Source organism: Chiloscyllium punctatum, chromosome 13 (assembly GCF_047496795.1).
Source record: "Chiloscyllium punctatum isolate Juve2018m chromosome 13, sChiPun1.3, whole genome shotgun sequence".
In the NCBI taxonomy this organism is placed as follows: Eukaryota; Metazoa; Chordata; class Chondrichthyes; order Orectolobiformes; family Hemiscylliidae; genus Chiloscyllium; species Chiloscyllium punctatum.
In genome coordinates, this window is record NC_092751.1 from 7,452,056 (window position 1) to 7,596,234 (window position 144,179).

Sequence of the window (144,179 nt, forward strand, 5' to 3'; positions counted from 1 at the left end):
CCACATACCAATCCTGTCCAATACCACCATTATGATATCCCAGTCTTCTCCTCAGCCTCAGTGCAACTGCTGAATGAACCATGTTTTTGCCTTTGTTAAATCCGATACAGCTGTTTCAAGTCTCTTCAAACCACGTGTCCGTTACAAAATAATTGCACTTGAGATGTTTAACTTGTTCTCTGCACAGAATCTGTCAGATGTGAAACAGTGTATCGTGCTCGTCATTGACTCATAATCTACTGCCGTCGAATAATACTCCATTGATATCTAATGAAGGAAATCGATGTAATTATACTGAAACCATTATCATTTGTGAGAAAAAGCCCATCTGCTTGTCTCATGTCCTTAAGAGAAGGCAATGGGTCATCCTTGCCTGGTTCAGTCTCTGTGTGACTGAAAACTCACAGCAAAGTAGTTTACTGTTAACTGTCCTGTTGAACAGCTGAAAGAGCCACTCAGTTTTAGATCGGTATAACATGCTGGTCTGACCAGGGCTGCACACATCCCGTGAGGGAACAACAAAGGAAATATAGCTCCTTCCTCTGCCTGTTTACCATATTCCGACAGCTCATTCCCATTCCTTGTTTTAGGTGTATTCTATCTCTTTGAAATTCTCCACAAGAGTGATGTTCATCTCCATCTCTGGTGTTGGCTTTATTGATGTTGATGTACAGACGTAAGGAACTTGTAAATTTCACGTCGGTCTCAGGGCATAGAGAAGGAATGACTTTTTCACACCACCGGAAAGAAACAGAGACGGCAAAGTGAGGGAAGGGAATTATTGTGATCATCCCTGAGAGTGTTGTTGAGGCAGTATTGTGGGCAGATTTTCACTCCTTTATAAGGAATGATCTCCTCGTCACAGAGAAAGTGTGAAAGAGTATCAACAGACTAATCACAGGGACCATGGGACCATGAGGAGTGAGTGAAGATTAATCTCTAGCGCTTTGAGAGAATAAGAGATGATTGCATTGAAACTTGAGGGGAATGGACAATCACTCATTATGTTCTAAACAGACACTATGAACGTGGTAAATTCCATAGTTTGTTTATTTTTACTCAGATTATAATTCTCGATAGTTTAAGTGCCTCTGAGAACGTTTCCCCTACTTCAGCCCCATTCTCCATGTTGATTGACAGGGACAGGTTCAGGCTTTGCATACAGTCTCCGCAAATTAATACTGTGCATTCGGTGTGTGTGATTCTGCATTAAACGTCATGTTATCCACAATCTCGACCACAGTCACAATACTTTCAATTTAAAACAGTTAACTATTACCAACAGCCTCTGTCCTCAATGGAGAACATGGGTCTGTCTTCTCGGAGGTGCAAATGCCTCCTTGAGACTTTGAACAAAATATTTAACTTCTCTCCTCACTACCAGGAAACCATGTTAACATAGCACGCGTTCCACATGCAATGGGGCCACGAGGAACATCATGGAGCCGTCTCTGTGTGTAGTCTCTGCTCCATTGGTTTGGAGCATCAATTACATCCTCCTATTCCTGCATAAACCCTTGAGGGGCTGAATGTTCTCGTCCTGGTCGCATGTAACACGTACAAACGTCTGATTGGACTTACCACCTTCCTGTTTAGCAGTTAGATGCACTGACCAGACTGCTTCTTTTCCTGTAGAACAGGCAGAAGGGTTGAATAGTTTGTCCCTCTTCTTGTTAATTCGTTTCGATGGCCTGAATTACTTCCTCATATCCAGGTGCAACCAGCTTGAGATGCTGAATGAGCTCCTCTTTTAACTGTGGAAATGTGTGCAGTGTCTGGCTGTGCTGTAATTGAATGTTACCGGCACTTTAATAGCACAAGCATGAATGTTTTCCGGGTTTTGCTGCTCATGGATACAGACTGTTTCAGGAGCTGACAGGAGACAAAATGTTCTGAAAATTGTCTGATTTTCAGTAACCATCACTACTTATAATCTGATGGTGGAGGAAAGACATTGATGCAGCAGCTGGAGACGTTTGTGTTAAGGGATCTACCCTGGAGACCTCCTGAAGGGATGTCCTGGGAGTGAAATGATTGATGTCCACAAACCATGAACATCTTCCTTTGTGCTATGGATGGCCCAAACCAGAGGAGATATTGTGGTTGATTCCCATTAAATTTAATTGAGTCAGCCTTCCTTGACACCATCCTGAGTCAACTCCTGCCTTGATATCAGGGTCTGTCACTCTTAGCTTTGCTCCTGTGTTCAACTCTATTGAACATATCAATAGGTTATTGCGTCTGTGTCGGGAGTGTTTTCTTCTCACAAAGGCTAGTGAATGTCAGGAACTATCTGGACTAGAGAGTTCAGGAAGCTAGATCACTGAAAGTATTTACAGAGGAGGTAGATTGATTTTTGCCTTCAATCATTGAGTTGAAGGTGTGAGGAATTGAGAATTGAATGGGGTTAACGCCAACAGTGGATCCGCCATGATGGTATACAATGGCACAGCAGGATTTACTGTCTGAATTACTTGACCCTGTTCCTTATGTTCTCGTATTCTGTAACTGCTAAGTTAATGTTTGTAATTTTCCTGAATGTTCTGTCATTGAATGTTGCAGTCAGAGAGAGCAAAGTATTTTGTGTATCATCTCTGAGTAATGTCTGTGGGCTGTATTGACAGTGAATCTGGGTCCACAACATGACCAAGAAACGAACCACAAGTTGCAGAGAGGAAACACTGTGTAAGGAGATCAGAGGCGTCTTTCGAACCCAGCTTGCATTTCCCAATAACATTTTCCAACCCACTGCGTATATCAGTCTGGAGGGACTGAATTATATCCCTATGTTACTGTGGACAATGTATTTGGAGCAAGTGGCCTCCACCTGCATTTGTGAGGGGGCTAAATAGAACATTGGAACATTTGAGTGAGGAGCAGGAGTGGGTCATTCGCCACTCTGTCACTGCTGTACCAGGCACTAAGTTCATGATTGATCTGATTGTGGTTTTAGCAGCACTTTTCTCAAGGGGCACAATTTTCCTTCATTCACTTGTCTGTCAAATATTTAACAGATACAACTTTGAATAAATGCAAACACCCAAACATCACAAACTTTGGAGAAAGGGAATTCTCATTTGTACATCTCTTTCAGAATTTCTCATTCGTGTTCCAACCAATGTTACAGAGTCACTGATACCTTTTGCAGTCACATTCCTCCACTGGTTCCAACGAATTTCAAAGTTTACTGATAAAACCAATGATATAATTGTAAGCCTGGCTCATCTTCAAGAAAAATGTGAGAAACACACAAACATGCACCTGCATGCACACATGAACACACATATTTTAAGACAAGACAGAAAAATGAAAGCTTTCCAGAGTTTCATAATAGCTGAACCCTTAACAAATGGAAAGATGACAGAGTGTCCCAAATGTTATTCTGTCCTCTGAAGTTCTTCCGCTCACACAAGCTGCTGGGAATAAGGTATATCCTTGGAACAATTGGATTTGGTTCAATTTGCTTTGCGTCAGAGAGTGGAAAAATGCCAAAAAATCTTTCATCACGAAACCTCCACGATTGGTAAAGATGATGCAAGTTTTTTTTTCTCTTGTCAGGCCGAACAAAATGAGAGAGAGACGAAGCAGTAGGTAACGTTTTTCTCCCTCCCTGTTTTAATATATGCAATAATGTTAAATGAACACCAAAAGAGACCATGTGTGATTTGCTTGAAATTTCTCTTGAATGGATGAAAATGGGCTATGTGCAAGTGCATCATTACTGCTGTTGTACACAGTGCCTTTCATTAGCAAAAAAAAAATCCCAACTTTACAATTTGCTGGAATGTTTGTATGTGTCTGCATAATTTTAAGAAATCGGTGGATATTGTCATTATATCTGCGTTAAAATCAATGTTAGGGCACAGTGTGAAGGCCTGCGAATTTAAACCAGACACACAGAAAAACATCACCGCGCCTCATAGTCTATAAAAGTGTGAGTGACAAAGATCGAACAAATCCAACTATTTATTGTTCCTTCTTTAACTCCACGAAAAATCAGAACATTAAGCAACAACCTTCTGTACTGTAATCATCCTTGTCTGATCAATTTATCTACTTCCCACTCTACAGCAATATACTGATCTGATAAAACCACTCGATTGAGATTTTTTTAAAAAAGTTGAATTTCAAAACCCCAAGCGAGTTATGTCGATCTTCCTGTGAATCTTCCTCAGCAGGGTTTCCTGGGACTTTTCTTCGGTCTTCTTCTGCACAGATTTCATAGATACAGGTAGCTTTCAGAGAACAATTCTGAAGGCAGTCTGCGTCTGTTAGCGCTCTTTGTCGCTGTGGCTAACTTTTCAAAATGCCCGATTTTATACCCCTAAACATCGGATTGCCTCATTGGTTTCATATTGTTAAAATTCTAATTCGTTTGGATTTTGATTTCTTGGGGCGTAAGTTAAACTGATTGGCCAAAGTCGAATTTATTGTCTACCATAGCACTCACCTCAGCAATTTGTTTCAGCCAAATGTTACTTTTTAAAAACTTTTCAGCACACTCTGTGCTTGTTAAGTCCTTGCCAGCTTTCACTCTCTTTAAAAGGTTCAGTACACGCCTATGCATTTATAACAATCAACACAATTATTCTTAAAGTTTATCCCGTAGTTTTAAACACCCTGACAAGAGAAAATATGTACACAGCTGATTGTTCTCAAAATCGTAGGTGGTTCAAAAAGATTTCTCATCCAATACTGAAACTGATCATGCTTCGTATCAAAAGACCTTCCAGGAACGTGTGTATAGAGAGCAGGAGAGTCATGTTTCGGGCATATTCTTGATGAAGGGGTTATGCTTGAAACATTGACTTTCCTGCTCCTCGGATGCTGCCTGACTTGCTGTGCTTTTCCAGAGGCATACATTTGACTCTGACCTCCAGCATCTGCAGTATCCCTGTGCAAATGCAGTTAAACATTCCTATTATTAAACCCGATACTATTTCCCAGAAACAACAACTTTCCAAACTACTTGCTGCATCTGCAGACTAACTCCATGGGTTAGGGGCAGCAGCTGGCCATTCGGTTGCACCATTCAGAATGCTCATGGCTGATCCGAGTGTGTACGACAATCCGTCTCCTGTCTGTTCCCAATAAGCATTGACTCTCCTGTCCAGCAAAGATCAGTCGAGCTCAGCCTTGAATATCTTCAATAACCGAGTCTTCTCTGCTCCCTGAGGATGAGGACACCACAGATAACACAACACTAAAGTGAAAGGGACATCGTTATTTCATTGCAGGACCCGTTATTAGAAAACTGTATTAACCAAACAACAAATCGCCACCTTTCTTGAAAAATAAGAACAGAATAGTTAGGGACAGACATAATCCATTCAGCCCACTAAACCTGTCCAAAAGTATCACCGACGCTTTCCAATCAAATATGTATTAAACTCATTCTCCGCTTCTGTCCCAGGAAAAGAATACCTGATTACATAACACCACACGAGCACTAGAAAAGGAGCAGAATTAGGTCATTCAGCACATCGAGTCTGAATGCCATTTCATAATGGATTAGAGGTTTCTCAACGTCATTCTACTGACTTCTCTCTGTAAGACGTGATACCCTTATTCATCAAAAACCTATCTATCTCTTTCTTATAGACACACATATCTGTGTCCCTGTGTGTCTGCAAGCGGGTATGTGTGTTTGTTCATGCGTTTGTGTGTCTGTATAATTGTGTGTATACATTTATCCTTCCGTGTCTTGGCCTCTGTGTTTTATCTGTGTTTATGCCAGTTTGTGCGTAACTGTATATGTCTCTTTATGCCTCTACACGTGTGCGGGTCCATTTCTGTGTATGTGCTGTAAGTGTTTGGATATTGGGGTGTTTACATATTTCTCTGAACATTTCTTTGTATCGTTCTGCAATTTGTTGTTTTCGGAGGGAGGGAAATAGTGGAACAGACAGAGCGGTATTTCCCTCCATTGAATATTGTTTCTTACTCAGTTGTTGGATTGTGGATATTACGGAATCTCCACACTATTCACTCCGGTCTTCTCCTGTTTGTGCGAGGGTCCTCCCAACATGGCGGGGCGGGGGGAGGGGGTTGGGAACAGATATAGGACACTCGACCACCCGGTTTGGCCCTTTCTGTCCTATTCCAGACTGTTCATCCTAGAATGGGAGAAAGTGTAGGGGGCAATAAGCTGTTAGTAATGTTGTAGGTGGTGATGGGGGTGGTGGTGAATGGTGAGGTGTCCAGAGGGAGTCACTCCACATTGCAGAATCCATAAGGTGTTGTTAGTGTGGGGGTAATGAGTATGCGACAGGCAAAATGATGGAAGGAAGGTGCTGAATTCAATAGTGAGAGTCATAGTGCATGAAACCTATTTGGAGATAGAGCATGAGTTTTGTTCGGGGGTAGGTGCTATAGCAGATATACAGTAAGTGTGAGACAGCAGGCAGAATATGGTGACACTTATCCTGACAGAACGGGGATGCAGAATACCCTGTGTTGCTGGACATTTCTTCAGATTATTTCAGCGTCGAAGTGAGCCTCCCTGAATTTCTTGTCCAAGTCTATCACTAATAACGCCACAGACCCTGTCCCTCAGATTCCACAGAATCAATTTGGAAGGATCTTAGCAACGAGAAACAAATATTGGCGTGTTATGTCGTGCAAAACCCTCGTGCAAATTTTGTGCATCTTATGCTCTGGAAATTAGATGTTGTGAGTGCTGCAGTCATACTGAAATATCTCAAGTTGCATCGAAACTGCTTTATCTTCAAGACTGCTCATGCTGTACAAAATAAATTCCAGAAGTGTGTATTAGACAGTTTGAAGAGTATGTTCTGATCCAAACTAGAGACAAGGTTAGTTTGGATTTGGTGTTGTGTGGTCAGAAGGACTAATTAATAACCTTGTTCTGAGGAATAGTGACATTACTATGTTGCATTTCAAATGGTTGTCGGCATACAATATCGAATGTTTAAACATTATGGTCAAGCATCATGGAAGCCTGGAGGCTAGAGAGTCAAGTTCGCTCCAGTGAATTGGGAAAATACGATATAACATTATGGGAGACAAGCAATGGTTGTTAGAGTCATAAAGTCCTAAAGCATGGAGACAGACCCTTTCGTCCATTCCTATCAAAATGCCCATCCACACTAACCCCATTTCCCTGCTATTGCCTAGTATCATTCGAATCCTTTCCTATCCATGTATTTGTCCAAATGCCTTTGAAATGTTGTTAATATACTCGCCTCAACCACTTCCGCTGCCAACTCATTCCATATGTGTACCAGCTATGTATTAAAAAAGTTTTCCCGCAGGTTCCCTTTTGTTATTTCCCGTCTAACTCTCTAACCTTAAGCTGATGCCCTCTAGTCCTTGATTGCCCTACCCTGGGAAAAAGACTGAGTGCATTTACACTGTCCATGCCTCCCATGATCTTATACACTTTCTATAAGATTTCCCCTCAGAGTCTTACAGTCTAAAGAAAAATGACTTGGCCTGTCCAAACTCTTCCTACAACTCAGACCACTGAGTACTGGCAACATCCTTTTGAATTTCTTCTGCACGCTTTCCAGTTTAATCACATCCCTCCTGGAGCAAATTGACAAAAGCCGAACACAATACTCCCAAGTGCAGTCTCACCAGCGGCCTGTATAACTGCAAAATAACTCCCCAACTTCGATGTTCAACTCCCTGACTGATCAAGGCCAAAAGACTTATTATTTCCCGTCTCACTGTAACTCTACTTTGAGAGAATCGTCACCTGAATTTCAAGGACCCTCTGTTCCATTACACTCATTAAGGCCCTCTCATTCACCATGAAACCACTACCTTGACTTGATTTTCCAAAATGCAAGACCTCGCACTTATGTATTTTAAATTCCATTTGCCATTTCTCGGCACTCTTCCTCAGCTCACCAAGTTCCTGCTGCAATTTCTTATAACCTTCCTCAATGTCCACGATACTGCCTGCTTTAGTGTCATCAGCAAAATTACGAATCATGCCTTGTACATTCTAAGCAAAATCATTGATATAGGTAACAGCAGTCGTCCCAGCACCGATCGCTGAGTCACTCCACTTGTCACAGGCCTCCAGTCCGACATGCATCCTTCCACTATTACACTCTGCTTCCTACTATCGAGCCAATTGGGTGTTCAGTTTGCCAGATTCTTCGGGATTCCACGCGATCAAAACTTTCAGAGTAGCCTATTATGTGGAATCTTATCAAAGGCATTTCTGATATCGATATAGACTATGTCTACCACCCTACCTTCGCCAACATTCCAGGTCACTTAATCAAAGGACTCTAAAACATTTTCAAGTCATGAAATCCCACACACACAGCTGTGCAGACTGTTCCTAATCTAAGTCTGTCTTTCCAAATGCATGCCTCCCTTATCTCTCAGAGTCTTCTCAAGCAACAGACCTATCACAGTTGTTAATCTAACTGGTTTATAGTTTGCAGGTTCTTTGTTGCAGCCCTTCTTAAATCCAGGCACAACATTCGTTCCCCACCAGTCTTCTGGGACTTCATCCATGGCTAACAATTATGCAAAAGTATCAGACAAGTTCCCAGCAGTTTTTTTTTTCTGTTGCCGATTGCAGTGTTATTGGATATATCTCGTCTGGACCAGGAGATCTATAGAAATGCTGCAAATTCTGAAAAATACATCTATTTCTTTAAGGCACAATCACAAAGGAAAGGAGAAAGTGACTTAATGATGGTGAACAGAACAAATTAAATTTTATATTAATCATAGAATGTGACTTCAGAAGAATTCCAGACATGGTTGAAACTTGAGAATTCTCAGAAATTTGTCTGTGTGGAGTTTGCACATTCTCCCCATATCTCTGTGGGCTTACTCCGGGTGCTCCAGGTTCCTCCCACAAACCAAAGATCTGCAGGTTAAGTAAATTAACCATGCTAAATTGTGCCATAATCTAAAGGATGTGTAAATAAGGTGCATTAGTCTGGGCTAAATGTAGAGTCGAAGTGGAATGGGTTTACGTGGACCACTTTTTGGAGGGGCAGTGTGGACCTGTTGGGCCCAAGGACCTTTTCCACACTGTAGGCAATCTAAAAGCACAAACAATTACATAAATCTACAATCAGTATTTCAAAGAAAACAAAATAAAGTAAGTTCAAATGTGGAAATTTGTAATCGGGAGAGGAGAATGTATTGTTGGGAACATTGAAATGGCCGAGAAATTAACCAGTTACTTTGAATCCATCTTCATGGAGGAAGATCGAGACAATCATCCAGAAATGCCAAATGATTCTGCAGAACTTATGCAGAAACTGAAGACATAAAGTCAATTTATATCAGTGACAGAGTGTACTTGAACATGCGGCTGGACTGAGGGATGCTAAGTCTTGTGAACCTGATGTACTTCACATCAAAATATTACAAATAAATTAGCAACAGAAATATTAATTATGCTATCGATGACAGTGTTTTATTTCCCTGTATATTTTGCAGAGACCGGAAGCTATTGTAGATGCATGGAAGGTAGTAAACGGGATCCAAGCATGTCCAAATGGAAGAAGATATAGAGTTGAGAACTGTAGAACAATTAACTTGGCATCTGTAGGGAAACTGTTGGAATCTCTTACATAGGATGTGATATTGGATATTAAGAAATTAACAACAACATTGGAGAGAAGCAGCATGCATTTCTGAGAGGGAAATCATACTTGACAAACTTTGGAATTATTTGAACTTGTTTCTTTCACCATAGATAATCAGGAACCAGGAGAAATGGCATATTTGGATTTTCAGAAGGTTTTCTTTCAGAACTCATGCAATGAGTTCATAAGTAAGTTAATGTGTAGGGTACGTGGAGGATTAAATGTAAGTGGAAAGTTAAAGTCAGGCTCACCTTCATTTTAGTGAATAATAATATAGATGGAATGACATGTTGAAGCAGTTTTACAGTGTGTTGGTGAGCTTGTATTGAGGTATTGTGTACAGTTTTGGTGACCCAATCTGAGAAAGAATATACTGACCACAGAGGAAGTGCAATGTACATTCTCCAGATTAATCCCTCAAATGGCGAGATTGACTGATGAGGAAACGTGGCCTGTGATCTCTACACTTTGAAAGAATAAGAGGTGGGCCACAGAGAAATTTATAAAATTCACTAAACATATAACAAAGTGGAAATAAACAGAATGTTTCTCTGGCTGTCTACTCTACGTTTAAGGCAAATAATGGCAGGATAAGGGACAGGCCATTTAAGACAGCAATAAGGTGGAAATTCTTCACTCAGTGGTGACTGACTAACACAAAGACATGGAAACCTGCTGGCAGGGTAAGATTAGAGAGAATCCCCAGATAATATACAAGTGTGGCAAGTGGAACAGAATAACTAGGGAGCAGTTAGCTTTTATTAGTGACTTGCCAAGTTGCAGACAAATCAACTGAGTGATAGGTGACAGAAGGTGGTGGTAGACAGCTGTTTTTGTGACTGGAGACCAGTGTCCAATGGTGCACCACGGGGATCAATGCTGTGTCCATTATTATTTGTGATTCGAATGTGCCAGTGTTGGACTGGGGTGGAAAAAGTTAAATGTCAGAAAACACCAGGTTACAGTCCAACAGGTTTTTCGGAGGCATTCGATTTCTGAGCGCATAGTCACGTGATGAAGAAGAAGCGCTTCGAAAGCGAGTGCCTCCGAATACATCTATTGGACTATAACCTGGTGGTGTGTCAATTTTAACCTTAAAAATGATTGACCGAGTCATTGGCAGTGAAGGGGTCCGCCTTAAGTTTCAGGAAGATGCAGATGTAATGGTCAAATGGGTGGATCCATGGCTGATGGAATATAATCCTGCTAACTCTGAGGTGATGAACTTTGGCAAAACGAACCAGACAGGGGAGACTCAATGAACGGAGAGCGCAGCAGTTCAGGAAGCATCCGAGGAGCAGTAAAATGGACGTTTCAGGCAAAATCCCTTCATCAGGAATACAGGCAGGGAGCCTGAATGATGGAGAGATAAGTGAGAGGAGGGTGATGGTGGGGATAATGTAGCATAGAGTACAATACCCCCACTCCCACCCTCCTCTCAATTATCCCTCCACCATTCAGGCTCTCTGCCTGTATTCCTGATGAAGGGCTTTTGCCCGAAACGTCGAATTTAATGCTCCTCAGATGCTGCTGACCGGATGCGCTCATCCAGCACCACTCATCCAAAATCTGGTTTCCAGCATCTGCAGTTATTGTTTTTACCGAGGACTCAATGAATGGCAGTACACTAGGAAGCTCAGAGGATGCTTCTCCACACATCCCTGAATGTGGCTAAACAGGTGAATGCACAAGTTGAGAAAGCACAGCGGACTATAAACATAGCATTTCTTAATCGAGGTATAGATTATAAGAGCTATGCGGAATATTGGAGTACTGTGTGTAGTTCTGGGAAACATTACAGGAAGTATGCGATAATACTGGAGTGGGTGTAGAGAAGATTCACGAGGACGTTCGCTGGGATGGAGCAGATCAGCTATGGAGAGAGGCTGGATAAATTCGGGTTGTTTAGTTTGGAGCAGAGAAGGCTGAGGGGGGCCTGATTCAGAAGGATAAGATTACGAGGACCATGGATAGGGTAGATAGACAGCAGCTGTTCCTTTTTATCAAAGGGTCAACAACAAAGAGCACACTCTTAAAGTGAAGGGTTGGTGGTTTAGTGAGAATTTGAGAGGTTTCTTTTTTAATCTACAGGGTGTTCAGGTCTGGAATGCATTTCCTGAGAGAGCAGTTGGCTGACCTAACCTCACAACCGTAATAATTACACGGTCGTGCACTTGAAGGGACATAACATACATGACTATTGTCCTTGTGAGGAAACTGAGACGAATGAACACCGTGCTTTATTTGTGACGGTAGAGAGTCTATCCTCCTGTGATTGTATCGCTGTGGAATGTCAATCATTGAGCAGCTTAAGACAGGAATTGATTGGGTTTTGAACAGTTTATTTACGAGGGTTATAGAAGTGAACTGATAATAGGTTCTAAATGTATGTCGATCGTAAAATTAAGGGGAAAATGTGCAGCTTCCAAACAGTCTGAAACCGGAGAATGGAGAACAGGAAAATGGCAGAACTATGAAGCAAATACTTCAGTTATGTCTTCACAGAAGAAAAGAAAACAAAACAGAAATCTCCCCAGCAATACTAAGGAATGTGAGTCTCGTGACAAAAAGGGACTAGAATGAAATAAGCAACTAAATCGTTTTAGAGCAAGTATTGGAATTGAAGGTAATAGATATAGACAAAGTCAACAGAAATTTATCAAATGGGAATCAATTTTGGAAAAAAACGGACTTTTAGAAAAAAAATATGGAGACACAATCAATGCAATAGAATTGGATTTTTGGAAAGATTTTTGATAAAGCCCCAAGTCTATTGTGCAAACTCGAATCGTTTGGGACAGGGGCCAATATTAAACATGGTATTAGAGTGAGACAGCTAACAGAGTAAGAATAAAACAATGTTTTTTTTAGCGTGCAAGGCTTGGGGATTATAGCAGGGATTGGGGCTTGGGACCCAACTATCCCTAATACACACCAAACCTTTGGTTGAGGGGCTCAAATGAAATTTTCCAAATCTGCTGATGGCACGAAACCATGTTGCATTGTGAGTGGCTGAGCAGAATGTAAAAAAAGCTTCAAGGTGATTGAGACAAGTGCAGTGAATCGGAAAATACGTTGCAGATGGAGAGCAATCGGGAGGGGATGTGACGTTGTGCACTTTGGTGGGAACTTTAGAATGGCAGCCTTAGAATTGAAAAGGGATTGGTTGAAAAATGTTGATCTTTCAAGGAACTTAAGCTGCGTTTTTGTTTCCTTCGACGCAGACCTGTGAAGGCCATGCAGGGCCGTGAGTTCTGAAAGCAAAAGTCAATGTTGGGAATAGCACTGACACACTGACCAGTGTACACAGACCCACCAAGTGGGTAGCTGTAACATTGAAAAGGATAGGATTTCCCTGTACACCAATCACTGAAAGAAATATTGCACGAGCAGAAAGCAGTTCGGAACATAAATGCTTATTCACCTTCATTTCACAAGAATTTGAGTGCAGGGGTAAGGGTGTCTTACTGCAGCTGTACAAGGCCTTGGCGAGACATCATCCCAAACATTGTGCAGCATTTTGTGCAGGTTTGTTCTCCTTATCTAATAATGGACAAACCTGACATTGAGGGAGATCAGCGAAAGATGACCAGATGATCTCTGGAATGACAGGCTTGTTGTGAGAGCAGAGTTTGGGGCGACTGGACCTGTATTCCATGGGCTTTAGGAAAATGAGTGGTGATCTCAGTGAAATATATAAAACTCTGACAGGCTGAGACAGATTGGAAGCAGGGATGATAATTCCTCTGGCTGAGACGTCTAAAACAAGGGGCCACATTATTAGATACAGGCATGTCACACTGCATTGAGATGAGAAAAATTGTCTGCACTCAGAGACTGGTGAACCTGGGGAATTCTCTCCCAGATCAGCCAGTGGAAGCCAAGACACTGAATATAAATAAGGACTTCGATACACTAAAGGGATAGGGAGAGAGCAGGAGTGTCGTGTGAAGATAGAGGATCAGATACCATTACAGATTATGCTCCAATAACGCGGTAGCTGTATTCATGTGTTGCAGGAAATCGTGCAATATTAATGACAGGGCCTGTGGGAAAAAGAAGGTAAGGGGCGAACCGCTCCAAATATCAGTAAAAAGCAAAAACTAAATTTAGTCTAACACACACACTAGCACAGTCTAAGTAAATCTTTCATTGATATATTATAATAAAACAGTTCAGTGAATGTAACACTTTAACAATACAGTCACTGACTCCAGCACTCTGCAATCACTTCACCAGAAAGCGCGTGAGACAACTGACCACATGATGCCGACGTGGAATTTCAGTTGTCCCCAAGGTTCTCTAAGCCGGGTTGAAACAAAGTTCCTTCTAAATGTAGACTACAATTTCCAATTTAAATCTCAGTTTCAATGCTTGCAGAGCGAATTGCGTTCCTGTTTTAGCTGAACACACAGAAGGTGCATTTTAAAGAGAGAGGATCCTGAGGCTGCGTTTTGCTGTTCAGCTGGTGCCGGGCAAGGAATTGTGTCACAGTGAATGGGAGTTCACTTTATAGAAAAAGGGGCACAATTCACGAAATGCAATGTAGCCAAATCACATTTAAGAAACATTCACTATCTGAGAACTGACAGTATATTGAATGGAGAAGCAAAATTGATCGGCCGAAGGGACTACAGCAGTTATTACTTTATATTTCACAATTTTTAAAGGTATTAAGGAAAATGAACACTGTGTGGCTAAAAGTGCGTTGAGGAGATTTTCTATATGAACTAGAATGGGGAAGGCTCAATGTCTTGAATGACCATCTCCTTTCTCGAATGTTTCTGTGCAATATGTGGGAAAGCACTGTAAATGTCATCACAAGCTCTCAGATGTTAGGAAGGAGGGCTCTGCAGGGTCAACATGACTGTGCTTCCCATTCTATTTTCCAATACCGAGGCTGGGGCCGGCTGTTCTGTCCAGATTTATCCTTTAAGACCTCGGAACAGCTTCATACAACCGAATGTCTTGCTTGGCCGTTTCAGAGACCACTGAAGAGTTTATCACATGTCTGTGTGTCTGGAGTCACTTTTAGTCCATACCAGAGAAGCACAGGAGATTCACTTCCTGAAAGTACACTAGGGAGGGAAATTGTTGCTTACAATCAACATTGGCTTCAAGGTCACTATTACAGACAACAGGTTTTACATCTCGATAGTTTATTAATTATTATTAGCTTACACCAGCAGTCAGAGAATTAGCCTGGTATGGATTAGTATTACAGTGATATTTCCATAGCAGCACCATCTCCAATTGAGAATCTATCGGAATGCACACTAAACAGGTTATTTCTGTGCTGCTTGACATCTCTACCAAAAAGAATTCCCACTAATTTGACTGTCGTAATGGGACTGAGGGGCAGGTAATTGGTCAGATTGTAATTATTCTCCTCTTAAGGGACTGGACATAGTTGAGTATTTTTCCACGTTTCCAGGGAGATCTCAAGTTTGGAGCTGGAGCGGCACAGCTTCCCCAGGGACTCGGCTTGTTGTGCAGCACAAATCATCAGTCCTATTGCAGGAATGGTGTCAGGACCCATTACCATTGTCGTATCAACGGGGCTCAGCTGTTTCTTCATGTCACGTATAGCGAATCGATTTGGTTGAAGACTGGCATCCGAGATTCTGTGGGCATTACCCAAGCATCACTTCTGGCTGAGAATATTGCAGACACTGCATCCTTGTCTTTTACACCGATGTGCGGCATGGTTACCCTCTTTGGGGGATGGAAACACCGAGTGGTGTTGGTACTGGGCTATTAGTCTCGCAACTCAAGATCTATTCTGTCAAAGGATGGTAGAGCAATAGCCTCAGCAATAGCTAATAGTCTGACAACCCCAGTAATGTTCTGGTGACCTGAGTTCGACTCCTGTCACAGCAGATGGTGGAATTTAAATCAACAAAGGTTTGGAATTGAAAGTCTAATGATGATCATGAATCAATTGCTTATTGTGGGAAAGGGCCCATCTGTTTCACTAATGTCCTGAGGGAAGGAAACTGCCACCAATACCTGCTTTTGCCCACATGTAAATCCAGGCCCACAGCAATGTGGTTGACTCTTAACTGCCTTCTGGGCAATAAATGATGACCTAGCCTGCGACGCCTTAACCCATTGAACATTTTTTAAACAAAAAATAATATTCGTGGAGACCTCTTCTCTCGTCAGTTGTTTCATATTTCAACTTCATTTCTGACTGGATGTGGCAGGATTGCAGAACTTGGATCTGATCTGTTTGCTTTATGATCATTTTTCCCTCTCTATCAGATATTAGTCCTATTGTTTGGCATGTAAGTGCAGGGTCAAGTGCGGTAGCTTTAAATGGGTTATCATCAGTTTTAGAGACACATGGTTCTGACCATGTATATACAGCCATATTCGTTACTGAAACATTGAACATCTTAATGGGGATGATAAACTGAAGGATTTAACTGGGCAAACAGTTACAGATTGTGATTCAATGCAATGCTCCTTCTGTTCAGCTGTCGTCGAGAGTACCACAAGAATTTCCAGTTTTCAGCTGCAATTTCTGCAATGCAATTCTTCTGTCTGTCCCCCAATTCACACCGAGACCTATTCACCCATCACTCCTTGACCTACTCTGGTTTCTGATGTAGCAACACTTCCATTTCAATACTGTCATTCCTCTGAGCGTCTGTCCATGACGTCACACCTCTTACTTGTCATTTTTTTTTCAAAACTCATAAACATATTCCGTAAGGCAGCACCATGGCTCAGTGGATAGTGTTGCTGCCTCACAGCACTAGGGACCCAGGTTCGATTCCATCCTCTGGCGACTGTCTGTGTGGAGCTTGCACATTCTCCCGTGGGTTTCTTCTGGGTGCTTTGGTTCTCTACCACAAACAAAAAAGGGGAAGGTTAGGTGAATAGTAATGGTCAGGGATGTGTAGGCTAGGTGCATTAGGCAGGGGTAAATATAAATAGGAGAATGGGTCTGGTTGGTTTACTCTTCAGAGGATTGGTGTGGACATGTTAAGCTGAAGGGCCTGTTTCCACACAGCAACGATTCTAATTCTGACATTCATCTGAATATTTTCCCTTCCAGTCTTACCACTTTCGGTGTTTAACTTGAATGTGTTTCCCTCTGTTTCTTTCCATGACTTTCATTAAGAACTCTGAAGTGTCAATGATTCCAGTCTTATGTAGTTTCAGAACCAAGGTATTTGTGTACCTTGTGTTATTTTTCGCTTCCAAGTGTTCGGCACTCCATGTGGGTCTGGACATTTGAGCAGCTTTGATACACATGTTTGAACATGTTCAAAACCAGAAATTTCTGGAGAATCTCAGCAGGTCTGGCAGCATCTGTGGAGACGGAGAAACAGAGATAGCGTTTCAAGTCCAGCGTGGCCCTTGTTCAGAACTGAAAAGGGCTCCTTATTGCTTTGGCAAAGGTGGATGAGGGATGATGGGAAATAGTGCATGTGGAAGTGCAATGGCACAGAGGAATGGGCTTTTAATTGTGGTGAAATAGAAACAGATGTAAAATGGGTGTAAATTAAAGTGTGGATGGGAGAAATGGGTTGCCTCTATTGAGTGCAGGATAAACAGATTAGATCATTGGGAGGCCAGGAAGCAGAATGCATGAAAAATGGAGAACAGCCATAATCGGGTCAGTCTGTGAATTGAAATTGTATATTATTACCTACAGGCTGTAACACATCATAGTGTAAAGTGAGATGTTACTCGAGCTTGGGTTGTGCTTCATTATAACATTGCAGCAGCTCAGGCCCGAAATGCGAGGAAGGGGGCAAGGTAGCTTATTGAAATGGGAAACAATGAGAGGGTCAGGGTTATTCCTACAGACAGAGTGTTTCTCAATGCAGTCTCTGTTTGGTCTCCCCAATGTAAAGGAGACTGCATTGTGACAGGAGACCGGATTGAAAGAGTAAGAGTAAAATGCTACTTCATCTGGGAGGTGTGATTGGGACCTTGGACAGTGAGGAGGGAAGAGGTGAATGGTCTAGTGATGTAGCTTCTGTAATTGCATGGGAAAGTGTCATAGGGAGTGCGGAAGTTTTTGGGGTGATGGTAGGTGTCACAGAGGGAATGGTCCCTGTGGAATGCTGGCAGTGGACGAGAGTGGAAGATGTGTTTATTGTTGCTGTCCTGCTGGAGGTGGTGGAAGTGGCGGAAGATGAGTCAGTGAATGTGGATTCTAATGCAGTAGGAAGTGACGACAAGGGAGGTCTATCATTGTTCTGGTAAGGAGGGAATGGAGTGAGGGCAGAAGGTTGAGAGAAAGGGCAGTCACAGCTGAAGGCCCCGTCCACCATAGTTAGGGGATTTCTGGTTTGAAGGAAAAGGAGGTCACGTCAGTGGAAGCTCACTGGAATGTGGCATCATCAAACAGACATAAGATGGATGGAGAAACTTGGAGAATGCAGTCAGGCTCCGCTGATCATGTGTTTAGCTACATGAAGAAGTTCCCCCTGAATTATTTAAAAGAACCAGGTACTTAAATTGAGGATTTATGTCTCACATCTTGTCTGAAGTGAGATGTAGATATAGACCGAGAAGAAGTTCCTGCGTATACGTGGGCAGACATTCAAGCAGATATCCCATAATTCTAAGCAATTATTGTCTCTGTTCAAAAAGAAAGACTCGATAAGAGGATGAAGCACCCATGGTTGACAAAGGATGGGAACGATACTATTGATTAGCATTCGTGGAGTGCCAGAATTAGAATGTTTCTTCTCGGGACCATAAGCAGATGCTGGGCATGACTTTAAGTTGAGCTTTCTGAATTATCCCCAGAAATCCCTGCCATTGCTTCTCCATCCTCTTCCCTGCTCCTCTCCCCTTCCTGATTCCAGGTTCTCCCTCACAAATTACTGAGTACATTCTCTTACATTATGGTCTGTCCCCACTTCACTTGAAGCTCTTTGATCGAGTCTACTTTCCCTGCACTAGCATCAAGCTGTGTTTTGTGCTGCAACTTTGCCTCTGGTCTCAATGTGGCACGGCCTCTCCATTCACATCTGATTTCAGAAAGTTTCCTTCTTGGAGTAAACCTTATTGAAAACACCTCTCCATTTTTGCACTGAATTCACACTGTAATCCAAATTTCAAACTCAGACTTCATCTCACTCTGCTAAAGGCAAACGCACTCTCACCGTGTGGTCTTAGAATTCCTTTCTTACATAGATCTGGCCATAGATACGTTTTCACTGGAGAGATCGCCACCCCCTTTAGACAAAGAAACTCAGGTGTTTGACTTCCTATTGGTACAAGCAAGAGTCTCATTCTGCCTTAGTATTGTAACATGGAGAAAAACAAATCACAGTATGAAGTTTTGGTCTGAGTGTTGTTTACCTGTCATTTTGAACATTGTTTCAAATTTACTGTGCTTATCTTTAAATGTTTGTTCTTGAAGTTAGTATCAGATGGAGTGTAGGAGGTTGAGGGGTGGCATTATAGAAGTTTATAAAATCATGAGAGGCATGGATAGCGTGAATAGCCAAGGTCTTTTCCACAGGATAGAGGAGTTCAAACAGAGAGGATATAGCTTTAAGGTGAAAGGCAGAAGATTAAAAAAGGACGTTTTCACATAGAAGATGTTATGTGTATGGAAAGAGCTGTCAGAGGAAGAATGGTAAATGCAATTCCAGCTACAACATTTATAAGGCGTTAGTACAAGCATAGGAATAGGAAACGTTCAGAGACACATGGACAAAATGCAATCAGATGGGACTAATTTACATTGGAAAACCTGGTCAGCATGGACAAATTGGACCAAAGGGTGCGCGATATGACTGTATGAGTCGAGAAAGCGAGGTAAAGGGAAGAAAAGCTATGGTGTAAGCAAACTAGCAAGAAATATAAAAACAAGGATCACAAACTTTTTCAAGTATATAAATAATGTTCAAGATGACTCAATGACCTTAGGTAGGAATGATGTCAGGAACGCATATTGATTCCGTTTGGAGAGTGTGACGGAGGAACTGGCGAAAGGACACAGGCAGATAATTTACCCCAGTATTTTACATCATTCCTCACAGGGAAAGGCACTGTAAGTATTTCAGTGATACAACAAAACTGTAATAGGAGGGAAGTTCTTGAACCGTCTCGAACAGAAGGAACGAGGTTTCTAACAATCAGATAAGAACAAAGGTAGACCAATCAGCAGCAATTCATAGTTGGTTTGAAAATAAGTGGTCATAGTCTTGGGATCATTGCACCGTCTCTATCAGATATTATTTCTATTGTTCGTTAATGTAAGCAGTAAGTGCAGTAGCTTTAATGCATTGTCATCAGATTCAGGTACATAGGTTTCTGGCCCTGGCATGTTCTCCCACACGCATCACTGTCCCATAGATCAGCTTCATGGTCATGTTAGACTGAGGGATTATCCTGGGGAAAAAGTTACAGATTGTGGTGGAATATAATTCTGGTTCTGCTGCTGGTACTGCTACAACTGCTGCTACTATGATTTGCAGCATCACATGAATTCCCAACCTTAACTGCAATTTCTGCAATACAATTCTGCTGCCAGTCCTCAATTCACACCGGGACCCATTCACCCATCACCACTGTACTCCATGACCTATCCTGATTCCTGATGTGGGAACGCTTTTTATTAATTCTTGTCCTGTTAGGGTCCCTTCATGATGTCATGCCTCCAATTTTACATTCTTCAAACGCATTTAACATTTTCATCTGAATCTGAATCTTTTCCCTTCCAATGGTGCATTCATCTATTGAAAGTGAATGTGTCTCTCTCCCTCACCATGATTCAGAACTCAGCCTTATGTCATTTCAAAACAAATGAATTTGTGCACTTTGCACTATTGTTCACTTCCTGGTGTATGGAACTTCATGTTGGACAAGGTGTTTGAGCACTTTTGACACACGCGTTTGAATCTTGCTCAAGAACACTAAACAGGTGTGGGAGCATCTGTGGAGTGAAAGCAGAGATAATCTTTCGGGTCCTGTGACTGTTCTTCAACGGTCTTGGTGTCTGAAACAATTTTTGTTTTTGTTTCGTATTTCCAGTATCCACTAGTCTTTGCTATATTGAAAATAAGTTCTGTGACCTTTCATTTTTGAACGAACTCAGTGAGTCTGGCAACGTCTGCCGAGACAACGAAACAATGTTAAACTTTCAAGTCCAGTTGAAAACTGCTTCAGAAAGGGTTGGAAATTGAGCGTTTTAGCACCTTGGTAAAGGTGGGAAAGAGTGTTTGGAGGCCCAGTGCAAAAGACAAATGGGCTTTAAATTGTGGTGAAAGAGACACAGATGGACAATGGGTGCAAATTAATGTGCAAGTATTAGAAATGGATTTTTTCTGTTGAGTGCAAGATAAACAAGACACAATCGTACAGAGCCCAGGAGGGAGAGTTTATGAAAAATGAAGAACAGCCATAATGGGGTCATGCTGTGAATTTATGGAACTGAATGTTAACCCCTTCAGGCTGGAACGTACCCAAGTGTAAAGTGAGGTATTACTCGAGCTTGGGTTAAGCTTCATTGGAAAATTGCAGCAGTCTGCACTTTCTTAGCATCCCTACAGTGTGGAAACAAGACCTTCGGCCCAACGTGTCTATGCTGACTATCTAAATGGTATCCTAACTAAAGCCATTCTCTACCCTATTACTATGCATTGGCCCTTGACTATTGCACCTAACCTCCACATTCGTGAACAGTATGGGCAATTTCGCATGGCCAGTTCGCCTAACCTGCACATCCTTGAACTGTGTGAGAAAACCGAAGCACCCAGAGGAAATCCACACAGACAATGTGTAGTCTCCATGCAGGCAGTCACCCAAGGCTGTAATGGAACACATGTGGAGCACCTCTGCAAACTACTGAGCCAGCGCTCCTTCCAGGACTGAAATTGTATAAGCCCACAAGACGAAAGGAGCAGAAAAGTACACATTCGGTCCATGAAGTCGGCTCCACCATTCAATTATGACTGTCATATTTCCAACCCCATTTCCCTGCTATCGCTCCGTAACCTTTGATCCCGTTGGCAATCAAGAACTTATCTTCTCTGTTTTAAATATATTCAACGATCTGTTTTCCACAGCCTTCGGTGGTAAGGAATTCCAGTTTCACCACTCTCTGCTTAAAGAAGTTTCATCTTGTCTCCTTTTGAAAGAGTCTTGCCTTTGCTCTAAGCTTGAGCCCTCATGTCCTTGTCTCTCATGTCAGTGCAAGCGTCCTCCCAATGTCCTCTCTGTCCATACCATTCAGTATTCTGTGAGTTTCAATCAGATCCCCCCATCCTTCTTATCTCCATCGAATATAAACTAGAGTCCGCAAACATTCCTCATGTGTTAAGCTTTTCATTTCTGCTGAACCTTCTCTCGAAACGCACCAAGTTTAATACATCCTTCCTAAGGTATGAGGTACAAAATGCTGGCGATGTTGTCTGACCAGAGACGTAGAAAGCATCCAAATCCTCACCTTTATGTTATAGTACTCTCGAGTTGGATGAGAACTTCATAATAGCCTTCTTCACTACTGACTCAATCTGCAAGTTTCTCTTAAGTGAATCCTGGACTTGGAATCTTAAGTCCCTTTACACTTCAGATTTCTGAATTTTCTTCCCATTTAGGAAATAGTCCATGCCTGCATTCTTCATAACAAAATTCATGACCTCACAGTCTCCCACATTGTATTTCATCTGCCACTCCTTTTCACACTCTCCTGAACTGTCGAAATATTTCTGCAGTCTTCCTGCCTCCTGAATAATACACGCTCCTCCACTATCTTTGCATCATCTGCAAACGTAGCCAGAATGCCCTCAGTTCTGCCATCCAGATCATTAACCTCTAAAGTGAAATGTTGTGGACCTAACACTGAACCTTGTGGAACACTACTAGTCACCGGCTGCTACGTTGAGAAGGACCATTTTATCTCCATTGTGCCTCCTGCCAGACAGCCAACCTTTTATCCATGTTAATACCTGGCTAATTACACCACTGGCCCTTGTCTAACTTTGCAGCCTCCTGTGTGGGACTTTATCAGATGCCTTCTGATAGTGCACATAGTTAACTCACATTGACTCTCCTTTATCTAACTGCTTGTTACCTCTTCAAAGCATTCTCATTCGCTTCAGAGCAAGGTAGATTATTGAAATGGAGAGCAATCAGAGGTTTGGGGTCATTCCTACAGACAGAGTAGAGATGTTCCTCAAAGCAGCTGATAGGCCTACTAATGTGAAGGAGACTGCATTGTGAGCAGCAAAGACAGGAGACTGGATTGAAAGAGTGCAAGTGAAATGCTGCTTCACTTGAAAGTTGTGACTGGGGCCTTGGAGTGTGAGGAAGGATGAGGTCAATGGGCAAGTGTTGCAGCTTCTGTAATTGCATGGGAAAGGGCCATGGGGGGTCAGTGTGGAAGTGTTCGGGGTGGTGGAGGGTGTCACAGAGGGAATGGTCCCTGTGAAATACTGACAGTGGATGGGAAGTGAAGATGTGTTTGATGGTGCTGTCCTGCTGGAGGTGGAAGGATTGGCGGAGGATGATTCTGTGAATGTGGATTCTAGTGCAGTAGAAAGTTAGGACAAGGGGAGATATATCATTTTTCTGGGAAGGAGGGGACAAAATGAGGGCAGAAGTGAGGGAGATGGGACAGACACAGCAGAAGGATCAGTCCATCAGAGTTAGAGGATTTCTTGTTTGAGAGAAAAGTTGCTCACGTAGGAAGCTTCCCACTGGAATGTGGCATCATCGAACAGAAATCACAGAGAAACTGGGAGAATGGAGTCACTCTCAGCTGATCATGTGCTCATCCACATACGGAGGTTCCCCCAAATGGTGGAAAAGAGGCAGGTATTTCAATTAGGTAAAAACAATGACTGCAGATGCTGGAAAGCAAATACTGGATTAGTGGTGCTGGAAGTGCACAGCAGTTCGGGCAGCATCCAACGAGCAGCGAAATCGACGTTTCGGGCAAAAGCCCTTCTTTGCCCGAAACGTCGATTTCGCTGCTCGTTGGATGCTGCCTGAACTGCTGTGCTCTTCCAGCACCACTAATCCAGTACAGGTATTTCAATTGCCGATTTATGTCTTATATTTGGTCTAAAACAGAATGTGAAAATAGACTCAGGTTAAGGTCAGTAGATGTATGGGGGAGACATTTAGCATATCCTGCTTAATAACGCTCAGAAATGTTGGTCTCTGGTCATCAAGAAGATTATATGAAGATGTGAAGGCGAACCACCCATGATGCACAAAGGATGTGAAGGATACTAATCACTCACAAACTGAAGAATTCAGATTGGCAAGCACTAGTGATAGCCAGCTTTGGGAAGATTATTTTTGGAACCAGAAGCAGATTGTATAAAACAAAATACAAAGAAAAATATCCCAAAACTGGCAAGAAATATAAAAAAAACTAACCGCAAGAGATTTCCCCTATCGAATAAATCACGTTTATGATGTGTGTGGGACCCTTGGAAGAAAGGCAGGAGTGGATATGTGGGACACCTGGAGGATGTGACTGGGGATTTGGTTTCAGGGAACAAGCAAAGAATTTAAAACAGTATTTTGCATCGTTCCTCACAGGGGAAGGCGCAAAATCGTTCAATAATATAAACAAAATTGTAGTCGGATGAAAGTTCTTGCACTGTCTGTATCGAAACGAACAAGGATTTCCTCAAACAGAAAAGACCAAGGGTAAACAGGTCATCAGTCATTCATAGCTGGTCTTAATAGAAGTGGTTACAGAGGGTATGGTGGCATTGTGTGAAATGTTCTATAACTCTCTGGTTTACAGGAGTGTTCTCGCGAAACTGGAGACCCACCAATGTGGCACCTGTCTTCAAGAACAGAATGAGTCGGTGCTCCCTTTGTCTGAACAGTGGAGCATATTTGAGAGGATTAATGGCCTCATAATGCACTTTCATCCTGAGTGATTTAAAAAATGTAAAACTCTGCTCCTTCCTCTGATGCCATACATACTGGGGGATGAACACTTTGCTAAAGTTGGGAATTATTTTGAAATTATCTGGAACAGTGTACAAATGACATCATTCGGAGAATTCTAGAAACAGCATTCATGATAACATTTCATCACCATATGGAGGTATTGCGCAGGTGACAGTGAGAGGAGGTGCTGCATCCAGCAGTGAAAACGATGGAGCCTTATTTGGTGGGTAGGTGCTATTACAGATATACAGTGAGCGTGATGGAGCAGAGAGAATACAGTGACCCTTATCCTGACAGATAACATGGAAGGTTATTGATGCTTGTCCTATATTGCTGGAAATTTCTTCAGACCGCAGATACTGCACTAAGCTGGATGGTGAGCTCAGACCATGCTCGGTGGGTCTGGTGGTGCGACCCCTTTGGGAAGAGAATGGTTCCCCTCTGCACTAGCTCATTCACCAGGACTTCCATGCCCCTGTCGACAAGCTGTGGTGTAATTTCCCCTCTTCTGCCATGCTCGGGTAAACTGCGCAGGATACCCCGAAACTGAGAAAGCTCAACCGTATATCCATTGGCCTTTTCAAGACGGCACCAATGCCAGGGATCACGGAATATCCATGGTCATACGGATGATGGCGAGTACCTCCAGCCATGATGGGTAGGAGAATAGGGCTGGCATTGAATGAGAGCGACACCATGGAGTGTGGTAGGTAGTTAATGAGGTGAGTTCGATAAGATAGCACCAGAAAACTAGCTCGTCCTCGTGCCGACGTTCCCTCTGTCACACTCAATGGAAATGGCACTAAGACAAATTATTGTTAGGTTCATCCTAATGAGGCGAAGACTCTGCTAACCCTACTCCCAGTCACAAATATGCAGGCCAAATGCTTATTCAAACCTCTCCATCATCTTAACTTACACCAATAGCATGTTCATTCATCATACCTGGACACAGTGCACTGTTGGACAAATAAGTAGTGGACTGGTGAGCTTTAAACAGTGTTCAATCCTGGTTGGATTGCTGAGCAGTACATGAGCCTGGTCTACGCAGTGCTTCATGCTGAGCAGGTATCACATCTGGGCTTATACATGCCTGGGCTAGATCTGTGAGGTGGATTGAGTATCCGATATAATTTCTGACAGAATTATCACTCCTCCAGCTCAGCCCATTCCGCTGGAAAATATGAGGAGTCGTGTTTCAGATAGAATTTACTTGGTCAAAATATTCGACATTAAGCAAAACACAATTTATTCAAACACAAAAGAACACAAAAGGAAGAGGAGCTTGTCATAACTTAATTCTGTTGGAAAACTTAGCAGAATAATAGGTTATTTAACTACTATACAGTACATGCTCCAATGTGGTAGCATCCAATAAATACACACATGTCAAAAACAAATTCATGAAACAGATTGTCTGACATGCAATTCTCCAATCTAGGCGGAAAGAACATCAAAAGGCAGTTCCGAGAGAAATCACAGAGAGAGTGTGTAGCACCGGCGATAGCTTTCCTGCCTTCCAACCCTTCTGAAACCCAAGCAATAACTGGCAAAAGGTAAAACTAAGAATCCTGGTTCTGTGAGAGTTTGACCATCACTCCACAGGAACAGGCCGCAGCTTCAAGGACCACAAGGAAATGACTGCATCTACACCATCTATGGCACTGTAAGTGTTTCTGAAAAATGCCTAAACCCAACTCAGCCGTTTATTGCTGAACAGATAAAAGTCAATGTTAAACATAAATATATAAAACAAAAAGCTGCAGCGGGCCTGGTGATCAGGTACAAATGGCCTCGGGAGCTCAGCAATTCCTACCCTGCCAAAACACAGTAGAATATTTGAACTTCTGAAGAAAAGCATTATCTCTCTCCTTCACCTCTATGTTTACAGATGGAGATATGCCATTAGCCCAAAAATCAGTGATATCAAAATCCCACCCAGGCCAAGTATTATTGTGATATGTCAGAGTTCCCGTGAAAGGGGTTAACTGGAGTTGTTTGTTCAGTGACTGTGATTAATACCAGTCTCCCTGGACCTAACTTGGTCACTGGAGAGTTTCCCTCTTCCATTATTAGGGGATTCTTTCAACCTGTTACGCCATGTATCAGGCGCAGCGTCATCCTCAACAAAACTGAGATCAGCAGTTAGAGAGAAAGAAAGAGAGACCTGAATGTGAGAACATTAGAATGTTCCAACAATGGATCAGAATCTGAGAACATTAGACTGGAATGTTACAACACTGGACAGGAGTTTATCTTGGGGTCTTTACTGGATTTCTCGGAATAGGGTAGGCTTAGAGTGGCGGATACAAGCTGGACTGATGATTATTCAAGCGGGTTACTATCCCATTCTCGCTATTGTTGGTGTTCCTGGTAAGCTTATCTCTGTCAATTCAATAAATGATGCTGAATGTTATTGTTATTCTGGTTAATAATATTTCACAAATACATAAAATTTCAGTCACAAACGTCACTTCCTTTTCATGTATTTCCAATCTACTTACTCGTAAACATCTGAGCAGGAATAAGACTGTTCAGAATCTTGAGTCTCCTTTTTACCGTGAACTGTTTTATGTCTCCATATTATCTTTGTCATCAAACCTGCCGACACCCACCTACATAATATCCCGTTTCCAACTCTGCCTGAGTTCTGTTGCTGATTTCGCCATCATCTACCCCTTCATTAATGACAGTTTATGTGGCTCCAGTACTCTTCTGACTTCTCTTCCAGATACAAATAGTTTGCCCACAAACTTGCTCTATAGTTACTTAACGACAGGGACTCTGTATCAGAGTAATAATGTCACTGACCGTGTAACGCAGAGGCACAGGTTATGACTCTAAAAGCATTGTTTGAAATCTCACCAATGCCGATGATAAAATTTAAATTCCAGTGACTAAAAATTGGAATGAAACCTAATTTCACTCATGGCAACCATAAGCCATCAGGATTTCTTTTCTTATTTTATGGAAAACCTTTGCGAAAGAAACCTAATATTTTTGCCCGATTTGGACTAAGTGTCACGTCAGACCCACAACAATGTGGTTGGTTCCATATTGCAATGACAAATGGCTGCGTGGTCAAGGGCAGTTAGGACGGACAACAAATACTTGCTAGTGAGGCTGGCATCCTGGGAAACAACAACATGAAAGGTGAAAGAAAAAAGGAAATGTGGAATTTGGAGATTTGAAATGAAATTCTCCACCGTCTGAAAGAATGTTGGAGAATCTCAGCAGGTATGGCAGTCTGTCGGGAGAAACACAGATAACATTTCGAGTTCAGTGACCCTATCAAAACTGAATGCAACTGGGAAATAATATTATTATATCAAGAATGATCGGAAGGGTGAGCGGGAGGTTTGTGTTGAGTGGATCATGTGCAGCAAGGGAGAGAGAAAGCGAGAGAGGGAGAGAAATGCAAAGCAATCAAAAGGATTGCTGATGATAGACTAGAAAGAAAATAGAATGTGAAGTTATTTGAACATTTCCCCTTTTCACATATTCCTGAATATCATAGCTATTACGGAATGTTCCTGCTTAACGTGAGTTACGTTCCCTCTATCTGTCGTGTCTTCGTGTGATGATCAACTCCATCAGCAATACTTATAGTTGCTGAGATGTAAAGAAACATAATGTTACATTGTCAACTGCTTCTTTGGAAAGAGCAACTGTTACTGTGCGACTGTGGGGAGATGGAACAGCTATCTCAGCCAGGAAGAGAAACTGAGGAGACCGAGGCATTTTCAACTCGGAATGGATGCACTTTGGGTGTGGGGAATTGACTTGCTGCTGTCATCTAGAAAGTCAGTGGAGGCTCTGTGGATGGTGTTCTCAGAATAGTGATGTCAGCTACTGGGTTCATTCAGGGAGCCCCGAGGGTCTGGGGACCCCACTCTGAATACTGCATTTACAGTGTGTTTGGGTCCATGGTAAACAAATGGAACTGAGACAACAAAGAATGGAAGCTGTGTGAACAGGGAGGAGCACAGCACTCTACGATACTCTCTGGGATATTCAGGAACATTTGTCTAAGCTGTACCCATTCAGGTGTAAAGTGTAAAACCAGCTTGTCTCAAAATCGAGGTGGTCATTGAGCTGTATCCCCTCCTTCAGTATAACCTGTCGTCTCATATCAGGGACAGGACTGTGCTGTCACTCACAATGAATGAAACTGGATTGGTTCTGGAACTTTACAGGCAGCAGTGAGTAATATCTCCACTATCTCTTAAGTGCAAACAACCAATGTATTCACCAGCTGACTGAAAGTATCTGAGAGGAATGCATTGGTTCCATCTCCACAGAGGAAGGTATAGAAACTAATTTCCAGAAATATTAGGGAACAGAGTGACTGGTAGAAATGGGAAACTGCTGAAAATCAGAATTAATGAAGAGTATGTTAATGAAAATCTAATTGAATTGAAGTTTCATAAGTTGCTGCATCTGATGAGCTCCATCCCAGAGTGATTGAGATGAGAGCAGAGCTAATGAAAGAATTACAGTTTGTTCTTCAAAGCTAGCTAGATTCTGGAAAGGATGCTGCAGAGTGGACATCAGCTATTGTAAACACAAATATTTAAAACAGGATGGAGAGGGAAAACAGAAAACTAACTAGCTTGATATCAGCCGTGAGAAAAAAAAATAGTGGAACCTTTTATAAGGAACGTGACAACTAGATACTTGGACAATAATGGTATGATTTGGTACATTCGGCCTAGATTCAGGAAAGGGAAATGTTCATTGATAAACCTGTTTGTGGAGATTGTCCGTTGTGACATCGACAGATGAGAACCATTGGGAGTGGTGTATTTGTATTTTTAGAAGACGCTTGACAAGTTTGAATACAGGTGAATGGTGAATGTTAGAGTCCATAGGTAGGTAGGGCTGGAATATATAGCACATGGATTAAAAATTGGGTAATGGAGATACGAGAAGAATGCTGTTTTTCTCTGGACTGAAGGATTGTTGGGTGGCAACAGGATCAGTGTTTGGGCAACAGCTGTTCACAAGGTATAAAAATGATTCAGATGTGAACAACAAATATCATCATGTACATTTATATTTATTAAATGGTAGAGAGGTTGGCGAGTGCTTTTGTTGAAAAGGACCTGGATGTCCTTGGTCATAAGTCACTGACAGAATTCATACAGGGGCAGGAAGGAAATCATATGTGGCTCTTCAGGCAAAATGATTGAAGTACAAAAGTTAGAATATCTTTCCAACTGATCGTGTTTTGTTGGGAGAGTATTTGGTGCATTGTGTAAAGGTTTGGTCTGCTTTATAAACAACAATCCTTTTGTCATTGAGAGAGAACAAAGTAGTTTTACCAAACTAGACACTGGCATGATGTTACCATGAGGAGAGAGTGCAGTAACTATGTTTAATCTGTAGCGCTGTGAGAGATTAAGAAGTTGAAGTTTGATGGGTATGGACAGAAAATTCTTATGTCCCGAACAGCTAATAGGGTGAAAATTTCATACTTTTCATTGGATGTTTGATTTAAGACAGTTCACATGCGTCTGCAGAGCCCCCGATGTCGATCGACAGCGAGGTACAGGCTCTGAATGAACTCTGAACACTTAATTGGACAGTTACTGTGTGACACTGCATTGAATGTCACTTTGTACACAATCCTATCAGCATCCAAAATATTTCATTCTGAAACAGTTAGTTATTCCCCAACGGCTTCTGAACTCCACGGAGACCATAGGTCTGCCTTCTTGGAGATGGAAGATAACTTGAAAAATGGCTAAAAACGTTGGCTTCATTCCGACTGCCAGAAACCCATGTTAAAGTAACACATATGTATCATGAGTAATTAAGCCATGTGGATCAATTTGGAGCAATCTGTCTGTCTAGCCCCGGCTCCATTTGTTTGTGATGTTGGAGCATCTCTGACACCTTCCTGTTCCTGCGTTAGTGGCTTCACAAACTGAATAACCTCTTCCTGTTCCTTTGTAAGTGACTCCGGGTGTGAAATGGTTCGTTCTGATCCCATGTAAGTCAAATGTGGGATTCAGCAGACTCCCTGTCTTCATGTGCAACACGCAGGAGGGACTGATCGAGCTATCCCTCTTCTTGCCTTGTAGTTTTGATGGGATGAATGGCTTCCCCATATTCTTGTGAAACCAGATTGAGGTGCTGAATGAACTCCTCCTTTTACTGTGGAAATGTACAGTGCTGTTACATAAATGTTACCCAGACTTTAACAGCACGATCTTGAATGTTGTCCAGGTCTTGCAGCACATGGTCACAAACTGTTTCAAGAGCGGAAGAGGGACAACTTGTTCTGAAAATTTTGTAAACTTCAGTGAATGCCCCCTCTTCTGCTGGCGCGGTGACTCAGTAGCTTACACAGCTGCCTCACAGCACCAGGGTCCCAGGTTCGATTCCAGCCTTGGGCAACTGTCTGCGTGGAGTTTCCACATTCCCCACTTGTCTGCATGAGTTTCGTCTGAGTGCTCCGGTTTCGTCCCACATCCAAAGATGTGCAGATCAGGTGAATTGGCCATGCTAAATTGTCCATTATGTTACGTGCATTAGTCAGAGGGAAATGTGTCTGGGTGGGTTACACTTCGGAGGGTTGGTGTGGACTGGTTGGGACGAAAGGCCTGTTTCCACACTGAGTGGAATCTAATCTGCTCAGTTTGAACTCAATGGGGCGAATAGCCTCCTTCCCCACACTGTAGGGATTCTATGAAGACAAATTGGAGATGCCAGAGCTGAGGAAGCTATGCTGAGGATCTCCTACAGATGTGTCCCACAGCTGAGATGATTGATGCCCCCCTATGTTAATCACCTTCCCTTGTGTCGGGAATGACTCCAAAAAGTGTAGACTTCATAATTAATTCTCATTAAGTGCGATTTTGTTCAGGCTGCTTGATGTCATCCTCAGTCAAATATTGCCTTGAGTTCAGGGCCAGTCTCTATTACCTGAGCACCTGTGTTACCGCTTTTCTTCATATCAATAGGTCATGGTGTAGAAGCAGAGAACGTTTTCTTCAAACAGAGGGTAGTGAATGTCAGGAATTCTCTTACACAGAGAGTTAGGGGAGCTAGATCACTGAAAGGGACCAGTGGTGTCCAGCAGGGATCAGTCCTGGGACCTCTGCTGTTTGTTACTTTGAAGAGTGGGTTAGTAAGTCTGCCGATGACACAAAGGTGGTTGGAGTGGTACAATATGTGGAGGGCTATTGTAAGTTGCAACAGGACATTGACAGGATGCAGAGCTGGGCTAAGAAGTGGCAGATGGAGTTCAAACTGAAGTGATTCACTTTGCAAGCTCGAATATGAACGTAGAATACATGGTTAATTCTTGGCAGTGTGGAGGAACAGAGGGATATTGGGGTCCGTGACAACAGATCCCTCAAAGTTGCTACCCAAGTTGGTCGGGTTGTTAAGAAGACATATGGTGTGTTGGCTATCAGTTGCAGGGGGATTGAGCTGCGAGGTTATGCTGCAGCTCGATAGAGCCCTGCTCAGACCGCACAGGGAATATTGTTTTCAGTTCTGCTCTCCTCATTCTAGGAAGGGTGAGGAAACTTTAAAGAGGGTAAAGAGCAGATTTACGAGGATGCTGCCTAGACTGGAGGGCAGGTCTTATGAAGAAACCGTGAGCGATCGAGGGCTTTTCTCACTGGAGGAAAAATAGATGAGAGGTGACTTGATAGAAGTGTACAAGGTGATGAGAGGCATAGAGAGAGTGAATAGCCAGAAACATTTTCCCTGAAATGTCTATCACAAGGTAGCATAATTTTAAAGTAATTGGAGGAAGTTTTGGGGAGATATCAGCGGTAGATTATTTACGCAGAGAGTGGTGGGTGTGTCGAATGCATTGTCAGCGGTGGTAGTAGAGTCAAATACGTGAGGGACACATAAGAGACTCTTGGATAGGCACATGGAACAAAGTGAACGGAAGCATGTAGGTTAGTCTGATCTTTGAATAGGATAAACGGCACAACAGCGAGGGGTGAAGATCTGAACTGCATGCATTCATGTAGAGCTCTGAACTCAAAAACTGCATGAATTCATGTAAAACTCCGTTACCTCACTTTTTAGATTAGAATCAATCTAATCATCACGGCCTAGACAGAGAACACAGGGGGGCAAAATCCTCAACATATTGTCCAGCTATCACTATTGTTAACAGCTAACCTGAGAATGCAACTTTAAGGAAAAAGTTTTGTAATTTACATATGAAAGAAGTGAAACTATCATGGCATTCTAACAGATGAAAGTCTTAACAGACAATTAATTTTTCAATGTATAATTTCGGTTAAATCACACTGTAAATTTCTGCGATAAATTCTGTGTTAGGATTGAGCCCTCCACTATCACCTGATGAAGGAGCGTCGGTCACTCCAAATGCTCGTGTGCTTATAATTAAACTTGTCGGACGATAACCTGGTGTTGTGTGATTTTTAACTTTGTACAGCGCAGTCCAACACCGGCATCACCAAATCAGTACTGTTCTTTGTTCTGTGTTCTATGGAAGTGCTCAAGAAGACTTGGACATTAAGAAGATTTGAGAATTGGAGCAGGTCAGCCTTGATCTTAGTGAAGGGCAAGTCAGACTTCAGATGTGAATGACCTGCCCCTGTTTTGATGTTCTCCCATTCTGTTATTGGAAAGTTAGTTGGTGTTATTTTCCTCGAAGGTCTTTTATGGAATGTTGCAATTATGGAGACCAGTGGATTTTATGAGCCACTGTTGGGTGAGATTTGGGGGCTGTATTCACAGTGAATCTGGGTCTCAAACATGATCAACAAATGAAGCACAAGTTACAGAGAGAGGAAGCTCTGTCAGAAGAGATGAGGGGCCTCTTTATATCCAGCCTGGGTCTTCTATTTACATTTTCCAAATCTCCCAAACCTTGTGGGACAGTCTTGAGGGACGAAATGGTCTCCTCTGTTTCTGTGCACCATGCTATAACAGTAAGGAGACTCCAACTGCTCCTGTCTATCAGGCTAGAGGGGTTGAATGGAACACAGAAACATGGGATTGAGGAGCAGGAGTGGGTCATAAGAGAATTTGAGCCTTCTCCAGCAGGCATTAAGATTGTGGCTGATCAGATTCTGGTCTCAGCCTCATCTTCCTGTCTGTGTCCCATTATCCGTGATTCACTTCTCTGTCAAATCTTTAATCAACTCAGCTGTGAATACTTGTAATCAGAGAACCATCACAAACTTCCGGGGAAGAGAATTCCCAATTCGAATGGCACTTTTAGAATTTTTCCTCTTTTCGCTGTGAGAATAAGAGTGTCGTACAGAGTGGAAACGGATCCTTTTGTCCAAATTGTCCACGCCAATCAGGCATCTTAATCAGATGTCGTACCACTAACCAGCATTTGGCCCACATCCCTATGAACCATTCCTATTTACGTACCTATCCAGATACATTTTAAACGTGTAATTGTACCCACTTTCACCATATCCTCTGACAGTACACCCATCAGCCTCTGTATGAAATGTTTTCACCTCAGGTCCCTTCTAAGCCTTTGCCTTGACACCTTCACCCTATGCCAGCTAGTTCTGGACGGCCCCTGCACTGGGAAAACGATCTTGCCCATTCAGACTATCCATGCCCCTCAGGACTTTTTAAAACATCTGTCATATCTCCATTCAGCCTCTGACAGTCCAGGGGGAAAAAGCCTCATCCTGTTCATCATCTCCCTGTAGCTCAAACCCTCAGATTCCAGAAAATTCTTGCAAATCTTTTCTGCACCCGTTCAAGCTTAACAACATCCATCCTTTAGCAGAGTCAACTGACATGTACACAGTATTCTTAAAGTGGCCTCACCTACGTCCTGTACAAGCGCAACACCCTACCCCTACTCCTATACTCAATGTTCTGACCGATTAAGGCAAGCATGCCAACTACATTCCTCACCACTCAATCGACCTAAACTCCACTTTCAAGGAACTATGAATCGTCACCCGTAGTTCTCTTTGTTCACCAACATTAAACTCCATCGGCCAGTTCTTGGCTCATTGATGGTAAAGGATCCCGTTATATTCTGAGATAATCTTCTTTACTGTTGACTGCACCCCTTTGGTGATGTTATCTGTAAACGTACTAACGATGCCTCCGATAATCACATCAAAGTTGTTTATAGCCGTGATTAAAAAGCAGTGAGCTCAGCACTGATCCTTTCAGAACACCGCTGGCCACAGATCGTCAGTCTGGAAAACAATCCATTACCTTCAATCCAATTTTGTATCCAAATTGGTAAGTTTTTCCTCGATTACATATAACCTAATTTTAGTAATCTGTCTACGATGGGGAACCTTATTATATGCCTTGCTGAAGTCTGTGTAAAAATTGTATACCACAGTGTCTTCTTCAATCTTCTTTGTCACCTCTTCATAATACTCAATCACATTAATTAGACATGATTTGCATCACACAAATCCATATTCATTATCTCTAATCAGTCCTTGTTTTTCTAAATAGATGTAAATCCTATCCCTCAGAATCCTCTCCAACGAACTCCTCGGCACTAACGTTGGCTGATTGAGTTGATAATTCCCTGTGTTGTTTTGGCTCATTGCTCCCTTTTCTAGTCCCACTCCTCCACTGGCCACAAAAAATAATTATAACGAGGTTGATGATATGGCCAATGATGTAGTTCTCAGAGTGTGTCAGGGTCAGTGTTAGGAACAAGTGAGGCAGATTTCTTTAATCTCCAAAAACAACACGTTTATGACCAATAATGAAGTGACTCAAACTATGATGGAAAGAGGAATGACGAGAGTATATTGCAAATATGTACATTGATATTATACTTTGAAAAATGCTGAGAAACACACACAGTCTCTCACACACACACACACAAACACACTCACACGCACACACACACGCACACTCCATGGCCCATTGGCCCATTGGCCCAAACCAGTCCATGCTGATCCAAATATTCAACCATACTAACCTCATTTCCCGTCACTTGGCCCATAGCATTCTCGTCCTTTCCTGTCCATGTACTTGCACAAATGCTGTTTAAATATCGTTAATATAAATGCTTCAACCACTTCCGTTGGCAGCTCATTCTTTTTGTGTACCACTCTCTGTGTAAGACAGTTTCCATCAGTTTCCCTTTTATTCATTCCCCTCTCACCTTAAACTGATGCCCTCTCCTCCTCGGTTCCCCAACTCTAGGAAAAAAAGGCTGGATCTATCCTATCCATGTAAACTTCTATAAGATCCCTTTCAGTCCTCTATTCTCTAAAGAAAAACGTCCTCGCTTGTCCAACCTCTCCCTGTAATTCATACTGTTGAGACCTGGCAATATTTTTATAAATTCCGTCTGCACACTTTCCAAATTAAAAAACATCCTTCCGATCACAAATTGACTAAAACTGAACACAGCACGACAAGTGCAGCCTCACCAACATCCTGTATAACTGCAACATAACTTCCCAACTGCTCACCTCCATGTCCTGACCGATGCTTGCTAGTGTGGCAAAAGCCTTCTTCACTACCATGTCTAACTATGACCCCACTTTCAGAGAACGGTGGACCTAAACTCCATGGTCCCTCTGCTCAACTACACTCCTTAAGGTCCTACCAATCACCATGAAACTCCTACTTTGATCTAACGTTGCCAAATTATTCCTCAGCCCATTTCTCCAGTTTGATCAAGGTCCTGCTGCAATTTCTGATATACATCTTCACTGTCCACGATACCACCTATTTTCGTGTCATCTTCAAGTTTCCTAATCATGCCTTGTGCATTCGCAGGAATATTATTGATACAGATAACAAACAGCAATGGGCCTAGCAGCGACCCCTGAGGCACGTCATGTATCACAGGCCGCCAGTCCGAGAGCATCCTTCCACTATTACCCTCTGCTTACTACCAACAGCCAATTATGTGTACAATTTGCCAGCTCGCTCTGGATTCCCTGCGATTCTAACCTTACAGAACAGCCTATCAATGGTAACCTTGTCAAAGGCTTTAGTGAAAACCATACAGATGACGTATACCGCCCCACCCTCTTCAACATTTCCGGTCACTTCATCAATGAACTCAAACAAATTTGAGAGGCATGATCTCCCACTCACAAAGCCATTCAATATTTCCTGTTAAAAACATCTATTATTAAAGTTAATAATAACATACAAATTAGTAAATAATAATAATATGACATTTTCAGTGGAGAATAAATTATCCATGGTATGTGATATTGGAACGTGCATCATGGATGAAGGGCAGAATAGATTTTGTCCCTGTGTCATTGAACTGTGTTGCAAAAGGCAAGGGTGGCATGGTGGTTCAGTGGCTCGTACTGCTGCCTCATCGTGTTATGGATCTGGGTTTCGTTCCAGCTTCGGGTGACTCTCTGTGTGGAGTTTGCACATTCTCACTGTATTTGTGTGGGTTTCCTCTGGGTGCCCCATTTTCCTTCTACAATGCAAAGATGCATAGGTCAGGTGAATTCGCCATGCTAAATTACCCAGAGTGTTATGAGCATTCGTCAGGGGTAAATATGGGGTAGGGGAATGGCACCGGGTGGGTTACTGTTTGCAGGGTCGGTGTGATCTTTTTGGGCCAAATGGCCTGTTTCCATAGGTAGGGAATCTGTCAAAAAACTATTTCTAAACAAACCTTATCTTCCTAAATGCATGCATATCTCATTCCTCAGAGTCTTCTCAAATAACCTACCTACCACAGTTGTTAGGTTTACTGGTCTGAGGATCCCAGATTTTTCTTTGCTTCCCTTCTTGAATAATGGCACAACATTTGATAATCTCTGGAACCTAAACTGTAGCTAACGATGATGCAAAAACATCAACCAGGGTCCCCTTAGTTTCTTCTGTAGTGTCTTGTAGTGTTCTTGGATGCATCTGTTTAGGACCAGGAGATTTATCCAACTTCATACATTCTAATGCATCCAACACATCTTCTCCTGTGATATTGACTCACCCCAAGATAACACTACTACCTTTGTTAACCTCCCTAGCCTTCATGTTTTTCTCCGCGGTAAAGGCAGAGGAGAAATATTCATTGAGAATCTCGCAAATCTCCTACGGTTCTAGACCTGCATGTCCACTTTGGAACTCGAGGCGTCATATTCTCATTTAGTTATTCCTTTTTCTTTAATATACTTAAAGAACCTCTTTGGATTCACCCTAAACTTCTCAGCCAAAGCTATCTTGTGCCCCCTTTTCGTCCTCCTGATTTCCTTCTTCAGTAAACTACTGTATCCCCTGTATACCTCCAGGTATTCCCTCGATCCCAGCTGCCTGGACCTGAGCCACGCCTCCTTTTTTGCTGGTCAAAGCCTCAATATCTCCTGACGTCCGAGGTTCCCTCTTCCTACCAACCTTGCCTGTTACACTCACAGGAATATATAGACCTTGAATTGTAGACATTTCACTTTTAAAGGCCTCCCACTTGCAGGAGGTCCCTTCGCCTGCAGACCAACTCCTCCAAACAACCCCTACAAGCTCCTGTCTAATTCCATCAAAATTCGCCTTGCCCCAAGTTTGAACTTGAACATGTGGAGCAGTTTTGTCCTTCTCCGTAACTATTTAAAAATTAACAGAACTATGGTCACGGGTCCCAGAATGCTCCCCCACTGTCACCTCAGTCAACTGTCCTGCCCTAGATCTTAGAGTAGGTCATGTTTTGTCCCTTCCCGAGTTGCATCCTCTACTTACTGCTTGAGGAAACTATTCTGAACACACTTAATAAATTCACCCCATCTCAGTCCTTAATTCTATGTCATTCCCAGTCTATGTTAGGAAAATTAAAATCTCCTACTAATGCAATCCTATTGTCCATGCAAGTCTCCCCAGTCTGTCTGCATATTTTTATTCCCCTAATTCCTCGTTTACTATTTGGGGGCCTATAGTACAATCCAAATCCTATCACCATTCCCTTCTTATTTATTAGCTCCCCAGACAAATCCTCGCAGGATGATTCATCAGTTATTTTATCTCTGTTTACTGCTGTGATACTCGCCTTAATCAACAATGAAACTCCTTGTCCCCTCCTTCCACAATCTCTGTCCCGCATAAAACACCTATACCTTGGTACATTCAGCTGCCAGTGCTGTCCCTCCCTTAGACATGTTTCAGTAATGGCTATAATATCCCAGTCCCACGCACCTATCCATTCCCTGAGTTCATCGGCCTTACCTATCAGCCATCCTGCATTGAAACAGTTGCAATTTAATCCAACAGGCATTCCTTGCTCCCTGTCGTTTTCGAGCCAGACCTGTCTTTTCATTTTGCTGTTTCTGATTACTGTATCTCCTTCCAACCTCGCAATTGCCTCCATGCTGTTGAGGATCCCACACGCACCCGACCCCAACCCCAGCAAATCTAGTTGAAATCCTCCCTTGCAGCAGTTGCAAACCTGCCTGCCAGGATAATGGTCCCCTTCCAGCTCAGGTACAACCCGTCCTTCCTGAACACGTCTCCTTGCCCCACAAAAGATACCAGTAATCCAAAAATCTCTGCCCCCTGCACCAATTCTTTAGCCACTTCTTCATCTGCCATATCCTCCTGTTCTTACCTTCACTAGCACGGAGCACTGGAAATAAACTGGATATTACCACTGTCATGGTCCTGTCTTTTCTCCTTTTCCCTAGCTCTCTACAATCACTCTACAGGATGTCATCACTATTTCTACCTGTGTCACTCTGTCCTTTGTACCAATGTGCACAATGACTTCTGGCTGCTTCCCGCTACCACCACCCCCCCCCCCCACCCCACCCCAGGTGAGAACGTTCTGCAGCCGCTCTGAGACATCCTGGACCCTGGCATGTGGGAGGTTGCACACCATTCCGAATTCCCATTTGCAGCTAAAGAATCTCCAGTCTATTCCCCTCACTATTGAGTCGGATAATTACTCTGCAGTTATTCTGCTTGCACAGCCTTCTGACAATGGGATTTCTTCATGAAACAATTGAATTCGGCTGAACTGTTTTGCTTCAGGCAATGGGGAGATTCCAATGAATCCTCATCAGGAATCCTCCATCGGTGGGAAAGACGACTGGGTTTTTTTTCACTCCACACATTGCTGTGATGAGTGATAGGGAAACGGAAAGGGAGCAATAGAATGTCTCTCCACAGTAAGGCTACATTTTCCATCTGTCAGTTAAATCAGTAACGTTATCAATCCCACACTGGACTCCATGATCTCTTCTTGAACATTGTCTGAACTGTATGACTCCATCACATTCTTGACTCCAGGTTAGTGCGTCATTGCAGAATCAATTCATTAACAATAAATGGTCATGATTGTTTTGAAGATGTGTTAATATGTGCTTGCATAATGTAAAAATAAGCGTTTCATGTCTTCACAATATCTGTGTTAAAATGAATATGCTTAAACATATACAATAATTGCTGGAATAGCTAAGCTTGTCTGTCAGCATGTAGGAAGAGAATTCACAGTTCAATTTTTCTGTCCAGAGACCTTTCCTTTGAAACTGACTTATTCTTAAAGAATTTCCCCAGTTTTATTCTCCCACTCAAGAAGAAATATCCATCCGGTATTTACCAACTGCTCTCTTCTCAAGATCTTATATGGTCAAGAAAACATCCCTCATTCTCAGGTCTAGCTGTTAATTCTTCATAACGTAATGTCTTCATCCCAAGAATGTGTAAAGAGAAATATCTTTGAGACATTTCGAAAACATTTTTTTTTCAGTTTAAACAGTTATAACTACACAAAGTATAACAGATGTAATCTCAGCAATGCCCTGTACTGATGCAGAAAACATCACTAAGATCATACCCAACACCCCTTGCATGAAACAGAATCACGACATTTACCTTACAAATCACTTGCTACATCTTCAGGTTAATTTGATGGGATTCATGTACTAAGACACACAAATCCCTCTGTAAGACTGAGTTCTGCATTCTCCTTGCATTTAAATAAATTTCTGCTGTTTCGTCCTTTCCCCAAATCAGAAAATTTCCATCATATATATTGAACTGCTTTTTTTCTGCTGAAACTTTGCTCACAGCCATCCTCTGTCTGTATGCCATTGCTTGTTGCTGTGCCCTCCCCCAATCTGTGTCCCATTGCAGACGTTCTGCACTCCCACTGTCTGTATCCGATAGCAGACAATCTGCCCTCCTCCGTCAGTATCCCATTGCCGATGCTCTGTCTCCCCATCTGTATCCCATTGCAGATGCACTGCCCTCACCCATCAGTATCCCATTGCAGACACTTTGCCTTTCCCCTGTCTGTATCCCATTGTAGATGCATTGCCTTCCGTCTGTCCTCCGCTGTCTGTAACCCATTGTAGATGCTTTGCCTTCCCCTGTTTGGATCCCAATGCAGACACTCTGCCCTCACCCATCAGTATCCCATTGCAGATGTTTTGCCTTCCCCTGTCTGTATCCCATTGTAGACGCTGTGCCCTCCCCTGTCTGTATCCCATTGCAGACGCTTTGCCCTCCCCCTGTCTGGATCCCATTCTAGACACTCTGCCCTCACCCATCAGTATCCCATTGCAGACACTCTTCCCTCCCCCTGCCTGTATCCCATTGCAGGCGTGCATCCCTTCCCCAGTCTGTCTCCATTTCAGATGCTCTGGCCTTCCCCTGTCTGTATCCCAGTGTAGACGCATTGCCTTCGCTCTGCCCTCCGCTGTCTGTATCCCATTGCAGACGCATTGCCCTCCCCCCGTCTGTATGCCACTGTAGACAGTGTTCCCTCCACTGTCTATATCCCACTGCAGATGCTCTGCCCTTCCCCATCCATATCGCATTGCAGACACTCTGCCCTCCTTCATCTTTATCCCATTGCAGATGATCTGTCCTCTCTCTGACTGCGTCCCATTCCAGACCCTCTGCCCGCCCCCAGTCTGTCTCCTATCGCAGATGCTCTGCCCTCCCCCCGTCTGTATCCCATTGCAGACGCTATGCCCTCCCCCCGTCTGTATCCCATTGCAGACGCTATGTCCTCCCCCTGTCTGTATCCCACCGCAGATGCTCTTCCCTGCCCCAGTCTGTGTCCCATTGCAAACGTTCTGCCCTCCTCCTGTCAGTATCCCATTGCAGAAGCACTGCTCTACCCCGTCAGTATCACATTGCAGATGCTCTGCCTCCCCATCTGTATCCAATAGCAGACCCTCTGCCCTCACCCATCAGTATCCCGTTGCAGACGCTCTTCCCTTCCCCTATCTGCAGCCCATTGCAGAGGTGCATCCCTCCCCTATCTGTCTCCCATTGCAAACGCTCTGCCCTCACCCTGTCTGTATCCCATTGTAGACGCACTGCCGTTGCTCTGCCCTCCGCTGTCTGTATCTCATTGCAGACGCTCTGCCGTCCCCCCTGAAAGTATCTCATTGCAGACGCTCTGATCTCCCCCGTCTGTATCCCATTACAGACGCTCTGCCCTCCCCCCTGTCTGTATCCCATTGCAGACGTTCTGCCCTCCCCCCCTCTGTATCCCATTGCAGACGCTCTGCCCTCCCCCTGTCTGTATCCCATTGCAGACGCTCTGTCTCCATTTGACATCTTATTGAATGACTATCCTGGTGCATGATCAAACTGAGCTCCATCTCCTTCATCCAGTTCATTAGAATAGATTGTAATTTGTTGATGACTTCATGCAGATCCCTGAAGAATTCCACTCATTACAGCTTTCTAAACACAAAATGAGTAATGATCTCTACTCTGCATTTCCTGACAGCCACCCAGGGCGCCCCTGCTTCTGCATAACAGACTGGGATGATTATAGGGCGTCCCCCTGTGCTGTGTAATTTACTGAATACTTCATTCTGTTTGGTGGGGTCTGTTTGGTGCAGCCCATTTTGCCGCACGCACTTATAGACGCAGAACTATTTCATCGCAGCTCATATTTATTCCTTTTCAGGTTTCGAAAAAAGCATTAATCTAAGCAAGAAAAATAAAAATAATCTTTATTCCATTTAGTAAAAATGTTAAAAATACACTTGAGTAAGTGTAACATTGACTCAGAGTTTTATTTCAGAGCTAAAATGATAGTTGGTCTTGCATTTATTCAGATTGAAAACATTCATGAAGCTATTGAACATTTGTCTGATGCGCTTCCAGATGAACTACAACCGCTGCTGGACTGGTTCGAGGATAACTATGGAGGTAGAAGATTACGCAGAGGAAATGGTCGGTGTCCACCACTTTTTACAGTTGGAATGTGGAATTTATATGAAAGGACTTTAAACCATGAGGACAAAACAAACAATAATGCAGAAGCTGACCACAGGAGATGACAATGCGAATTTGATGTGAAACATCCAGTTATTTGGAAATATATTGACAGTTTACGAAAAGGTCAGAGAGGAAGGGACATTTACTATGAGCATCTGATAGCAGGGCACGATATTCCATTGAAATTACACAAGAATACAAACACTCGTAAGAAGTTTTCGTGAGAGAAATGATGTCGAGTATTTATGAGGGAATGCCCATAATTTTGAATGAACGTCATATTTTTGATTTTTCCTAATGAACTTATTCCATTTACTTTTTTTCTTTTTAACATTTTTACTGAAGACAATAAACATTATTTTTTATTTTTAGTATTTCATTAATGCTTTTAACTAAGCCTGAAAAGTGAGAGAGATGAGATTGGAACTGCCAGCAAGTTTAAATTGAGAATTGCTCTTTCCTGAACATTGCTGCTTACTTGGCTGGTGGGATGTCGATGTTTCACAATCTCCACACAAGGTGTCCTGGTCCTCTGTGGTTCTTTCCAGGATCCTCCCCACATGTAGAGGTGGTGGGCGAGGGAACAGATATCGGTCATTCTAACACCCGGCTTGGCCCTTTATGTCCTATTCCAGGCTGTTTCTCCTGGAATTGGTGAAGAGGAGGGATGGAATGAGGGTGGGAGTGGCTACCCCTACTATTAGTGCTGGGGTAGTGGAAGGGGGAAGGGTGAGATGTCCGCAGGAAGTCTGACCACAGTGTTGTATCCATTCAGTGGTATTCGTGTGCGCGGCTATTGTGTCAGTGACAGAAAATGTCGGGGAGGGAAGGTGCGAATTCAACAATGAGTGTGGTCGTGCTTGAGCCTTATTTGGAAATAGAGTGTGAGCCTTGGTCGGGGGTAGGTGTTATAACAGATATACGGTGAGTGTGAGGGAGCAGAAGAATATGGTGACACTTATCCTGGCAAAGTGGGGGGAAAGAATATTGATGCTTGTCCTGTATTGCTGACCAATTCTTCAGATCATCTCAGCGTTGAGGTGAGTCTCCCTGAACGTCTTGTCCAAGTCTATCGCTAATAACGCCACAGACCTTTTCCATTACATCGAAAAGAATCAGTTTGGGTGGATCTTCCAAAGAGCAAGGTGAAGCAAATATTAGTGTGTTATATATCTAACCCAATCTATCACGCAAATACTTTACATCATACGTTCTGGAAATTAGGTATGTAAGTTAATGCAAGGGAAAGCAATGACATAGTGACATTATCGATGGGTTCTTAACCCAGAGACCCAGGTAATATTCTGGGGATATGATTTCAAATCCTGCCATGGCAGATGGTGGAATTTGAATTCAATATGTATCTGGAATCAAGGGTTTATGATGACGAGGAATCCATTGTCGATTGTTGGAAAATCTCATCTGGTTCACTGATGTTCTTGAGGGAAGGATACTACTGTCCTTACTTGGTGTGGCCTGCATGTGACTCCAGACTCAAGACAACGCAGCTGACTCTTAACTGCCCTCTGGCATGGGCAATAAATGCTGGTTATCCAGTGACGCCCTTATCCTGTGAATGAGTAGCAAATAATCATGGGTGCTGCAGTAATACTGGATTGTCTCAAGTTGCACCGAAACTACATTAACTAAGTGACTACCAATACTGTGAAGAATAACTTCCGTAAGTGTGTATCAGGTCGATTGAACAGTATGTTGTGAACCAAACTGGAGAGCAAGTTATTTCAAATTTGGTGTTGTGTGGTCAGGAGGACTAATTAATAACCTTGCTCTGAAGCAGCTTTGGAGGAATAGTGACATCAATATGTTGCATTTTTACACGGCGTCTGAATACAACATCGAATGTTCGAACGTTCTGGTCAATCATCATGGAAGCCCGGAGGCTGGAGGGTCAAGTACGCTCCAATGAATTGGGGAAGTATGATATAACATTCAATGGGACAAGCAATGATTGTGAGAGTCATAGAGTCCGACAGCTCAGAGAAAGGCCCTTCAGCCCAAACTGGTCCATTCCGAACGAAATGTCCATTCACATTAACCCCATTTCCCTGCACTTGCCCCATATCCTTCTTCTTCTTTCCTATCCGTGTATTTGTCCAAATGCATTTTAAATTTTGTGAATGTACCCGCCTCAAACACTTCTACTGGCAGCTCGTTCCATGTGCATACCACCCTGTGTGTAAAAGAAATTGCCCCTCAGGTTCCCTTTTACTCTTTCCCCTCGGAACTTAAATTAATGCCCTCTGGTCCATGGTTGCTCAACCCTGGGGAAAAAAGACAGAGTGCATTCACTCTATCCATGCTTCCCATGATCTTATACACTTCTATCAGATCCGCCCTCAGTCTCGCACTCTAAAGTAAAAACTCCTAGCTTGCCCAACCTCTCACAATAACTCAGACCATTGAGTCCGGGCAACATCCTTGTAAGTTTCATCTGCAATATTTCCAGTTTAATAACATCCTTCCTATAGCAAAGTGAACAACACTGAACATAACACGACCAGTATTGCATCACCACCATCCTGTATAACTGCAACATAACTCCCTAATTTCGATACTCATTGCTCTGACTGATGAAGGCCAGTCTGCCAAATGCCTTTTTCACTGCCCTATCTACCTGTGACTCCACTTTCAGAGGACTTTGAACCTGAATTCCAAGGTCCCTTTGTTTCAATACACTCCTAAAGACCCTGCTATTCACCATGAAACTCCTACCTTGATTTGACTTTCTAAAATGCAAGAACTTACACTTATCTGTATTAAACTCCATTTGACATTTCTCGGCCCACTTCCTCACCTGATCAAAGCACTGCTGTAATTTCTGAAATTCCTGATAGTCTTCCTCACTGTCCACGACACCGTCTATTTTCGTGTCACCTTGAAACTTATAATTCATGCCTGTACATTCTCATCTAAATCATAGATGTGTGTAATATGTAAATATATATATATATATATATATATATAATATACATGCATAAAACAAACAGTAATAGTCCCAGAACTGAACCCTGAGGCATTCCACTCATCACAGGCCTCGAGTCCGACAAGCATACTTCCACTACTACCCAATGTTTTCTACCATCAAGCAAATTTTGGATTTGATTTGCCAGCTCCCCCTCAATTCCATGTGATCTAAACTTCCAGAGCAGCATACCATGTGGAACCTTACCAAAGGCCTTACTGAAATCCATATACACAAGATATACCACCAAGTTACTTGTCATTTCACCAAAGCACTCTAAGAAATTTTTGAGCCATGATTCCCCATGCACAAAGCCATGCTGACTGCTCATAATCACACCCTGCCTTTCCACATCCATGTATATCTTCTCTCTCAGAACCTTATCAAGAAACCTACCTACTAGAGATGTCAGGTTTACTGGTTTATAGGTACCAGGTTTTTCTTTGTAGCTCTTCTTGAATAAGGGCACAACATTCGCTACCGTTGGACCTCACCCGTTGGCTACCTATGATACAAAAGTACCAACCAAGGCCCCCGCTATTACTTCTCTGTCCTCCTGCAGTGTTCCTGAATATATCGGGTCAGGACCAGGAGGTTTATAGAAATACTGATGTGTCTACTTATTTCAGGTGGAATTACCAAAGAGTGAGAAAGTGACTTAATGATGATTAAATTAACAATTTAAAGAAGATATTAATCACAGGAAGTGACTTCAGAAGAATTCCAGACTTCGTAGAATCCTGATAATTCTCAGAATATTGCAATACAGAAAAGGAGGGTCATGAAACTGATCACGAAATCAATAAGCGAACATGCATGCAAACAAACAGGAACACAAAGACTGCAAAAATCTACGATCTATATTTCAAAGGAATGAAAAACATAGTTAAATGTGGAAATTTGCAATCGGGAGAGATGAGTTTATGGTTGATAACAGGGAAATGGCAAAGCAAATGACCAGTTATTTTACATCTGTCTTAATGGAGTAAGATCCAAAAAAATCACCCGGAAATGGGCGGCACGGTGGCACAGTGGTTAGCACTGCTGCATCACAGCGCCAGAGACCCGGGTTCAATTCCCGCCTCAGGCGACTGACTGTGTGGAGTTTGCACATTCTCGTGTCTGCGTGGGTTTCCTCCGGGTGCTCCGGTTTCCTCCCACATCACAAAGATGTGCAGGTCAGGTGAATTGGCCATGCTAAATTGCCCGTAATGTTAGGTAAGGGGTAGATGTAGATGTAGATGTGCCTGTTTCCACACTGTAAGTAATCTAATCTAAAAAAATTCGAAGGGAAAGTATAAGACTTGCGGAAGTAAAGACATAAAGTCAATTCATATCAGTAACAAGGCAATATTAAACATGCAGCTGGATTGAGCATTGCTAATCTTGACAAACCAGATGTACTTCGTACCAAAATCTTCAGAAATAAATCACAAAGAGAAGTTTTATTTTCCTTTACATTCTGCAGAGTCTGGAAGCTGGTGTAGATAAATGTACATTAGTAAACATCTTCCAAGCACGATAGATGAATGGTAGGGATCCTAGCATCTACAAAGGGAAGAAGAGACAGTGTGTAGAACTGCTGACAAATTAACTTTACATTTGTCGGGAAACTATTGGAATCTATTATATAGGATGTGATATTGGATACTTAGACATTAACAGCAATAATGGAGAGACTCAGTATGCATTTCTGAAAGGGAAATCATACTTGACAAACTTTGGAATTGTTTGAAGTTGATTCTGACAGCATAGATAATGGGGATCCAGTAGAATTGGCATATTTTAGATTATCAGAAGGATTTCTATAAGAACTCACACAGTGAGTTCCAAAATGCAATGATGTGAAGGGTATTTGGAGGAATATATGTAAATAGAAACTTAAAGTTTGGTTTGCCTTCCTTTAAGGGAGTCAGAATATAGATGTAAAGACATGTTGAAGCAGTTTCACAGAGTGTTGGTGAAACTGTACCTGGAATATTGAGGACAGTTTTGGTGACCAAATCTGAGTAAGAATATACTGAGCACAGAGGAAGTGAAATGGACATTATCCAGATAAATCCCTCAGATGGCGAGATTGCGTGATTAGGAAACTCCGCCTGTGTTCTTTGAGTTTCAAAGAATGAGAGTTGGGTCACTGTCAACTTTATAAAACTCACAAAACATACGACAAGTTGGAAATTAACAGATGTTTATCAGGCTGTCTAATCCACATTCAAGGCAAATAATGGCAGGATAAGGACAGAACATTGAAGACTGAAATAAGTAGGAAATTCTGCACGTGGAAGAGACTGACTAACACAGGGGCAAAGCAGGGCAAGATTACGGAGAATCCACAGACAATCTATAAGTGTGTCAAGTGGAACAGAATAACCAGTAAATAGGTAGGCCTCATTAGTGACTTGCCAAGTTGCATCTAAATCAACTTTAGTAGTAGGAGAAAGAGGGGTGTGTAGAAGGCTGTTTGTGTGACTGGAGGCCAGTGTACCACAGGCATCAGTGCTGGGTCCCTTATTATTTGTGATTCGGCGGTACTAGTGTTGGGCTGGGGTGGACAAATGTAAAAATAGCAGAACACCAGACTGTAGTCTAACGGATCTATCCGGCAGCACAAGCTTTCGAAACACTGCTTCTTCATCAATGTGCACAACCACGTGATGTAACTGATTTTGAGAGATTTTTAAGCTTATTATTTGTGGTATTCATAAATGATGCAGCTGTGAAAATGGATGAGGGGTGGGGTATGTAATAAATAAGTTTGTGTTTGATACAAAGATTGGCCGGGTGATTGGCAGTGAGGAGGAAGGCCTTATGTTACAGGGTGATACAGATGGAATGGTCAGATGGGTGGATCAATGGCAGATGGAATGTAACTCTGATAACTATGAGATGATACACTTTGGGAGAAGGAACCAGACAGGGGAGTACTCAATGAATGGCAGCACACTAGGAAGCTCAGAGGGTGCTTCTCCACATATCGCTGAATGTGATTGAACAGGTCAATACACAATTTGGGGATGGATAGGGGAATATAAACATAGCCTTTATTCATCTAGGAAGAACTATAAGAACTATGCAGAACTTTGATGAGGGCAAGATGGAATTCTGTGTGCAGTTCTGGGAACAACATTACAGGAAGTATGTGATTGTACTGGAGAGGGTACAGAGATATTCACCAGGATGCTGCCTGGGATGAAGCATATCAGCTATGGAGAGAGACTGGATAAGCTCAGGTTGTTTAGTTTGGAGGAGAGAAGGCTGAAAGGTCTGTGATTCAGAAGAATAGGATTACGAGGTACATGGACAGTGTGGATAGACAGCAGCTGCTGCTTTTAGTCAAAGGGCCCCACTTTTAAAGTGAAGGGTTTGCGGTTCAGTGAAGATTTGAGAATTGTTTTTCAACCAGAGGGTGTTGGGGTCTGGAATGCACTTCTTGAGAGTGCAGTTGTCATGGTAACCTCAACCCATTAGAAACGACACGGCTCTGCACTTCAAATACTTTAAGATTCACGGCTACGGTCTTGTGTTGGAAAGTGGCCCTAATGTAGACCGTGCTGTATTTCTGGTAGTACAGAGACTTTGCTTCTGTGATTGTATGGCTGTGGAAGGTCAATCATTGAGTAGCTTAAGGTAGGAATTGATGGGTTTCTGAAGAATATCGTAACACAGTTGATAAGAGAGAACTTGAAATATTTTCTGAAAATATGTCAAGGGCAAAATTAAGAGCAAAAAGGTGCAGATTTCTTACCATCTGATAGCAGATAATTGAGGACAGGAAAATAGCAGAATGATGGAGCAAATACTTCAGTTATGCCTTCACAGAAGAAAATAAAACAAAAAAGAAAACTTCCTTGTAATACGAGGGTACTTTATTCTGGTGAGAAAAAGGGATAGAATGAAATTAGCAGCTAAACAGTTTCGAGAAAGTATTCGACTGAAAATAATGGGCTTTAGACAAAGTCAACAGAGATTTATGAAATGGAAACCATATTTGAGAAAGTGGCTTTTAGTAGAATTATGTAGAAGGTATCAATGCCATACGAATGGAATCTCAAACCCAAGCCTATTCTGCAAATTCGAATCCTGTGTAACTCAGGCTAATATATGGTCATAGATTTAGAATGGGAGAGCTGGCAGGAAACAGTGAGTAGGAATTAAACAATGTTTTTTTTAAATGGAAGGCTGTGAGGATATAGAAACGATCGTGGCTTGGGCTCAAGCTATTCCCAATACACATCATATCTTGGGTGTGCAGCGCTACTGCAATATTCCCAAGTCTGCTGACAGCACTAAACGATGTCAGCTTGTGAGTGGTTGAGGAGGATGTAAAAAAGTTCCAAGGTGATTGAGACAAGTGGAGTAACTGGGCAAATACGTGGCAGATGGAGAGTAATGAAGGAGCTGAAATGTTGTGTACTTTGATGGGAACAATAGAACGGCGGCCTCTCATTTGAAAAAGGAGTGGTTGAAAAATGTTGCTCTATGAATGAACTTAAGCTGCATTTTTGTTCATTTCTGTATAGCCCGCCGAGTCCATGTAGGGCAGTGAGTTCTGAAGCCAGAAGTCAATACTGGGAATGGCATTGGCACGCTGACAATTGTATATTGGCCCAGCAAGTGGAGAACTGTAACTTTGAAAGGAATCTGGATCTCCCTGTACACCAGTCACTGACAGCAATATCGCAGGAGCAGAAAGCGGGTCGGAAGATAAATGCTGTATTCACTTTCATTTCAGGGGGATTTGAGTACAGGACTAAATGTATCTTATGCAGCTGTACAGGGCCTTGGTGAGACCCCATCTCGAACATTGTGCAGTATTGTGTGCAGTTTTAGTCTGTTTTCCTAACAGAGGACAAACCTGACATTGAGGGAGAGCAGCAAAGGATGACCAGTGTGATCGCTGGGATGACAGACTTGTTGTGGGAGCAGAGTTTGGAGCGACTGGACCTGTATTCCATGGGCTTTAGGAAAATGAGTGGAGATCTCAGTGAAATATATAACACTCTGACAGGGCGAGACAGATTAGAAGCAGGGATGGTAATTCCCGTGGCTGGGACGTCTAAAACAAGGGGCCACAATACTAGGTACAGACAGGCCACTTTGCATTGAGATGAGAATAAATGTCTGCACTCAGAGACTGGCGAACCAGGGGTACTCTCTCCCAGATCAGGCTGTGGAAGTCAAGGGGCTGAATATAAATAAGGCTTTCTGGAAACTAAAGGGATAGGTAGAGAGCAGGAGTATGGTGTGAAGATAGAAAATCAGCTATCATTCCAAGTTGTTCTCTAATAATGCAGTAACTGTGTTCCTGTACAACACTGTGTTGTAGAAAGTCGTGTAATATTAATAATGGGGTCTATGGATAAAAGAGGGTAAGTGTCAAACCCCGAAAAATATCAGTAAAAACCAAAAATTAAACTTGGTCTAACTCACATTCGGACAGTCTAAATAAATCTTTAAATTGCATGTTGTAATGGAACAGTGCTGTAAATGTAACACTTTCACACGACAGTCACTCACAAAAGCACTGTACCTTTCACCACAATCTTCACCAGAAAGTGAACGGGAGCTGACTGACCACGTGATGCCGATGGGGAATTCCAGTTCTCCCCAAGGTTCTCGCCACAATTTGAAATAAAGTTGTTTCTAAATATAAACTACAATTCCCAGTTTCAGGCTCAATTTCAAGGCCTGCAGAGCGGATTGCATTCCTGTTTTAGCTGAACACATTGATTGTACCTTTTATAGACAGAGGGTTTCTGAGGCAGGATTTGCTGTTCAGCTGGTGTCTGGAAAGGAATCGCATCACAGTGAACACGAGTTCACTTTATAGAAAAAGGTTCATTAATTGCATTGCAGCCAAATTTTATTTAATCAACACGTGTTATTGGTGAACGGCCGGTACATAGAATGGAGGCGCAAAACTGATGGGCTGAATGGACTACAGCAGTTCTCATTTTATGGTTCACAACGTTTAAACATATTAAGGGATATGATTATTGTATGGGGAAAACTGCGTTGAGGAGATATTCGGCCATTAACTAGAATAGGGAAAGCTGAATGAGTTGTATGACGTATTCCTTTCCCGATGCTTCTGTGCAGTGTGTGGGAAAGCTATGTAAATGTTGTCACAAGATCTCAGCTGTTAGGAAGGAGGTCTCTGCAGGGTCGACAGGATTGTGTTTCCCATTCCCTTTTCTGATAACGAGGCTGGTGCCGGCTGTTCTCTCCGGGTTTATCCTTTAAGATCTTGGAGCAGGTTGATACAATTGAGTGCCTTGCTTGGCCGTTTCAGAGACCATTGAAGAGTTTATAACATGTCTGTCTGGAGTCACTTTGACGTCAGACCAGGAAAGCACGGGAGATTCACTTCCTGAACGTATACTGGGGAAGGAGATCGTCGTCTATAATCGACATTGAACAAATGATCACTATTACTTACACCAGGTATTAGATCTCCATATTTTATTAATTGTTTTTTTAACTTGCACCAGTTGCCAGAGAATTATCCTGATCTGGATTAGCAATCCAATGACAATTACACAACAGCACCATCTCCCCATGGGGGCCTATCGTAAAACCACACTGAACCGATTATTTCTGTGCTGTTTGACAGCTCTGTCAAAAATAACCCCAACCAATTTGACTATCGTGATGGGACTGAGGGCGTGGTAATTGGTCCGATTGTAATTATTCCCTTCTTAGGGGATGGGACATAGTTGAGTAATTACCCACATTAGGAGAAAGTGAGGACTGCAGTTGCTAATTACCCACATTGCCAGGGAGCTGTCAGAGTTGGAGCTGGAATGAAACAGCTTCCTCAGGTAAACGGCTTACTGTGTAGCAAAAGTCCTCAGTCCTATTGCAGGAATGGTGTCAGGGCCAAATGCCTTTGTCGTATCTACAGTGTCCAGCTGTTGCTTCATGTCACGTGCAGTGAATTGAATTGGTTGAAGACGGGCATCTGTGATTCTGAGGGCATCATAGTGAGGGTGAGGTGGGTAATCGACTCAACACTTCTGGCTGAGGATGGTGCAGATACTGCATCGTCTACATGGATGCACAGGGCTGTTCTATCATTTAGGATGGGGATATTTGTGGAGTCCTCTCCTCCAGTAAGTTGTTTAATGGTTCATCGACTTTTATCCATGGATTTGACAGGATGACAGAGCTTAGATCTGATATGTTAGTCTTGGGCTCATCTCTCTCTCTGTATCAGATGTTAGTCCTGCTGTTCATAGTGTACCCAGTCAAGTGCGGTAGCTTTAATGGGCTGTCGTCAGGTTTAGGTGCACGTGATTCCGATCCGACCATGCTCACCTTTTTCGTCACTGACCCATGGATCGGCTTGATGGAAATGGTAGACGGATGGACTATCCTGGGGGAAAAGTTACAGATTGTCATTGAAATCTCCAGCAACAGATGATAACCCAGTTTTAGCAGCAATATCTACAATTCAATACTACTGACTGGCCCCAGTTCACACCGAGACCCATTCACCCATCAGCCCTGAACCCAGTGACCTACTCTGGTTTCTGATGCGGAAATATTTCCATTTTCATATTCTCATTCTGCTGGATTTTTTTCCTTGTGTGACGCCTGCAATTTGTTACATAAACTATATCCATTTAAGGTAACAATCTGAATCTTTTCCTTTCAGTAATGCCATCTTCTGTATTTGAAGTGAACGTGTTTTCCTCTGTTTTTCTCCCTGACCATGAATCAGAGCTCTGCAGCATCAGTGATGCCAGCCTTAGGCAATTTTAGAGTCAAGGAACTTGTCACCATGTGTTGCTGTTCAGTTCCCAGTGTACGGCACTCCATGTTGGACGGGATGTTTGGGCATCTTTGACAAATGTCGTTGGAAATTGTTCAACAAACAGAAATTGCTGACGAAATGGCTAAAGATGTTGCAGAATTTTCTGGAATGAATGCAGATCTCAACTTTCAGTTCCAGTGAACCTTCTATAAAGCTTTTTGTATTTTTATTTCCAGTATCCATAGTCATTTGTTTAATTGAAAAATTGTTCTGTGCCTATTCATTTCTGGAGAAACTCAGCAGGTCTGTCAACATCTGCAGCGAAAGAGAAACAGAGTTAGCGTTTCCAGTCCAGTGTGACAATTCTTCAAAACTGAATACAATTGCAAAATGGTATTTTAATCCCTTGCCAGATGTAGAGGATGGGTGGCAGGGAAAAGTGGGTGTGGCAAAAGATAAATGGACTTTTAGCAGTGGGGAATGAGAAGATTCCGTATAACGGGTCGAAATTAAGGGTTACTGGGGGAAGGGGGTTCTCTTTATTGAATGCAAGATAACGAAGACACAACCAGACAAAGTCATACGGAGGCCAGGAGGGAGAATGTTGACCATGTGGTAATATATAGATCTGGCCACAGATTCGTTTTCACTGTCGTGATCATTACCCCTTTTAGACAAAGGAATTCAGGTGCTTGACTTCTTATTGGCACTAGTAAGCGTTTCATGCTGTCTTAGTATTGTAACATGGAGAAAAACAAATCACACTTTGACGTTTGGGCTGAGTGTTGGTTACCTGTCATTTTTAATATTGATTAATTTTGCAGTGCTTATCTTTAAACACTTGTTCTTGAAGTTAGTATCAGATGGAGTGTAGGATGTTGAGGGGTGGCATTATAGAAACATATAAAATCATGAGAGGTATGGATAGGGTGAATAGCCAAGGTCTTTTCCACAGGATAGAGGAATCCAAACATAGAGGGAATAGGTTTAAGGTGAAAGAGGGTAGATTTAAAAGGGACTAAAGGGCAGCAGTTTTACACAGAGGGCGGTGTGGGTATGGAATGAGCTTCCAGAGGAAGAGTGGGAAATGCAAGGACAGCTACAACATTTAAAACTCATTTGGACAAACATATGAATGGGAAACATTTAGAGGCATATGGACCAAATGAAAGCAGATGGGACTAGTATACTTTGGAAGATCTGCCCAGCATGGACATTCAGAAAAGCTTCACGCAGAGTCAGGGTGGTTTTGTGAAAGGGAAATGATATTTTGCCCTGTTAAATCATGCAAAGTATTTCTGGAGATGCCTGAAAATGTAACAAGTGGACTTGATAAAGGGGATCTGGTGGACACCAGGCTTTCCCGAGATTTTCCACAAGGTATTACAAAACAAACGTTCTTACACAAAACAGAAGCTCTAGAACGTCGGATACTGTATTAACGTGGGATGATGATTGTCTAACACAGAAATCGGAGAGTCAGGATTAATGGATCTAAATGGTAAAGGTGTATCAGCTGGAGTACCACAAATATCAGTCTGATGGCATCAGTTATTTGCAATCTATACTGACAGCCTGAAGGAGGGAGCTGAGTGCAACGCACATCCAAGTTTGAGGATGACACTGAGAATCAAAAGGCAGGCTGTTATTTAATGGAGAGGACTTCCAGAAAAGGAACAGTAAAGGCATTGGAGTTTTCCTGTGTATGAAACATAAAGTCAGCATGATGATGCAGCAAGGAACTCGGTTGGTTCAGTCGGCGGTTTCCTGGGATGAAAGGGTTGAGTTATTGAGAATCTCTAAAATGGTGAGGCGATAATTCATTTGGGTTTAAATGAATGAAGAGTGCTACTGCTGAAACATACAAGACACAGAAGGGGTTGGAGAAGGTACATGTTGAGAAGTTGTTTCCATTCTTGGGCAAAGTGTCGAACTCGAGGACATAGATACCGAATAAGGAACATCGATTTCAATCTGAGATGCATAGTAATGTCTTCTCTCCGAAGGTAGTGAATGTCTGGAATTCCCTGACCCGGAGAGGTGTGGAGGGATACAAGGAGTCGGCAAGAGAGTGGAGTTGAGCCCAGGAGTAGATCAGCCATGTTCTTAATAAATGACAGAGTTAGCTTGAGGGGCCGATTGACCTCCTCCTGTTCCTATTTATTCATTTCACATGCTATGCATTTGGAAAGTAACAGGTTATTTTGCTGGAAATCGTGTTGTACAATGTTGCATTCATGGAGAGCAGAGGATTTGTTGTTTTAACCCAAGGTGGGGTATGTAGCTGTATTCCCAGCGTATCTGGGTCTGCAACATGAGCCACATCTGGAGCAGAAGTTACAAAGGGGGGAAGCCTGGAAACAGGGATTGGGGGTGGGGGTGGGGGTCACTTCCTGATCCAGTCTGGATTTTCCAAGTACATTTCCAAAACTGCACCTAACCATCGGAGTGGCTTCGATCTGCCCCTGTTTAGCATGTCTGAGGGCTGAATGGAACATCAGAACATAGGGCTGAGGGACACAAGTGGGCCATTCGGCCCTTTGACACTACTCCACTAATAAATAAGGTCATGGCTCATCTCATTGTGATCCCAGCTGCACTTTTCTTTCCATGCACCATTATCCCTGATTCACCTGTCCATGGAAAACCAGACAAAGCCAGCTTAGATATAATTTAAAGATCTAGCCATCCCAAACTTCTGGGTAAGAGAATTCCCACTTGACTGAAATCCTACTTTGTGTATTTCTCCTAATTCCTGCTCTGATGGAGGTTGGAGGGTATCACTGTTTCCTTTTCTCATCCCATTCCTCCACTGCTGACACATAATTTTAAATGTAACCAGGTTGGTGATATGGCAGATGATAAAGTTCTCAGACTGAGTCAGGTTCAGTGACAGGAACAAGTCAGGAAGATTTCTTTAGTCAGCCACAAGTAACTAATATAACTTACGGATGTGCATGGTGGATCTGTGGTTAGCACTGCTACCTCCCATCACCAAGTAACTGCGTTCAATTCCAACCTCGGGCAACCCTCCATGTGGATTTTGAACATTCTCCCCATGTCTGTGTGGGTTTTCTCCCAGTGTTCCAGTTTCCTCCCACTGTCCAAAGGTATCCAGCTTAGAGCGGATTGGCTATGCTAAATTGCCTATAGCGCCAAGGGATGTGATGGTTAGATAGGTTAGTCATGGGAAATGCAGGGTTACATGGATAGAGTAGGGGGGCAGGTCCGGGGGGGGCGGGGGATAGTGGATACTTTTACGAGGGTCAATGTGGACTTGATGGACGGAATGTCCTGCTTCCACAATGTCGAGATTCTATAAAAACAACAAGGAGTTTTGCTGTACAAACACCCAGTGGGTATCTATCTGATCACTCTCCTCGAGGCTTTGTATGTTTCAATAAGATCACCTCTCATTCCAAGAGTAACCTGTTAAAGCCTTCATAATATAAGACCCTCATCCCTGGAATACATGAAGTGAAATATCTATGAACTGCTTCCAATTTAATTATATCCTTTCTCAGGTTAGGAGAGAAAAATAATCTCATACACTGATGAAGTTAATTTTAGTTTTCTCAGTGGTGAGAGTATTTGGAAATCTCTTCCTGGCAGAGCATTGGAGGTAGAGATATTGAATATGTTTGAGGCACACACAGAAGGTTCATAAATAATAACGGAGTCAAGGATTATCGAGGAATGGCAGGAATGTGCAGTGTTGGGGAAATGCTGACAGTGGTAAAAAATCACATTGCTCCAGAACATCCAGGAATATAATGCAAAATGAAATGATAATATCGATAAAATGTTAAGGGGAAATTCAAGATGGTGGCGATCTGGAAGGTCTGCTTTGTTGGGCTCTGCATCACAGCACGGCCAAAGTGCTTCCCTAACCCACTCCATCCCAGGAACTTACTTAAAATGCTTAATTTTGGAAAGATTTGAGATTTGGCAATTGTAGTAGTTTTAGTTTGTGTACTTTTTAAGATCTATGAGACTTTGTTTATTAATGATCAGTAATTCGAGTTCTTCGTCTCTCGAGTTCAAATGTTGCTACAGTGTGTTCTGGGTAATGATGTGCTTAAATAGTCTACCTGGAGCATTAAGGGGAGCCATTAGCCAGAAAAGATGAAAAATTTACTTTCTAGTCTTAAAAAGAGAGGATGGATGTTGTCCTATTGCAGGAGATGCACCTTGATGACAAAGAACATTTGACTTTCCAGCAGGTCGCGTTTGATCGGGTTTATTTCTCCTCTTTTAATATTACGAGTTGGGGAGAAGCCATAATGGATAAAAAGAATCTTCCATTTAACCTACTAATAATCCCCAAAGCCTTGAACTATGGTAAATAATACAGTATTCTGAATGTTCATTGCACCCCCTCCCCACACCATCCCCCCCGCACCCCCCACCCACCCCACCCCCGGCGCACTCTCTTAAAATCCTGGTAGATGCATTTTCCAAATTCAGTTATCTTGCATCATGGCACATTATTGTAGAAGATTTCAACTGTCTTATGGACCCCACGGTGAACATAATGTCTTAAGGTGCCCCAATACCCTCGTTATATTGTAAGCAATTAGTGAATTTGTGTGCAGAAAGAGAGCTGGTGGATATCTGGAGGCAGATCCACATCACAAGTAAGGATTTAATTTTCTTCTTTAACCGGCATAAATGCCACACGAGGGTTGATATCTTCCACATTCCTGCAACAATCTTAGATTCGGTGGCATCCTGCACAATTAGGAATATTACCATTTCTGACCATGAAGCAGTATACTTATTGATGAAGATTAAGGGCAATATAATAGATTCGAGACACTAGCGAATCAATCTCGTTAGTATTAAGACTAGTTGGTTAATTGAGTATTTAGATTAGATTACTTACAGTGTAGAAACAGGCCCTTCGGCCCAACAAGTCCACACCGACCCGCCGAAGAGCAACCCACACAGACCCATTCGCTGACATTTACCCCTTCACCTAACACTACGGGCAATTTAGCATGGCCAATTCACCTGACGTGCACATGTTTGGACTGTGGGAGGAAACCGGAGCACCCGGGGAAAACCCACGCAGACACAGGCGTAATGTGTAAACTCCACACAAACTGTCATCTAAGGCAGGAATTGAAGTGGGGTCTCTGGCGCTGTGAGGCAGCAGTGCTAACCACTGGGCCACCGTGCCGCCCACTGCAATGAATTCAGATCTTACTTAGCCATTAATTCAGATTTAACCAGTAAACCATCCATTCGGTGGGAAGTTGCTAAGGCTTCTGCCGAGGGATTAATTAATCCTTAGGATGTCGCAGAAGGGTGAGCAGGAACGCTGGTTTGAGGCAGAGCTGAGGCCAGCCAAGAGGGCATACTGTGATAGACCCTCAGTGGCTAAGCTGCAGAGAATCACAATGCTTCGGTCTACGGTGAATTCCACGCTCACACAGACAGCCAAGAAGGTACTTACTTTTGCAAACCAAAGGCTGTTTGAACATGGTGATAAGCCAGGCAGGTATTTATTCTATCTTGCCAGGAAAACGATCGCCCCTCTTAAGCCATTACCTCAATTAGGGAAGGTACTGGGATCCTTCCCTTCAATTCCAAAAAGATTGATGCCCCCTGTCCGAGATTTTTCACCAAATTATTTCAGCCTGAACATTTTGAGGATAGGTGGATTAAGATGGAATCATTTTTCAAGAACCTGGGTCTTCCAGGAGTAACCCCTGAATAAGTGTTGTGCCTTAATGCACCATTGTCAGCGCAGGAAGTTGTGAAGCAACTTCAGAATGTAAAGGTGCACGTTCCTGACGGATTTCTGAGTGAATTTTATAAATGATTTATAAACCTATTGTCAGGGCTGATGTTTAACATGTTCTGTCACTCATACAGTCACGAACCCATCCCTCCATCCTTAAGAGAGACTCATATCTCTCTGATGCTGAAGGAATGAAGACCCCGGAGGATTGTGCTTCTTACACGCCAATCTCACTTTAAAATGTTGGTCTCAAAATCCCGTCTGAAACCCGTGCATTAAGGCTGGAAACTTTGCTGCCTTCCCTTACCAAAGAGGACCAAACAGGCTTTATAAAGGGCGGCAGAATTTTCTACAATGTTAAGTGGTTACTCAATATGATCCAAGAGTGTCAACATCAATTTGTCCAGGGATTACTGATCTCTTTAGATGAGGGAAGGCATTTGATTGGGTTCAGTGGCCGGATCTCTTCTGTACATTAGAACGGTTTGGTCTACGCAAAGTTTTTATCAAGTGGGTGAGGGTCATTTACCGTGATTCTCTGGCTGCAGTTCTCACTAATGGTGTGCCAACCAGTAATATTAATATTTCTCCAGGCAGCCGACAAGATTGACACCTTTCACCATTGTTGTTTACGTTGGGGACTGAGCCACTGGCGGAGGCCATCTGTAGGGATGTCAACATATCTGTCCCAGAGGTGGGATATCAGTCACGAAAGATTACATTATATGCAGATGAGGGTGTTTTTTTTTGTCAAATCCCGCAATTTCGTTCGGTCGTGTGATGCAATGCATTAATTTGCTTGCTGCCTTTCCGGGCGATAAGATTAATTTTACAAAGTTGGAGGCCATGCCTATGGAAGGTCTTAGGGAAATACCTGATACTGTGGGGAAATCCTGGTTTCCTTTTAAATGGTCACTGGGGTGGTTTTCCTATTTCAGTATATTCATTGCATCTGTCTTTGATCATTTAGTTAATGTGAACTATATCTATTTGTTGGACAAAATTAAACAAGACCTTCAAAGATGGGAGGCATTTCCAAAATCCTGGCTAGGTCGGATAGCTGTTATTAAAATGAATGTCCTTCCTCATTTCCTTCACCCCGTGTGAATGCTTTTTTTGATGTTTCCCAGACAGATGAGGCATGTGGGCTGCACTGTGGCACAGTGGTTAGCACTGCTACCTCATACTGCCAGTGATTCGGTTCACTTCCCACCTCAGGCGACTGGCTGCATGGAGTATGCACATTCTCCCCGTGTCTGCGTGGGTTTTCTCTGGGTGCTCCGGTTTCCTCCCACAGTAGAAAAATGTGCAGGTTAGGTGAATTGGCCATGCTAAATTGCCCATAGTGTTAGGTGAAGGGGTAAATGTAGGGGAATGGGTGTGGGTGGGTTGTGCTTCGGCGGGTCGGTGTGGACTTGTTGGGCCAAAGGGCCTGTTTCCACACTGTAAGTAATCTAATCAAAGGATTTTTTTTTAAATGGCTGGTTTAGCTCTTTTATCTGGCACCATAAGCGATTCTTTATCAAGCAAACAAAATTGTAACTGCCCCAAAGATTGTGGGGAGTTGATCACCCGATTAATCGCAATCAATTAAGTTTTTTTTCAACGTATTTGAGTGCCTGGGCCGCTGTGGTCTTGGCGTCACTATGGCTAGACATTGAGCCCTCTCAGACAAAGTGAACCCTTTTAGTCTGTCGTTCTTAGAGAAATTGACAACGTTTATGGAGTATTGTCAGAAACTAATGATGATCAATTCTGTTAAAGCATGAAGGACAATCCGTCAGATTGAGGGCAATACAGCCAAAACCATGTTTCTTAACCCCGATAATTGGAAGACCAGGTTGTCAACCAAGGATAATGGATTCCAGGTGTAAACTGTGGGCAGCGAGGGGGATACCTTGCTTGGGTGATTTAGAATTAGTAGAAGTCCTGCAGAGTGGACTCAGGTCCTTGGGCCCAGCAAGTCCACTTCGACCCTCTGAAGAGTGACACACTCAGACCCATTCCCCTAACATGCTATATTTACCCTGGTTAATGCCCCAACTTACAGATCCTGGAACACGATGAGCGATTTAGCAATGACCAATTTATCTAACCTGCACATCCGCGTGACTGTGGGAGGAAACCTACGCAGACACAGTTGAGAATATACTAACTTCGGACAGCGAGTCACCCAAGGCTGGAACCAAACCCATGACCTTGGTGTTGTGAGTCAGCAGTGCAAACCACTGAGCCACCACGTGTTACTTGAGGGAGAAACAATTATATAATTTGGTCAAATAATTCGTAAGTATGGGCTACCTAGTAGAGACTCCTTCTGTTATTTTCGAAATTAGAGATTTGATCAAAAAATTACTTTTAACAGACACTTATAGATCCGATATAGAGAAGTGGGTTCTTACTGCGAAGAATACACTCTCTGTCAGTACCCTTTATCATTAGTTGGATAGTGTCCGCTCAGACAAGACTGTGAAGCTTCGTGACGTCTGTGCGAGAGAGTTGGGGTTTAGATCTCTTCGGAGACATGGGAGGATATTTGTGAAAATGCTCTAAGGATTTTGATCTGAAATAGGACCCATTCCATACAGTTGAAAATTCTTCACAGGGTCTATCTGACCCTAGATTTTCTGTCAAAATTCAAAGTTGGATTATCTTCAGCGTGTCCTAAATACAGAATGACTACAGGCACTCTGACTCATTGCATGTGATCCTGCTGCAGGCTTCGTATATATTGGAGCTCTGCGGTAGGTGTGGTAGAGTGGGTCATTGGGACCGAATTGGAGATGGACCCGGTTTGTCTTTTCCTGGGCCTGCCCAGAGTATCTTACACAGATGCACATGGGAAAAAATATATCCTTACTTTCTGGGCTAGGGAAAATATTATGTTGTGTTGTATGTCTGAAAACTCCACGGATCTGTTGGGACTTTGTAAACTCATCGTGGAGAATATCCCTTTGGACTTTCACACCAGCATGGTGCAACAAAAAAACAGAGATTAATATAAGTCATAGAGTCATAGAGTCATAGAGATGTAAAGCATGGAAACAGACCCTTTGGTCCAACCCGTCTTTGCCGGTCAGATATCCCAAACCAATCTAAACCCAACTGCCAGCACCCGGTCCATATCCCTCCAAACCCTTCTTATTCATTTACCCATCCAAATGCCTCTTAAATGTTACACTTGTATCAGCCTCCCCGACTTCACCTGGCAGTTCATTCCATACATGTACCATTCTCTGTATGAAATAGTTGCTCTGTTGTTCTCTATTATATCTTTCCCCTCTCACCCTAAATTTATACCCCCTCGTTCTGACGCCCCGACCCCTGGGAAAAGACTTTACCTATTTATCCTATCCATGCCCCTCATAACTTTGTAAAACTCTATTATGTCAGCACTCAGCCTCCGACGCTCCAGGAAAAACAGCCCCAGTCTGTTCAGTCTCTCTCTATAGCTCAAATCCTCCAACGCTGGCAACATCCTTGAAATCTTTTCTGAACCCTTTCAAGTTTCACAACATCTTTCCGATAGGAAGGAGACCAGAATTGCATGCACTATTCCAACACTGGCCAAACTAATGTTCTGTACAGCTGCAACATGATCTTACAACTCCTGTACTCTAAACTCTGACCAATAAAGGAAACGCCTTCATCACTATCCTATCTACCTGCAACTCCCCTTTCAAGGAGATTTGAACCTGCACTCCAAGGTCTCTTTGTTCAGCAACACTCCCTGCGACCTTACCATTAAGTGTAAAAGTCCTTCTAAGATTTTCTTTCCCAAAATGCAGCACCTCGCATTTATCTGAATTAAACTTCATCTGCCACTTCTCAGCCCATTGGCAATTTGGTCAATCAGAGGTGACCCTCTCCGCTCTCCACTACACCTCCAATTTTGGTGTCATCTGCAAACTTACTAATTGTACCTCTTATGTCTGCATCCAAATCATTTATGTCAATGACAAAATGTAGTGAATTCTGCACCGATCCTTGTGGCACTGAATTTGTCACAGGCCTCAGTCTGAAAAACAACCCTTCAGCATCACCCTATGTTTTCTACCTTTGAGCCAGTCCTGTATCCAAATGGCTCGTTCTCCATGTATTCCATGAGATCTAACCATGCCATTCAGTCTCCCATGGGGAAACTCATCAAATCCCTTACTGAAGTCCATATAGATCACATTTACCCCTCTGCCCTCCTCAATCCTCTTTGTTACTTCCTCAATAAACTAAATCAAGTTTGTGAGACATGATTTCTCATGCACAAAGCCATGTTGACTATCCCTAATCAGTCCTTGCCTAAACAAATACAAGCACATCCTGGCCCTCACGATTCCCTCCAACAACCTGCCCATCACCAACGTCAGGCTCACTGGTCTATAGTTACCTGGCTTGTCCTTCACACCCTTCTTATACAATAGCACAGCGTTAGCGAACCTCCAGTCTTCCAGCACCTCACCTGTGACTATCCATATTACAAATATCTCAGCAAGACGCCCAGCAATTACTTCTCTAGCTTCCCACAGAGTTCTGGGGTCAGCTGATCAGGTCCTGGGGATTTATCCACCTTTACCCGCTTCAAGACATCCAGTAATTCCTCGTCTGTAATATCGATATTTTGCAAGGTGTCACCATCTATTTCACTACGATTTATATCTTCCAAATCATTTTCCACAGTAAATACTGATGCACAATACTCGTTTAGTATCTCCCCCATACTTCATGTGCTAGGAAGAATATTCTGTTGTGTTGGATGTCTGAAAACCCTATTGGGTCTATTGGGTCGTTGTAAGCTCGTCATGGAGAATATCCCTTTGGACGTTCTCATTAGTATGGTGCACCGAAAAGCAGAGATTTATGGAAGACATGGCAACCCTTTCTGGATTACCGCGATGCAGGCTTATTTGCCACTCTAAAATGGTCTTTTATATAGCCATGACGATATTGTCGAATGAATCACATAATAGGAACTATGAGTGTGTGAATGTGTATCAGTTGATGCTCTCGAAGAACGAGATTTATCACTTTGTTATTATTTATTTATTATTTATTGTGTATTTTTGTTTTCTTCTCTCCGTTTAGAGACGTTAACTTATTTTGCATATACATGCACATGGGTGTAATTTTGTTCAGTTATTTGAGTTGTTTTGTTATTGGTTTAATATAATAATAAAAATATCTTTTTCAATAAAAAAAATTGCTAAAAATTAAAATGCTAATATGGATAGATTAGAGTCCCAAATAACTCTCATTAGAGAGACCACTCAATAGACAATAGATGCAGGAGTAGGCCATTCTGCCCTTCGAGCCTGCACCGCCATTCAATATGATCATGGCTGATCATTCCTAATTAGTATCCTGTTCCAGCCTTATCTCCATACCCCTTGACTCCACTATCTTTAAGAGCTCTATCCAATTCTTTCTTAAAAGAATCCAGAGACTGGGCCTCCACTGCCCTCTGGGGCAGAGCATTCCACACAGCCACCACTCTCTGTGTGAAGTAGTTTCTCCTCATCTCTGTCCTAAATGGTCTACCCCGTATTTTTAAGTTGTGTCCTCTGGTTCGGCACTCCCCCATCAACGGAAATATGTTCCCTCCTGCCAGAGTGTCCAATCCTTTCATAAGCCTATACGTTTCAATCAGATCCCCTCTCAGTCTTCTAAACTCAAGGGTATACAAGCCCAGTCGCTTCAGTCTTTCCGTGTAAGGCAATCCTGCCATTCCAGGAATTGACCTCGTGAACCTACGCTGCACTCCCTCAATAGCCAGAATGTCTTTCCTCAAATTTGGAGACCAGAACTGTACACAGTACTCCAGGTGTGGTCTCACCAGGGCCCTGTACAGCTGCAGAAGCACCTCTTTGCTTCTATACTCAATCCCTCTTGTTACGAAGGCCAGCATGCTATTAGCCTTCTTCACGACCTGCTGTACCTGCATGCTTGCCTTCATTGACTGGTGTACAAGAACACCCAGATCTCTCTGAACAGCCCCTTTACCTAATTTGATACCATTGAGGTAGTAATCTGCCTTCCTGTTCTTGCCACCAAAGTGGATAACCAGACATTTATCCACATTAAACTGCATCTGCCATGCATCTGCCCACTCACCTAACTTGTCCAGGTCACCCTGTAATCCCCTAACATCCTCATCACATTTCACCCTACCACCTAGCTTTGTGTCATCAGCAAATTTGCTAATGTTATTGCTGATACCATCTTCTATATCATTTACATATATTGTAAAAAGCTGCGGTCCCCACTCGTGGTGGTTTACGTTGAAGGTCACCACACGGGTGATAGGGTAAGGTTGAGAGAGGATCCCCTTCATGATTACCTCTGGAGAATTGTGGGGAACTGAACCTGCGCTGGTGGCCTCCCTCTGCATCACAAACCAACCATCCAAACAACTGAGTGGGAGACTGTGTAACTGCTACACACAGAATCAGCCGCAGAAAAAGGGCAAGAGAAATTTTAATGACAAGTAAAAAGGTGTATTTGATACAAAAATATTCTGTGCTAGAAATTGTATTTTATAATGAGACAAGTGTTTGGAAGCTGTCTTTGGCTGAATACAATAAGGTGAGACAAGTGAAATAACCAGAATGACTAATTGTGATTGGATATCGATAACCATAAAATAAGTCCATGTTTTTGATTGGTCTGTGGAAAGCATGCTGACTGTTGCATGAATTTATAAATCAGCTGAACTATATTGTTAGGAGAGTCCGTCCCCATGGGAAATGCCTTCTGAACACGTGCTAGAAGAAACCCGGGGTATGAAGTATCTGAGAATCGTCTGCTCTTTAACAGAAACCTGGGGGTTGAATGACTGAAAGTTCCTGTAACATGGAGCTGAGAAAACCATCAGATCACCCCCAAACGTATTGAATGTTTGAGCATATTTGAAGTACTGAATGGCCTCATGATGGATTTTAATTGTGTGTGATTTGAAAAACGTACATCTCTACTCCATCCTCTTACGTGTTACACACTGGGGCACAGCCGTTTTCCTGAAACTGGGAATAAGTTGGAACAATACCTGGAAAATTCCATCATTGGCATTCCCAGGAATATTCTATAGCTATGTGGGGGGCATTAGAAAGGCAAGAGAGAAAGAGAGGGAAGGTGCTGCATGCAGCAGTGAGAGTGGGGGAGCAAGAGCTTTGTTCGGGGGTCGGTGCTATAACAGATATACAGCGAGTGTGAGGGAGCAGAGAAAATATGGTGACCCTTATCCTGACAGAGTGGGGAAGGTTATTGATGCTTGTCCTGTATTGCTGGACATTTCTTCAGACCATAGATACTGCACTGAGCTGGGTGGAGAGAGCAGCCCATGCTCGGTGGGTCTGGTAGTGTGGCCCCCTCTGGGAAGAGAATGGTTCCCTTTTGTACATGCCCATCCACCAGGACCTCCATGTTGCTGTCGACAAACCGTGGTGTAATTTCCCCTTCGATTCCATGCTTGGGGAAAATGTGCAGGGTAGCTCCAAACTGAGAAAGCGCAACCGTGTGCCCATCGGCCTTTTAAAGATGGCACCAGTGTCAGTGATCACAGAATATCCAGGGGCATCCAGGCGATTGTGATTACCTCCAGTCATGATGGCTGGCAGAATCGGGCTGGCATTGTATGAGAGGGACACTATGGAGTGGGGTGGGTAGTTAATGAGGTGAGTTTGGTAAGATAGCACCAGGAAACTAGCTCGGCCTCGTGCAGACAATCCCTCTGTCACACCTAATTAAAATGTCACTGCGACAGTTTTTTGTTAGATTCAGCCCAGTGAGGCGAAGACTCTTCTGTCCTCACTCCTAGTTACAAAGCTGCAGAACAAATGCTCATCCAAAACTCTCCATCGCCTGAACTCACAGCAATATCCCTTTCACTCATAATTCTTTGAAATACTGACCCGTGTTGCATGATCCTATCGAAATGTCTTCATTCTGAAACCTGTGAACATATCCTTCCATGACATTTTATCTCAGTCTCCCCCCCGCATCCTATCTCCACCCCAAAACACACTCATTTACAGTCATATTGCACGAGACTGCCAGTATGACTGGTCATTTGGCCTAGCTGGTCCATGGCAACCAAAATGCACAACCAGACTCACCCCATTTCCCTGCCCTTGTTCTGTATCCCTCTAATCCTTTCCTATCTGTGTATTTGTCCAATTGCCTTTTCAATGTTGTTATTGTACCCACCTCAATCACTTCCACTGACAGCTCAGTCCATATGCATACCACACTCTACGTAAAAAAGTTGCCCCTTAGTTTCCTTTTTATATTTTTTATCCTTTCCAAACATTAATAGATGTCCTCTAGTCTTCGATTCACCAAACTTGAGAAAGACGTTTAAAGTATTCACCCTAAGCACGCCTCTCATGATTTTATAAGGGCTACACTTCTATAAGAACCCCCTCAGTTTATACGCTGTAAAGAAATAAGTTCTAACCTGTCCAATCTCTGCCTATAACTTAGAGCTTAAATCCCAGGAAACATCTTTGGAAATTTGTTCTGCATGCTTTCTAGTTCAATAATATCCTTTCTAGAGCAAGATGAACAAAACTGAAAACAATAATCCAACTGCAGCCTTACCAACATCCTGTACAATTGCAGCATAACGTCCCAACTTCTATACTCAATGCCCTGATGAAGGCCAATGTGCCAATAGCCTTCTTCACTGTCCTGTGTATCTGTGACTCAAATTTCAGACAATCGTGCACCTGATCTCCAACGTCCTTTTGTTCCACTACACGTCTTAAGGCACTATCATTCGTCATTAAACTCCTACCTGGATTTGACTTTCCAAAATGCAAGACGTCACACTTATCAAAATTAAACTCCATTTGCTATTTCTCAGCCCACTTCCCCAGCTGATTAAGGCACTGCTGCAATTTCTGATAATGTTCCTCACTGCAAATGATGTCTCCTAATTTAGTGTCATCTGCAAACCTACTAACATTGCGTTATGCACTCTGGTCCAAATCATTGATATAGATAACAAACAGCAATGGGACCAGGACCGACCACTAAGGCACTCCACTAGTTACAGGCCTCCAGTCTGACAAGCATACCTCCACCATAGCCATTTGTTTCAGAACATTAAGCAATTGTGTCGCCAATTTGCCAGTTTACATTGGAGTCCATGCGATCTAACCTTCTCGAGCGGCCGATCATGTGGAACCTTATCAAAGGCCTTACTGAAATCCATATAGACTATGTCCACCATCTTTCCTCATCAACCTTCCAGGTCACATCCTCAAATATCTCTATCAAACTTTGTCAGGCATGATCTGCCACGCACAAAGCTATGCCGACTGCTCCAAGTCAAACTCTGTCTTCCCAAATGCATCCATATCTTATATCTCCGAACATTCTCAAGTGGTTTCCAAAACGGATGTGAAGCTTACTGGTCTATCTTTCCCAGGCTTTTCTTTGCAGCCCTTCTGAATAAGGGCACTACATTTGTTACTGCCCAGTCTTCCGGGACCTTGCCCCTGAACGACCTTCTCTCGCCTTGTACAGTGCTCTTAGATATATCTGGTTAGGACCAAGAGATTTATCTGACTTTATGCATTCTAATATGTCCAACAACACCTCTACTGTTATATTGACGGTACCAAGATATCGCAACTAACCTCCCAAAGGTCACAGGTCTTCATGTCTTTCTTCATGATAAACACAGAGGGGAAATTGAGGACCTCACCCATCTCTTGAGGTTTTACACATGCATGCCCATTTTGGATTTTAAGGCGTCCTATCTCTCTCTAGTTGTTCTTTTTATTTACTATATTGAATTTGGATTCATCTTAATCTGCTCAGCAATGCTATCTCATACCCCATTTTAGCCCTGCTGATTTCCTTCTTCAATAAACTCCTGTAACCCCTGTGTACCTCCAGAGATTTCCTTGGAACCAGCTGCCTGTACTTGAGTGACGCCTGCTTTCTTTCTGGTCAGAGCCTCAATATCTCTTGTCATCCAGGGTTCTCTCTTGCAGCCTCACTTTCCCTTCACCCTCACAGGGACATGCAGACCTTGAACTCGAGCTATCTCACTTTGAAGCCCTCCCACTTGCCCTGGATCCTTTTATCTAGAAACACACTCCTCCAATCAAGCCCTGCAATCCCCTGTCTAATTTCAACAAATTTCGCCTTGCCCCAATTTAGAACTTGAATCTGTGGGCCAATGTTTTCCCTACCATATCTATTTTAACATTAATACATCTCTGGTCACTTTTCCCAAAATGCTCCCCCACTTTACCTCCATCACCTATCCTGCCCTGTTTCCCAACAGTAGGTCGAGTTTGTCCCTTCCCGATTAGGACCCTGTACATGCTGCTTGTGGAAGCTTTCCTGAACACACTTAACAAATTACGTTCCATCTAAGTTCTTAACCCTCTGGAAGTCCCCATCTATGTTAGGATAATTAAAATCACCTATTATGGCAACCCTATTGTTCCTGCAAGTCTCGCCAGTCTTCCTGCATATTTGTTCTTCTAATTCCCATTAATTATTTGAAGGCTTATAGTGCAACCACTATAACGTTACCAACCCCTCTTATTATTTATATCATTTACAAAATCTCATTGGATATTATCTCAGTTATTTCATCTTTAAATACTAGAGTGATAAACGCCTTAATCAGAACTTTTGGTATTTAAATTGTTTCCATTTACATCTCTTCCTCGCAGTGACTTTCACATTCCCAGCATCCCTTGTCAAGGCACAGTGGAGATATGGAGCTGGAAATGGATGGGAGCGGCACATCCTGTCAGTTCCAACATTGGTTGCAAGTTTCCCCACACTGAGCTGCGATCTAACACAGTGTTACCGAACAATGCAACAATCTGGGTTTATATATGAATGAACTAGTGCGGACTGCACAGCCCCCCACGCTGTATATTTCGCCTAGGATTATAGATCCAGCATTGGTGTGGGCTGCACAGAGTTTCACTTTGCACATAGCTGGGTTGCATTCAGCAGTACACTAGCCGGATCTACACAGTGGTCCATCCTGAACATGTAATGGTTATGTGAGTTAGATTGTGAATGTGAGAGAACTAAACATCCGGCTATGCTTTTATTTTTGTTTTAATTCTTGTGATTGGACTCTTCAAATTGTGACTCATCCAGTTAGACCCGACCCTCTGGATGAGTCATGGTGACTGTTGTTACAGCATCTGAGTCTGTAACATGACCAACAAATGGAGCAGAGGCTGCAGAGAGGACAGTCTCCGTAAAATGGAATGAGGGAATCACAATCAGATCAGTCGTGGTCTTAGTGAATGGTGGGGCAGGATTGAATGGACCACTGATGCAACTTATCATATATTTCTGTTTGTTCCAAGCAAACTCCCCTTCTCTCCCAGTGTCCCATACTGGTGGGGAGTGAGTTACCTCCTTATGTTCTTGTGTAACAGGATCCTCAAGCCTCACTAGCCTCCAGATTTCCCTGTGCCCCAGTCTCGAACAGTTGAGTGACTGCCTCCTGTCCCTGTGTCCCAGTTTCAAGCAATTGAATGATTCACGCCTGATCCCAAGTTTGTGAAAGTAGATGTCCTCCTCCTGCTCCTGAGTAACAGGCTCCAATAGCTCTGTGCTCACCTGCTGCTCCTGTGGAATGGAGGTGAGGGACTGAATGGCCTCTTCACATTCTTTACAGCTTTTTCTTGACTAAAGGCCTTTCCCCGTTTCTGTAAAGCACCATCAAAATCTGAATGATATATTTTTTTATTTGCTGCTCTGTGATTGAGCAAACAGGCCGACTGGCAGAATTCAGATGCTGAATGGCCTCCTCCTGTTCCCGTATTATACACTGAAGAGTCAATAGACTCTCAGAGATGTACAGCACGGAAAAAGATCATTCGGTCTGGTCATCCATACCGCAAAATATCCTAAATAAATCTCGTTCCACTTGCCAGCACTTGGCCCATCTCCCTCTAAACCCTTCCCATGCATGTATCCATCCAAATGCCTTTTAAATGGTGTAACTGTACCTGCCCCCACCACCTCTTTTGTCTGTTCAATCCATACACACAGCGGTCTCTGTGTGAAAATGTTGTCCCTCATGTCCCTTTTTAAATCATTCTCCTCTCACCTTAAACTTTTGTCTTCTAATTTTGGACTCGTCTATCCTGGGAAGACATTGACTGTTTACCTTAACTATGCCCCTCATGATTTTATAAACCCATTTAAGGATCCCCTCACCCCCAGCCTCAACACTTGAAAATAGCCCCAGCCTATTAAACCTCTCCCTGAAACTCTAACCCTCCAACACCTGCAACATTCTTTTAAATCTCTTCTGCACCCTTTCAAGTTTGACAACATCTTTCCGACAGTAGAGAGACCAGAATTAAAGGCAATATTACAAAAGTGGCCAAACCAATGTCCTGTACAGATTTAACATGTCATGCAAATGCTTCGACTCAAAGCACGCACCAAAAAAGGGAAGATCACCAAATGCCTTCATCACTGCGCTGTCTACCTGTGACAGCACTGTCAAGGAACGGAGAACCTGCACCACGAGGCTAGCTTTGCTGCCTCACAGGGCAGTGACCTGGGTTTAATTCCATCCTTGAATGACTCGCTGTGTGGAGTTTGTACATTCTCCCCGTGTCTGTGTGAGTTTCCACCGGGTGCTATGTTTTACTCCAACTGTATAAAGATATACAGATAAGGGTATATTGGCCATGCTAAATTGCGCACCATACCCAGGGATGTGTAGGGCATGTGGATTAGCCATAGGAAATGCAGGCTCAGAGGGATAGGGCAGGTGTTTGTCCAGTGGGATACTGTTTAGAGGTTTGGTGTGGCCTCGATGGGCCGAAAAGCCTGTTTCCTCACTGTAGGGATTCGATAATTTCAATGGAGTTCTCCTTCACTGGCAGCTTTCGACAGGGCACTACCTGTAAGTCTTACCTTGATTTGTCTTGCCAAAATGCAACACCTCATATGTAACTAAAATATACTCTATCTGCCACTCCTCGGCTCACCTAAAAAGGTCCCATTATAGTCTGAGCGATCATTCTTCACTGTCGACAACACCACCAAATTTGGAATTATCTACAAACTTACTGACCATACTTCATAAACTCAAATGTAAATGATTTGTATCAGTGACAAAAGGCAGTGGACCCACTATTGATCTTTGCGGCATGCCACTGGTCATAGGTCTCCAAGTTTAATGAACAAATGTCCACTCTCACGGCCTGTCTCCAATATTCAAGAAAATTTCGGATCTAAATGGCGAGTTCTCCCTGGATCCGAGGAAGTCTAACCTTGCTCACCAGTCTACCATGTAGAACATTTTGGTTTTCTTACTGAATTCCATAAAGACAACATCCACTGTCCTGCCTTCATCAATCATCTTCATCACTTCCTCGAAAGATTACACCGAGTCAGTGAGACGTGATCTCCAATGTACAAAGCCCTCTTCAGTCCTTGTCTTTTCAAATACATTTACATCCTTTCCAACAAAACCCCCTCCAACAATTTAGTCACCATTGACGTCAGGCTCAGCGACCTATGGTTACCTTTTTTTTCCCTTACTTTTTAAATAATGGCACTATGTTAGCAGCCCTCCAGTCTTTTGACACCTCACCTGTGGAAATCAATGATACAAATATGTCAGCAAAATGCTGACCAATTTCTTTCCTCGCTTCTCACAAACATTTGGGATACAACTGATCAGGTCCCAGGGATAAGTTCACCTTTATGTGTTTTAAAATGTCAAACACCTCCTTGTAATATAGATATCTTTCAATGTTTCACTGTATATTTATTCATTCTCTCGCTCTTGTAACCACCTCCACATTAAATACTGAGGAGAAATTTTTGTGTCATATCCCTCCAATCTCGGGTGGTTCCACACATAGGTAGTCTTACTGATCTTTAAGGGGCCCTGTTCGCTCCCTAGTTAATCCTTTACCATTAAAGGATTTGTAGAATTTCTTCAATGCCTCGTTAACCCTATTTCTAAAGCCATCTCGTGTCCACATTTTTCTGGCCCGAATTCCCCGTTGACTATACACTTATTGCCCTTATACTCCTCTCGGGATTCACTTAAACTCAGCTCTGTTTACCTGACATATGCCTCCTTCCTTACCTTGACCAGAGCATCAATATATCTAACCATCCAGCACTCCCTGCACTCACCAGCCTTGCCCATCTCACTAATAGGAACACGTTGGCTCTGGACTCTCTGAAACCACATTTTGATGGCCTTGCATTTACTAACCATCCCTTTACCTGTGAATAGGGTATTCCAATCAGCCTTTCACAGGGCACGCCTAACATTTTCAAAATTGGCCTTGTTCAAAGTTAGAACTTTAATGTTGACATCAGGTATTTCATATTCCACAACTAATTTAAAACCAATATTTATGCGTAACAGATTTGAAAATTAAATCAACACTTCCTGCCCCCCCTATAACGGGCTCGAAAGTCTGACTAGGCTCCTCCTGTCCCTCTGTAATAGACTCAAGAGGCTTAATGGTCTCCTCCAGTTCTTCTAAACACACTCGAGAGGCTGCATGGCCTCCTCCTGTCCTTGTGTAACAGATCCGAGACACAACAACCCGTGGATTACGAGCAGCCGTTAAACTGTATCTGATGGAGGTCTTTCCTTTCTCAGTTACAGAAACACAGACAACACAATGTACTGCAGGTGCCCTCTCAGTTACACTTTATGCAGCTGCAGCAACATATCTCTTTGTTCTGAATGATTCTGTTGACAAAATGTGCCAATATTCCGCTTTCCACCTTTTCAAGTAGCAACAGGCTAATATGGGCTGATTGGTCTTCTCTTCTCCCTCTGTAAGAGGCCCATTGGGAGAGAATTTCTTCGGCCTGTTCCTGAGCAGCAGTCTCAATGCTCTATCTCAAGGTTATGAAAGGATTTGATAACAGGGCATTAAAACCAGGAGTGACCGTACACTGGTCAATAAGCACCGTACTTTGTGTTCAGGTATCTAGAAACTTGCCCACCAACCCCCCCCCCCCTTTATGCAGCCGATCTGTTATTTTATAACTGCCTCCTTTCATAAACAGAATGGGACATACATAGACCCCTGCTGTGTACTGTTAATACTCTCATATACAAGGAAAAAAAGATATAAAATATTGAAACATTTATGGTCCATCCCTCAGCAACCCTCATCCATTGCATCCAGTATAAGAAAAGTGATGTGTTGAACAGGTTAACTGAGCCTATTTGTTCAGTGACTGCGATTAATGACAATGTCCATGGATTCTAATTATCCCAGTGGAGGGTTTCCATCTTTTAATGATAAATGGGCTCCGTTCAATGTGTTATCCCATAACATGAGTGGGAGCATCACCAACAGCACTGACAGGGATCAGCAGATCTAGAGAGAGGGGGAGGAGAGATCAGAATCTGAGAACATTAGACTGGAATGTTCCAACAATGGATCAGAATCTGAGAACATTAGACTGGAATATTCCAACAATAGACAGGAGCTTATCCGTTTATGTTTGGCATCTTTCTGAATGTGATTGGTTGTCATTATCATTGCGGATCTATATCGCTCTTCTCATTATTCAATACTTTTATTATCCCTTCCTGGCTATCGTTGGTGTTCCTGGTGAGTATCACTATCCAGATTTTGTTTTATATAAACCAGTTATGAGTGTATTATTGTTATTTCATATCGTCTACACTTCCTGCCACTGTTATTCTTCCTGTTGAATCTCACAATCCAGATATTCACTCTACAGACCACTGCTAACTGCATCAATGAAGGTGTTCAATTACTGTCTCGCTCTCTGATCTGGCAGTGTTACTCACGGATCTCTATGTTGAACTATTCAGTTTCAGGGGAGAACCACAATGCATTGTCTCATTGCCTTTACTGTTAAGAGCATCGAGGTCACTTTCTAATCTTCTGGTTACAAACTCCACTTCCTTCCACTGTTTCCATCCCATTCCTGGCAAATATCTGCAGCTGAAACAGTCAGGTCACAACTGTGGGAGATCCCTTTGACTATAGATTAGATTACTTACAGCGTGGAAACAGGCCCTTCGGCCCAACAAGTCCACACCGCCCCGCCGAAGCGTATGAGCTAATTCTTGACACCATACCCTGAACATTTATAACTTGAAATACTCACCACTCCAGAATATATCTCACTGGTTTATTCCATCTGTTGTTTGAACCTTGAGCTATGAAATACAATCTTAATGAAGCCAATAATCTGCTGCTGACACTCCTGGCTTCAAACCTGCTGAAGCAAATCTGATTCGACCTCACACCAAACTCCCATCCATCTGTTATTCATGTGCACACAGATGGATATTGCTATTGTGTCTGGCAATGCCTTTATTTTAACATTCTCAAACACTTTAGCTCATCTGTTCATGAAACTTCTCTCGTTCTCTCTATTGATTAACAAAGAGCCTGCCAGTTGTTCGTATTTAAAATAATTTCCTCCATGTGCGTTCCTTCTCAAACAATGAGTTTTGCATTCAGCCACGCCAATCACGCACGCACACACACACACACTCTCAGTCTCTGATGAACACACACACACGCGCGCAGAGAGAGCAAACCTTCCCACTGTAAGCAGTAAATCTGCTGCGAGTATAGTTAGCATTTGATAGTAAAGTTTGCAATACTCTCATGCTGTGCAGATAGTGCAGTTTACTGAGCAACACACTAGCATGCTCTGCATGCTGGGCTGTCATCTTGTCCCAGTTTATGTTGTTTGTGGTGTTCTGTGAAGCAGATTGAGAACTTGATGTAACAAACCATTCCAGCTGATCTGACAATGTCTTTATTCAATTCTCATTCTTGTAATTTTACTCTCGAAGATCTCACTTCGCCATGACGTTTTCCACATATTTCCACAACATCTTTTCAGTTAATTAACTGTCTGTTTCTGTCTTTAATGTGAATCTCTTGTCCCTTTCTTTCTTTCCCTGGTCTTGGGTTTTGGCCTCCCTTGTGTATCGAGTGCTGGCATTGTGTAGCTCAGAAATAATGAAATGGGGTGTGTCAAGCTGTTGTTCACTTTCTGGTATGTCCCATGTGGTGGTCCATGGACAGGCGTGTTTCAGAAGTTATGAGAAACATCCGTGTAACTTGGTCTGTACCTGTGGCTGTCCCTCTCAGGTGACCATGCGATCAGTAACAAAAGGAAGCCCACTGAGTAAAGGACCACACATATAAATTGCCTGACAATGCTATCACTTTTTAAATAAAAGGTTATTTTCTCCCTTTTTTTAAGTAAGAGGCCTTAAAGGCAAAACTTCCTACTGAAAACGGCTCAAGTAAATAACTTATGGAGCCTTTAAGGTTTTTAAATAAATAGCAGTAACAATGGCCAGCTGGCACAGACCAGGATTTCTAGCTTTTTTATATTGTAGCTATAACAATCACCAAGTGCTTGGGGTCCCAGAAGGGTTGTAAGTTTCAGTAAATTATCCAGAGCTGCTATTCTCTCTGGAACCTCACTTGATGGTGTTTCCTCCTGGATTGGAGAACTGTATGCAAGAATGCATGTCTGAATGTTCCTTTTTGCCAAGGGATGTGTTTATGGGATGTTGATATATTAGAACAGTTCATTAGTAGAAGGTACTGTATCCATTATTCAGTTAAGATTTCCAATAGAAAAATTATTATAAATTCATCTTCATTTCTAATTGGATTTTCATTAGAGTGTTTAAATATATTGTGTTTTGCTTAATGGTGAGTGGTTTGAATAGTTTGACATCTGGAACATCCAACTCACATCTACCTTTAAAATAAGGAAAGGTTGGCATCCAACCTACCTTCTTAAAATAGTTTGAGGCAGTCTGGTTGGTCTATAGCAAACTGGGGACTCTTGTCCGGTTCTAAATCGATAATACCAAATTGGGTTTAGAATTTGCAAACAGGCCATTCTCCCCAACAAGTCTACACCGATCCTCCGAGGAGTAACCTACCCAGACCCATTCCTCTACCCTATTATTACACATTTACCCGACGAAGGCAACTAACCCACACATCCCTGAAAACTATGAACAGTTTAGCATGGCCAATTCACCTGATATGCACATCTTTGGATTGTGGGAGGAAACCAAATCATCCAAAGTAAGCTCACACAGACACTGGACAGTATGCACCAGGAGGCTATTGGGTTCAAAGGTCGCCTATGGTAGTTGATAGTGTATTTTTCTGGATGTTGAGTTTGGTTGGTTTAAACAGTATTTTGTATATAAAGATTCAGTCATTAAGAGTTCTCTGGGTGTGGAAAAGTGAAGTTGGCGGTTTTACAAAAGGTAATGATGGTAAAGCTTTAGGAATTGACAGACAACCTGGAGTTGTGGTTGCGATTGTCTGTGAGAAAATGAGAGATAATTACAGCTATAGATCGGCAATTACGTTTAGTGGAACCGCCATCAGACTCTTCGGAAATGGCTGGAATTCAGTTTCAAATGATGGTCTTTGAACCTGAGAAGGAATTGAAAGAGTTTGAATTTGATGAAAAGTAGAAATAAAAGAAAGGGAAACGAAGAAGAAAGAGAGAAAAGGACAGAAGAAAAGCAGAGAGTTTCAACTAAAAAAGTCAGCAATTAGAGACGAAAGTTGATATAGAAGGCGAAGATGAAGGTAGAATGTCGGTGGGATGAGGAGGATAGTGCGGTTGAGCAACCCTATTGTAACCAATGGCCAAACGAGGTTCCGTTTAAATGCATCCAGGCATTCTCTAAATTTGATGAGAAGGATGGGGAAGCCTTTTGAATTTCATTTGAGAAAGTGGCTAAACAAATGCAGACACCAATGACCATGTGGATTTATTTGACCCAAAGCTGATAGGTATTTGCATCCCTATCAGAAGAGGTATCTGGCCAGTATGGAGTGGTGAAGAAAGCCATCTGAAGTGTATATGAGCTTGGGCCAGACACTGACAGACAGCGTTACAGGAATCTAAAAGAGGGTCCCTGGTTAAACGCACATTGAGTTTGAAAGGATCAAACAAAGTAATTTTGAAAGGTGGGTTAGGGTATTAAATCAGAGCAAACCGATGACACTCTTAGAAAGATTCTTATTTTGGAGAAGTTCAACAATTCACTTCCCGCAGTCGTGAAAACTCGTGTGGAAGAGCAGAGTTAAAACGGCAAGATTAGAGGCTGAAATGGCTGATGATGATGATTGAGTTCAGAAATCAAAGTTTGGTTTCTGTGAGAGATGGAGAAGAATGTGCGAGGTCTTGTTAAGGTTTACTGGCATAGGCCAGGAGTAGCAGGTAAAGAGGTTAGAGCAGTAAGAGGTACAGAAGCATGTAATTATTTTATGCTGAGACATGAGGAGCTATGTCATTGAAAAGGATTATTGGAAAGATTAGAAGCGCTCCATTATGTAACGTGTGATTGGCGTGTCCACTGGAAACTCAACAGATTTATTCCACAATGGGGAAGGAGGCCTTGAGCTTGGTGTTGGCGTTGCAACATTTCAGATTTACATTGCCAATAACATACCTGAGACAAATCTTTATCACAGATCATAACCCCTTAGAGTTTTTGGAGAAGTTTGGGGAGAAAAATACCAGTCTGTTTTGATTGAGCTTATTATTGCTGCCATTCAGTTTGAAACTATACAGGCGACAGGGCGATAAAACATAAGTGTGGAGACTTGGCTGAAGAAAGACAAAGGCATTCTGTGGCAGGAGTAAAATGACTGAAATCGAAATAGATGTGAATATTTGTATGCTCAGAGTCAATGTAATATATATGCATTTCAGTCTACTAATAGAGGAAGATTAGGAGGTCTAAAATGAATCCACCTTTGTGTATTGATAGATTATTTTATTAAAGATGGAGTTGTGAGGATACTACCACTGTAGAAAGGTTATTTTCTCTTGGGTTTTTTTAAAGAGAGTTGTTAAAGGCAGAGGAGCACAACTGCTATCTGATAACAGTTTAAATAAATAACTGAGATTTTAGGTTTCATTAAAACGGTGATAACAATGGAAGGGCAGTGGCCAGCTCTCCCAGACCAGATTTCCTCATTTTACTTTTAGCTGCAGCATTCAGAAGCTGCTGGGGATACCAGAACGGTTGGAAATTTCAATACATGATCCCCAGCTGCTTTTCTCTCTGAGATCTCTGTTGATGTTGTTTCCCTCTGGATTGGAAAACTGCCAAGCGGTGTAAACCAAGAAGGTACGGCATCTATTGTTTGTGTAAGTGTTCCAACATATAAGCTATCCGAAAAAACGTTCTTTTCTTTGATTGTATTTTAACTAAAGCATTTGAATAGATTATAGTTTGCTCAATGTCGAGTGGTTTGACTAGTCACAACATAACTGGAACACACACTTCACATCTATATTTAAAATAAGGAAAGGTTTGGGTCTAAACGGCCTTCTGGAAATATTTTGAGGGAATCGGGTCTGGTCGAAAACACTTGTAGCGAGGGGCTTCTGACTGGCTTCTGCAATTGAAAATTTAGTGGAGGGGCAGGGGATGTTATGCTAGAAGTTGTGCTGTCAGTTGCCTCAGACATTCAGGGAGATCTGAGGATTTGCTGACCCAACTCTGGATGGAGCATGGGGACTGCAGCTACAGCATCTGAGCCTTCAACATGAACAACAAATGGAGCAGAGGCTGCAGAGAGGGGGAGCTCTGAAATCACGCAGTGAGTGTGTATGGGGAAAGGGATCTGCTGTATCCACCCCCGGATTTTCCAGGAACAATTTCCCAAACTCCACTTAACCCAGGATCAAAGTATGAGGGGACCCTGACTGAACAAGGAGCTGGTCACAGAGCGGTGTCACCTCCTTCAACACGCCCTGCAGCTTCACACCAGGGGGAGGATGGTGCTGCCAGGGGCTGTGAGGGTCACTGTTTCATTCAGCTTCTATGATCCAGAACTTTCCAGGCAGGACTAGGTGACATATCCATCACCTCCCAATATCTCAACATCAATGTCACCATTCGGTGATGGAGGATATATATGGTGGATGAGGTAAATAGATTGTTTCTCCCTCAGCAGTGAGCTGCCGGTTGTATCCAGTATAGTGGGATTCCCGATGGTGTCCATGGCATCTGCAGAGTGTCCATGTCAATGGGGAGAGGTAGAGGAACTGAAGGAGCTCTCTCTCTCTCTCCATTAATGTCACAGCGTGCCCATCACGGTACATCATGTTGGCGAATACCCACTGTCCTGGCAGCAGTCATGGTCTCTTCATTCAGAAGCAGTAAGCCATTCCCATCGTCATCGGGTCTCCACGTAGAAAGGAATGAATATATCTTGGATAAAGTCCATCCCCTTGATGCACGTTTCAAAACACCATCCCCACCACCAATTAACCAGATCAAAGTATTCCATGTGTACGGAGAGCAATGGGGTCACTTGGAGTGTCTGGGAGCAGACGATCAGGGATGGAGCAAAACCTCCCATGTCTGACCGGATCTGAGTGAATCCCCCAGTACACAGTATCATTAATCCCTGTAATCCCTCTCCATTTCAGTAACATATTGCTTTCTATTATTCCTGTAAATGAAATGACAGGTTATATCATGTTAAATTCCACCTGCTAAACTATTATCTATTGCCTTTACATTTCTGAATCTGTTTGCAGACTCTCCACCCTCTCTTGATAATTTATTCTCTTGCTTACCACAGCGACATCACCAAACTCAGCATCTGTATATCTGTTCCGTCCACCTGATCATTGATATCGATTGTAAATAGTTGAGAACCCAGCGCTGGTCACTGTGTGACCCTACTGGTTACGTTCTGTCTAACTGATTGAGACTGATTTATCCTGAGTGCCTGCTTTGTGTATGATACCCAGTCCTCCCCCATTCCTGTGAAACACTGTCGAAGGGTTGAAGAAGAACAAGGAGCATCTGTGAGGAATCCAACCCCTCGATGACACTGATGTCAACACGGCCTCTGTTTCACTTTCTTGCCATCTCTCCATCCTAAAACTCTAGTCTCTTTTTGTAGATTCCGCCACATGAAAAAAAATCCACTCCATATCTACACATTCAATTACTTTTAGAATGTTACAGACCTCAATGAGATCTCCTTTCATTCTTATAAACTCGAGAGTATAGGCCTAAACTGCTCAATTACTCTTCATAAGACAAACACTTCGAATATGGAATCAATCTAATGAAGCTCTTCTGAATTGCCTCCAATGGAAATACCTCATTCTGCAGGACACCCAAACTGTACTCCAGTTGCAGCCTCACTAATGCCTTGCATAGCTACACCAACACTCCCTACCTTTCTACTCTATTCTTTTACAAATAAACACTGAAATTATGCTTGCATTTCTCATTACTTGCAGTACCCACAGGCAGGTTTTCTGTGATATAAAAGCAGACACCCAGATCCCTCTGCACATAAACACTTTGAACTTTCTCTCCATTTAGATAATAATTTGTGTTTCTATTATCCTGGCAAACTTGAATAGCGCCATATTTATTCCTTTTAATATTCCTTGCTAAATTTTGGCCCATTCACGCAACCTATCCATATAGTTTTAAAATCTCTTGCATCGTCATTCCAAAGTAATTTCCCACCGATGTGACAGTCAGCTGAAAAGGTGGCATTGTATTTTCTATCCCATCAACCGAGTACAGTAATACCATCGATCGCAAATTGTCGAGGCATGAGTACTGAAATCAATGGCACCCCACAAATTGCATTTGCCAAAATAAAATGACACATTTATTCCATCTGACTGAATTTTGTTGGTTAACCAATCCTCCATCCAAGCGAATAAACTACTCCTAAAACCATGTTGTGTGATCTTACCACTTAGTCTTTGGAGAAGCGACACATACAATGCCTTCAGGAAGACCAGAGATGTTCCATCTCCCACGATCCACCTTTTTTGTGACATCTTCAAATAACTCAAGCAAACACTTCAAACTTGATTGTCCTTTGTAAAACCATGTTGACTCTGACGGATTGTGGTTTAACTTTGCAAATGTCCTGAACAATGGACTCTAACAATTAGCCTTAAATTACAATAGTTTATTGTTACACTTTAGTCCCTAATGTATACCATTATTATAAGTTCTTCCCTTTCGAAAACCTTCACGTTTTCTTTGAATTCCTATTTAATGGGCACACGTTTTTAAGAGATCTGCTCCAATTACTGAGTAAGAGTCATGTGTGGCTGAATGGACTCACCATCCTGTTGGTGTACAAACTAGACGGGCTAACGTCTTTCTGGTGTTCCCATGTTGTCGTCTCCAAGGCCAGAATGATCTGCACCTGTTGATCCTTTAGAGGATTGGGAGATTATGGAATGTTATTGTTGCTCTCTAACATTTTGATGGGCTGACGGGTCTTCTCATACTTCTCCATGGAAATATTGAACGGTCTCCTCATGTATCCGGGAGATGGTTCTGAGGGATTGATTGGTCTTATCTTGTTCCCATACAACAGACACGTGTCGAAATTACCTTTTCCTTTCTCATTAAAGAAGTCTCAGATAGTTTTTATCCTTATCTAATTCCCTTGCAATAGGCTCGGTGGGTCTGAACGGCCTCCTGTTATCCCTGTGTAACAATCTCCAGTCACTGTGTGACCTCTTCCAGTTCCTATGTTACAGACTTGAGGAGGCTGAATGGACTGATCCTGTTGCTGTTTAACAGGATACTGGTGCAGCATGTCCTACTGTTATAGGCTCGAGTGGCTAATTGGCCTCCTTCTGTAAATGTATATCAGGCGCCAGGGGCTGAATAGCCTCATCCTGTTTTGGTGTAACAGGGTCGAAGGCTTGAATATCCTCCTGTTGTTCCTGTGTAACACACTGGAGAACGGAATGGTTCCTCCACTATCTGTGTATTTCGCTTCACTCGTTGACTACATCTGTCATCTATGTTGAAATAAGGTCATCCTTATTTTTTGTAAACTCCAATGGCTCCTGGATCAACCTGATCCAGTTATAAGCTAGCACCTTCATTGCAGGAATCAGTTGAGGGAACCATCTCTGAGCTGCTTCCAATGTAACAACATCATTTCTTCACTGAAGAGATTAAATCTGTACACACTACTCCAGATGTGATCTCACTAAGACCCTGGACAGCAGCAGCAACATTTTACCAGCCTGTTGTAAGGTTCCCACCCAGGTTAGAGCTGTCTCAGCTCTCTGGGGGAATATAGAGCATTGTTGGAAAATCATTGCCCTTCGCTACTCCTTGAACATAACGGGAGATCTGGAGAAATTAAAGTTTGACAAGTTCATAAATGATGTGGCGAAATGATCTCTACCATTAATCTCTCCAGAGCCCATACCGCTCAGATTCCACAGAATCTAGTAAGATGGAGCAAACATTGATGGGAGTTATATATCAAAGTGAAAGCTGCAATACAAATGCTGGACATGTTATAAAACAGGAAATGAGATATACACATTTGTGGGTACTGCAGTAATAATATACTGCTTACATTATATCTAAACTGTGTTAACCAATTGAATGCTAATGCTGGGAAAATGGATTTCATGACCGCGTGTGAGATGGTTTACATGAACATTATGTTGAGCACTGAGCTGGAGATCAGGTTATTTAGGAATTGGTGCTGAGTGATCAGAAGAGCTAATTGAAAATTTTGCTGGAAAGGACATTTTGGGAACAGTGACCACAATGTATTGGTTTTCTTTTATGCTGTTGGAGTACACGACAGTTTTTGTTGTATTTGAAGTAACCATTTGAAATCTGAGTCATGCAGACCATGAAGGTGTGAGGAGAAAGTGGGGACTACAGATGCTGAAGATCAGAGTCGAAGGGTGTGGTGCTGGAAAAGCACAGTCAGGCAGCATACTAAGAGCAGATAAATCGATGTTTCGGGCATAAGCCCTTCATCAGGAATGAAGCTTATGGGCCAAGGGGGCTGAGGGATAAATGGGAAGAGTGTGCGGCGGGGGAGGTTAGCAGGGATAGCGATAGGTAGATGAAGGTGGGGTTGAAAGTGATAGGTGATGAAGGGAGACAGAACGCCTCATCTACTGCATCCATTAAAGACAATGTGGTCTTCTCTACACTGGCGAGGCAGGAGGTCAACTTATGGATCATTTCAGGGAACATCTCTGGGACAACCACATTGAACGACACCATCGCCTAGTGGCTGAGCACTTTAACTCCCCTTCCCATTCTGGCAAGGACATGAGAGTCCTGGGCCTGCTCCATCGCCAAACCCGAGCCACCAGAAGCCTGGAGGAAGAAAGCCTCATCTTCTGCCTTGGGACCCTCCAACCACAGAGATCATAGTGGATTTCCCCATTTCCCCATTTCCCCTCATCCCACTTTATCCTACTCCAACCTTCCAAATCAGCACCGCCATTTTGAACATTCCTATGTGTCCACCTTCCTCCCTATCAGTCTGTTCCACCCTCCTTCCTCTCTATCACTTTCAACCCCTCCTTCATCTACTTATTAGATGAAAGGAGGCAGCTTAGAAAAATGCCAAGTGTTGCAGTGAGCCAGTGGATTCAGAGAAATGTCGGACCCAGCAAAGGATGACCAAGAAACTGAGAAGAAAATCAGAAAGAGAAAAAGCGTGCAAACGAAAGAAAAGCATAAAGACTGCTAAAAAGCGTCTATCAATGTATCAAAAAAATAAAAATAAGGCCAAATGTGGAACAGTTGGTGTGCGTTCAGGATAATTTATTGCAGAGAACAGAGAAATCGCAGGGAAAAGAAACAGTTTCTTTGTGTCTATCTTCATGGAAGAATGTCCAGAAATTCTTCCAGAAATACCAAGTGACCATGGGACTTGTGCAAGTAACGTCTAAGATCATTCTTATCAGTGTTGGGGTTATCTTTGAAAAGAAAGCTGGATTGAGTATTTATAAATCTGACAGACTAGATGTACTTCATACAAACATTTCAGAGGAAGCAGCAATAGACATGTTGATTGCATCGCGGATTTTCACTTTATTTTCCGACGCATTCCCGAAATGCATTTAGCCAATCTGGATAAGGCAAAGGTTATAAATATTATCCAAAAATTTAAGGAGAGATGAATTTGGAGAATGGTAAACTACAGACCAGTTAACCTGTCATCCGCAGTCAGGTATCTCTTGGACTCGATTACAAAGAACATGCTACTAGATATTTAGAAGTTAATAACATAACTGGGGAGTGTGAGAATGTCCCGGTGAAAGGAAAACCAGAAGTGACAAACATTTTTTGGAATGGTTTGAAGATGATTCTTGTGGACATAGGCAATGAAGAACCAATGGATAACGTATAGTTGGATATTCATGAGCTTTTTTAAAGAACTCACAAACTGAGCTCATAAGAAAAGTTAAACCGAGAAGTATTAGGAAGAACATATGCAAATGGGAAAGTAAAAATTAGGTTTATATTCATGTGAATGTAATTGGAAGATAGAGGATGTCGTGCACCAGTTGCATCGAGCGTTGGTGAGACTAAACATAGACTATTGTGTATCGTTCGGAGTCCCAATCTAAGAAAGAATATACTGACTACAGAGGAACTGCAAAAGGTATTCTCCAAATTAACCCCTAACTTGGCAAGGTTGTCTGACGGGGTAACTCAGCCTGTAATCTCGAGTTTCGAAACATGAGAGGTGATCGTAGTGAATCTTAGAAACATCGAAAGGACTGAATAACAGAGGGACATGAGGAAGTACAAGTAGGCGAGATCTGGTAGAATCCCATGATATTCTACACGGACAAGTAGAACAGAATAATCAGCAAACAGTCAGTGTCCATTAGAAACCAAAGGGGCAATCTGTGTGTCAAGCTGGAGAACATTGATGGATTGTAACATGAGACCTTCACATCTATTTTACTTGGGAGAAGGAGGAGGAAGGTACAGAATTCAAGAAGATGGACTGGACAACTCTTGAACAGATTGATGTAAAATACGAGCAGGGATTTGAGGTTTTGTTCTGTACAAATTTGGACCAATCTCCATGTCTGAATGAGTTGCATAACAGGCGGCTGTCGGGGTCAAGGGAGGAATTTTTTTTTTATTTCAAAAATATACTTTATTCATAAATGATTTGATGGTCTGTACATTGGATCATGCCATACATATGTCCATATTTACAAACACAGATTCGACTTTATTCTTGTCCTTTACAATCCTGTGCATTTTTTCAATCTTGTATATATACATATATTTGGCTGAGGCATCAGCAGAGCCCAAAAAAAGTCTGTATGGGCCCCCTGTTCTTCTTTAGGCAGGCCGATCTTACACGGTGGTCTTTCCCCACCGCGCCTTGGCGGCAGCTGCCCCAAGCTTCAGCGCGTCCCTCAACACGTAGTCTTGGACCTTGGAATGTGCCAGTCTGCAACACTCGGTCGGGGTCAACTCCTTCAGCTGGAAGATCAACAGGTTTCGGACCGCCCAGAGAGCGTCCTTCACCGAGTTGATGATCCTCCAGGCGCAGTTAATGTTCGTCTCGGTGTGAGTCCCGGGGAACAGGCCGTAGAGCACGGAGTCCCGCGTCACGGCGCTGCTCGGGACGAACCTCGACAAGCACCACTGCATTCCTCTCCAGACTTCCTCTGCATAGGCACATTCCAGAAGGAGGTGTGTGACAGTCTCGTCCCCCCCGCAGCCACTTCGAGGGCAGCGTGCGGTGCGGCAGAGAGTCCGGGCGTGCATAAAGGATCTCACAGGCAGAGCCCTTCTCACCACCAGCCAAGCCACGTCTTGGTGCTTGTTGGAAAGTTCTGGCGATGAGGCATTCTGCCAAATGGCTTTGACAGTCTGCTCAGGGAACCGCTCGACAGGATCCGCCCTCTCCTTTTCCCGAAGGGTCTCAAGGACGCTACGTGCTGACCACTTCCTGATGGACTTGTGGTCAAAGGTGTTTTTCCTCATAAATTTCTCCACGAAGGACAGGTGATACGGAACGGTCCAACTACTCGGAGCGTTCCGCGGCAGCGAGGCCAGGCCCATCCTTCGCAACACCGGGGACAGGTAGAACCTCAGTACGTAGTGACACTTGGTGTTTGCGTACCGGGGATCCACGCACAGCTTGATGCAGCCACACACAAAGGTGGCCATCAGGGTGAGGGTGGCATTGGGCGTGTTTTTTCCCCCATTGCACCGGTCTTTGTACATTGAGTCTCTTCGGACCCGGTCCATCTTTGATCTCCAAATGAATTGGAAGATGGCCCGGGTGACTGCGGCGGCACAGGTCCTGGGGATAGGCCAGACCTGTGCCACATATAGCAATACTGAGAGGACCTCACACCTGATGACCAGGTTTTTTCCCGCGATGGAGAGCGACCGTTGCCCCCATCTGCCTAGTTTCTGTCTCATCTTCCTGATCCGCTCCTCCCAGGTCTTGGCGCACGCCCCAGCCCCCCCGAACCAAATACCCAGCACCTTCAGGTGGTCAGGCCTGACGGTGAAGGGGATAGAGGATTGGTCGGCCCAGTTCCCGAAGAGCATGGCCTCGCTCTTGCCTCGGTTTACCTTGGCCCCCGAGGCCCGTTCGAACTGGTCGCAGATGCACACGAGTCTGTGCACGGACAGCGGATCCGAGCAGAAAACAGCGACGTCATCCATGTACAGGGAGGCCTTAACCTGAAGGCCCCCGCTGCCAGGAATAGTCACCCCTCTCAGGCTCGCATCCTTCCTGATGGATTCGGCAAATGGCTCTATGCAACACACAAACAAGGCGGGTGAGAGGGGGCATCCCTGCCTGACTCCAGATCTTACAGGGAAGCTATCTGATTCCCACCCATTGATTGAGACTGCACTGACAATGTTGGTGTAGAGCAGTCTGATCCAATTTCCGATTCCCACCTCAAAGCCCATTTTGGAGAGGACATCCCTCATATATGTATGCGATATCCTGTCAAAGGCTTTCTCCTGGTCCAGGCTGATGAGGCAGGTGTCCACCCCCCCTGTCCTGCACGTAGGCGATCGTATCCCTGAGGAGTGCGAGACTCTCAGAGATCTTCCTGCCCGGTACAGCACAGGTTTGGTCCGGGTGGATCACCGATCCCAGAGCAGACCTGACCCGGTTGGCGATGACCTTTGACAGGATTTTGTAGTCTGCATTTAACAGTGAGATCGGTCTCCAATTTCTAATTTCCTCCCTCTCCCCCTTCCGCTTGTAGACGAGGGTGATGATGCCTTTCCTCATGGATTCACTCATGGTACCTGCCCGGAGCATACTGACATACACCTCCAGCAGGTCCTGGCCGATCAAGTCCCAAAGAGCGGAATAAACCTCGACCGGTAAGCCGTCGCTTCCGGGAGTTTTATTCTTCTCGAAGGACTCGAGGGCCTTGGTCAGTTCTTCCCGGGGTCAAGGGAGGAATGACCCTGACTGAATATTTTAATTAGAATCTGACCATAGGGGAGGTGCCAGAGAACTGGAGGACTGCTAATACGATTACACTTCACAGTAAGTGTGGGAGAAATAGTCTAGGTGACTATAGATGAGCGAGTATTAGATCACTGTTAAGGAAACTACTGGATAAAATAGTCAAGGATAATATCGAACTCCAATCAGAGTCACAAGGTGTGATCAGGGATAATTATCATGACTTTATCAGAAGGGAGTCGCATCTAATGGATTTGATTGAATTAGTTTGAGGAGGTCAATTGTTTAGTTTTGTCGGAAAGCCTTTGACAAATTTCCAGCTGGGATACTGAGAAATAATGTAAAATCTCACAATATGAAGGATACCTTGGCAGGTTACAAGGAGATTTTTCTTAATGGCAGCAGGCAGAGGGTGGTGAGAGAAGGCTGTTTGTGTGACTGGAGACCAGTGTCCCCCGGTGTAGCACAGGGATCAGTGCTGTGTCCCTTATTGTTTGTGTTATTCATAAAAAAAGATGTGAATGTGGAGGGGGCTAGGTGGAGAGTGGGGGAGGTGTGAGAAGTAACTGTATGTTTGACATAAAGATTGACCGGTTGGTTCACAGTGAGGAGGAAGGCCTTAAGTTACAGGAAGATGCAGATGATTGGTCAGATGGGCAAATCAATGGCAGATGGAATGTAACCCTAATAAATATGAGGTGATGCACTTTGGGAGAAGGGACCAGGCAGGGGAGGACTCAATGAATGGCAGCACACTGGGAAACTCAGGGTGTGCTTCTGCACACATCCCTGAATGTTACTGGACAGGTTAATGGGCTAGGTAAAAATTGGACCTTGGGTGTTGTGTTTCATAATCAGGATGTAGATTATAAGAGCAATACAGGGCTTTGGTTAGGACAAAATGGAGTACTGTATGTGGTTCTGTGAGCCACATTCCAGGAAGGATGTGATTGTACTGGAGAGGGTACAGAGGTGATTCACCAGGATGTTCCCTGGGATGGAGCATATCAGCCACAGAGAGAGGCTGGATAAGCTCAGGGTGTTTACTTTGGAGCAGAGAAAGCTGAGGGGTCCGTGATTCAGGAGGATAAGTTTATGAGGGACATGGACAGGGTGGATAGACAGCAGCTGTTCCTTTTAGTCAGAGGGTCAAGAACAAATGAGCCCAATTTAAAGTGAAAAGTTTGAGGTTCAGAGAGGATTTAAATATTTTTTCACCTCGAGGATGTGGAGTTCTGGGATTACTTCCCAAGAAGGGGAATTATCACGGGTAACCTCACAATCATTAAAAAGTACTTGGACGAGCACGTGGAAGTGTCATAACATTCCAGGCTATGGGCCTGATGTAGGAAAGTGGGACTAATATAGATTGTGCTGTATTTCTGTTGGCACAGAGTCTATGCTCCTGTGAGTGTATGGTGTGGAAGGTCAATTATTGAGCAGTCTAAGGCAGGAATTGATGGCTTTCTGAAGAGTATATTCACAAGGGTTAAAAGAGTAAACTGTAATAGCTGGTTGAATTATGTCAATGTGAGAAATATGAGAAAACAAGTGCAGTTTCCTTACAGTTTGAAACCAGAGAATAGAGAATGGGAAACAGGGAAATGGCAGAATTATGAAGCCACTACTTCAGTTCTGTCTTCACAGAACTTTCAAACAATACAAGGAAAACCAAGTCTGGTGGAGGAAAATGATAGAGTACATTGAACATAGAACATAGTAAGTAAATGGTTTAGGAGAAATTATTGTGGCTGAAAGTATTGGTCATAGGCAACACTGACGTAGATTTATGAAATGGGAATTATGTTTGAGAAACAGACTGGGAGACAAATGAAAGAGAAGCAATGGATGTAAAACATGTGGATTTTTAGCAAGATATTGGTAAAGCTCCAAGCCCAATTTGCGAAATCAAATCTGAGTGGACTGGGGGCTAATATATGGCTATGTTTCCAGAATGGGACAGCTGGCAGGAAACGGTGAATAGATATAAACAGACTCGGCAAGCAACAGCCTGACATGGTCTGTAAGGTATGATTCTGTGAGTTTAACTATATCGCAGACACCCCATTACCTTCCCCAGATATCTCCTGTCTCATCAGGACGGACACAGCAGAAGTGGCGGCACAGTGGGATACAGTTGGAAGGGAATTGCTCTTGGAGTCCTCAACAGTGACTCCGTATCCCATGAAGTCTCAGGGCATTCCTTTGCACATGGGAAAGGAAACCTCCTGCTGATTACCATGTACCAGCCTCTTCCAACTGATGAATCAGTACTCCTCCATGCTGACCAACACTTGGAGGAAGCACTGAGGGTAGCACGGATGCAAGATCTACTCTGGGTGGGGGATTTCAATGTTCACAACCAAGAGTATCTCAGCGACAGCAATACTGATCGAGCTGGCCAGGCCCCAAAGGATATAACTGCTCGATTGGTTCTGCAGCAGGTGGGGAAAGAACCAACAAGAGGAAAATATATACTTGAACACAGCCTTACAAATCTGCCAGTTACAGAAGTATCTGTCCATGATATGATCGGTAAGAGAGACCACCACATAGTCATTGTGGAGACAAAATCACACCTGCACATTGAGAATAACCTCCACCATTTTGGGTGGTACTATCACGTTGCTAAACAGGACAGACTTCGAACAGATCTAGCAGCTCAAATCTGGATGTCCATAAGGTGTCATGAGTCATCAATAGCAGCCAAGTTGAACTCCTGCATAACCTCATGGCCTCCCGCATATCCCCCTCACAATTGCCATCAATCTAGAGAATCAATATTGGTTCAGTGGAGTGTGCAGGATGGCAGGAACTGCACCAGCCATACCTGACAATGAGGTGTCAGCCTGGTGAAGCCACCAATCAGGACTACTTGTGCGCCAAATAGCATAAGCAGTAAGTAATAGACACAGCTAAGTGATCCCACAAGCAAAGTAACAGATCTAAACTCTGCAGTCCTTCCACATCTAGCCGAAAAACGTTGGGGACAATTAAACAATTCGCTGAAGGAAGAGATTCCACAAATAACCCCTTCCTCCATGATGGAAGGGCCCAGCACTTCAGTGTATAAGATAAGGCTGATGCATTCGCAACAATCTTCAGTCAGAAATGCTGAGTGGATGATCCATTTCAGCCCCCTCCAGTGGTCCTCAGCAATTCAGTTACCAGTCAACAACCAATTCGATTCAGTCCACTCGATATCCAGAAACGATTGCAGATACTGGATACTCCATAGGGTCCATAATCCGACAACATTCTGGCAATAGTACTGACAACTTGTGCTCCATAACTTGCCACTCCCCTAGCCAAACTATTACAATACTGTTACAACAATGGCTTTTCCTGATTACGTGGAAAATTACCCCAAGTAATCATTGCTCCTGTGTGTAAAACGCAGAACAAATCCAATCCGGCCAATTGCCACCCCATCAGTCTCCACTCGATCATCAGTAAAGTGGTGGAAGGTCTCAGTGTTTTTAAGTAGCACTTGCTCAGCAATGCCCTGGTCAATGACGCCCAGTTTGGGCTCCACCAGGGCCACTCAGCTCCTGATCTCATTACCGTGATTCAAACATGGACAAAAGAGCTGAATTCCAGAGGTGGGGTGAGAGCGATAGCCCTTTAAATCAAGGCTGCATTCGACTATGTGTGGTATCAAGGGGCCTTAGCAACACAGGAATCAATGGGCATCAGGGGCAACCTCCCCGCTGGTTAGAATCATACCTGACACGGAGGAAGGTGGGCATGGTTGATAAAGGTCAGTCAAGTCAGCTCCAAGTCTGTAGGAGTCCCTCGGGCAGTGACCGAAAACTTCTTCAGTGCTACTTCATCAATGACCTTCCCTCCATTTTAAGGTCAGCAGTGGGGATGTTCGCCAATGATTGTACAATGTTCTGCAACATTTGTGGCTCCTCAGATACTGAAGCAGTCCATGTTCAAATGAGACAAGATCTTGACAGTATCCAGGCTGACAAGTGGCAAGTAATATTCAGGCCACACGAATGCCAGGCCATGACCATCACCAATAAAATACAATATAACCTGCCCCTTGGCATTCAATGGTGTTACTATCACTGAATCACCCAGTGTCAAATTCCTGGTGGGTAATCATTGCTCAGAAACTCACTGGTCTCGCCACATAAACACAGTAACTATAAGAGCAGGTACGAAGCTAGGAATACTGCAGCGAGTAACTCACATCCGGACTACCAAAAGTCTGTCCATCATCTACAATGCATAAGTCAGAAGTGTAATAGGAGACTCCCAATTTGTCTTGATGAGTGCAGCCCCAATAACACTTAAGAAGCTTTATACCATCCAGGACAAAGCAGCCAGTTTGACTGTCCCTTCATCCACAATGCTCCACCATCAACGCTCAGCAGCAGCAGCAGTGTTTTACTATCTACATGCTGCAATAAAATGATCCACCAAAGATCCTCAGAGACCATCTTCACAACTCCCATGTCTATCTAGAAGGACAAGGGCTACAGATGTATGGGAATACCATCATCTTCAGGTTCCCTCCAAGCCAGTCACCATCCTGACTTGGAATTTTATCACTGCTCCTTCACAGTCACTGGGTCAGAATCCTGGGATTCCCTCCCTACTGGCATTTGAGGTCAACCAAGCAGGTGGAATGCAGCGTTCAACAAGGCAGCTCACCACCACCTTCTCAAGGGCAACTAGGGACAGGCAATAAATGCTGGCCCAGCCAGTGACACCCAGATTCATGAAATAAATAAATAGAAATTAACAGAGGACGGTTGCTGAGGTGTCGCAGGGATCGGTGCTTGGGGCCCAGCTGTTCACAATGCCCTTTAAACATTTGGTTACTGGAATCAGATACAATATATCCCAGCCTGCTGACAGCACTAACGGATGTGGGATTGTGAATGGGTGAGGAGGTTATAAAAAAGCACAGAGAAGACTAAGACAAGTGGAGTGAATGGGTAAATACGTGACAGATGGAGAAAAATGTGGATAGAGGTGACGGTGTGCTCTTTGGTGGAAACGATAAATTGGCAGCCTACCATTTGAAAGGGATTGGTTGAAACATGTTGATTTACAAAGGGACATATGCTCCTGTTTGTTGTTTCCTTCTGCATAAACCTCTGAGGTCCCTGCAGCGCAGTGAGTTCTGTAACCAGAAGTCAATACTGGACATGGCATTGGCACGCTGCCCAGTGTACACAGACCCACCAAGTGGGGAGCTGTAACACTGAAAAGGATCTGCATCTCCTTGTACATCAGTCGCTGAAAGTAATATTGCCGAAACAGAAAGCAGTGAGGAAGATAAATGGTGTGTGGATCTTCATTTCAGGGGGATGTGAGTCCAGGAGAAAAGGTGTCTTACTGCAGCTGTACAAGGCCTTGGTGAGATATCATCTTGAACATTGTGCACTATTGTGGGGAGTTTTGGTCTCCTTACCTAATAAAGGACAAAACTGACATTGAGGGAGAGCAGTGAAGGATGACCAGACTGGTCTCTGGGATGACGGGCTTGTTATGGGAGCAAAGTATGGGAGACTGGGCAAGTATTCCATGGGGTTTAGGAAAATGAGTGGAGATCTCAGTGAGATATATAAAACTCTGACAGGGTGAGACAGATTGGAAGCAGGGATGATAATTCCCCTGGCTGGGACTTGTAAAACAAGGGGCCACAGTATTAGATACAGGCAGTCACTCTGCATTGAGATGATAATAAATGTCTGCTCTCGCTGACTGGGGAAACTGGGGAATTCGCTCGCACCTGGAAACCGAGACACTGATTATAAATAAGGATTTAGAGACAGTAAAGGGATAGTGGGAGAGCAGGAGTACGGTGTGGAAATGAAGGGCCAACCATCATTATATTGAATTGGTTAGCAAACTCGATGGACCAAAGGTACTACTGCACCGCCTATTTTATAGCTTCCCAAGGTTATTCACATTAACGGATATGTATATCATGTAGGGTAAGTGCATTGAGGAGAGTTTTTCCATGAACTAGAATGGGGAGGCTCAATGTGTTTTCCATTCCCGATGTTTCTGTGCAGTCTGTGGGAAAGCTCTGTAACTGCTGTCACAAGCTCTCAGATGTTAGGAAGGAGGTTTCTGCAGGGTCGACAGGACTGTGTTCCCATTCCCTTTTCCGACATTGATGCTGAGGCTGGGTTTTCTGTCCGGTTTCATCCTTTCAGACCGCGGAGTAGTTTGCTTCGAACAGATCTGTTGGTCAAGTCTGGTAGCTTTAATGAGTTAGCATCAGGTAAAGTTCACGTGATTCTGACCCTGACATCTTCACCCACACTCGTCACTGAGCCATAGATGGTGTTGATGCCAATGAAAGACTGAGGTGTTACCCTGGCAAAAAGTTACAGGTTGTGTTTGAATGCAGATCTGCTTCTCCTGCTTCTGTGATCTACAGCACTACGTGAATACACAGTTTCGAGCTGCAATATCTGCAATGCAATTTTGCTGTCTGTTCCCCAATTCTCACTAAGACCCATTCACCCATCAGCCCTGCACTCAGTGACCTAACCTGGTTTCTGATGTGTAAATACTTCCATTTTCAAACTCTCATCCTGCTGAGGGTCTCTCTCCCCGGGTCTTGCTTCCAATCTGACACATTCCGCAAAAGCATTTAACTGATCTTAATTCAAATATTTAATTCACCTAAATATTTTTCATTTAGAAATACCAATCTGCTGTGTTTAAAGTGAATGTGTTTCCCCTGTTTCTTTACCTGACCATGATTAAGAGCTCTGTAGAATCAGTAATGCCAGCCTTATGTAGTTTCAGAGCCAATGAATTCTCTGGAGTCCCAATCATCTTCACCACATTGTATATTTTCTCTTTTGGTTTGATGGCTGATCACTCATGGCTGCCTTGTTCACCCTTGAGTATGTTTCAAGTTCTTGGGGTTGCATTTCTGGTATTATCTTCCGAATTTATCCCCAGACCCTCCTCCCGTTGCTGCTCCATGGTCTTTCCTGCTCAGATCCCCTTCCAATTAACTCTGGCCAGCAACGCCCGCATGTCTTTGTAGTTCCATTGCTCAATTATAACCACATTACATCTTGAAGAGAGCGTTAGATATAAACCGAAAGGAGGAGTTTTGGGAGACGGGACACGAAGAATAATTGGTGAATTTCTTAACTAGATACAAAGGGAAAACGAGAGAGAGAATAGAGATCTGGAGATGTGGAAAATGAGAAAGCTACATTATCGAAAGAAGTAGATGAACATCCCCCAATGTTTTGGCAATGCCTGTGTGCTGTGGTCCTTTGTACAGTGCATGTACAACAGAGTAATATGTTCAAATGCTGAGTCTGATGCCAGAATATTTATCTCCAATAATATGACAGACACTAGCTTTGGAAAGAACCCACCAGGCCAACATATTGAAGTCCCGGTAGAAAGGGGATTAACTGAAATAAATTGGGACACCAGAATCAAGAATTTGGAGCACACATCCTGGTAAGAATGAGAGATTAGAGTTGGGAATCCCAGAAAAGGAGGGTTCGTTAAGAGGATCAAATCATGTTTTAATGTTTTATCAATTTTATACATCATATGCATCATTTTTCGTTAACTGTGTCTCTGTTGTTTATTTCCAATGTGTTGTGCACATATGAAAAATGCGATTTATCTGCACACACACATTGATTAAACAGTGTATATAAAATCATTTTTCCACCATTGAAACTGTCCTGTTGTTGTTTTACGAGGATAGATTAGATTAGATTAGATTACTTAGTGTGGAAACAGGCCCTTCGGCTCAACAAGTCCACACCGCCCCGCCTCAGGCAACTGACTGTGTGGAGTTTGCACATTCTCCCCGTGTCTGCGTGGGTTTCCTCCGGGTTCTCCGGTTTCCTCCCACAGTCCAAAGATGTGCAGGTCAGGTGAATTGACCATCCTAAATTGCCTGTAGTTTAGGTAAGGGGTAGATGTTAGGGGTATGGGTGGGTTGCGCTTCGGCGGGGCGGTGTGGACTTGTTGGGCCGAAGGGCCTGTTTCCACACTAAGTAATCTAATCTAATCTAATCTATCCTCGTAACACAATAACAGGACAGTTTCAATGGTGGAAAAATGATTTTATATACACTGTTTAATCAATGTGTGTGTGCAGATAAGTCGCATTTTTCATATGTGCACAACACATTGGAAATAAACAACAGAACACCAACTAGCCACCAAAAGATATGATCCACTATCACTATGTTCCATACATACAGACAAAGAAGGGCACCACTTTGACTGGGAAAAAGCACACACACATACTAAGACACGCAAGGACCTTCTTAGAGGAATCGTATTATAACCAGAAGTCCATCAATAAACGCATCAATTTAGATCCTGTCTATATTCTCTTGTTAAAATAACCGGAAATGACATCACCCACTTTAAGAAACAAAGACCTATAAATAGAGAGGCGGGACATACCACCACAACTTCAGCAGATACTCTCACTGATGATGTCATCGATGCATGGTGACGAAACTTCTGAAAACAGACCTTCAAGCTCAGCGAGCTAACTTGCACAGATATAAATTGTTATTTGTTGTTTATTAGTGGAATTTAGGAGTTCTCTGTCCCTCACGTTTTGACAGATTATGATGTGAGGTGAGCTTTTCTAGGTATGTGATTTTAAGTAACAGAGGAGTTCGACATTGATGTCATAACAGCTTGGGGCCTTGCCGTGTGGCACTTGGACCGATCTGAACAGATTTGAGATACAACAGATCGCAGCAAATTCCAACTCATTGCAATTAGTGACTTTGATCTTCAAATAAAACCAGTGGGAAAATTCGTTTAATTTTGTTACTTGTGGTTGGTTAAATGTAAAGTGAGGGAAATGGCTGTTCACATTACTAAAGAGGTTCCCAAATTTTCTAAGGAAGTTTAGAAAGACAGAAGGAGGACATTTGTTAGAATTAGCAAATAGGTTGGAATTGGGTTCAACCAGGGAGAAAAGGGAAGCTGAAATTGTAATGGAGTTGGTTAAGCACTTTGACGTATCAGAGAAACAGGCAACTGCAGTAGAGTTATAAAAACTTAAATTGCAAATGTGGCAACTGGAGTTAGAAGATAAATAAAGGGATGGAAACAGAGAGAGACGAAAGAGAAAGAGAGGAATAAGAAAGAGAGAGGGGATTTGAAATTCAGAAGTTGGGAATTAGACAAGAAATTTAAATTAACAGGATGGAGATGAAGGGAGAAGGAAGGGATGTATACAACTAGGTTAGTAACTTGCCATATTTCGTTGAGAAAATTGTCAAACCCTCTTTCATTTCATTTGAAAGAATGGCTAGTCAGATGACGTGTCCAGTGAACTTGTGGGTAATGCTCGTTCTGACTAAGCTGGTGGGCACAGCTGGTGAGGTATGTGCAGCGCTATCAGATGAGGGGTCAAGAGATTATCAAGATGTTAAATTGGTTATTTTGATTGGTTATGAATTGGTTGGGGAGAAGAATATAGACAGAAGTTCAGAAAAATAGAGACGGAACCAGGTCAGACTTATATTGAGTTTGAAAGAATTAACCACAGTCATTTTGACAGGTGGGTGCTGGCCTTAAAAATGGATAAGACCTGTGAGGCTGGAAGGGAGATTAATTTTCTGGAGAAGTTAAAAGACTCACTTCCAGAGATAGGAAGAATTCATGTGACTGAATAGGAAGTTCAAGAAGTGAGAAGCGCGGCAGAAATGGCAGGTGAATATGCATTGTGGCATGTGATGAAATTTTGCTTCTGGCAGGAATTTCATCCTGTGAGGGATAAAAATTGGGAGAAGGGACGATCACACATTACAAAGCGAACAGTAGCTCACAATAGTTTACCACAGGTGAAAACAGAAGCCCAAGGGGGTTGAAAGTTGGTGAAAGGCCTCAGGTGCTCTCACTATAAGGGAGTGGAACACATAAAATTACAGTGCTGGTGGTTTAAGAAGGGCTCAGGGAAAAAGTTGTTTTCACTGCAGTAAACTGGGACACACCGTGCTGGGCGTTAAAGGAAGACACTTTGGGGAAAGATGTGGTAGAGAGGCTAAGCCCAGTGGCATTAGTGAAACTGGTAAAGGAGACCCCAAGTGGAGCCGAGGAGCTGCAGGAAATTGCACAGCATAGGCAAGGGCTGGGTATGGAGGCAGTACCTGATCTCTCTAAAGAATTCACTTCTGTAGATAAAGTTTACTCAGAAAGGTCAGGGGGAGAAGAACAAGAAGTTATAATTTTGTGAGATACTGGATCTGCTCAGTCTCTAATAGTTGAGAAGTGAGGCGCCAGAAAAGCACAACACATCAGGCAGCATCCAAACAGCAGGACAATCGAATATCAGGCAGTAACCCATCGTCAGGAACATGGTGGGGGGACAATGGGGCTGAAGGATAAATACGAGAGTAGTAGCTGAGCTGGTGGGAGGGTCACTGGGAAGGCGATAAGAAGATGTAGGTCGGAGTGATAGTGATATGTCGGAGGGTAAGGTGGAGTCGATAGGGGGAAAGGAAGATGGCTAGTTAGGGCAGTCCAAAAGAGCAGTGCTAGGTTGAACGGTTGAATCTGGAAGAGGATGGTGGAGGGGAGATTTGGAATTTGGTGAAATCAACGTTGATGCTATACAGTTTGAGGGTTCCAGCTGTCCTACCACCGATAGGAGTCCTATCACCCTCCTGTTTGACATATCACCATCACACCCTCCCTGCATCTACCTATCGCCTTCCAATCTCCCTTCCACCAGCTCCACCCCCATTCTCCCATTTATTTCTCAACCTCCTTCCCCCTCCCTTCCCTCCCCCTTTCCTGATGAAGGATTTATGCCTGAAACGTCAATGCTCCTGCCCCTGGGATGCTGCCGAAGTGCTGTGCATTTCCAGCCCCACACTTTTCAACTCTCATCTCAAGCATCTGCAGCCCTCACTTTCTCTCACCCTCTAATAGTAAGAGATGAACGTTTTTATCACTCTTTCTGGCATATTAATCAAGAGCGTGTTAATTTGTGGAATGGGGACAGAAATTAAGCATTCCCTTGTGTAGCATCAGGATGCAGTGCCAAATCAACATTAGGGAAGTAACAGTGAGAGTGAGTAACAGAGTGTCAGTTCCAGGAATACAGTTTGTTCTTGGGAACGATTTAGCAGGAGGTGATGAGGGAGAGGCACTCCTTGTGGTGGAGAAGCCAAAGGAAGACTCGGGAATTGGTGAGCTAAAAGAAAATTACCCAGGAATTTTTCCAGACTGTGTAGTAACAAGATCCCACTGTCATAAGGTACAGCAGGAAGGAAAAACGAACGAAAAAGACAAATGGGTGGATGCTCAGTGAACTGACCCCCTGTTTGATGAAACGGTGCAGGAAAAACCTGAACAGGCAGAGGATCAGGCAGAGGGGTTCAGTCCAGAAAGGCTAATGGACTTACAACAGATATATACACACACATTCACACACATACACATGCACACACACAGAAAGGAATCAGAATATATTGTCGAACGTTATTAACTTAAAGATAGAATCATAAAATTAAAATGGAGACCCCGATAGTTTACTGCAGAAGGGAAATGGTCCGAAGTGCACCAGGTTGTGTTCGCAGTAACGTACAGTGTTACGGGTAGCACATAAACTAACTGCAGGGGGTCACCTAGGTGTACAGAAGACTCAGGCTAAGGTATGGAAGCATTTCTAGCGGCCTGGAATGCACAAGGACGCTGTTAATGTTTGTTTTACGTGACATACATACCAAATGTTAGGTAAGTAACAGGCAGTAATAAAACCAGCACCTTTCTTGCCAATTCCTCCATTCGAAGAACCTTGCATGTAGGTTATGATTAATTGTGTAGCTCCCCTTTCTAATGTAAAAGTGGAAACCAATATTTGCTGACTATATTGGATGTGTCTACCAGATTTCCAGAGGCAATTCCATTATTGGTGTGTTAAGGCAAAAAGGGAGGTGGAGGAGTTGGTAGCTTTCTTTACTCGCTGTGGGCTGCCCAGAGAGATTCAGTCAGACCAAGGGTCTCATTTTACCGCTCAGCTGTTTAAGGAAGTCATGGATGGCTTAGGCATGCAGCACTTCAAATCAAAGTCATCCCATCCTGAATCCCAGGGAGCCTTGGATAGTTAGCATCAGACACTGAGGACCATGTTAACAGCGTACTGTCAGGATTACCCGAATGGTTGGGATAAAGGTGTCACATTAAATTGTTTGCCATTAGAGATGCCCAAAATAAATCTACTCACTTTACTTCCTTTGAGTTAATATTAGTACATGAAGTGAGCGGTCCTTTGAAATTAATTAAGTATAAACTTACAGGACCGAAGTCGGATATCTCACACTTGGATTATGTAAGTGAGTTGAGGGAGAGATTGGATGGAGTAGGTGAGTTAGCTAAACAGTACCTGAAGGGGGCACAGTATAGATTGATGCAGATGGCAGATAAAAATCTCTGAAACTTTGACGATTTCCCGTGGGGATGACGTATCAGTATCGCCACCAGTGGTAGGAAATCCCTTCAAAGCCAGGTTTAGTGGCCCCTTTCAAATTAAAAAAAAAGTGTGGAGTCAGTTAAATTACCTAGTAAAGATACAGGAGATGACAAAAAAACTTTATGGAGTATTTCATATGGATGAATAATGCACTAGCCACATTTAAGACTCAAGAACAGAGGTGTGGCCATATGAACAAATTGTGCAGCTTATCTCTATGATGTAGTGATCTTTAGCAAATGATTGAAAGCTCACATGTTACAGTTAGCAGAGCATGTTGAACGATTACAAGAAGCAAACTTGGTAATAAACTTAAAGAAAACATAATTCGTGAAGGCAGAGGTGACGTTCTTGGGACATTACATTGGACATGGAAGGTTGACCCCATGGAACATAAAAACGAAGGGCTTTGAGGAATTTCCACGACCATGATCGAAGAAAGAGGTGCTTTGGTTTATGGAACTGAGTGGATTCTATTGAATGTTTGTTCAAAACTTCAGCAGTGTCTTGGCACCACTGATGGATTTACCGAAGAAGAACACAGAATTGTGGTGGACAGAACAATGTCAGGAGGCATTTGAGAATTTTAAAGCAGGATTAATCACCACGCCAGTTTTAGCTACACCAAATATTCTGAAACCCTTTGAAAATTGTGTTTGATGCTCGGGATATAGGGGTCGGCGATGTATTGATACAGAAAGAGGATGATGGAATTGAATGGCTAATTGGCTACTTTTCGAAAAAACTCAATATACACCAGAAAAAAACCTAACAAAATCTCCATGATTGAACAAGAAGGATTATGTTCCACACTGGCCTGACAATATTTTAATGTTTATATGACAAACAAATTGTCAGAGATGTTTTTGGACAACGACAAATCTCTCGCATTTTTTGGAATATTTAAAGACCAGAATATCAGACTATTTAATTGGAGTCTTACCTTACCGACTTTAAACTCACAAAATGTACATGCTGCGGCTCCTACAATGTGATAGCAGATGGGTTTTCGCGGATTTAAAGGAAAGCAGTGTAGATATGATTTGACTTATTCCAGTGTTATATTGGTGTGCAGAATTAATATGAATGATATAACTGAGATTAATACTTTTGTATTTCATATAATTGGGATTAAGAATTAGAGGAAAAGAAATGTAGCCAACTTTTCATTCTGCTGGTTCATTTTATTTTATGAAGCAGGAAGATGTTATGAAGCCAAAAACATGTATGGGCACTTTAAGACAGAATGGGTTTTGTTGAATAGAAATTAAAGCCACAGATGCCAGCTAAAGGTCACATTGTTCCACATGTCACCATAAACTGAGGAATGGATTCCTGAGTTTTGGTTGCTGATTTGACAATCATTCAAATGTAACCAAAGAGTTTAAATAACGCTCAGGACACCATATGCCAACAGAATTTGAATATTATTGTTTGGACACCTGGACAGCAATCAAATTATGAGAATTATTATATCATGGGGAGCATACATACCCAGCATTTTGAAAACTGGAGGGAGAGATACTGCCATCCAACATCAGAGTAACTGCTGTAGAACAGGAGTGCTGACTGGCCATCGCAAACACTCTCTATCAAAGACACATGTTCATGTCAAACCTATTTGCAATGAAAAAAACGACCCAAGGAGATCATCAGCTGGAAGAGTGAGCACAGCAGGGAAGATAGAGACTGTGTGGTCTTGAGATTGTAATGTTTCATATGTGGGTTGTTGGAACAGCATATTTTTACAGAGTTGGAGTCAGATAGTAAGTAGCTAAGAAAAGAGGGGCTTGCATTTGTGAATAGCTGTTGCTTAGTGTTCACTATTAAAATGTAGAAACTAACTTGATAATTTTTGTTTAAATGGTGGAATGTAGGAGATCTGTGTCACTCATATTTTAACAGATTACGAGGTGAGACGAGCTTTTCTGGGTGTTTGGGTTTAATTAACAGAGGGGTTCGAGTCCAACTTGTAAATGTCCATCCACGTTAACCCCATTTCCCTGCAGTTGGCCCATATGCTTCCAGTCCTTTCCGATCCACATATTTATCCAAATACTTTTGAAATGTTGTTAATGTACCCCCCTCAACCATATCTGCTGGCAACTCATCCACGTACCAGCCCTCCGTATAAAGAAGTGGCCCCTCAGGTTCCCTTTTATTCCTTCCCCTTTAACCTTAAACTGATCCCCTCTAATCGTCGATTCACTACACCTTGGAAAAAGACTGAGAGCGTTAACCCTATCCATACCCCTCGTGATTTTATACAGCTCTATAAGGACTTCCTCAGTCTCCTACATGCTAAAGAATAGGTCCTAGCTTGTCCATACTCCCTATAACTCAGACCATTGGGTCCTGGCAACGTCTTTGTAAATTTCTTCTGCACTCTTTCTAATTAAACAACATCCTCCCCATAACAAAGTGACAAAGCTGAACACAATACTCCAATTGTGTCCTTACCAAAGTCCTGTGTAACTGCAACATAACGTCCCAACTTCTATACTCAATATCCTGCCTGATGAAGGCCAATGTGCCAAAAGCCTTCTTCACTGCCCTCTGTCTCCACTCTTAGAGAACGGTGCACCTGAACGCCAAGTTCCCTCTGCCCATCTACACCCTTGAATACCCTCCCACTCACCATGAAACTCCTACCTTGATCTGAGTTTCCAAAATGCAAGACCTCACGCTTCTATATTAAATTCCATTTGCCATTTCTCGGCCCATTTCCCACCTGATTAAGGTCCTGCTGCAATTTTTGATAAACATTCTCACTGATCATGCTCCCAATTACTTTACTGTCATCTGCAAACTTACTAATCATACCTTGTACATTCTCAACCAAATCATAGGTAACAAACAGCAATGGACCAAGCCTCTGGTCTGACAAACATCCTTCCACTCAACCCTCTGCTTCCTACCATCAACCCAACTGTGTATCCAATTGGCCAGTTCCCCCAGTATTCCACGAGATGAAACCTTCCTGAGCAGCCTGCCATGTGGAACCTTATCAAAGGCCTTAATGAAATCCATAGAGACTACGTCTATCACTCTGCCCTCATCAAACGTCCTGGTAACTTCATCAAAATACTCAAAGCAATTTGGGAAGCATGATCTCCCACTCACAAGTCTATGCTGACTGCTCCGAATCAAACCCTATGTAAGTAATGGGTGCAGTCAATGGTATGCTGTCCTTCATTGTAAGATGATTCGAGTACATAAGTAAAGCCATCTTCCGGCTGTTGTGGAGCCTTGCTGAGAGAGCATTTGTGGGGCATTCTGTACAAATTTGATGTCCTTTGTAAGGAATGATTCCCTTACCACAGACACTGATGATGGTAACATGAGAATAAAGTGAAGAAGCTGAGTGTTTAATCTGTAGAGCTGTGAGAGACGAAGAAATGGTGATGCTGAAACACGAGGAGTGGCAGCGATCTCTTATTTCCAAAAGAGACATTGACAGGGAGAGAAATTCCATACTTTACCCAGGGTGATTGGTTTGATTTATTGTCACGTGTACCTCAGTACAGGGAAACACTTTGTTTATGAGCAGTGGAGGAAGATCATAGTAAGCATGGCCAGACAGATCATAGGGTGGAAATAGACTTGGACAGAGTAAGGCACACAGGATACACTAAACAGGACGTGCCCTAGACAAGAGCAACATGAACAAGATCAGCATTATTTGAACTTAGAGAGTCCATTCATCAGTCTAACGTGACTTTCCTAATAGTTTATAAGGCTCAATTAACTCTCCCCACGTTATTGTGCAGTCGGCAAGTGAACCCTGGACTGAACATCAGGTTGTTCACAATCCCCAACAGCAGCCACAATACCTTCCATCTGAAACAGGTAGCAATTCCCAACAGCTTCCTCCCTACATAGAGAACACCAGGCTATCTGCTTGGAGATGGAAGATGCCTTCTTGAGACTTCGCACAAGACATATGGCTTCCCTGCTCACCACGAGAAAACCACGTTAAAGTCCCACGTGTGTATCATGAGCAACGGAGCCAAGAGGAACAACGTGGAACAGTCTGTCTGTGCATCCTCTGCCCCACTTGTTCATCATGTTAGAGCATCAATTAGGAGACACTTAAGACTGCCGATGCTGGAGATCAGAGTAGAGAGTCGTTTGCTGGAAAAGCACAGCGGGTCAGCCAGCATCCGATGACCAGGAGAATCTAAGTTTTGGGCATAAGGCATTCATCAGGAATTAGCATCAATTACCTCATTCTGCCCCCGTGTAAGTGCATTGAGGTTGGAATGGCCTCCTACTGTTCCTGTGTAAGTGACTCACGGGAGTGATTGGCTTCAACCTCGTCCAATTGAACAGGGCCAAGGTCCTGACTGGTTACCCCTGGTTCTTGTTTGATAGCTCATTGTACTGACTAGTGTGACAACGCTGCAGCTTTAAGAGGTTATTTTGTCTTGGTTTCTTTTAAGAGAGAGATTGAACGATCGTTACCAAGCTGGTTAGTAAAGACCACTTGGGTAAGAGCTAGGGAGGCCTTCTGTTTATTTTAGTGCAGCCTGAATGGGTGTGGCCAGCTCTCACAGATTAGGATCTCTGGGTTTTGGTTTCTCGGCAACATCAGGAACTATTGGGGTGTCCACAGAGTTTGAAGCTTCAGTGAATGTTTCCTGGTTGCAACCCTCTCTGAAGTTTCTCTTGATGTTTTTTTTTAATTCCTGGATTGGAGAAATGTTTGTGACAATCTGTGTCTAAATATTTCTTTTTTCCAAGGGCTGTGTATGGGATTTTCCTATATTGGAACAGTTCATTAGTAATACTTTCTCGATCTATTATTCTGTTAACTTGTCCAGTAGAATTCCGTTATTCTAAATTTCTCTTTCTTTGGTTTCATTTTCTCTTTCGTGTTTAAGTAGATGGTGTTTTGCTTCACACCGAGTCGTTTGACCAGTCACATTGCATCTGGAACAGACACTTTACATTTCCTTTAAAATAAGAAAATATTAGAATCTAGGCTACTGCCTTCAAATATTTTCGAGGGGCTCTGGTGTGGCCCATCACACTAGACTCCTTCTCTTCCTAAGCAATAGGCTGGAGGTACTGAATGGACTCTCCCTGTTCTTCTCCAATAGTGTCAATGGGGTGAATGGCTTCCTCATATTCCTGTGAAACCAGCGTGAGCTGCTGATGAACTCTTGTTTTACTGGAGCAGTGCCCGTCATTGCTGTTACATGAATGTTACGGACAGTTTAACAGCACAAGTCTCAATGGAGTCTGGATCCTGCTACACACGGACAAAGACCAGTTCAGGAGCTGACGGAGGACGAAATGTTCTGAATATTGTGGAATCTTTAGCGACCATCCCCACTTCTGATCTTATGGTGGGGAGGTGGGGGTGGGGAGACATTGATGAAGCAGCTGAATATGTTTGTGAAGGGGAAGCGACCCTGAGGATCTCCCACAAAGGTGACCCAGGACAGAGATGATGAACATCTTCCTTTGTGCCATGTTTGACCCCAAACACTGGAGAGGTTACTCTGATTCCTATTAAGTCCAGTTTTGTTAAGCTCCTTTATGTCAACAGAAGTCAACCACTGCCTTGATATCGGGGCCTGTCATTTTTCTCAGAAAGATATAACCTCTTTTGTTCACATCAACAGGCCAATGATATAGGAGCAGCATGTGTTTTATTCCAACAGGTAGTATTGAATGTCAGGATTTCTCTCCTCAAGGGTATTCTGGGAGCTAGATGTCTGAACGTATTTGAAGAGGAGGTAGATGGAAATTGACCTGTCAGAGAGTTGAGGGCGATGAAGAATTGGATATGAAAGAGGATTTGAGACCAGGAGCAGATCAGTCATGATCTTAAAGAAGGGCAAGGCAGGCTTGGGGAGTGAACAACATGCCTCTGTTTCTGATGTTCTCCCATTCTGTTATTGGAAAGTTAGTGGGTGTTATTTTCATGAATGTTCTGTTATTGAATGTTGCAGACAGGGAGACCAGAGGATTTTGTGAGCCATCTCTGGGTGAGGTATGGGGGCTGTATTCACACTGAATCTAGGTGTACAACATGACCAACAAATGAAGCACAAGTTGCAGAGAGGGGAAGCTCTTTGAAGAGAGATGAGGGGCCTGTTTTGTACCCAGCCTGGGTTTTCCAATTACATTTCCCAATTCACTTCAAACCGCGTGGGACAGTACTGAGGGGCTGAATGGTCTCCTGTGTTTCTGTGCACCAGGTTATAGGAGTAAGTAGCCTCCAACTGCTCCTGTCTAGCAGGTTTGAGGGGCTGAATGGAACACAGGAACATGGGACTGAGGAGCAGGAGTGGGTCATTAGATACTTTGAACCTTCTCCACCAGGCACTAAAATTGTAGCTGATCAGGTTGTGGTCTCAGCCCCACTCTCCTGTCTGAGTCCCATTGTGCAAGACTCACTTCTTTGTCAAATATTTAAATAACACAGCTTTCAATTAATGTGAACATAGAGACACGACAACCTTCCACTGAAGACTATTCCGACTTGAAAGGTCCTTTCAGAATTATTCATCATCCCTCTTATAGAATCAGAGAGTCATGCAGAATGGAAACAGACCCATTAGTCCAATCTGTTCACACCGATCAGATATCAAATCTGATTTAGTCCCATTTACCAGCATTTGGCCAATATTTCTCGTGTGATTGTACCCGCCTTGACCACTTCCTCTGACTGCACTTTCTGTACAGACACCAGTCTCTGTGTGAAGTATTTACCTTCAGGTCCCTTCTAAATTATTCGCCCTCTCCCCTCCAACCTATGCTGTCTTGTTCTGGACTCCCCTATCCTTGGGAGCAGAACATGGCTGTTCAGAATATTCATGCCCCTGATGATTTTATAAACCTCTATAATGTTGCCTCTCAACCTCTGACACTCCAGGGGGAAACACCTCAACATAACCAGCCTCTCCCTAAAGCTCAAGCCTCCAGTCCTGGAACATTCGTGTAAGTCATTTCTGCAGAAAACCGAGTTGTACGCAGTATTCTTAAAGTGGCCTCACCAACATCTTGTACAGATGCACCATACCACCACAACTCCTATACTCAATGCTCTGACTGATTAAGGCAAATGTGCCAAATGTGTTAAGCACCAGTCTGTCTACCTGCAACTCACTGCTACAGGTAATCATGTACGTAAACATCAGAAAGTTAACATGATGGTAGTGCCAGCAGATAGGAGGACCAGTGATACGTTAATCATTATTGAGATTAGATTGTGTTGGAAACATGAGCTTAACATGTCAGGAAGTGAAATCAAATCAATGGGTTCAGGATGGTTAATATACAAAATAACAGATAGCCCGGAGTGCGTTACAGACTGGAATCTAGTCGAGGGGTTCAGGTGGTTAATATACAGAATACCAGGTACGCCGGAGTGAGTTACAATCTGGAATCTAATCAAGAGGTTCAGGGTGGTTTATATAGGAATAACAGGTACCCCGGAGTGAGTTACTGCCAATAATCTAATCGAGACTTTCAGGGTAGTTCATATACAGAATAACAGGTAGCCCGCAGTGAGTTACAACCTGGAATCTAATTGCAGGGTTCAGGGTGCTTTATATACAGAATAACAGATACCCTGGAGTTAGTTACAGCCTGGAATCTAATCGAGGGGTTCAGGGAGTTTTAGATACAGAATAACAAATAGCCTGGAATGTGTTACAGGTTGGAACCTAATCGAGGGATTTAGGATGGTTTATGTACAGAATAACAGATGCCATGGATTGAGTTACAGTCTGGAATCTAATCGAGTAGTTCCGGGTGGTTTATATACAGAATAACAGATAGCCCCGTGTGAGTTACAGCCTGTCATCTAATCGAGGGATATGTTAACCTTTTTATGTGAAATAACTTGTAACTGGGAGTGTGTCACAAAGTGTACTATTGGCCAACTGGTTTTAAATCTTGACTCACATAAACATAATGCAGACACAAACTACATAACTTTACTGACTCCCCACGATCCTCAGTTGAGGACTACCCTCCTCTGTTTTCCCCTTTCACTGAAGATATTAATATACCTTTTATACTGCACTGACATTCTGGTTATCGTGCTACCTATCTCTCACTGCCTCATTTACCTTCAATCCTGTTGAAAGATACTTAAACCAACAGATGCACAAAGTTACAGAAAGAGTGTTGTTTAATTGCAGGTGCATTATTTTCTTTTATTTGTAGACAACACACATTTTGAACCCACAGAAGGTCAGTGTGGGATATGAGAAAACCTTCAATTTGGGAGGAGCCCAAGCCAGTCAGGATTCTGATCCAACGCTGCAAATCTACAATTCAGTGGCTGAGCTCTATCAAGTTTTGTATATTATGTTTCTGTTATATATTAGGAGCTTGGAAAGTAAGGCAGACCTTACTGGAATGTCACATTGTCTCTCCGCATTCACTGTAAAAAGGTTCTGGGATTTGCATTTTATTCAACTTCAAAGAGCTGTCTCCATTTCCTATCTCTGCTGGCATCAATGAATGGAAATGGCTTTTGACACATTGCCCCCTCTCCCTTACTGTAAGTATTCCTGACACAAATCAGTCAGGCAGACATTTTAGATTTGTCCACAGCCACCATTTTATATCAGCAGAACGATGACATTGAGTTTATAATTAAGGAAAAGCAAGAGAGACTGGCAACATCAATACAATTTGAAAATATATAAAACATTGAACATGCACACAGAATCACAGACACACCGAATCACACACACAGGGATACATACACCTTCCAGAAGCTGTCTCCATTGCCTATCTTGCAAGAGAATTCATGTTATGATGATGCATTCATGCAGGACAGTAAACAGCTTTTGAGACTTTCCCCATTGTGACAGAAATTCAGCCCCAATCTGAAACTTGGAGATATGTAACAGGACAGAAATGAACCAGCAGCTTTCTGTGTTCTTGCTACCCAGGTAACATTTGACCATTTAGTTTAACTTGTCTTCAGTCTAACATTCAACAAGGATCAATTCACAGATCCAATAACAGATCCCTAGGAGTGAGTTCCAGACTGGAATCTAATTGAGGGGTTTAGGGTTTACATACAGCCTAAGAGATACCCAGGAGTGAGGGACAGAGTGGAATCTAATCGAGAGGTTTGAGGTGGTTTACATACAGAATAACAGATAACAAGTAGTGTGTCACAAAATCACGGAGTCATACAGTCATAGCATGGAAACAGACCCTTTGGTCCAATCTGAACATGCCGACCAGATATCCTAATCTACTCTAGTCTCTTTATCAAGCACTTGGCCCATCTCCCTCCAAACCTTCCCATTCATATACCAATTGAGCTGCATTTTAAATGTTGCAATTGTACCAGCCTCCACCACTTCCTATGACAGTTCATGACATTCATGTACCACCCTCTGACTGAACAAGTTGCCCTTTAGGTCTCTTTCATATTACCTCTCACATTAAACCTATGCCTTCTAGTTCTGGACTCCCCACCCCAAAGAAAAGACTTTGTCTATATATCCTATCCATGCCCGTCATGATTTTATAAACCTCGATAAGGTCACCCCTCAGCCTCTGACGTTCCAGGGAAAACAGCCCCAGACTATTCAGCCTCTCCCTGTAGCTCAAATCCTCTAACCCTGGCATCCACCTTGAAAATCTTTTCTGAACCCTTCCATGTTTCACAACATCCTTCCGATAGGAAGGAGACCTGAATTGCATGCCATATTCCAACAGTGGCCTAACCCATGTCCAGTCCAGCCACAACATGACCTCTCAATGCCTATACTCAAAACTCTGACCAATAAAGGAAAGCATACCAAACGCTACCTTCATTATCTTATCCACCTGCCACTCTACTCTCACGGAGCTACGAACCTGCACTTCAAAGTCTCTTTGTTCAGCAACTCTCCCTCGGACCTGACCATTAAGTGTATAAATCCTGCTCAAATTTGCTTTCTCAAAATGCAGCGCCTCGTGTTTATCGAAGTGGAATAGAATTGAAGGTTTTGGGGTGTTTTTGAAACATGCCAGTCACATATACATGGAAGTGAGTTACACGTTGGAATCTAATCGAGAGGGTTCTGGGTGATTCATATAATCCCGACAGTGGGGAAACAAGCCCTTCAGCCCAACAAGACCACACTGACCCTCAGAAGAATAACCCATCCAGACCCATTTCCCCACATTTACCCCTGACTAATGCACCTCACCTACACATCCGTGAATACCATGGGCAATTTTAACAGGGTTTGGATTGGATGGCTAATATACAGACTAACAGTTACCCAGGAGTGTGATACAGACTGGAATCTAATCAAAGGATTGAAGTGGCTAATGTACAGAGCCCCTTAAAATTGGAAGTCAGTTGCAGATTGGAATTTTATCAAGGGGATTCGGGACGATTATGTGTACAATAACAGATACCCCAGAGTGAGTTGCAGACTGGAATCTCATCGAGGGTTTCAGGGTGGTTTATATGCAGAATAACAGGTTGCCCGGAGTGAGTTATACAGTCATAGAATCATAGAGATGCACAGTATGGAAACAGACCCTTCAGTCCAACCTGTCAATGCCTACCAGATATCCCAACCCAATCTAGTTCCACCTGCCAGTACCTGGCACATGTCCCTCCAAACCCTTCCTATTCATATACTCACCCAAATATTTCTTAAATGTTGCAATTGTACCAGCCTTCACCACTTCCTCTGGCAGATCACTCCATACATGTACCACCTTCTGCGCGAAAAAGTTTTCCCTTAGGTCTCTTTCATATCTTTCCCCTCTCAAACTAAACGTATGCCCTCTAGTTCTGGTCTCCCTTACCCCAGGGGAAACCTCGATAAGTTAATCCCTCAGCCTCCGACACTTCAGGGAAAAGAGCCCCAGACTGTTCAGCCTCTCCCTGTAGCTCAAATACTCCAACCCTGGCAACATTCTTGTAAATCTTTTCTGAACCCTTTCAAGTTTCACAACATCTTTCCGATAGGAAGGAGACCGGAATTGCACGCAATATTCCAAGACTGACCTAACCAATGTCCTGTATTGCCGCAACATGACCTCCCAACTCCTGTAATCGGTACTCTGACCAATAAAGGAAAGCATACCAAATACCTTCTTCACTATCCTATCTACCTGCGACTCCACTGTCAAGGAGCTATGAACCTGCACTTCAAGGTCTCTTTGTTCAGCAGCACACCCTAGGAACTTAACATTAAATGTAGAAGTCCTGCTAAGATTTGCTTTCCCAAAATGCAGCACCTCGCATTTATCTGAATTAAACTCCATCTGTCACTTCTCAGCCCATTGGCCCATCTGGTCCAGATCCTGTTGTCATCTGAGGAAACCCTCTTCTCTGTCCACTACACCTGCAATTTTGGTGTCATCTGTAAACTTGCTAACTGTACATCTTATGCTCTCATCCAAATCATTTACATAAATGACAAAACGTAGAGGGCCCAACACTGATCCTTGTGGCACTCCACTGGTCACAGGCCTCCAGTCTGAAAAAGAACCCTCCACCACCACTCTCTGTCTTCTACCTTTGAGCCAATTCTGTATCTAAATGGCTACTTCTCCCTGTATTCCATGAGATCTAACGTTGCTAACCATTCTCCCATGGGGAACCTTGTCGAACACCTTACTGAAGTCCATATGGATCACATCTACTGCTCTGCCCTCATCAATCTTCTTTGTTACTTCTTCAAAAAACTCAATCAAGTTTGTGATACATGATTTCCCACGCACAAAGCCATGTTGACTATCCTGAATCAGTCCTTGCCTTTCCAACTTCATGTACATTCCGTCCCTCAGGATTCCATCCAACAACTTGCCCACCGCCGAGGTCAGGCTCACTGGTCTATAGCTCCCTGGCTTGTCTTTACCGCCCTTCTTAAACAGTGGCACCACGTTTGCCAAACTCCAGTCTTCCGGCATCTTACCTGTGACTATTGATGATACAAATTTCTCAGCAAGAGGCCCAGCAATCACTTCTCTAGCTTCCCACAGAGTTCTCGGGTACACCTGGTCACGTCCTGGGGATTTATCCACCTTTAACCATTTCAAGACATCCAGCCCTTCCTCCTCTGTATATCTGTAACATTTTGCAAGATGTCACCATCGGTTTCCCTGCATTCTATATGTTCCATATCCTTTTCCACAGTATATACTGATGCAAAATATTCATTTAATATCTTCCCCATTTTCTGTGGCTCCACACAAAGGCCGCCTTACTGATCTTAGAGGGGCCCTATTCTCTCCCTAGTTACCCTTTGTCCTTAATATATTTTTAAAAGCAGTTTGGATTCTCCTTAATTCTATTTGCCAAAGCTATCTCATGTCCGCGTTTTGCCCTCCTGATTTCCCTCTTAAGTATACTCCAACTTCCTTTATCCTCTTCTAAAGATTCACTCGATCTATCCTGTATATACCTGACATATGCTTCCTTCTTTTTCTGAACCAAACCCTCAATTTCTTTAGTCAGCCAGCATTCCCTATAACTACCAGCTTTCCCTTTCAACCCTGACAGGAAGTTACTGCCTGGAATCGAATCGAGGTGTTCAGGGTCGTTTGTATACAGAACAGCAGACACCCCGGAGTGAGTTACAGCCTGCTATCTAATCGCGGGGTTCAGAGTGGTTTATATACAGAATAACAGATATTCTGGGGTGTGTTACAGCCTGGAATCTAATCGAGGGGATCAGGGTGGTTTATATACAGAATAACAGATACCCCGGACTGAGGTACAGCCTGGAATCGAATCGAGGTGTTCAGGGTGGGTTATATACAGAATAACAGATAGTCCAGAGTGAGTTACGGCCTGGAATCAAATCGAGGAGTTCAGGGTGGGTTATATACAGAACAACAGATAGCCCAGATTACGTTACGGCCTGGAATCTAATCGAGGGGTTCAAGGAGGTTAATATGCAGAATAACATATAGCCCGGAGTGTGTTACTGTCTGGAATCTAATTTATGTCTGTTCACTTTAAGATAGGACGGGTTTTGCTGAATCGAAAGTACAGCCACAGATGCCAGCTAAAGGTCAGACTGTTCCAAATGTAACAATTAGCTGGGAAATGGAAGTCTGAGTTTTGGTTGCTGTTTTGACAGCAATTAAAATGCAAACAAAGACTTTAAATAATGCTCAGAATATCAGAAGCCAATGGAATTTGAATATTATTGTTCATACATCTAGATATCAATCAAATTATGAGAATTATTGTATCATGGTAAATAAATAAACCCAGCATTTTGAACACTGGAGGGAGAGCTACTGCCATCCAACAGCAGAGTAACTGCTGTAGAGCAGGAGTGCTAACTGACCATCTCAAACACTCTCTATGAATGTCACATGTTCATGTAAAACATACTTGCATTTAAAAAAAACATGACCCAGGGAGATACAAGCTGAAATAGTGAACACAGCGGGGAAGACAGAGACTGTGTGGTCTTGAGATTGTAACGTTTAATATGTGGGTTGTTGGAACAGCATACATTTTACAGAGTTGGAGTCAGATAGTAAGTAGCTAAGAAAAGAGGGGCTTGTATTTGCGAATAGTTTTTGTTTAGTGTTCACTATTAAAGTTAAGAAATTAACTTGTTAATTTTTGTTTAAATAGTGGAATGTAGGAGATCTGTGTCACTCATATGTTAACAGATTAGGAGGTGTGGCGAGCTTTTCTGGGTGTTTGGTTTTAATTAACAAAGGGGTTTGACTCCACCTTGTAAATGTCCATTCACACTAACCGCATTTCCCTGCAGTTGGCCCATATCCTTCTCGTGCTTTCCTATCTACCTATTTATCCAAATGCTTTTGAAATGTTGTTAATGTACCCCCCTCAGCCACTTCTTCTGGCAGCTCATCCACATACCAGCCATTTATGTAAATAAGTGGTCCCTCAGGTTGCCTTTTATTCCTTCCCCTTTCACCTTAAACTGATCCCCTCTCGTCCTTGATTCTCTAAACTTTGGAAAAGACTGAGAGCATTCACCCTATCCCTATCCCTCATGATCTTATACAGCTCTATAAGGACCCTCCTCCGTCTCCTACACTCTAAAGAAAAGGTCCTAGCTTGTCCAACCTCTCCCTATAACTCAGACCATTGGGTCCTGGCAACTTCTTTGTAAATTTCTTCTGTACTCTAACTAATTTAATAACATCCTCCCTATAACAAGGTGACAAAACTGAACACAATACTCCAATTGTGGCCTTACCAAAGTCCTGTGTAACTGCAACATAAATTCCCAATTTCTGGACTCAATGTCCTGCCTGACGAAGGCCAGTGTGTCAAAAGCCTTCTTCTCTGCCCTGCCTACCTGTGACTACACTCTCAGGGAACCGTGCACCTGAACACCAAAGTCCCTCTGCCCACTGCACCCCTTAAGACCCTCCCATTCACTGTGAAACTCCTACCTTGATTTGAGATTCAAACCTGCAAGACCTCACACATCTATATTAAATTCCATTTGCCATTTCTCAGCCCACTTGCCCACCTGATTAAGGTCCTGCTGCAATTTCTGAGAAACTAACTCACTGATCATGCTCCCACTTATTTTAGTGTCATCTGCAAACTTACTAATCATGCCTTGTACATTGTCAACTAATTCATAGATAACAAACAGCTGTGGACCCAGCCTCCAGTCTGACAGGCATCCTTCCATTAAACCCTCTGCTTCCTATCAAAAAGCCAACTGTGTATCCAATTGGCCAGTTTCCCCAATAGTCTACGTGATGGAACCTTCCAGAGCAGCCTGCCATGTGAACCTTGTCAAAAGGCCTTATTGAAATCCATAGAGACTACATTAATCATTCTGCCCTCATCAACATTCTTGGTCACTTCAACACAGGACTCTAAGAAATTTGGGAAGCATGATCTCCCACTCACAATTTTATGCTGACCAGTCTGAATCAAACCCTGTGTACGTAATGGGTGCAGTCAATGGTATGCTGTGCATCATTGAAAGATGATCCGAGTACATAAGTAAAGCCATCTTCCTGCTGTTGTAGAGCCTTCCTGAGAGAGCATTTGGGGCACTCTGTACAGATTTGATCTCCTTTGTAAGGAATGATCTCCGTACCACAGATAAGGGTGATGGTAACATGAGGATAGAGTGAATAAGCTGAGTGTTTAATCTGTGGAGCTGTGAGAGATGAAGAAATGGTGACGCTGAAACACGATGAGTGGCAGCGATCACTTATTTCCAAAAGAGACATTGACAGGGAGAGAAATTCCATACTTTACCCAGGATTGATTGGTTTGATTTATTGTCACGTGTATCTCAGTACAGGGAAACGCTTTATTTATGAGCAGTGGAGGCAGATGATGGTAAGCATGGCCAGACAGATCATAGGGTGGAAATAGATTTGGACAGAGTAAGGCATACAAGTTACCCTGAATAGGACGTGCACTAGACAAGGTCAACATGAACAAGATCAGCATTATTTGAAATTAGAGCATCCATTCATCAGTCTAACGTGACCTTCCTAATAGTTTATTTGCCTAAACTAACTCTCGCCTCTTTATTGTGCAGTCAGCGTGTGAACCTGTACTGAACATCAGGTTGCTCACAATCCCCAACAGCAGCCACAATACCTTCCATCTGAAACAGGTAGCCATTCCCACCAGCTTCCACCCTACATAGAGAACACCAGGCTGTCTTCGCAGAGATTAAAGATGCCTTCTTGAGACTTCACACAAGACATATGACTTCCCTGCTCACCACTAGAAAACCACGTTAAAGTCCCACATGTGTATCATGAGCAACGGAGCCAGGAGGAACAACGTGGAGCAGTCTGTCTGTGCAGCTTCTGCTCCACTTGTTCATCATGTTAGAGCATCATTTCGGAGACACTTAAGACTGCCGATGCTGGAGATCAGAATCGAGTTTCGATTGCTGGAAAAGCACAGCAGGTCAGGCAGCATAAGAGTACCAGGAGAATTGACGTATTGGGCATAAGACATTCATCAGGAATCAGCATCAATTACCACATTCTGCCCCCGTGTAAGTGCATTGAGATGGGAATGGCCTCCTGCTGTTGCTGTATAAGTGACTCACGGGAGTGATTGGCTTCTTCCTCGTCCAATTGGACAGAACCAAGGGCCTGACTGGGTTACCCCTGGTTCCTGTTTGACAACTCGATGTCCTGTCAAGTGTGATGGTGCTGCAGCTTTAAGAGGTTATTTTGTCCAGGTTTCTTTTAAGAGAGAGATTGTATGGTCATCACAAAGTTGGCTAATTAAGACCACTTGAGTAACAGCTAGGGAGACCTTGTGTTTATTTTAATGCAGCCTGAATGGGTGTGGCCAGCTCTCACAGATTAGGATCTCTGGGTTTTGGTTTCTCAGTAACATCAGAAACTATTGGGGTCTCCACAGAGTTGGAAGCTTCAGTGGATGTCTCCTGGTTGCTACTGTCTCTGAATTTTCTCTTAATTCTGTTTTTAATTCCTGGATTGGAGAAATATTTGTGACATTCTGTGTCCGAATATTCCTTTTTGCCAAGGGCTGTGTTTATGGGATTTTACTATATTGGAACAGTTCATTAGTAATAGTTCCTAGATCTATTATTCTGTTAAGCTGTCCAATAGAATTACGTTATTCTAAATTCCTCTTTCTGTGGAGTTATTTCTTCTTTCGTGTTGAAATAGATGGTATTTTGCTTACCACCGAGTAGTTTGACCAGTCACATTGCATCTGGAACAGACACTTTACATTTCCTTTAAAATAAGAAAACAAAAAAGTCTAGGCTATTGCCGTCAAATATTTTCGAGGGGTTCTGTTGTGGTCCATCATACTAGACGCCTTCTCTTCCTGAGTAATAGGCTGGAGGCACTGAATAGGCTATCCCTGTTCTTCTCCAATCATGTCAATGGGCTGAACGACTTCCTCATATTCCTGTGAAACCAGCGTTAGGTGCTGAATGAACTCTTATTTTATTGTGGCAATGCGCAGTGTCAGGCAGTGCTGGTAGATGAATGTTACTGATACTTTAACAGCACAAGCCTGAATGGAGCCTGGGTCTTGCTGCACATGGACACAGACCAGTTCAGGAGCTGACGGGGGCGTCAAATTATTCAGAACATTGTGGAATCTTCAGTGACCATCCCCACTTCTGTTCTTATGGTGGGGAGGGTGAGCGCGGGGAGACATTGATGAAGCAGCTAAAGATGTTTGTGAAGGGGAAGCTACTCTGAGGATCTCCCACAGAGGTGACCCAGGACAGAGATGATGAACATCTTCCTTTGTGCCATGTTTGACCCCAAACACTGGAGAGGTTACTCTGATTCCCATTAAGTCCAGCTCCTTGGTGTCAACAGAAGTCAACCACTGCCTTGATATCAGGGCCAGTCATTTTTATCTGAACCCTTGTCTCAACCTCTTTTGTTCACATCAATAAGCCATGATATAGGAGCAGCAAGTGTTTTCTTCAAACAGGTGGTATTGAATGTCAGGATTTCTCTTCTCAAGAGTGTTCGGGGAGCTAGATGACTGAAAGTATTTGAAGAGGAAATAGATGGATATTGACCTGTCAGAGAGGTGAGGGCGATGAAGAATTGGGTATGAAAGAGGATTTGAGGCTAGGAGCAGATCAGTCATGATCTTAGTGAAGGGCAAGGCAGGTTTGGGGAGTGAACGACATGCCCCTGTTTCTGATGTTTTCACATTCTGCTATTGGAAAGTTAATGAATGTTATTTTTATGAATGTTCTGGTATTGTATATTGCAGTCAGGGCGACCAGATGATTTTCTGAGCCATCTCTGGGTGAGGTATGGGGGCTGTATTCTCAGTGAATCTGTGTCTACAACTTGATCAACAAATGAAGCACAAGCTGCAGAGAGGGGAAGCTTTCTAAAGAGAGATGAGGGGCCTCTTTCATACCCAGCCTGGATTTTCCAATTACATTTCCCAAATCACCTCAAAGCGGGTGGGACAGTCTTGAGGGACTGAATGGTCTCCTCTGTTTCTGTGCACCAGGTTATAGGAGTAAGTGGCCTCCAACTGTTCCTGTCTAGCAGGTTTGAGGGGCTGAATGGAACACAGGAACATTGGACTGAGGAGCAGGAGTGGGTCATTAGATACTTTGAGCCTTCTCCGCCAGGCAGTAAGATTCTGGCTGATCAGGTTGGGGCCTCAGCCCCACTCTCCTGTCTGTATCCCATTATCTGTGACTCACTTCTCTGTCAAATATTTAACTAATGCAGCTTTCACTCAATGTGAACATAGAGGCATGATAAACTTCCAGAGAAGAGAAGTACGACTTGAAAGGACCTTACAGAATTTTTCATCATCCCTCTTATAGAATCAGAGAGTCATGCAGAATGGAAACAGACCCGTTAGTCCAAACTGTTCACTCCGATCAGATATCAAATCTGATCCGTTCCCATTTGCCAGCATTTGGCCAATATTCCTCCTCTTTCAGATACTTTTTAAATGTGCAATTGTAACCGCCTTCACCACTTCCTCTGACAGCACTTTCTGTACACACACCACTCTCTGTGTGAAACATTTACCTTCATAAACCTTCTAAATCAATTCCCCCTCACCCTCATCCTATGCTCTCTTGTTCTGGACTCCCCTGTCCTGGGGAGCAGAACGTGGCTGTTCAGAATACCCATGCCCCTGATGGTTTTATAAACCTCTATAATGTCACCCTTCAGCCTCTGACACTCCAAGGGGAAACACCTCAAACTAATCAACCTCTCCTTAAAGCTCAAACTACCAGTCCTGGAACATCCGTGTCAGTCATTTCTGCAGAAAACCGAGTTGTACGCAGATTTTAAAAGTGGCCTCACCAACATCCTGTACAGATACAACATGCCACCACAACTCCTACACTCAATGCTCTGACTGATTAAGGCAAATGTGCCAAATGTGTTCTGCACCACACTGTCTACCTGCGACTCGACTTTCAAGGAACAATGCATCTGCGGCCCTATGCGACTTTGTTTCACAACATGCCCCAGGACCTGACCATGAAGTATATAATGTCTGCCCTGATTTGCCTTCCCAAAATGCAAAGCTTCATATTTATCTAAATTAAACTTCATTTGTTACTCCTTGCCCCTTTGTCCCATTTAATTGCGGTCTTGTTGTACTCTGAGATAATCTACTACACCATCTTTCTGATGTCATCTGTAACCTTACTAACTATTGTCCCGATATTCACATCTAAATCCTTTACATAAATGATGAAATGCAGTGAACTCAGTACTGATTCTTACAGCATACTGCTCCTCACAAGCCTCCAGGCTGAAACATATCCCTCTTCACTCAAGCCATTTGTGACTAACTTCTTCTGTATCCTATGTGACTGAAAGTTACTAATCTGTCTACTAATCAGAATGAAATACTAACTATGAAGGCAGGCTGAGTAGGTTAGGTTTATTTTCACGAGATAAAAGAAGATTGAGGGGGGACCTGATTAATGTTTGCAAAATCACGAAGGGTATAGACAGGGTGGATAAGTACAAGCTTTTTCCCAGGTTGAAGGAATGAATAACGAGAGGTTGTGCTTTCAAGGTGAGAGATGGAATGTTTAAAGGGGATACACGTGGTAAGTACTTCACACAGAGAGTGGTGGGCATTTGGAACGTGTTGCCAACAGAGGTGGTCGAGGCAGGCACGGCAGATTCATTTAAGATGCGTCTGGACCGCAAGACCGACTTCGTGTGCAGGAAATGCAGTCAGATCCTGATCCTCACCGAACGAGTTAGGGAACTGGAACTGGAACTGGATGAGCTGAGGATTATTCGAGAGGCTGAGAGGGTGATCGATAGAAGCTACAGGGACATAGTTACGCCAGAGAACAGAGGTAGCTGGGTAACAGTTAGAGGTGGGAAGGGGAAGAAACAGGCAGTGCAGGGTTCCCCTGTAGTCGTTCCCCTAAAAAATAAGTATGCAGCTTTGGAAACTGTTGGGGGGGACAGCCTTGCAGGTGTAAGCTGCAGTGAAGGGGTCTGTGGCTCTGAGATTCAGAAGGGAAAGGGGGAGAAGAATAGAGCGCTAGTTATAGGGGACTCTCTAGTTAGAGGGACGGACAGGCGGTTCTGTGGACATGGGCGAGACTCTCGGATGGTTTGTTGCCTCCCGGGTGCTAGGGTCCGAGACGTCTCGGACCGTGTCTTCAGAATCCTTAAGGGGGAGGGTGTGCAGCCAGAAGTCGTGGTACACATTGGCACCAACGACATAGGTAGGAAGAGGGGCGGGGAGGTCATTCAAGAGCTCAAGGAGTTAGGCTGGAAGCTAAAAGCTAGGACAGACAGAGTCGTCATCTCTGGGTTGTTGCCGGTGCCACGTGACAGAGAGGCAAAGAATAGGGAGAGAGTGCAGATGAACACGTGGCTGCAAGGATGGTGTAGGAGGGAGGGCTTCAGATATTTGGACAATTGGACTGCATTGTGGGGAAGGTGGGACCTGTATAAACAGGACGGGTTGCACCTGAACCAGAAGGGCACCAATATCCTGGGGGGTAGGTTTGCTAGCACTCTTCGGGGGGGTTTAAACTAATTTGGCAGGGGGATGGGATCCGGACTTGTAGTCCAGCAAGTAAGCTAGCTGTGTGTCAGGATGTCCAAGACTGTAGGGAGGCTGTGGAGAAGGTAGCACTGACAGGGACTACTTACGGACACAGAGATGGGCTCAAGTGCGTATACTTCAATGCAAGGAGTATCAGAAATAAGGTGGGTGAACTTAAGGCATGGATCGGTACCTGGGACTACGATGTTGTAGCCATCACGGAAACATGGATAGATGAGGGACAGGAATGGCTGTTGGAGGTTCCTGGTTACAGATGTTTCAGTAAGATTAGGGAGGGTGGCAAAAAAGGAGGGGGGGTGGCATTGCTAATTAGAAATGGTATAACGGCTGCAGAAAGGAAGTTTGAGGGAGATCTGCCTCTGGAGGTAGTATGGGCTGAAGTCAGAAATAGGAAAGGTGCAGTCACCTTGTTGGGTGTTTATTATAGGCCCCCCAATAGCAGCAAAGATGTGGAGAAACAGATTGGGAAACAGATTTTGGAAAGGTGCAGAAGCCACAGGGTCGTAGTCATGGGCGACTTCAACTTCCCAAATATTGATTGGAAGCTCTTTAGATCAAGTAGATTGGATGGGGCGGTGTTTGTGCAGTGTGTCCAGGAAGCTTTTCTAACGCAGTATGTAGATTGTCCAACCAGAGGGGAGGCCATATTGGATTTGGTACTCGGTAACAAACCGGGACAAGTGGTGGGCTTGTTAGTGGGTGAACATTTTGGTGATGGCGACCACAATTCTGTCACTTTCACCTTGGTTATGGAGAGGGATAGGTGCACACAACAAGGAAGTTTTTACAATTGGGGGAAGGGAAATTACGATGCTGTAAGACAGGATTTGAGGAGCATACGTTGGGAGCATAGGCTGTCAGGGAAGGATGTGGTGGAAATGTGGGACTTTTTCAAGGAGCAGATACGACGTGTCCTTGATATGTATGTACCGATCAGGCAGGAAAGAAATGGTCGTGTGAGGGAGCCTTGGTTGACGAGGGAGGTTGAATGTCTAGTAAAGAGGAAGAAGGAGGCTTACATAAGGTTGAGGAAACAAGGTTCAGACAGAGCAGTGGAGGGATACAGGATAGCCAGAAGGGACCTGAAGAAAGGGATTAGGAGAGCTAAGAGAGGGCATGAAAAATCCCTGGCGGATAGGATCAAGGATAACCCCAAGGCATTCTATGCGTATGTGAGAAACCTGAGAATGACGAGAACGAGGGTAGGTCCGATCAAGGACAGTGGTGGGAGACTGTGTATTGAGTCGGAAGAGATCGGAGAGATCTTGAACAAGTACTTCTCTTCAGTATTTACGAACGAGAGGGACTGTATTGTTGAAGAGGAGAGTGTGAAACGGACTGATAAGCTAGAAGAGATATCTGTTAGGAAGGAAGATGTGTTGGACATTTTGAACAACTTGAGGATAGACAAGTCCCCCGGGCCTGACGGGATATATCCTAGGATTATGTGGGAAGCAAGAGAGGAAATTGCAGTACCGTTGGCAATGATCTTCTCGTCTTCACTGGCAACGGGGGTGGTACCAGGGGACTGGAGAGTAGCGAATGTTGTGCCCCTGTTCAAAAAAGGGAATAGGGATAACCCCGGGAATTACAGGCCAGTTAGTCTTACTTCTGTGGTAGGCAAAGTAATGGAAAGGGTACTGAGGGATAGGATTTACGAGTATCTGGAACGGCACTGCTTGATTAGGGACAGCCAGCACGGATTTGTGAAGGGTAGGTCTTGCCTTACAAGTCTTATTGAATTCTTCGAGGAGGTGACCAAGCATGTGGATGAGGGTAGAGCAGTGGATGTAGTGTACATGGATTTTAGTAAGGCATTTGATAAGGTTCCCCATGGTAGGCTTATGCGGAAAGTCAGGAGGCATGGGATAGAGGGAAATTTGGCCAATTGGATAGAAAACTGGCTAACCGGTCGAAGTCAGAGAGTGGTAGTAGATGGTAAATATTCAGCATGGAGTCCAGTTACAAGTGGAGTTCCGCAGGGATCAGTTCTGGGTCCTCTGCTGTTTGTAATTTTTATTAATGACTTAGATGAGGGAGTCGAAGGGTGGGTCAGTAAATTTGCAGATGATACAAAGATAGGTGGAGTTGTGGACAGTGAGGAGGGCTGTTGTCGGCTGCAGAGGGACTTAGATATGATGCAGAGCTGGGCTGAGGAGTGGCAGATGGAGTTCAACCCTGCCAAGTGTGAAGTTGTCCATTTTGGAAGAACAAATAAGAATGCGGAATACAGGGTTAATGGTAGGGTTCTTGGTCAGGTGGAGGAACAGAGGGATCTTGGGGTCTATGTACATAGATCTTTGAAGGTTGCCACTCAGGTGGATAGAGTTTGTAAGAAGGCCTATGGAGTATTATCGTTCATTAGCAGAGGGATTGAATTCAAGAGTCGTGAGGTGATGTTGCAGCTGTACAGGACTTTGGTTAGGCCACATTTGGAGTACTGTGTGCAGTTCTGGTCGCCTCACTTTAGGAAAGATGTGGAAGCTTTGGAGAGGGTGCAGAGAAGATTTACCAGGATGTTGCCTGGAATGGAGAGTAGGTCGTACGAGGATAGGTTGAGAGTTCTCGGCCTTTTCTCGTTGGAACGGCGAAGGATGAGGGGTGACTTGATAGAGGTTTATAAGATGATCAGAGGAATAGATAGAGTAGACAGTCAGAAACTTTTCCCCCGGGTACAACAGAGTGTTACAAGGGGACATAAATTTAAGGTGAAGGGTGGAAGGTATAGGGGAGATGTCAGGGGTGGGTTCTTCACCCAGAGAGTGGTGGGGGCATGGAATGCGCTGCCCGTGGGAGTGGTAGAGTCAGATTCATTGGCGACCTTTAAGCGGCATTTGGATAGGTACATGGATGGGTGCTTAATCTAGGATAGAAGTTCGGCACAACATCGTGGGCCGAAGGGCCTGTTCTGTGCTGTATTGTTCTATGTTCTATGTTCTATGTTCTAGTAGGTGGGGAGCAGAGGGAGACAGATGCTTAGGAATTGGGCGACTGATTTAGACAGTACACTTGGATCGGCTCAGGCTTTGGGGGCGAAGGGCCTGTTCCTGGGCTGTAAATTTTCTTTGGTCTTTGTTCTTTAAATGAACACCTTGCTGAAGTCTACATAGACAATGTGTACCAAACTGCCTTCATCAATCTTCTTTGTCACCTCTTCAAAAAACTCAACCAAATTACTGAGACATGATTTCCCATGCAGAAAGCCACATTGTCTACCCCAATCAGCCCTTTGCCTTCCCAAATGTATGTAAATACTATCCCTCAGAATCCCCTCCAATAACTTACCCACCACTGACATCAGGCTCACCGGTCTATAGTTCCCTGGCTTTTTGGGTCACTGTTTCCTTTTCTAGTCCCACTCCTCCACTGCTCACAACAAATGTTAAATGTAACCAGGTTGGTGATATGGCCGATGATATTGGTCTCAGACTGGGTCAGGGTCAGTTTTAGGAACAAGTTAGACTAGTTTCTTTAATCTGCTAAAACAACATGTTTATGATCCAGAGCAATGTTACTCAAACTATGATGAAAAGATGAATAGCAAACTGTTTATTGCAAGTATATAACCAATATTTCCCTTTATAAAAACACTGACACACACACACACACACACACACACACACACAAAATCTCTGCAATTCTAACTTGAAAGAACTTTGTCCAGATACTGTTGGAACTCATGACAAAAGGAAAAATCGTGAGATTGTCCAAAACATTATTCTGCTTCTGAAGATATTGTACTCACACAGCTGCTAGCAATGGGATTTCATCCTGGGAGAGTTTGGATTTGGCTGAATTCCCTTTGCTTTCGGCAGTGAGGAGATTCCAGTGAACTCTGGTTAGTGATCACCCAAAGGGTAGTACAGTGGTGAGCACTGCTGCCTCACAGCACCAGGGACTTGGGGTCGATTCCAGCCTTGGGTGACCGTCTGTGTGGAGTTTGCACATTCTCCCCTTGTCTGTATGAGCTTCTAATGGGTGATCCAGTTTCCTACCACAAACTGTGTAGGTTCGGTGGATTCGTCTTGCTAAATTGTCTGTAGTGTTCAGGGATTTCTAGGTTATGTGCAATAGTCAGGGGTAAATATAGGGAAATGGGTTGGGAAGGTTGGTATGGACTTGTTGGGTCGAAGGGCCTGTTTCCACACTGCAGGGATTCCATAAAAATAAGAATGGTAGCGATGACTGTCGAGGTTTTTTTTAGCTCACACACATTGCTGTGATGAGAAACAATGAAGGAGAGAGAGTGCAATAGACCATTCCTTCTCAGGCAGATTACATTTTCTCCCTCTCTGAGTTGAATCACACAGTAATGTCATCCTCTCCCAAACTGGAGCATGTGAGGTCTCCTTGTACATTGTCCAAACTATGTCTCCATCACATTCCCTGTTCCATGTAGGTGCATCATTGCTACTGTCATACACAGAGCAAGACCCTGAGCAGAAAATGGTCTCGGTCGATTTGAAGATATGGTTATATGTCCCTGCGTCATTAAAAAATAAAAATGTTTAATTTATTCAGAATACCTGTGTTAAAATGAATGCATTTTTTAAAGAAATACAGAAATTGCTGGAAAAGCTCGCCAGGTCTCTCAGTACCCAGATGCTGTAGTTGTACCAGCCTCAACCACTTCCTCTGGCAGCTCGTTCCATACACACACCACCCTCTGTGTGAAATGGTGCTTTTAGGCCTCCTCAAATCCTTTCCCCTTTCACTTTCCCTCTAGTTTTGGATGTCCATAACCTGGGGAAAAACCCCTGACTACTCACCCTATCCATGGCCATTTTGATTTTATAAACCTTTACTGATGCAAAATGTGACCCCAATCAACACGAATGGATGTACTTTCCGTCATCCTGGGCCGAAATTCTGAAATGCAATCCTGACACCTCTTCCTTCTCCATCAAGTCCCAATTCTAAATCCATTTTAATCAGTTTGTTCAGATGTATCCTGAGACACTTCTGTGGGATTTACACCTAGACCTTTGTGCCCGGAGGTAGGGACACTAGCATCACTCGACAATACCCATAAAGCTGTAACATTATTCTCCTGTGTGTTTGTTCATCAGACTGTCCTGACATGCTGGGACATACCTCTGCAACAGGCAGAACTTAAATCCAGTCCTTCTAGCCCAGAGCTAGGAACACTACCACTCAAGTTCAGGAATTGGAATCAAATCCAGAGCTCTGGATCAGAGACAGGGACACTACCCAGTACACTACCATACCCAGACTTGGGTCATATTTTAGTGCCCACTTTCAGCTTGGTGTGGATTTACTACAACCAGGTTACCATTAATGAATTACAAACAACACTTTGTATTATTAAACAAATGCAAGATATTTGTCTCAACTGTAGGATATTGAGTGTACATACAGTGCCATCAAAATTAACAATAAACATCTTTAAGTGCGATTATCTATAGTCTGCAATATTAAGGAAAGAAATCCTGCAGACACACTCTGCCCAATGAAGGGTCTCAAATAGATATTTATTACTGAACACCAGAGACGAAGGAAGAGCTTAATTTCTGACCCCAAAACACCGATCACACTTACCCATCTCTAACGTGCGACTCCCCTCTTCCTGGCCGCTGATTAAGGCCGGAGTGTGCAGGCCTCCTGCAGAGGGATGGGCATTTTAAAATTGAAGAGGGAGGGTGATGTGACAGTAATATCACTCACTGGGCTGAGGGGTCGCTGATGGAGTTTAGTTTGGATTAATGCGAGGTATTGGATTTGGTAAATCAAACAACAACCTATACAATTAAAAGTAGAACCTTTGGCAGGGCTGTAGGACAGAAACTGAGGCCGTCAGGTTTAATTCTTTAAAATTTGCATCTCGTATAGATAGTGTGGTTAAGAAGGTGTTTAACACACATGTCTTCATCGGACAGACCTTTGAGTATCGGAATTGCGATGTCATGTTGTGGTTGTACAGGACATTGGTGAGACATCTGTGTCCAGTCTGGTCATCCTGCACGCTCATTCCATAGGCACACCACCCTCTGGGTGAAATAGCTGCCCCTTATGTCACTTTTAAATGTTTCCCCTCTCACCTTAAGCCTATGACTCCCCATACCCTTAGAAAATACCTTGACTATTCACTTTGATATTACTGACGTTGATATTATTAAACTGGAGAGGATTGAGAAGAGATTAACCTGGTTGTTGCTGGGAAAGGAGGGAGTGAGCTAGAAGGAGAGGCTGAATCGGCTGGGACTTTTTTCACTGAAGGATATGAGATTAAGCAGTAACTTTACAGAGATTTATAAAATAATGAGGGTTACAGAGATGCTGAACGACTGATGTCTTTTCTCTAGAGTTGAGGATTCAAAACTAGGGAATTTTAAGGTACGAGGAAAAAAGTTTTACGAAAGTCATGAGAGGTAATTATGTTCGACAGAAGCTGGCTTGTGTGTGGAATGAACTTCCAGAGGAAGTGGTGAAAGCAAGGACAGTTACAATGTTTAAAGGACATTTAGATCAGTCCATGGATAAGACATCAGTTTGGATGGTGCTGTGAGCAGCTGCCCTCTCCCTCCCCATCACTGAATGAATTCCTGTTGGTTTTCACCCTCTGTCAATGCCTGTGCAGTGGCGTGTGGAGGCCAGCAGAGGGTGGCATTGAATCACTTTAAGCACCACAGAGACTGCCAGACATGCCCCACACAGAGACACACAGATATACACACGGGGATGGTGAGGGCACGGCGTGAAGCTCATCTGGTAACTTAAATGAAACATAAAAAATGCTCAATTCACCTCGTAAACTGTTAAAATATGAGGGACAGAGAACACCCAAATTCCACTGTTTAAATAAAAACATCAATTTAATTATTTTCATTCTGAAAGTGAACATTTTACATCAACTATGCACAACTCTGGGACCCTCTTTCTCTTAACTGCTTATTACCAGACTCCAGCTCTATAGCCATATACTGTTTCTGGGTCTGCCATCGTCTCATATCACAGGTGCTAGGCAGCTCTCAGTTCAGAACAGCATTCCCTCTCTCTTGAAGGGACAGTACACATCAGTCCTTCATCACATTATACCCTGATGAATATCGATAAGTGGGACCTATCCGGGTTTCTTTTGTTCTGTGGTTTGTCAATATTTCATCTACTCTGTCTCGTATATGGTAGGAATTTTGTTGCTCATTGACAGCATGTCAACTCTGTCCGTGGGAATATATCAGTATTTCATTTGTTCATACTCGTGTGTGTGGGGCAGGATTTCAGTTGTTTCATGGGGACTGTGACACTATAACAATCTCAATGTTTGTAGATGGCACCAAACCTGGAAGAACTCTGAAGTCTATGGAGGAGAGTGTGGAACTGTAACAGGACAGTGACACGTTGATGTAGTGTTCAGGTTTATGGCAGATGGGGATCAATGCAGAGCAGTGTGAGGTGATGCACTTTGGTAGGAATGACAATGAACGGCAGTTTAAAGCAGGCTGTGCCATGGTAAAGGGGCTGCAGGAGCAGAGAGCGCTGGGTGTATATGAGCACAGATTGTTGAAGATATCAGGACAAGTGGGGAGAGCAGTAACTCTCACAACTTAGTTTCAGTATCTGAGCTGTTTATTGGGGGAGGTGTAGGAGGCAGTCTCGGTGCTCCCTTCCTGGGAGGTGGTGGTGACGATGTGTTGTGAGCCCACCCTCCTGCCCATCGAGACCGTGGGGATTCCATTTGTACCAGCTCGACACAAAAGGGAGATGGCATCAGGGCCACAGCTTCTAAGTTGTGCCGGGGGGAAACGGAGCTGCCAGTGGGTTTAAAGTGAGAATTGTCCTTCACTGAACATTGCTCCTTACTCGGTCGGTGGGACGTGGATGTTTCAGAATCTCCACACGAGGTGTCCCGGTCCTCTCCGGCTCGTACCAGGGTCCTCCCCACATGGTGAGGGGAGGGGTGTGAGGGAACGGATATCGGGCACTCCACCACCCGGCTTGGCCCTTTCTGTCCTATTCCAGGCTGTTTCTCCTGGAATGGGAGGGAGGGAGGGAGTATGGGAGTGGGTGGCCCTACTGTTAGTGTTAGTGTCGGTGGAGGACAGGTTCATGGTGAGGTGTCCGGAGGGAGTCAGTCCACAGTGTTATATCCATGGAGTGTATTAATGTGTGTGGGGGGGTTAAAGTGGAGGGAGAGAAAGAGAGAGAGAGAAAGAGAGACAGACAGAGAGAGAGAGAGAGACGGGGGAAGGTGCTGCATGCAGCAGTGAGAGTGGTGGACCATGAGCCTTGTTCGGGGGTCGGTGCTATAACAGATATACAGTGAGTGTGAGGGAGCAGAGAGAATACAGTGACCCTTATCCTGACAGAGTGGGGAAGGTTATTGATGCTTGTCCTGTATTGCTGGGCATTTCTTCAGACCGCAGATATTGCACTGAGCTGGGTGGGGAGCTCAGACCATGCTCGGAGGTTCTGGTGGTGTGATTCCTCTGGGAAGGGAATGGCCCCCTGTGCTAGCCCATTCACCAGGACCTCCGTGCCCCTGTCGACAAATCGTGGTGTAATTACCCCTTATCTGCCATGCTCAGGGTAAACCGTGCAGGGCAGCTCCTAACAGAGAAAGCTCAACCGTGTGCCCAGTGGCCTTTTAAAGATGGCGCCAGTGTCATGGATCATGGACTATCCAGGGGCACCCGGGCGATGGTGAGTACCTCCAGCCATGATGGGTGGGAAAATCGGGCTGGTATTGAATGAGAGGGACAGCATGGGATGGGGTGGGTAGTGAATGAGGTGAGGAAACTTGCTCGGCCTAGTGTAGATGATCCCTCTGTCACAGTCAATGGAAATGGCACTGAGACAAATAATTATTAGATTTAGCTCAATGGGTCAAAGACTCTGCTGACCCTACGCCCAGATACAAAGCTGCAGAACAAATTCTCATCCAAAACTGCATCATCTGAACTCCCATCAATATGCTGTTAACCTACCATTCCTGGAAACACTGGCTGATGTTACATGATGCTGTTAAAATGTTTTCATTTCTGCATTCTGAAACCTGGGAACACATCCTTCCACAACACTGTCTCTCAGTCTCCCCCACTCTGCCTATTTCCCATACCCCTCCCATTTGTTATTGTTTGAACTGATTCCCCTTCCACCTCTGTATCTCTCTTGTAGTGATGTTCACACCCACAGCACCACCTTGTCAGGGCACAATAGAGAGTTGGAGCTGTAAATGGGTGTCAGCTGCACATCCTGTCACTTCCAGCATGGGCTGCAAGTTTCCCCACACTGGGCAGGGATCTCACACAGTGTTACAGATCAATGTACCGGGGTGGGGTACACAGTCCTACATGCTGGGAGGGTAACTGCTCCGGGGTTACAGATCAATGCACTGGGGTGGGGTACACAGTCCTACATGCTGGGAGGGTAACTGCTCCTGGGTTACAGATCAATGCACTGGGGTGGGGTACACATTCCTACATTCTGGGAGGGTAACTGCTCCGGGGTTACAGATCAATGCACTGGGGTGGGGTACACAGTCCTACATGCTGGGAGGGGAACAGAACCTGGGTTACAGATCAATGTACTGAGGTGGTGTACACAGTCCTACATGCTGGGAGGGTAACTGCTCCGGGGTTATAGATCAATGCACTGGGGTGGGGTATACAGTCCTACATGCTGGGAGGGTAACTGCTCCTGGGTTACAGATCAATGCACTGGGGTGGGGTACACATTCCTACATTCTGGGAGGGTAACTGCTCCTGGGTTACAGATCAATGCACTGGGGTGGGGTACACAGTCCTACATGCTGGGAGGGTAACTGCTCCTGGGTTACAGATCAATGCACTGGGGTGGGGTACACAGTCCTACATTTTACAGATTTTCAGATTAATCCTGGTTTACAGATTAATTCACATGTGACCACTGCTCAGGTCGCTGTGCTGGTCAGACTATCTGGTTGAGATTTATAGATAATGTCCTGTTGTGGTCTGCACAGCTCCCAGTGCTGGACAAATATCTAATCTGGGTTTATAGATCAATGAACTGCTGTGGTCTGCACTTCTCAACGCGCTGGACAGACATGTGATGTGGCATTATAGATCAATGCCCTGATCTGATATGCACAGTGTTCCACTCTGGCCAGATTGCTGGGTTGTATTGACCAGTGTAATGGATGAATCTGGACAGATTGCTGGGTTGTACTGAGCAGGACACTGGCCTGGTCTGCACCGTGTTCCACGGTGAACAGATATCTCCTCTGGGTGTATGGTGTCTGGGCTGGTTCTGGGAGGTGGATTGAGAATGTGGTATATCTAACCATTTCATCTGCTCGGGCAATGCCTTTAGTTCCCATTCCTGTGATTGGACCCTCCGTCTCTCACCCCATTAATGTTAATGTCACTCCAGGCACAGGTCATCATGTTGGTGGGGATTGGGTAGGGGGGAAAGGTCATGGACAGGTCAAGGGGTTCCCTGGAATATTCTGTCCCCAATATTCTATAACTGCCATTCCCCGGAACGTTCTGTCCCTGACATTCAATAACTGACATTCCTCGGAACGTTCTGTCTCCGACATTCTATAACTGACATTCCCCGGAAAGTTCTGTCCCTGACATTCAATAACTGACATTCCCCGGAACGTTCTGTCCCTGACATTCTATAACTGACATTCCTCGGAACGTTCTGTCCCCAACATTCTATAACTGCCATTCCCCGGAACGTTCTGTCTCCGACATTCTATAACTGACATTTCCCGGAACGTTCTGTCCCTGACATTCTATAACTGACATTCCCCAGAGCGTTCTGTCCCTGACATTCTATAACTGACATTCCCCGGAACGTTCTGTCCCCGACATTCTATAACTGACATTCGCCGGAACGTTCTGTCCCTGACATTCAATAACTGACATTCCCCGGAACGTTCTGTCGCTGACATTCTACAACTGACATTCCTCGGAACGTTCTGTCTCCGACATTCTATAACTGACATTCCCCGGAACGTTCTGTCCCTGACATTCAATAACTGACATTCCCCGGAACGTTCTGTCCCTGACATTCTATAACTGACATTCCTCGGAACGTTCTGTCCCCAACATTCTATAACTGCCATTCCCCGGAACGTTCTGTCTCCGACATTCTATAACTGACATTCCCCGGAACGTTCTGTCCCTGACATTCTATAACTGACATTCCCCGGAACGTTCTGTCCCTGACATTCTATAACTGACATTCCCCGGAACGTTCTGTCCCCGACATTCTATAACTGACATTCCCCGGAACGTTCTGTCCCTGACATTCTATAACTGTCATTCCCTGGAACGTTCTGTCCCTGACATTGTTTGTGAACGGCCGGACGTCAGTGAATTGAACAAACGATAAGATCCTGAGGGATGAGATCCCGTTCCAGGGAGAAGGAGACACTGTTCCGAAGGCCCCTCAGGCAGTTAAAGGGGGGAATACGTTTTCCCTGCGTTTACATTTCTTCACGACACAGGATCGACCACAATTTAGACCAAAATACAGGAATTCCCAAACTCCGTTTGTCTTCAGGAAACTGGGAGAGAATCCTTCAGGACAGCAACATTTCCACCCTCCGTATTAGGAACTGGGAAGGAGTGACCTGTGTCTGCTCTCGAGTGATCGAGAGTGTGGGAATGTTCGAGAAACGATCTGTCCTTATGGATGTGTCTCTGTGTGTTTGTGGAGGGAGGGTTTCTTGTGGTTTATGTCACATTTTTGTCAGTAATTCCGATCTTCCCATTTGTTATTCCAGCTCCAAATATTTTAATAAATCCCTGAATACAGGGACACATTTGAAAATCTCACTGGGTCCCCGATCAAACGGGTCCCTTTGCCTCCAGTCTGATGGATAATGGGTTTGTTTTCCTTCCTCACAGTTAACGTAGTGACCATCTACGTCCTGCTTTATAAAGATTGTGGATTGTCTCCATGTGTCAGACGTTACCTGGGGGCCATGGCAGCGGCGGATCTCCTGGTCATTATCCTCGACCTGATCCTGAGACACATTCCCATTATTTATCGGGAACAGTTTTATTTCCTGATGTACTCCGTCCCCGTGTGTAATATCCACGCCGTCCTGGTTTATGCAGCCACTGACTGCTCTGTCTGGTTCACCGTCACTTTCACCTTTGATCGGTTTGTGGCCATTTGTTGCCAGAAGCTTAAAAGTAAATATTGCAGTAAGAAAACGGCGGCTGTGGTTCTGGGAGCAGTGACTGTGCTGAGCTGTTTAAAGAACATTTTCTGGTATTTTATGCTCGAGGCTCGGTATTGGCTGTGGAACCGACCCTGGTTTTGTGATGTAACACTCGCTGTTCGATTCTCCAGTGTCTGGGTCACAATCGAGTTCCTCCACCACATTCTAACCCCGTGTGTCCCATTTCTCCTGATTCTGCTGCTCAATGTTCTCACCGTCAGACACATTTTAGTGACCAGCAGAGCCCGCAGGAGACTCCGCGCTCACACCAATGGGGACGCTCAGTCTGACACTGAAATGAGAAACCGAAAAAAATCCATCATTTTACTGTTTGTGATCTCGGCCAATTTCATCCTGTTATGGTCAATGTTCATGTTATATTCTATATGGAACCGGATGTGGTCGATTGGGTATCGGTCTGTGTATCTCCATCTCTTTGTGCGGGAATTGTGCTTCATGCTGCAGCTCCTCAGTTGCTGCACAAACACCGCGATTTATGCCGTGACCCAGACTAAGTTCAGGCAGCAGCTGAAGAATGTGCTGAAATATCCCTTCACCCAAATCCATCCATCCATCAAATTCTCACATTAATCAATCCATCCGGGATTTTCTCATTTCAGTTCAGTGTTTCAGCGATGGAGCAGCCTGTCGCTATGGTAACAGACTGAGGGTAGCGCTGGTTTGTCCATCCTTATCCCACAGGGGGGTTACAGGGAAACATTTCAATGTTTCTCACAACTCAGGGGCCAGTGAGAAAAGGCACCATCCCACTGACTGTATCCATCACTTCCATTTGTAACCAATAAAAATGTTGATTAAAGCGTGCCGAGCAGCAGAGTGACCGATGTTGTTGTGTGTCTTTGTGTTGGAGAAGCTGAGCTGGAGAGAGACAGACTCAGCCCCAAGTCCTGGTCCTCAGGGAAGGGGAGGGCACCACGCCCTGAGCTCAGGAGCTGTGTTTAACTCCCTCTGACTCCCCCCCACTCCAACCTGGCCTCCCCATTTCCTCACCCCCACTTTTCCTCCTCAATTCTCTCCCTCTCTCTCTTTCTGCACACTCTCTCTTTCTCACCACCTCTCCCTTTCACTCTCTCTCGTCCCTTCTCAGACAGCGCCCAAACCCAGTTTCTCCACCTGCCTCCACTATTCTTTCTGCCTCACTCTCCCCCTCTCTCTCACACACACCCAACATGAGTTTCTCCACCTGCCTCAATTGTCCTCTCTCCACCTCACCCTCACACTTACTCTCTGTCTCCTGCCGTCTCTGTCTCCCTCCCGCAATTCTGTCTCTACCCCATTTTCCCCACCTCCCACTTCTCTCGATCATCTCACCCCCACCCCCCACCCCCCCCACATGCAGCCTCATCACCAAACCCCAGTCTCTGGGTCAGAGGAAGAGGGAAGGACCAGGGAGAGAGATTCAGTCAGAGAGAAACGGGGGGAGGTGGGGAGAGAGAGACCAAGGTAGGGGGATCGAGAGTGAGAGAAGATGGAGAAAGAGCGAAGGAGCAGGGAGAGAGGGAGAGAGAGTGAGAGAGAGTGGAGAGAGAGTGGAGAGAGAGTGGAGAGAGAGTGGAGAGAGAGTGGAGAGAGAGTAGAGAGAGAGTGCAGAGAGAGTGGAGAGAGAGTGTAGAGAGAGTGGAGAGAGAGTGCAGAGAGAGTGGAGAGAGAGTGGAGAGAGAAGAGAGAGTTTGAGAGATAGTGAGAGAGAGAGTGAGAGAGAGTGAGAGAGAGAGAGAGTGTGAGAGAGAGAGTGAGAGAGAGAGAGTGAGTGAGAGAGAGAGTGAGAGAGAGAGTGAGGGAGAGAGTGAGGGAGAGAGTGAGAGAGAGAGAGAGTGAGAGAGGGAGAGAGGGAGAGAGGGAGAGAGAGAAAGATAAGGAGAGGGAGGGAGAGAGAGAGATATAGGGGAGGTCATAAAGAGAGAGGGGACAGAGAGAGGGGGAACAGAGAGAGAGGGGACAGAGAGAGGGGGAAAGGGGGGGTCAAAGAGAGAGGGCGACAGAGGGGGTCAGAGAGAGAGGGGGACTGAGAGAGAGGGGGACAGAGAGAGCGGAACAGAGAGAGAGGGACAGAGAGAGAGGGGCACAGAGAGAGAGGGGGGGGACAGAGAGAGAGGGGAGAGAGAAGGGAGAGAGAGTGGAAAGAGAAAGAGGGGGTCAGAGAGAGGGGAACAGAGAGAGGGGAACAGAGAGAAAGGGACAGCGAGAGAGGGGCACAGAGAGATAGAGGGGGACAGAGAGAGAGGGGGACAGAGAGAGGGCTATAGAGAGAAGGGGACAGAGAGAGGAGGGGTGTCAGAGAGAGGGGGGACAGAGAGGGTGGACAGATAGAGGCAGAACAGAGAGGGGGGACAGAGAGAGGGGCAACAGATAGACGGGGGGACAGAGTGAGAGAGGGGGACTGAGAGATGGTGACAGAGAGGGGGCAGCGAGAGGGCGACAGAGAGAGGAGGGCCGAGAGAGGGGTACGGGGGGGGGGGGGTGGACAGAGAGATAGGGACAGAGAGACGGTGACAGACAGGGGGCAGAGAGAGGGCGACAGAGAGGGGGCAGAGAGAGGACGACAGAGTGATGGGGACAGAGAAATTGGGGACAAAGAAAGGGGGGAGAGAGCGAGGGGGAGAGAGAGTGTGGTGGCAGAGAGAGGGGGACAGAGAGAGGGGGGACAGAGTGTGGGGGGAAAGAGGGAGGGGGACAGAGAGAGGGGGGAAAGAGAGATGGTGACAGAGAGGGGGCAGAGAGAGGGCGACAGAGAGAGGGGGGCAGAGAGAGGGGGTGAGAGACAGGGGGACCGAGAGAGGGGACAGTGGGCGAGAGAGAGAGAGTGGGCAAGAGAGAGAGTGGGCGAGAGAGAGAGTGGGCGAGAGAGAGTGGGCGAGAGTGAAAGAGTGGGCGAGAGAGAGTGGGCAAGAGAGAGTGTGGGCTAGACAGAAAGTGGGTGAGACTGAGAATGGGCGAGAGTGAGAGAGTGGGCAAGAGAGAGAGTGGTTGAGACAGAGTGTGGGCGATAGAGAAAGAGTAGGTGAGAGAAAGAGTGGGTGAGAGAGAGTGAAGGCGAGAGAATGAGTGGGCGATAGAGAAAGAGAAGGCGAGAGAGAGAGTGTGGACGACAGAGAGTGGGTGAGAGAGTGAGAGGGCGAGAGAGAGAGTGGGCGAGAGAGAGAGTGGGTGAGAGAGTGAGAGGGCGAGAGAGAGAGTGGGTGAGAGTGTGTGCAACAGATAGTGGGCGAGGGAGAGTGGGCGAGAGAAAGATTGGGAGTGAGATAATGGCGGTGAAACAGAGTGCGTGAGGGAGAGTGTGGGCGAGAGTGAGTGAGGGGACAGAGGGAGAGTGGGCGAGAGAGAGTGTGGGCGAGAGGGAGTGTGGGCGAGAGAGAGACTGGGCGAAAGAGAGATTGTGTGAGAGAGAGTGGGTGAGAGAGAGAAAGAGTGGGTGAAAGAGAGTGGGTGAGAGAGAGAGTGTGGGTGAGAGTGAGAGGGGGAAAGAGGGACATAGTTGGCGAGAGAGAGGGCGAGACAGAGAGTGGGCGAGAGCGAGAGAGTGGGTGAAAGAGTGAGAGGGCGAGAGAGAGAGTGGGCGAGAGTGTGTGCGACAGATAGTGGGCAAGACAGAGAGTGGGCGAGAGAAAGAGTGGGAGTGAGAGAATGGGGGTGAGACAGAGTGGGCGAGAGAGAGAGTGGGCGAGAGAGAGAGTGGGCGAGAGTGAGTGAGGGGACAGAGGGAGAGTGGGCGAGGTCACCTGAGGTCTTTCATATTGGCCCGTCCCCCCGCTTCGTTATGATCCCACCGGGGGTCCTCTAAGGGGTACTTCTGCTCTCCACGCTGAGGGCCGTCCTGATGCTCCCTATCGCAAATGGCCATTGCACTATTCCGGATCATAACAATTTCATCGTAATTAAATAGTATTCTCATCATTGCCTGCAGTTCAGCCCATGTATATTTACTGGGCCCCAGAAATTGGTCCAGTTGTATTCCCACACTGACGGGGTCGTCCAGTAGACGGGGTAGTTCATTACGGAGTTGCCGGATATCCCCAGAATTTAAAGGTTGTACTACGAACCCGGTCCGTTCATTCCCAAACAGCACCTCTCGTAAGGGGTTCAGCTGTTCAATATTGTCACTCCTCCCAGCTCTCAATCCCTCTTCTCGACCTCTCCGCATCTCGAGTCGGACTGATTTCCTAGTGCCTGGGGTGAGTTCTGCGCCCCCTCCTGTGCCCCCCCCCCCCCAGCAGTCCCTTCCTCACTGGTCGTAGCCTGCTGGGACTCGGAATTATCCGTCGCAGGAGGGAGGTCCGCGCTGGATGCCTGGTCGTGCACGGGTGGTATATACGGGGGCGGGGAAGACGGTGGCAAACCGTCGGTGAGGATGTCCCAAGACTTCTGGGGTTTCCTTGGGTCTGTTTGGGGAATCAGAGGATAGAGACGAGTGGGACTCTCGCCGTCGCCCGCCAACCAGGCGGCGGCATATTTGCTCTCCTCTGGGTCAAACGGTTGTTTTCTGTTAACATATACATTTAGGATTTGACACACCCAGTCTTCATCAGACCCATACTCGGGCCAAACTACCGAGGGGCCGCGGATAGGTTCTTTGGTCCATATAAAACAACAATATTTTATCATGGTCTCTTTCTTTAAGTCCTTCGTTCTACTACTGTCCGTCCATAGACTTAACTTCCGACCTAATGGACTATCGGGGGGGTATTTGTTTCCCATTTGCAGTCTTCCCTGACTTTTCCTTAGAAGTCTGATTTCCCATGGTTTATCTTCGGTCCTGGTCTTAAACGCCCAAAGCGTTTTCACAGATGACCGTCAAAACCACAATTTCCCGTGGTTTATCTTCAGTCCTGGTCTTAAACGCCCAAAGCGTTTTCACAGATGACCGTCAAAACCACGCGGCCAACAAGGAAGAACAAAAGAATCTCTTACCTTGATCCGTGCACGGAGTTGTCTGGCATTTTTAAATGTGTGTACCCCCGTGTATAGTCACTAACCGGTCGTCCCAGCACTCGTCCGTGTGTTCCTTTTCCAGGATTCAAAATTATTTTTAAATGAGCCGGGTCACATCCTCTCTTGGCCGACGGCCGACGGACCAAGCTGATCAGTGAGAAGTATAAATATATGCTAGACGCGTCTTTGTTGTAATCAGGCTTGATCCGTGAGCCGAAGAGACTGTGCCCCCCCCAGCAATAATTATTTCATCCCGGACGAGCCCCAATTGTGCGAGATAAGTGGCTATCCAGCCCCATCTACGGCACTTTTTATTTCCCTTCCCAGGAACAAAGACACGGAGGAGTCTGTCCAAAACTTTTTCATTCAACTTTGCAAAGTCGGGTGCTGTTCCCAAAGGTACACACACACAAGCATAGTAATCTCCACGCATTATATACATGTATATGTGGGCTGGGTCTACTACTGCTGCCTTGACCAACGAGTGCTATGATTCCCCACTGTTTTCCTTATTTGGGTTCTGGTGCCTGCGATTATTTTGTTATTCACTTGGCCAATCAGTGTTCGAGCTTCCCGTTCTTCCCTTATATGGATGATGTTGTACAACTGTGGTTAAGGGCAGTCTCTCAACTATCGAGGAAAGCTGTTACAACTGTTTCATTCATATAAACGTGGGGGAGGTCCGGCAACAGTTTCGAGTGTCTGCTTGTGTTTACTATGAGGTAGAAAAGACTAAAAGGCAGCTAAACGTTTAAAAATTACACTACCCCCTACAAATCCCCCGTGTCTTTTCTTACGGCCTGTAATTTTTCAACTGTAAGTTTCTTCTCCAGGGCATTTAATAACTCCCGAGCTTGTTCATCAAACTGCCCGTCTCTAATACTACCCCCGCCCAAGAGGGATTCACGTTGTTCCATCTCGAGATTTATTCGTTCAACCTGCCCATAGGGAACATCCTTCTTAGTCAGGGCGGTTTCGATCAGTCGTTGAGTTAATCCCCGGACACAGGGAATAACGCAACACCCAAGGGCAGTGAGTACTCCTGCCACCACTATACATGAGACAAGAAAGGGAACGACCACCCCCGTCCATTTACCGAACCAAGCTTCCAACCAGTCCGTGAGGCCAGAGTCGATGCCCGAGTTTTCGGCCAGTTCGTCCGCCAATGTGGTGAGTCCATCCAGGGCGCGGGTGATGGACCCATCAGGGGCTGTGTTGTTGTGGATGAAAGTGCAGCACTGAGTGCCTATCATGACACAAACACCCCCCTTCTCTGTCAACATCATGTCTAAGGCCAAGCTATTTTCCCACGCCATCCTACTAGTGGCGTCCAGTTGTTCTGCTATTCCTTTCACTGCATCCCGGGTATAATTAATGAAACTCTGCTGATTGTAGTAAATATAATTAATCCAATCCACATTCTTATTGATGGTCACCCACCAGAACAATGACGACTCAAAACCCGCCGCTATCTGGTTCCTAGCCTTGTATTCGTCAGGAACACCCCTGGGGACCCCTATGGCATCTAAATATATGTTATCATCGAAAGAGGTCTCCAAAGCTCTCTCAGTCTTCCACTAGAACGGGGTTGCTCTTGTTTTTCGAATACCAGGGTGAATGGGATGGCCAATTGAACGATCGCACAAGTGCCCGTCCATTTTTGGGGCAGGGTCGGTCGCAGAACCCTCCCACCACAGTACCACCAGAGGTCTGCCCTAGGCACATGAATGTGGGAGTAATTCCCGCCCCTGGTAGTTTCATTGACCAGCCGAATTGATCCGCTGCACTTGTCAAATGTCCCCACATCGTCATCCCACTGTAGTCCCGTCCGAGAGACGCAGGCCTGGTGCGTACCCTTTACCCCTGAGAATGATGGCGGGCGGGACGCCCCCTCAGACCTGACGGGGGGAAACTTCAAACTCAAGGGTCAACAAGTGGAGTCGTTCCAGGCCTCTCGGTCCTGGTACAGCCTTATCATGCAGTCCATGGCTCGTGGGTGTTTCTCCCATCCCAGCGGGAATGGGACCACCTGAGCGTTAGGGCGGGCACTCGTGCATGCGTAGCAATCACTCTTTTTCATTCTCCTCACAGTATATTTGACCCATTCCATCCAGGCATTCGCCTCCCCGTATCCCGTTTCTATTTCAAAGGTCTTTTCCAAATCCGTCGTCTCAATTATTCTAATCTTTTCCTGCTTATCAGTGGTGGATGAGCCCCCAGACTCAGCTTCAATGACCGTGATATACGTGCAGCACAGCTGCATCCCCCCCTTCTCTCTCTAGGTTCCGCTTAGTTTGATTCCGTTCACTTTTAGTCCTACAGGGCACCAACTCACATAGGTCTAAGCTAAGTGTCTGTGTTGATTGGTTGGCAAGCACGGAGATGGTGAACCACTGACGGTCCTCTGCTTGTTTTTTCCAGAGGCCAAATTGGGTAACACGCACACTATGACCCAGCCCAAGGATAATGGCATAGCAAGTTAACAATACGATTGACCGCATTTTTTTTTCCGCGACACCCGTAGTCCGAGGGCACAGTTCCTTTAGACTCGCCAAAGTCCGATTAGTTCGCTCTCAGGGTCTCGGTTCCTTAGATGCCTTTGTCAGAGAGGTTCGTTCGTCGTCCGTCGGTTGTGGCACTGGTGGGCGAAGGTGTGTGGGTGAGAGATAGTGTGGGCTAGACAGAGAGTGGGTGAGAGTGAGACTGGGCGAGAGTGAGTGAGTGGGAGAGACAGAGAGTGGGCGAGAGAGAGAGAGTGGGCAAGAGAGAGAGTGGGCGAGAGAGAGAGTGGGCGAGAGAGAGTGGGCGAGAGTGAAAGAGTGGGCGAGAGAGAGTGGGCAAGAGAGAGTGTGGGCTAGACAGAAAGTGGGTGAGACTGAGAATGGGCGAGAGTGAGAGAGTGGGCAAGAGAGAGAGTGGTTGAGACAGAGTGTGGGCGATAGAGAAAGAGTAGGTGAGAGAAAGAGTGGGTGAGAGAGAGTGAAGGCGAGAGAATGAGTGGGCGATAGAGAAAGAGAAGGCGAGAGAGAGAGAGTGGACGACAGAGAGTGGGTGAGAGAGTGAGAGGGCGAGAGAGAGAGTGGGCGAGAGAGAGAGTGGGTGAGAGAGTGAGAGGGCGAGAGAGAGAGTGGGTGAGAGTGTGTGCAACAGATAGTGGGCGAGAGAGAGTGGGCGAGAGAAAGATTGGGAGTGAGATAATGGGGGTGAGACAGAGTGGGTGAGGGAGAGTGTGGGCGAGAATGAGTGAGGGGACAGAGGGAGAGTGGGCGAGAGAGAGACTGGGCGAAAGAGAGATTGTGTGAGAGAGAGTGGGTGAGAGAGAGAAAGAGTGGGTGAAAGAGAGTGGGTGAGAGAGAGAGTGTGGGTGAGAGTGAGTGGGGGAAAGAGGGACATAGTTGGCGAGAGAGAGGGCGAGACAGAGAGTGGGCGAGAGCGAGAGAGTGGGTGAAAGAGTGAGAGGGCGAGAGAGAGAGTGGGCGAGAGTGTGTGCGACAGATAGTGGGCAAGACAGAGAGTGGGCGAGAGAAAGAGTGGGAGTGAGAGAATGGGGGTGAGACAGAGTGGGCGAGAGAGAGAGTGGGCGAGAGAGAGAGTGGGCGAGAGTGAGTGAGGGGACAGAGGGAGAGTGGGCGAGAGAGTGACTGGGCGAGAGAGAGGGGGCAGAGGGAGATAGTGGGCGAGAGTGAGAGAGTGGGCAAGAGGGGGAAGGTGAGAGACAGTGTGGTCGAGAGAGAGACTGGGCGAAAGAGAGATTGTGTGAGAGAGAGTGGGTGAGAGAGAGAAAGAGTGGGCGAAAGAGAGTGGGCGAGAGATAGAGTGGGCGCGAGAGAGAATGAGTGGGCGAGAGAGAGAGTGTGGGTGAGAGTGAGAGGGGGAAAGAGGGACATAGTGGGCGAGAGAGAGAGTGGGCGAAAGAGAGAGTGGGCAACAGAGAGTGTGGACGAGACAGAGAGTGGGTGAGAGTGAGACTGGACCAAACAGAGAGTGGGTGAGAGAGCGTGGGCGAGAGTGTGACTGGGCGAGAGTGAGAGAGTGGGCGAGAGAGAGAGTGGGAGAGAGTGAGAGAGTGGGCGAGAGAGAGTGGACGAGAGAGAATGGGCGAGAGAGAGTGTGAGCGAAGTGAGACTGGGCGAAAGAGAGAGAGTGGGCGAGAGAGAGAGTGGGTGAGCGAAAGAGTGGGAGAGAGAGAGAGTGAGTGGGCGAGAGAGAGAGTGTGGGTGAGAGTGAGAGGGGGGAAGAGGGACATAGTGGGAGAGAGAGAGAGTGGGCGAGAGAGAGAGAAGGCGAGAGTGAGTGTTGGTGAGAGAGAGTGTGGGTGATAGAGAAAGAGTAGGCAAGAAAAAGAGTGCGTGAGAGAGAGTGAAGGCGAGAGAAAGAGTGGGCGACAGAGAAAGAGAAGGCGAGAGAGAGAGTGGGAGTGAGAGAACGGGGGTGAGACAGAGTGGGCAAGAGAGAGTGTGGGCGAGAGAGAGAGAGAGGGCAGAGGGAGAGTGGGCGAGAGAGAGACTGGGCGAGAGAGGGGGGCAGAGGGAGATAGTGGGCGAGAGTGAGAAAGTGGGTAAGAGGGAGAAGGTGAGAGAGAGTGTGGGGGAGAGAGAGACTGGGTGAAAGAGAGATTGTGTGAGAGAGATTGGGTGAAAGAGAAAGAGTGGGCGAAAGAGAGTGGGCGAGAGATAGAGTGGGCGAGAGAGAGAGTGACTGTGTGAGCGAGAGAGTGTGGGTGAGAGTGCGAGGGGGAAGAGGGACATAGTGGGCGAGAGAGAGAGTGGGCGAGAGAGAGAGTGGGCGAGAGTGAGAGAGTGGGTGAAAGAGAGAGTGGGCGAGAGAGAGTGTTGGCGAGAGAGAGTGGGCGGGACTGAGAGATTGGGCGAGAGAGAGAGAGTGGGCAAGAGAGAGAGTGGACGAGACAGAAAGTGGGTGAGAGTGAGACTGGGTGAGAGTGGGCAGGAGAGGGAGTGGGCGAGATTGAGAGATTGGTCGAGAAAGAGAGTTGGCAAGAGAGAGTGTGGGCGAGACAGAGAGTGGGTGAGGGTGAGACTGAGCGAGAGTGAGAGAGTGGGCGAGAGAGAGAGTGGGAGAGAGTGAGAGAGTGGACGAGAGAGAGTGGGCGAGAGAGAGTGTTGGCGAGAGAGAGTGGGCGGGAGAGAGAGATTGGGCGAGAGAGAGAGTGGGTAAGAGAGAGTGTGGACGAGACAGAGAGTCGGTGAGAGTGAGACAGAGCGAGAGTGAGAGAGTGGGCGAGAGAGAGAGTGGGAGAGAGTGAGAGAGTGGACAAGAGAGAGTGGGCGAGAGAGAGTGTTGGCGAGAGAGAGTGGGCGGGAGTGAGAGATTGGGCGAGAGAGAGAGTGGGTCAGAGAGAGTGTGGACGAGACAGAGAGTGGGTGAGAGTGAGACTGGGCGAGATTGAGTGAGTGGGCGAGAGAGAGAGTGGGCGAGAGAGATAGAGGAGGAGAGAGGAAGAGAGTGGGCGAGAGAGTGTGTGGGTGAGAGAGAGTGTTGCCCAGAGAGAGAGTGGGCGAGAGTGAGAGACTGGGCGAGATAGAGATGGGTGAGTGTGAGACTGGACCAAAGAGAGAGTGGGTGAGAGAGAGTTGGCGAGGGTGTGACTGGTCGAGAGTGAGAGAGTGGGCGAGAGAGAGAGTGGGAGAGAGTGAGAGAGTGGGCGAAAGAGAGAGTTGGAAAGAGTGAG